Consider the following 144,179-nt stretch of genomic DNA (forward strand, 5'->3'; position numbering starts at 1 on the left):
TCAGCTCAACTTTCACGGGAAAGTAAATTTTAAAAATTCCAACTCTGGTTAAATAGCAGCAACTAAAGTGAATTTATTGATTTGTTAATGTAACTGGGATGTTCAAAAGAAGGATTCTGCTTCAAAAGCCCTCAAAGTATGTCTTCAAAGATCTGTGCTCCCCCCTCTCTCTCTTTTCCTCTGTTTCCTCTGCTTTCTTCTGTGGTGGCTTCAATCTTAAGTAAGCTCTCTCTGCATTGGCTAATATGACCACCTGAAATCTAGACTTAAATTTTTCTTGTAAATAGTATCCCAGATAAAAGAAAGCATCTCTTTTTTGATCATTTCAGGAAAAAGTCCTAGAGATGGCATGGTTCAACCAACTCTGGGTTATGTGCCCATCACCCAACTGCTCTCAGGTGGCAAGGTGATGCTATTCTATAGAGATAATAGTGATGAGATGATGATGGTGATGATGACGACTTTTATCATTTATTTGTTTGTCCCTTTCTTTTTTCAGAGATTTTCAATATGAATACATTATTTGAACCTAAAAACAAAACAACCAATGCATAAGCTAAATTTTATAACTTCATCAAAGTTAAGGAAGCTGTCAACTAAAGGAATTCTATATTTCATCCCTGGTTATTTAATTAATTAGTGGGACAATTGGGTTTGAAATGTTGGCTTCTTAATAATAATCTCAGCTGGGAGATCACTACTTAGTGTGGAGTCCATGATTTAGACATTTGTTAAAATTGCAATTAACAGCATTATTACTAAGTTATTTATGCAACTTAGGTTGTTAAATATGAAATTTTGGAAAATTAGGAATGTATGGATTAAAATATGCTAAACAAATGGATTAATACTCCCTGCTGCACGGTGAGTAGCCCCTAGTTTGATTGTGAGTTTCTTTTAAGGAATGAGTGTGTTAGGTGAGTCTATGAGAGAAGTATAGGCTTTATTTTCCCAGTAAAGAGGTCATGATTCCATCTGTGTACCTATGTGTCTATGTATCTATGTATCTGTCTATTTATCTATCATCTATCTATCATCATCTATCTAGTTTTCTTATCACTCATTTGTTGGAAGAAATAGCTTGAGCCACCTCCAGATTACTAGCTGTCCTTCAAAGACTTACAGGGATGGGAGTAGGGTGGGGAGACTGTGAGTGTGAAAACGTATACATGCTGGTGTATCTGGATGATTTTCTGAAGAGTTTCAATTAGCCTGAGACATAATTCTTTAGAAAGATAAATAGCTTTGAAAAGTTTAAAATTGTCACTAGATGAAGTATGTGCAGACATCTTTTCTCAGCCTCTCTTGCATATGCCCCACCGACATAACAGAATGCAAATATATTTGAATTGCAGGGTCATTGGAGTCAGTTTGTCAAATCCATACCACTTTGACTCTCAGGTATCTGGCCAACAATGGTTGAAGTGGTGCTCTTGCTGAGGGATTGGGTTACTGCTAATATGTTGGTCCTTGCCGTCCCCACCACAACATTCAAATTAATCACGGGTGCCAGTTGGAAAGTGTGGACAGAGAGCAATGTGCTCTCAGGACGAGACAGAGTATATGCCTGACTTTCTCTTTTCCCCTGCAAGTCAAACTAAACAGGGTGACATTTGCCTTCAGTTTCCTTTGGTGATCACCTTGTAACATGACAGAAACTGACTGAGGTAAGAGGAAGAGTTAACAAAGCAGAGCTGAGGGGCAGAAAGGTTCTGAGTTTTATAATATGAGTAAGCCCCAGACAGAAATGCACCAAAAGCCTGCCTTATCTTTAAAATTCCAATTATTGTGAGATATTAAATTTCCTTAATATTTAAACCAATTTGACTTAGTGTTTCTGTTACTTGCAGAAGAACACAATAACTGATACACTATCTCATATATTGAACTGTAAAAATAAATGAGAAAAAATTTATAATGCACCTAGCAAAGTGCTCAGCACATGGCTATTTTTAGCTAGAACAGGTTTCGTCCTTTGTCAACACATTTCTTCTGCATTTTAGGTAAGGAGTCTGTACTAGTTAGCCTATTTGTTTTATACTCCTTGCTTCCTTTCTCCGTTTTAACTTTCCCCATTCATATTCTCTTTTATAAATAGCATTGTTACTGATGTGTGATTAGTTTATATTCTTCAGTTCAATGGCTAAAATAGTACCTGGCACAAAGAAAGCATTTTCTCTACATATTTTTAATGAAAAACTGATGAATCAGCCCCTACAACACATAAGAATGGCTGTTATGCTAACTTACACATCTGGTTTACTGAACCTCCCACAAGAAACTTTCATTTACACATAGTATCCTATGTAGCTATTGAAATAAACAGATAACGATGTACATAATTAAACATACAAAATCTTTCACATGCTAATGTTTTATCATACCAACTTTGTGACTTCCTAAAATCTGGTTGTTAGTCTCCAATAGAGTCACTCACTAAAACTTATCCTGAAAAACCACAGCTTAATGAGAGGCTATTCCCCCATGGTTAACCTTTTCTTCCCTAACACAAAACTTAGAAGACCAAATGTAAACAAGACAATTAGAACCTTGGAAATGTCTGGGGAAGAAAAGTGCCCTGTAAAAAAAAAAAAGAAAAACTAAAACAAACTACTTTAAGTATACCTAAGATAAAATTTGGGACCCAAAGCATTCACCTTACCAGCTCTTATTGCCAATTCCTCGAAGGAGTTACAAGCCAGCATGCAGGGGAAAAAATAAATAAATGTGGACCATGCATTTAAAATAAACTATTGAAAATACTGTTTTAATGATATCAAGCACAAAAACACTTAGCATGTTCACTCAAACACGAATGTTTAATCCCTCTGAATTCTTTATGTCTCTGATCTCCTTTGGGAATGAAATAACTTCAGGGCTCAATTTGTACTGGTAGCTTAATGATTAAAGATGAAAAAGTCTTTGCCTATGCATCTGATTTATATATGCCTTGTTTTACTGCAAATCCTATTAAAAGAAACTCTGCTTTTAGTTGCTATGAGTAATTGGACCCGGTACTTCACAGTTGAAAAATGTTGGGTTCCAATTTTCATCTCTGTTACTAAAAGGATGACACCCACCAGAAAACAGGAGGGCTGTTAAGAGTTCTGCGAGATGCAACTGTTGAAATGAAATGTAGCAATAATCCACTAAGCTTGTAAACTGGGTCTATCTGTGAATTAGGGACAACTCAAACCCATTTACAATAGTATTTCTTTTCTGTTTGCTGCAAATAAAATGAATGCTGCATCTTTTCTACTTATTTTCTGCAAATAAAGTAGCGTGCTACTTTTTGGCAAAATAAAAGGAAATCTAATGCTGAAATTTATATGTTTTATACCCAAACAAATATATTGATGTAAGCTGAATTTTGTGAGGTTTCTGTGTGTGATTATGGCATGTGGGGGTGGGGAAGAGGAGGGAGTTAAGTGGAGCTACTATGAGAAGGAAAATCAAATCATTTCGCTCACTGTGGACACCGAGATTTGACAGATTGCTTTTTTTCTTTTTGCCAGAATCTTTGAAATGACGACAAAAACTTTTTCTTAAAATGACTGAGCTGATACTTCATAGTGAGAAAGATGTAAAGTTACTGTGTACCAAGGGATAAGTGATGTACAGGCAGTTCTGGGCATCTCCAGTTCCTTCTCAGTTAAGAGAGGAGAAGTCATTCCTGTGTGCAATCCCCTACCCTACATTTTCTCTGGTTTGGTGTCTCTTTTGCACATTCAAATTGTCTTTGTTCCATTTAGTCTTGTCTTTTTAAGAATAATCATTTCCCACTGCTTCATCTTAATTACTATATCTTTGTTTTCATTATTTCCCTTATTCAGAGTCATTTTTAAGCAATGAATCTCTGCATTCTCAGAACATATCATCTTTTTAAAAATATTACTTATTATGCATAATTCAAGGAGTATAACAAAGTACAAAGAAGAAAATAAAGGCCACCTCAGGTCTCACCAAGCAGAAATAACTATTAAATTTGTAAGACTATTATTTTAGATATATCTTAATCCCTTATATATAGATTAATGGAGACATAAATAAAATAATCACTAGTTCTTAAAGTCTGGCCTGTAATGCCCTGCGTATCCCCTGGAATCCTTTTAAGGACTATGCATGGCCAAAACAATTTACAGTGTAATACAGAGACAATATTTGCCTTTTCTACTGTGTGACCCTTTGCATTGATGATGCTAAAGCGAAGATCAGAAAAACTGCTGACCCGGTAACACAAATTAAGGCTTTGTAACCAAACAGTACTTACAGTCTTTGTATTCTTCACCCCTATGCACAGGGAGTTTTAAAGAAAAAGCTACCTTCACTGCAGAATATTCTTGCAAGAGGAGCATATTGAATATTCTGTTTATCTCGATGAAAGCATTCTTTGTGCTTAAGTTGTGGCTAAACTAGCCCCATTTTTCATAGAGCAATATTTTTATAATAATTTTTATCTTTTTACTTTTAAGCAATGCTTATTTCTTTTTCTTTTTTTTTTTTTTTTGTATTTTTCCATTACCATTTATCCCTTTATACTCCTCTCCCCCAGCAATCAGGACACTGGTGTCCATGTCCATGAGTCCTTTTCCCTTTTGTTCAATCCCTCCACCCCCTAATGCCTCCCCCCGAGCTGTCAGCCTGCTCTCCATCTATGAGTCTGTCTCTATTTTGCTTATTGGTTCAGTTTGTTCGTAAGATTCCACATATGAATGAAATCATATGGTATTTGTCTTTCTTAGAACAATATTTTTATACGAAAGAATTACTGACAGACAAAATATGCTTATTCAGGCTTAGACATTTGGGAGACATTTTCTCAAAAATGGTGAATGAGAGGTTGTTACCCAAGGAAATCAAGAAAACAGACAATATTTATTACCCTGGATAAAATTCCAGGTTTAAAGTAAAAATAAGAATGGTGCAAACCTTGTATCCACCCCTGTGAAAATGACAGCATCCTAGTTTTTATAGATATCTCTGTTAAGAACAAGGCAAAGCCGATGGATTTCTTTTGTATTGCGTAATAAAATGTCAATATTTTTAAGACGTATATAACTCTGTAAAACCAATATTTTCCAAATGATCAATGCACAGTGTTACAAAATCATGCCTGGGATAAGTGCAAGACATCCCAGTGGATTTCAATGTAACATAACGTGAAAGGTTCATTGATGGGATTTCACATTGCACCTGGTGTTTGAACTCCTCTCTTGTGGAGTTTTAGCATAGTATCAGATATAATCATTGCCCTCTTTTCCAAAACTACATATCTGCATAAGGCTGGATAGTCTTCATCTACTTTTTAAAATTTTAGTTTCTCTCTAGGTTGAATAAATTTTATTGTCAAAAAATTACTTCAAGAGAATTCAAAATAACTTTTTAATCATTGTGACGAAAACAATAAATGGTTTCTGCGCTCCCACCTCATACATCCGGGAAGTTTTGTACTCTTTCACACTATTAATTCAATGGATTTATATTGCAGCTAAATTTATTTTACTAAAAATTTGAATAAGTTTTGTTTCTGCTTAGCTCTTCCAGCTTTATGTTGTTATCTTTATTTATCCTGCATATCTATGTTGCTGCTTTATTACCTTAACTGCTCAGAAATATTCATGTGCATTCACTGTTACCTCAAACCCTTGATGTCAGTAATCTGAATGTTATTTCCTCTAGATTTTTCTAATATATTAATTACTTTCATTATGCTGCCTCAGTTTCCTTTGTTTATTTTTCTGCATGGTATTCCCTTTCGTTCCAGGTTTTTTATGTTGTTTATACTGTGGTTTGTGAGTTATTGTTAGATTGAATTATCTTAGTTTCCATTTATAGTGTAAAGTTCTCATCAAACATTGTTTCTTACTTTGGGTCATAGTTTCTTCAAAAAGTGGTTATTTTCTGTGTTTTTCATGCCATACAATTTATGCCATTTTTTTCTTCTATTTCCTCCTTTTTCTCTTCCAAATCCTTTTTATCTCCATCTTCATCTTGGCCTTGTTATTTTTGCTCTTGCTGTTCCTTTGCTTGCGCATATAGTTGTCATGTCACAGCCCACATCTTGCTTGTGATTAACTGTTAAGATACATTTATCTGAATCTATTTGGCTCCCCTTACATATTTCTGAGACCAATTTCTCTACCTATGCCTCTCTTCTATAGCCCAAATAGAGCCTTTTCTAAAGGGCAGAGGTGATTCTGATATGTTAAATGAATAGTGTGGTTCATTCTTTGCTATGGCTTCTATCCCATTTCCATAAAAGAATACTTAGAGTTATGAATTATTTTTCCCAATTCATGGTGATACTCTGTATCCTATGATTTCATCACTGAAAGCAAAATGGCTCACATCCCTGTTTTCTCAGTTTCCTCTCCTACCTGGCCCTCCCATCCTGCCCCAAGTTTACAGAAAAAAAAAAAAAGATAAAGAAGATTGATGATTCACTGGTTTTCAAATTATGGGCATTAATGAAACCTTGCAGATTTTTTGTTTTTGACTCTCTCGTCTTTGTTCTGGAGAATGGGGTTTGGGTTGGGAGCTGAGCCTTATCTGTTGAACAACCTTTTACTGTATCTTGTGACACCTTTGAAGTGCTGTAGCACGAGGTGGCGCCATTCTTCATGTGGAGACGTCGGTGCATTCTTTTCTTTACTGCTACTTTTTAATTAATTTTGTTAGATATGAGTGCAAGAAATATTTATAACCCAATTACTTCTTCAGCTTTCCCAAAAAGTTTCCTTTCAAACTGCTAATTAATAGTTAATTTTTGGAAAGCTTGACTTCAATTTGATTTAAAGTTTAAATACTGACCTATTTTTCTTGTTCTTTCAAACTCTGGAAAATACTTTGTTATTGCCTCTCCAGTCATGCTCCATGGATATCACGTCACGGTTGGGTTGATGATCTAGTGACGTCAGTTTCAAATATAGGTTAATATTATGGGGGGTTGGATGAGGGCTAGTTGCCAGATTTATTTGGAAAGAGACTACTCTCTCTGGGTTGGAATATGAACCAAAAGCAGATTTTTCCCTTCCCCCGACACCGTGAACCATATTGTATAATATTAAGCTGTTTCCACATAACAACAACACAGGACGTAACCAATGCATGCAGAAAGACTTGGGGAGTTTCACGTGTGCACACAGCGACACAGACGCTCGACAGTTCTCCATACAATGCTTGCTTTGGGGCCTGCAGTGTTCGGGTTTAGTGACTGATACTAATCGACTTCATAGCACGTTGAATACATTTACAATTCATTCTGTTGGGTGTTGACGCATTTTCAAGATCTAAAAAATGTTTGGATGGAAAAATCATATGGGTTCTCTTCTAAGGTTGAAAGTTAAAATTCTGTTCAATATTTTCAATATAAACTGGCCTTTGAAATAATGAAATTACTCTGAACGGATTTAATATGCTTATTCTTTTTAATGTGATAAGGGCATTATATATTGTGTAAAATAAATGTAGAATAATTTTTAAAACAAATATACCTAGTCCATTTACAACACTCCAGTGAAATACATGGGTGTTTCACGACATGTTTCACTGACAAAAAATAATCACATAAATCTTCCACACACAGCTGCAATTTAGTGAAATATGCAGTTTTCTGTTTTCTATTACTGTATACAGTATAAATTCTTCTGCTGGAAGACAGATTGTGACAAATTTGCAAACAGCATCTGTATTCATACATGTGAAGCATTAATTTACCCAGCAATAAAACCTTTGATTTCCCAAAAGGAAAGTCATGTCTGAGAACTAATGCCTATTTCTGAGACTTAACTGAGTTTTCAATGTTGGTCATTTTCTCATGAGTTACGTGCTCCTATGGAAAAATATACAACTTAACAGCAAGTACACAGAGTTAAAAGGGTCACAAAAAACATAAATCCGTATGCCTAGTTTATGTATGTGTATAAGTTATATAAATAAATTTTTGACTACCTACACTTTCCATTGTAGAAAATGCTTTTGCTAGCAACGATATCAAAGAAATAACAAGGAAAGCTCTATAATATATACACGAAATTAAATGCTTACATACATTTTTTGAAATGATAAATATTGCTCTGGGCATAATAGTGAAACTTCTGGAGACTGAAAATAATAAAGCCTGTGTTTAGTGGCCAGTTGTATGATTTATTTCTAGATGGAGTATTTTCAAAAGGACTCTATGAAAGTAAAACCAAGTAGAACTCTGTGAGATTATAACTATCTAAGATGCTTTTTTTAGTCCCTTAAAAACATATTATTCAACAAAAGCCACTTTCTAATGCCTAGTTTTATAAATAATTCCAAGTGCCCAATAATGAAAGCAATTCAATTTTTTTTCATTTTGTTTTATTTTCTCTTCCTCAGTACCAGTTATCTATATAGTTCATTCCTAACAATATCCTTGAGATTACTTGATTTGTTATTATTCAATTTATTTTTGTTTGATAACTGATTCACAAAGAAACAAGACATTTGATTAGGTTATTTTATGGCCATTTTAGAATACTTATCATTATAATTTTCTCAGCAAACCACCAACGTCATCAAGACCTAAGGCAGCCAGGCTCCAGTGGTTCCCCACAAAGTATCATACAATTGCTAACCTTATTCTGGATTTTTTATTGCTGTTGTTGTTCTACCATGATCTTACAAGTGTTGATCACAAATCATATTTAAATACATGCAAGAAACATTTTTAAAATGACATACTCTGAGATTTTAAAATTCAAACAGCTTTCTCAGCTATTTGAATAGTGACGATCTAAAATCGGCATCCATGCTGCTCTTTTAATTAAAATTGTACCCAAAGGAAAACAGTATGTAACAGTTTGTGAACTTACTCTCTCTAGAAATTGTGTTGTGAATTGTTTTCTCATGCCATAAGGTGCTCCAGTGTCTTGGGCTTTTGCTTTACTGTTTGATCTCCTTTTTTTCCCCCACTGCTGTTACACTTTTGACCTAATTTAATTGACATAGGCAACAGCATTCACGTTGTTCTCTGATTGATTACCTGAACAGGTAGGGAGAAAAGGGAAGCCTCAGAGCTACCTGGGACATTCCTTTCAGTCACACTAAGTTGTCAGAGAGGGAGTATCACCCGGAGAGAGCACCTGAAGAAACTTTGCAGAAAGGCAGTGGCCCTGGAGAATTCTTCAATAACCACGTTTACGAATTTCTCAGTTTTAATTAATTCTTTCTTTCAAGTCAATACATTTTCGTATGTCATTGTCTCAGGACTGCTGTAGGGATAGGAACATCTAAACTGCTTCCCTGTTGACACGAGTGTTAAGTGTGCCTGGCTCTCACCTTTTATACTGGAGGAGAATAGAGTATCAGCATCTTGTTTCAAGAACATCACTCACTTGTCTTCATTGATTTCAACTTAGTCTAAAAATCAGGGAATCATGAGGGTTATGTTTGCATCGATTTAGTTTTGGTTTTCTTTTCTTTTTTTTTCATTATTATTATTTTTTAGCCATAAAGAGAATTAGAAAACAAACCAAGTTTCACTGGTTCTTCATAAAATTCCAACTGATCGCTAATAATCACTTGAACTCAATGCCTTATTTAGCTTCCTAAAAATTCATTGGCTGTGGTAACAACCTTTCCATAAATTGTGTTTTGTCATTCTTTCTAAAAATATGACACAAGAAAAATATATTCAATACAACACAAGTTCGTTTTGTAATTTTAACGATAGAGAAAATTCTTGTGAATTCATTGCCTGACTGGGTCAGGACAGGAGAATGAGTGAATTGCAGTAAGGGCCTTTAGGGCCCTTTAGATCAGTGGAACTCTTTCAGAAGCGCTTGTCCCAGAGTCGGGTTAAGCCCACACCGATCTGAAAGCAGAACAAAAGGGCACGTTGTCTGAGACCCATGCACTAGCGGACCCTCCCCTGGCCTTTCTGCGGCTGCACCACTGCCCATAGGAAGAGGAGCTTACAGGAAGTAAAGGGTTGTACCTGCTCAGCAACAACGCAAACCCAACTCTACAACTCTAAGCACGTAGCTATGGCACAGGTTGTTAGTATCTACTGGTGTCTTTTCCTCTAAAACTAATTAATCCAGCTCTTGCCTATTCTAAGTATATTGTGAGAACAATTAATTGATATACCACCTATATACAGTTATTATAGAATTATATCTACATTATGCCATTTAAAAACCTCTTAGCTTTGAGAATATTCAAATTTTTCCACATGTTCCTGGTAATGCAATTTTCAACATTAGGACTTCATTTTCTAATGTAAAAGCCTATAAAACTACAAATGTCCTAATAGTGCCAATAGTGTTTGTCTTGTTATTAACATAACAAAAAAACCCTCTTCATTTGTTCTCTCTTCCTGCTGTACTTAACTGTTGTCCTTTGCTGTTGTTGCTAAAGTGTTTCTTATACATGTATTTTTCTGTCTTTATTACTTATATCAACAACTCCAGGCCCACATTCACTAATACCTGCATTATTGTTAGAGTCGTTGAGCTGATTTCTCTATTTCCAGTATTCTGTTTCTCAACTCTTCCAGCATTCCACTGGTGTATCACATTACTGGTGTATACAGTAATGCAATCAGGAAAGCAAGAGGGCAACTACCGCCTGCTTGAATCCCATCCAAATTCCTCTCCTAGATTTTATAACTGCAAATCTTGGTTGCAGTCATATATATTTAGCATCTGTCTCATTAATTTCCAACATAAACTATGCATCCTGTTCTAAACCATAATATATTCAGACATTTGGACTCATGATTTCTTATTTAAATATGTCTGTGTTAACGCTAACAAAAGGAAAAAACAGCCTTAGAAAGCATGGTGGGTTCCTGTGTGTTGCCAAATCCCCCTTCAGGAATAAAGTTATCAGTCCGTGTTTGCTGTGAGTGTGACGCAAAATGACCCTCAGATGTTAGTCACTTTCAGTACTGTCTTCCCTGGGGATATTTTCCCTGTCCAAAGTCACACCTCTTGTCATGGGCCAGCGGTATCTAGTGACAGATCAACACAGGTGAATAAAATCTTGCCCCTTTCCTTCTTCAGCATAGGACACCTCTGAGCGCCGTACCAGGTTCAAACTATCTATAAAGTTGGCTAAGTCTGTTGTTGGAAATGAGTCAAGCTCAACCTCTTTGTCAAACAAATCCTGCTTCTTTTGTTGCCCACCACATGTGTTGAATCCAAAGACATTCCTTCACAGATGCTCCATACTCTAATCTCTACCTTGGAGTCTGCTTGTAGAGTAAACCAACCTATAACAGAGTATTAAGAAATACATGCAAATTTTTTACTCCATTCCTTTGAATATGCTTGTCTCTCTACAGATATTCTTTCACGTTTATTCCTCCTACATTTAGTTTTACTTAGCTTCTTCGTGAACCCTCTTCCAGTTGTATTTCTTTGTTAGCAGTCTTAATTAATACAAAAGACTCGATGATCCCCTAATTCCAGAACAATAGCTGTTTACTCATCCTGCATTAATCGAATAACGTTACATAAATGACTGTTCCAGACATTTATATTCCCTTTTTTAAATTAAAAAATAAAATATTTACCTTGATAAATCCAATTTAATCCTTTCCACGTGCTGATAGGCATGCTCATCCCCATTTAACAGGGAGAGAACTGAAGATGGAGATTTGTAAGTAATTTACTCAATATCAACTAGCTAGGATTGAACATAGGACTCCCTCACAGCAAAATATTAATTCTTTACACTATTACATAGAAAACAAAGTCAAGAGACACTAATGTGCATTCCAGATCTTTTGATATATGGAGTTGTCTGTCAATATTAACATAATTGAAGTTTGAATGCTCATTTTATGATTCTCTAATAAGAAGAGTTTACTTTTTTAAAATGAGTTTAAGATTTCCACTGAATAAGATCATAATTCATCTTCATTGGAAAAAGACGGAAATGTTTTAACTTCCTTGCCGACAAATTGCTTTCTGAAAGATAGCTCCTCTTCACTTACATGACAAACTAGATGTAAAGAAAAAAGGAGATTTGGATACTGTGTAGCTAACATTTCATTTCCTGTTGGCAGCTCTTGGAATTCTGTCATCATATTGTGTTATTTTATCCTGATGTCAAGATACAAGTTTATACAAAGGAAACAGGAAACATTTAGCTTAATAAGAATGCTTTCAAACCTAAAAGTAAAATTAAGGGTTTTTTTTTAGCTACTAAACACACAGTAATTACACAACAAAATTGCATCGAGTAGATGAACAAAGGAATTTAAAAAATGAAGTATTGTTTTAATCTTTATAAGTAGAAAGGAAAATACTTTATCTGCTATCAGTGAGAGAAACACAATTCCCACCTTAATTATTTGTAGAGGAATATGTTTAGAGGCAAAAATGGAAATAAGGGAAGGAAGACAGGAAAACGGAGGGGGAAGGGAGGAGAAAGAAGGGAAGGGAGATAAAGGGAGGGAGAGGAGAGCCTACGGTGTCTCTCTCCCAGCTGTGGTGTGCCTGCATACCCATTCTCAGTGTTAGCACAGATGGGAGAGGAGGGGCTTCAGGTTGTGATAAAGGACAGTGTGACAGAAAACTGGCACCTCAGTGGCCACTGTGGTATGCTGCTCAAATCCTGATCAGGACTAAGGCACTTGATCTCCAGCTGCCAGAGGTTTTGGCTGCTGAGGCCTGACAGCTGACCCTCTTCCAGAAATTTTGCTCGTGAAGGAGGACATCACTCAAAATTATGCCCTATCCTTGGGGTAACCATCCCTTTAGTCCTACTAATGCAATATTCCACTATTATGTTACTGCTCCCCTCTCTCTCATCTCCATGTAATTACGAGGGGAACCCCAAAATCCCCAGAAAATATTTATTAAAATTGTGTATTTATTCTTACATGTTTAAACTTCAGTCACCTTCAAAGCACTCTCCATTTGATGCTGCTACACATTGTTTCCACTGCTTGAAACTTTTTAAATTCACCGGTTTTAATGCCTTTTAGTGCTTCTGCTGTTTTTTGTTTCTCTTCTTGCACATCAGCAAAATGTTTCCCTTTGAGGACTTTTTTCATTCTGGGAAACAAAGACAAAGTTGCTTGGGGCAAGATGGGGTGAATAGGGTGGGTGGGGGATGCAGGCCAAGCTGTTTTCAGTTATGCACTGCTGAACAGCTCAGCGCAAAGTAGGTGTGCTCGTAAATCACCCATCATGAAATGGGCAAACGTGTTGAAAAAATCTTCAGAAAAATTCACTGAAGCAGAATGCAGTCTCTCACAACAATACCAGTTGGTACACTGATACAGATGGGTTCCTAGAACACTTACCTAGCGGAGGAAGCCTGTACTACAAGGGACCTGCCCTCCAGAAGATAATTCCAGTTTTTGGGGGGCTACCCCATCATATACATAGTTTTCTATGCAATTCTTTTTTTTTAAAGAAATGACATGAGTTTTGTTTTTCTACTCTCATATGAAAATATTAGGTCCCAGTGACATATCATTTTGTGGAGGGAAAAGAAAAGAGCTACAGCAAATTGCAAAATATATGTGTGTGTGTGTGTGTTTGTGTCTGTGTGTCTGTCCACACTATTATAACAAATTATTGGCAAATCCAATTTTTTTAATTTTTTTAATTTTAATTTTTTATTGTTATTCAATTACAGTTGTGTGCCTTTTCTCCCCATCCCTCCACCCCACCCCAGCTGAATCCACCTCCCTCCCCCACCTCCACCCTCCCCCTTGATTATGTCCATGTGTCCTTTATAGTAGTTCCTGTAATCCCCTCTCCTCACTCTCCCCTCCCCACTCCCCCCTGCCCATTGTTAGATTGTTCTTAACTTCAATGTCTCTGGTTATATTTTGTTTCCTTTTTTCTTCTATTTATTATGTTCCGTTCATAGCAACACAATTTACAAAAGCCAAGTACTGGAAGCAACCTAAGTGCCCATCAGCAAACGAGTGGATCCAAAATCTATGTATATTTACACAATGGAATTCTACGCAGCCGAGAGAGAGAAGGAGCTTATACCCTTTGCAACATCATGGATGGAACTGGAGAGCATTATGCTAAGTGAAATAAGCCAGACGGTGAGGGACAAATACCATATGATCTCACCTTTAACTGGAACACAATAAATAGAAGAAAAAAGGCAAATACAAATTTAATGTGAAGAAATATTTACGTACATTCTTGCTTATGAATATGTTTTATTCAACATTTTTTATATTTAGGAGCTCTACCTGCTGTACCTATCTTTTCTGTTTTTCTTTCTCTCTTTTCTCTAAACTCTAGAGATCAAATTATTCATCGTGTTCAGTCATTGCAGACAGTATTGCACCATTTAGCATAGAGTCAAGAAAAAATAAACCCGCTAGCTAATTTCATACAAAGGATTTAATTCAGATATTTGTTCGCAAAGCTGTTGGGAAGACTTCAGAAGCGTAAAGAAGGGGGTTTGTACAAAAAGCAGGAGCTGATAATAACCTTGGAATGGAGTCTAATAGCCCGATCCTGCTCTTGTGCTCTTAGAAGTACGGCTAGAGTCGGTTTTGATCATAATGACCGCTCCCCTCTCCCTAACTGCTACAGAATGGCTGATCTGTATTCTCGCATAGATGTATGTTCTTTCAATTATGCAGTATGTGCCTTTAATTTCAATGCAGTAAATTGTGTATTAGTTATATTCTTCATATTTCTTCAGCATTCATTTCTATAACCTCTCTAATTTGCTTGATATATATCTAATTTCTGATTTCTAACTAATTCATAGGAATCTGTGGTATGTATCTGTATATTTTATTTATTTTTATTTAATCATTATTTTATCTTTTCCATTACTCTTAGTCCCCTTATACCACCTTCTCCCCAGCAATCACCACACTATTGTCCATGTCCATGAGTCCTTTTCCCTTTTTGCTCAATCCCTCCACCCCCTCACCTGAATATTTTATTTATTCGTCCCCTTAATCATGTAACTAAGTTCCATCCAATCCCCTGCTACCTCATACAATACTGTGACAAATACGTACAGATACGCTTCTGGGGTGACTATCAAGCCAAGAAATCATGGAGCCATGGGTGACAAACACAACTCACTTAACAAAGAACTGCTAGAATACATCCCAAAATGGCTGTGCCATTTCTTCACATCATCAAACCAAGATGCTATTGAACTTCCTAATTTTGCCAATGTCTTGCATGGAAAGTTTTATTTCATATTCCTTTTAATTTCTATGAGTCTAGTGAATTTGAATAGCTCTTATTTGTTAATCATGTGAATGTATTCTTTACTTTCCACAAATATGCTATTTATATCCATGTCCACTTTTTTCTACTGAATTTGTAGTCTTTTTCTGGTTGATTTTCAGAATTATCCTACAATTTTATTATTTTTATTCTTCCATTCATTAATTCATCCACTAATTAGATCAAGGGTGTCAAACTCATTTTCATCGGGGGCCACATCAGCCTCCTGGTTGCCTTCAAAGGGCCAAATGTAATTTTAGGACTGTATAAATGTAACTTCTCCTTAACAGTTAAGCAAGAGGTCAGTGCTACTGCCAGGTAGAAACAAGGTGCCTGGCCGGATAAAACAAGGTGGAGGGCCGGGTTCGGCTGGCAGGCTTGTGTTTGCCACCTGTGTCTTGATTTTTATTCAGCACTTATCACATTGTAATCATTGTTTTAAACACTGAGAACATATTGATGAACAGAGAGGAAAGATTTTAACCTGACATGTTGTAGTGAGGGAGGATGAAGGTGAGTAGTAAATAATAAATATGTAAGTGATAGATGACATAATTAAGTGGTGTCTTAGAAAGAGATAAGTAGACAGGTGAGAGGAAAAGAAGAAAAGTAAAAGAAGAAATTGGGAGAAGGATGATTAGCTTCAAACTCTTTGAGCAGGTGACATTTAAATACAGACTTGAAGAAGTCATGGGTATTATCTGTGAAGATGGTTGGAGGAAGCATTCCAGGAATGCTGACCAAGACTTAAGCTGGACACATAACGTCAGTGTTTGAGGAAGAGCATGAAACTCGAAGAAAGACAAATGGTAGTAAGATATTTAGTCAGAAAACAAACACAGACTTTACCAAGTGGCAATCGTTGAAGAGAGAAATGAAATGCTCCGGCTTATGACTTTAAAAAAAATTCTAGTCTCTGTGTTGAAAACAGAGAGCAAATGGGCAGGTATAGAAGAACAGAGGCCAGTCAAGAAGCTAGTACAACATCCAGGCTACAGCAGATGATGACTTGAACTTGATGTTAACAGTAGAGGTGGTGAAAAGTGGTTGGGTTCTGAACATTTTGAAGGTAGAGCCAAAGGATATTAATTCCTTGTGGGTTTTCAAAGTTGTACATTATGTCTACCAGTCTGTCATGTGACTGCTAAGTTTATTCAGAGTGCAGTTAATTTGACAGAAGTCCTTTATGTCAATGTAATCAAGTCTAATTTTCTCTTTATCCTGCTCATATCAAGTTTAAGATGTCCCTTCCAGCATCAAACACTTACATTTTTTTCTGTTAGCCTTAGAGTTCGGTACTTCATATTTCGGTCTTTAGTATTTCAATCATTCATCTTTGTAAAATATAAGGTAGAAATCCAGCTTTTTTTTCTCTTTCTCTAGACAGTAGATTAATTTTTCCAAATGTAGCCCTGCATTCCCCATTGATTTTTGGTATCACTGTATCATATATCACATCCTGATGCATATATATAGCATTTAATGAGCTCTAACTAGCCTCTGTTTTGCATGCTATCTTGTAATAATTGAAATTAATATTTTAACTACAAGATTATAACTTGCATAAAATGTATAAGAATTATTTGACTTCTAAGAAAATTATTGGGGTAAATTTGGTTGATAAAACTACATAGGCTTTAGGTGTACAATTCTATAATACATCATCTGCATATTGTATTGTGTGTTCAACACCAGAGTCAAGTCTTCTTCCACCAACATTTATCCCTGCTCTACAACTTTCTTTTCTACCTCCCCCACCCCTCTTTCCCTTTGATAATCATCATACTGTTGTGATTGTCAGTGTCTGATTTTTGGGTTTTGCTTACCCCCTTCACCATTTTCACCCAGCCCCACAGCCTCTAACAACAGCTGTCAGTCTGTTCTCTATGAGCCTCTTTATATTTTGAGTGTTTATGTTGTTCATTAGATTTCACATATGAGTGAAATCATCTGATACTTGTCTTTCTCTGAGTGTCTTATTTCACTTAATATAATACTCTCCAGGTCTATTATCCATGCTATGGCAAAAGGTAATATTTCTTTTTTTTCTTTTTTATGGCCAAGTAGTATCCCATTGTGTGATGTACCACAGCGATTTTATCCACACATCTACTAATTGAGATGCTTCCAAACCTTGGCTACTGTAAATAATTCTGCAATGAACATAATGATGCATAGATTCGTTCAAATTAGTGGTTGAGGTTTCTTTGGGTATATTTCCAAAAGCGGAATTGCTAGATCATAAGGCAGTTTCATTTTTAATTTTTTGACGTTACCTCACACTGCTTTCCACACTGGCTGCACCAGTCTGCATTCCCAGCAACAGTGCATGAGGGTTCCCTTTTCTCCACATCCTTGCCAACACTTGTTTTTGTTGATTTATTGATGATCACCATTCGGACAGGTGTGAGGTGATAGCTCATTGTGGTTTTAAATTGTTTTTATCTGATGATTAGTGACATTGAGCACCTTTTCATATGTCTCCTGGACATCTGTATGTCTTCTTTGGAGAAGTATCTATTCAGATTCTTTGCCCATTTTTTAATTGGCTTGTTTGGGAATTGTTTTTGCTGTTAAGTTTTATAAATGCTTTATAGATTTTGTATATTAGCCCCTAATCAGATATACCATTGACAAATATGTTCTCCCATTCAATGCATGGTCTTTTCATTTTGGTTTCTTTTGTTGTGCAAAAAATCTTTTAGTTTGACTTAGACCCATTTGTGTATTTTTTTTCTTTTGTTTCCCTTGCCCAAGGTGATAATTGAAATATAAAAATATTTGTGTATTGTTATGATAAATGTCCCAGATTTTACTGCTTATGTTTTCTTCGAGGGTTTTTATGACTTTGAGTCTAACATTGAAATCTGAAATGCCTGTTGAATTTATTTATGTTTTTGGTATGGTAAGAAGGTGATCTAATTTCACTTTATTGTATGTATGTGTGTGTTCTATTTCCCAAAAGCATTTGCTCAATTGACTATCTCTACTCCATTGTATGTTTTTGCCTCCTTTGTCAATATTTTATTGGCCATTAAGGTGTGGATTTACTTCCGGGCTCTCTATTCTGGTCCATTGATCTATGTGTTTGTTTTCATGCCCGTCGCCTGTTGTTTTGATTACTATGGCTTTGTAGGATAGTTCAATATTTGCTAGCATAATTGCTTCAATGGTGTTGTTATTGATAAGATTGCTGTGGTTATTTGGGGTCTTTAGTGGTTCCACATAAATTTTTGGATTATTTGTTCTAGGTCTGTGAAATTTGCCATTGGTATCTTGATAGAAATGCTGTTGAATTGAAAGATTACTTTCAGTAATATTACATTTTAATAATGTTAATTATCCCTATCCATGAATACAATATATGCTTCCACTTATTTCTATATTCTTCAATTTCTTTCTTTAGTGTCTTATAATTTTCCAAGTACAGGTTTTTTACATCCTTGGTTAAAATCTTTATTTAAATAAAAAAATTTATTTCTAAGGATTTTTTGAAGTAATTGTAAATGGGATTGTTTTTTTAGTTTCCTTTTTGATAGTTCATTACTGGTGTATAAAAGTGCAACCTAATTCTAGATATTTATTTTGTACCCTGCTACATTATGAATGCATTTTTCAGTTCTAGTCATTTTTTCTGGAATCTTTAGGGTTCTCTATATAGAGTATCATCTCATCTGCAAATAATGACACATTTACTTGTTCCTTTCCAACCTGGATAACAATTATTTCTCTTTCTTATCTGTTTTCTGTTGCTAGGATGTCCAGTACTATGTTGAATAAAAGTGGTGAAAGTGGAGATCTCTGTATTGTTCTGATTTTAAGGGAAACTCTTTTAGTTTTTGCCCATCGAGTATGAAATTAGGTGTGGGTTTGTCACGTAATGCCTTTATTACATTAAACTGTGTTTCCTCTATTACCACTTTGCTGAAAATTTTTATCATAAATGGGTGCTGGATTTTTCAAATGGTTTTCTACATCTATTGATGTAACCATAAGATTTTTGTCTTTCATTTTGTTCACGAGGTATGTTATGATTATTGGTTTGTGGATATTGTATCAACCTTGCATTCCTGGAATAAATCCCACTTTTGATCATTTTTTTTAAGTAATGCTAGATCTGGTTTGCTAATATTTTGTTGAGGATTTTGGCCTATAATTTTCTTTTTTTGTAGTGTGTTATCTGGTTTTGGAATTTGGGTAATGCTGGCCTAGTAAAATAAGTTAGAGTATCTTTCTTCTTGAACTTTTTGGAATAGTTTGAGAAGGATAGGTGTTAGTTCTTTTTTTTTTGGAAAGATTTTATTGATTTATTTTTAGAGAGAGGGGAAGTGGGGGAGAAAGAGGGAGAGAAATGACAATGTGTGGTAGACTCTTGAGCACCCCCTACTGGGTACCTCATCCACAACCCAGACATTTGCCCTGACTGGAATCGAACCATCGACACTTTGGTTCACAGGCTGGCACTCCACTGAGCCACACCAGCTAGGGTGAAGTGTTAGTTCTTTGAATATTTGCAAGATTCACTTGTGAAGCAATCTGTTCCATGAGTTTTCTTTGTCAGGAGTTTTTCATTACTGCTTCAAATTCATTGCTTGTAATCAGTTGATTCAGATTATCTGATTCTTCCTGATTCAGTTTTGAAAGATTGTCTGTTACTGTAAATTTATCCATTTTGTCCAGATTGTCCAATTTGTTGACATATAGTTCTTCATAATATTTTCTTACAATCTTTCATATTTCTTTTGTGTCAGTTATTATTTGTCTTTCATTTCTGATTTTATTTTATTTTATTTTTTTATTAATGTTCCAGTACAATTGTCTCCATTTTCCCACCACCACTTTCCCCCACTCTCCCACCCCCACCTCCCATCCTCAATCCTACCCTACTTTGGCTTTGTCCATGGGTCCTTTATATATGTTCATTTATGACCCTTTCCCTCCTTTCCCATGTTATTTCTCTCTCCCCTCCCTCTGGTTACTGTCAGTTTGTTGTTAATTTCAATGTGTCTGGTTATATTTTGCTTGCTTTTTTGTTTTGTTAATTAGATTCCACGTATAGGTGAGATCCTATTTGTCTTTTACCACCTGGCTTATTTCACTTAGCATAATGCTCTCCAGTTCCATCCATGTTGTCACGAAGGGTAGGAGCTCCTTCTTTCTTTCTGCTGCATAGTATTCTATTGTGTAAATGCACCACAGTTTATTGATCCATTCATTTACTGATGGGCACCTAGGCTGCTTCTAGCACTTGGCCATTGTAAATTGTGTTGCTATGAACATTGGAGTGCCTAGGTTCTTTTTGAATTAGTGTTTCAGGATTCCTAGGGCATAAAGTCAGCAGTGGAACTGCTGGGTCAAAAGGCAATTCCATTTTTAGTTTCTTGAGGAAATTCCATACTGTTTTCCACAGAGGCTGTATCAGTCTGCATTCCCACCAACAGTGCACTAGGGTTCCTTTTTCTCCATGACCCCATAGCACTTATTTTTTGTTGATATGTTTATGATGGCCATTTTAATTGGTATGAAGTGGTATCTCATTGTGGTTTTAATTTGCATCTCTCTGATGGCTAGTGATGCTGAACGTCCTTTCATATGTTTCTGGGCCCTCTGTATGTACTCCTTGGAGAAATATCTGTTCAGGTCCGTGGCCCATGTTTTAATTGGGTTGTTTGTCTGCCTCATGTGGAGCCATGTGAGTTCTTTATATATGCTAAAGAAAACATTTCTGATTTTATTTATTTGGGTCCTCTCATTTTTCTTCTTGATGAGTCTTATTAAATGTTTGTCAATCTTGTGTATCTTTTCAAAGAAATAATGCTTGTCTTTTAGACTACTTCTTTTATTTCTGCTCTGATCTTTATTTCCTTCCTTCTACTCATTTTGTACTTTGTTTTTAAGTTTCTTTCAGTGTAAGGTTAGATTATTTATTGCGATTTTTCTTGTTCCTTGGGATAGACCTTCATGCTATGAATCTCCCTCTTAGGAAGTTTGCATGTCCCAAAGAATTTGGGTTGTTGTGTTCTCATTTTCATTTGATTCAAGGTTCTTTTGATTTTTTTCTTGATCTCATTGTTAATCCATTTGTTGTTTAGTAACATGTTATTTAGCCTCCATGTCTTTGTGTGTTTTTCAGGTTCTTTTTTTTTTTCTTGAGATTGATTTGTAATTTCATTCTGGTCAGAGAATATGCTTGATATGATTTCAACCTTATTAAAAATGTTGATATCTATTTTGTACCCTAACATGTGGTTATCCCACAAAATGTTCCATGAGCACATGAAAAGAACATGTATTCTGCTTCTTTGAGAAGAAATGCTCTGAAGATATCAATTAAATCCCTCTGACTTAGTGTGTCATTTAAAGCCACTGTTTTCTTGTTTATTTTCTGTCTGGAAAATCTATTCTTTGATGCAATAGGGTGTTAAAATCTCTTACTATGACTGTATTATTGTCGATGTCTCCCTTTATGTTAAGATCTTTTTTCTTTTTACTGTTGTTCAGTTACAGTTGACCCACCCTTTTCCCTATAGCTCTTCCCTGCCCTGCCCCTCCCTCCCCTGACCCTCACAGGCAATCCCCACCCCATTGTCGTGCCCATGAGTCCTCTATTCATGTTCCTTGACTTGTCCCTTCTGTAGGAAGGAGGAGGAAAGAAGGAAAGAAGGGGAAGATCTTCTTTACATAGTTAGCTTCTCCTATGTCGGGTGCATAAATGGTTTACAAGTGCTTGTTGGATTGCTCCCTTTATCAGTATGTAGTGTTTCTCTTTGCCTCTTACTGTAGCTTTGATTTTAAAATCTATTTTATCAGATATAATCATTGCTACCCCACCTTTTTTTCATTTCCATTTGCATGAAATATCTTTTTTTATCCCTTTACTTTTTAGTCTGTGTGTATCTTTGTTCTGAGACGGGTCTTGTTTTCCTATCCATTCAACTACCCTATGTCTTTTGATTGGAGCATTTAAGTCATTTTACATTTAAAGTGATTATTGATAAGTATGTGTTTATCACCATTTTATTCTTTTAAGTATATTCTTTGACTTCTTCCTCTTCTTCTCTTCCTTCTCCTTCTCCTCCTTCTTTTTCTGGCAGGTCCTTTAACATTTCTTGTAACGTTGGCTTGCTGATAAGAGACTTGTTTACTTTCTTCTTGTCTGGGAAGATCTTATTTCTCTTTCAATTTTAAATGATAGCCCTGCAGAGTAAAGTAGTCTTGGTTGTAGGTCTTTGCTTTTCATCACTTTGAATACTTTATGCCATTCCCTTTTAGCTTGAAGTGTTTCTGTTCAGAAATCAACTGATGGTAGCTCGTAGATAACTTTCTCTTGCTGCTTTTTAAGATCATCTCTTTGTCTTAAACATATATTTTCATTATAATTTGTCTCACTCTGGGTCTCTTTGGGTTCCTCTTGTTTGGGATTCCCTCTGCTTCCTGGATTTGTGTGTCTTTTTCTTTCACCAGGTTATGTAAGTTAATAGTCATTATCTCTTCAAATAGGTTCTCAATCCCTTGTTCTCTCTCTACTTCTTCTGGTACTCCTCTTATGTGGATGTTGCTACACTTCATGTTGCCTCAAAGGTCCTTTAAACTATCCCTATTCTTTTTCATTCTTTTTTCTTCTTTCTTTTCTGGTTGAGTGTTATATCTACCTGTCTCCCAAATCTCTAATTTGATCCTCTGCTTCTTTAACCTATGGTTTATTTATTTTGGTGTATTCTTTATTTCAAATGTTGTATTCTTCATTTCTGACTGGTCTTTTTTATGATTTCTGTGTCCTTTTCCATGCTGTTGAGCATCCTTATAACCATTACATGAACTCTATATCTGATTATTTGTTTGCCTCCATTTCATTTAACTCTTTTTATAGAGATTTCTCCTCTTCTTCATTTGGGGACTATTTCTTTGTCTCCCCATTTTAGCTACCTTTTGTGTTTGTTTCTATTTATTAGATAGATCTGCCATGACTACCAGTCTTCATGGGGTGGCCTTATTATGTAGGTGTCCTGTAGTGTCCAGTGATGCAGTCTCCTTGATCACTTAAGCTGGGTGCTCCAGGAATGTCCCTTGTGTGGGTTATTTGGGCCCTCCTGTTGTAACTGAATCTTGATGGCTATCAGCCCATTTGTGCAAGGAATTTACCCTCAGGGTGGCTGACTGTGAGGCTTAACCCTGACCATGCAGTGCAAGCTGATTTGCAGGTGCTGACCACGTGAAGTAGAATTCACCCCAGCAGGGTTTGGTGCCAGCTCAGATCTCCTTTTGGCTTTGTTGACTGTAAAGCTGATTAGATGCTGCTCTGAAGTTTTCTGAAGCTGGCCCCTATGTGTATTGGTTCTGAGCCTCTTGGAAGAGAATCTGGTGTACACCAATGTCAGATGCTGCCTATGACTGGCTCTGGGCAGCTTGTTCGGTGCTACAAATGACCTATAGTTTGTGACTGCCTTTGTGGGGCAGGTTGTATGTGGGAAGAAAAAAGCTCTGCACCAAGACTGGCTTTTACCAATATTGGGCTTGGGGGGTAGGTCAGCCAATGTCCCAAGCTTCTCAAGATCTTCCTTTGCCTGTCTCCACCTGTTGGCTCCTTGTTAGGCTTAGTCACTGAAAGAGCCTCTGGCTATACTCAAGTTGCATGAAGTAGGTCCACAGTGAGTCACCAGATAGGGACAAATGGTGTTCACCAGATTGGTACAGGTTCAAACATGGTGGCAGTGCTGATTCTGAGGCAACTCAACAAATTTCCCCAGGTATACCAAGTATAGCTGCCACCTGCTGCTTGCCCACAGACCTTTGTGTTGCACTGGGGTCTTGGGGAGTTGTCGGGTTGAGGCCAACAGAGTTTATCAGGTCCAATCAGACCAAGATCTGACCATGTGAAAGGTAGACCCTGCTCTACTTGGATGTGCAAAAGAAAAATATGGCCCCCATCCTAGAGCCATGCTACTCAGTCTGTTCCAGACTCTGCTGGGAGGAGACAAAGCTCAGCAGAGTGGGGCCACAAGGAGCCTGGAGGATGGGCTAGTCGATCTTCCATGAAGGGGAGGTACTGGTTAGGCTTTCGGGAATGTGGGGCCTGCAGCCCTGCCCAAGAGTCATTAAATTTAGTCTGTCCTGGATTTTGCCCCAATCTCGGCAGTGCAGAGCCTGAAGAAGTTGGGCAGGTCGACACTCTGGAGCCTGAAGTTTGGGTCTGCCAGAACCCCGGAGGGTGGTTTTAGTGGATATTCCATGATGCAGAAGCATTAGTCATGTTCATGGGAAAGTGGTTTGGTAAAGAATCCCTACCAAAAGCTACACAATTCAGTTCCTCACACCCCATCATTGTGCCTAGACCTCTACACCCTGGTCAAGGCATCTGACTCCTTAGCAGGGCATAGGCTCAACAGGGTGGGGTGAGAAGGAGTCCAGAGAATGTTATTGCTTTTCACCAGGCTGATGTCACACAGAGGGGAGTGCTCCACCCAAGTAAGATGGTGTCCATGATGTGAGAGAACAACTCAGCACAGGGATCCTGGTGCTACCCCTTCAGCTCTCTCCAGAGTCATAAACTCCAGATTTTCCTCAAGTAATTCCAATCCTCTCCACAGTCACTTCACAAGAGCCCATGGTGAGTGACTAGAAACAAAATGTTGTGCGTTGGCCCTTTAAGAGGGTGCCTATTCTCTAGTGGACTCCAGTCCCTCCCTGATGATCAGAAATCCCAGTACCTTTCCCAGCCAGATGTTATGTGGGTGCCACTTCCTGACTCTGCTCCTTTGGGTGGGGAACCTGGCTTGGTGTTTAGGCCCCATGTTTCTCAGAGGGAACCCTCCCTCAGCTGCGATATCCCTATGGAACCTCAGCTGCCATCCATGGGAGCATCGGCCAGCTTTTTTCACATCTCTGCCCTTCCTACCAGTCTCAGTGTGACCTCTCCCATAAATCCTTGGTTATGACACTTCTCTTCAGCTAGTCTTCAGTTGGTTATTTAGGATTACTGTCCATAATTTAGTTGTAATTCCAGTTTGGTCCTGGGAGGAGGTGAGTATAGTTTCCATCTACTCCACCACCATCTGGGATCTCCTATAATTGATTAAAATTTCTGGCAACATTAGAACCAAGATATCCCAACAAACATTTTTGACAGAAGTCAAAATGTTTGGGTTACCACATGTCATTTAAATGACCTTGTAAATAATGAGTCAGAAGTTTGTATCTTGTCACACTTAGATAAAAGAGTATACCTTATTCTGTTTTTATGTCAGGTTAATGTTTTTATTTTTCCTAATTGGTAATGGAAAAAATAGAATAAAGATTAAATTTAAAAAATAAAATAAAGTCATGTGTTTATAATTTGATAAGAAATATTTTTTTTTCTTAAGAATGAGAACTTATTAGTGACTTCATTTTTAAAAAGCAATAGTTTTACCAATGGTACATTATCAGTGACCAGATAGGCCTGAATTAAATTCTGCCTTAAACCCTCATTATCTGGGCAAACTTCTGAGACCTCATGATCTTGAATTGTCTTCCTGGAAAAAGAAATAAATATGGTTCAATTTTGTTATGAGGGCTAGCATAACAATGAGTGGAAACTGTAATAGAGCAATTTGTTAAAATAAGGAACAGTGATTCAGTGGTAGCTCAGCTGTAGGAACAGTGGTCTGTTTTATCTTTTCTCTATTAGTTTTTCTACACTTAAGAACTCCACTGTGAAACATTTTGCAGTAGTAGGCCAGGCTGTAAATGACAAAGGCAGATGTCGCAGTAGCAGCTCTTCCTCTTTAAGAACAGAGAGCACTATTTCCTGCCAAGCTTTGAGAAAAGAGACATTATTTAACTGACTTCCTTACTGTTTTTGGCAGTAGTACAGAAGTGTATTATCATGTGGAAAAACATTGCACCAGTGCTTTCTCTGAGGTACTTGGTAAAACATGGTGTTCTGCATCACAAGTTTGTAAAAATGTGTTCATAAATATTGGTACTACAATTTCATTTATGAAAACTCCTTAGGTTCTGAAGCAAAAAAAAATCATTCATTAGCTTTTGTTCTTATTTCTAGAATTCTGTATTTTGTTGTTCAATAGGTGATCAATAAATGTGTATTTACCAAATCTCTGTGCACCCTCAGTTGTAGTAACCAGAACAATTCTCTAAGTAGAATTTTAAATCTTTACCTTCAATATTTTAATACAATAGTAAGTATATTCTAATATTTCTATTTCATATGCAGTTCCATGTATTTCTACTGTGGATATCTAGGGATTTATTTGACGCTAACCCTGAACAGATGTTTGGAGTCTAGGTTGATGGCTTAACAGCTCCTGACATAAGCATGACCTTCATAAAATGTAAGCATGGGTTGTCTAATATGGTATAACTGGCCTTTTATTTAAATCTAAGTTGGAAGTACACAGTCAATAACCACGGAATATGAACCAAGTGTAATAACCCAAAGATGATGAGACCGTGTGTGCCCTTTTCAGAATGAGGTGGAAATGACCGTCAAGGTGACAGACACTAATCAGTGAAACCTGAACAATCATGCCTCGTAATCGTTACATGAAGGCTGGGAACTAGACTCCTGGGAAAGAACCAACATTTGGAAAAATGGGATGTGTTTTCATTAAGAGAATCACAGAATTTGGAGCAAAAGGTAGAATCCAACTCAAAATAAAGTTAAATTCCTAGGTGCTTCCTTTCCACCTATGAAGGGGACCTGGTTATGGAGGATTCTATAAAACTTGCTGCAGAAAAGTGGGCACATCAGGAAAGGGAATGATTTTATAGTCCTCCGGTGAGGAATGGATGCACATTATCTTGTAAAATGTTTTATAATAGTCACAGTACTGGCTCTATATTTTACAGTGTGTTCTTTTTCATAAGTTGGTCTTTAAAACACAGGACCTAACTACAGAAAATTCAGAATTGCTGTTTATTTATTGTATGTAGGGTTTCAGATGCAAAGCCAAGTATCACATTGGTAAAATATGCTGTTTTTAATTCCCTCTGAGTGACTCATTACTGTGCAATAGGGCAGAGAACCTAATACTGCTGCTATATGGCCTCATCATCCTAGATGTGCTCTGGGGTTCATTTGAGCTGACTATAATATTTTTGTGTAACAACAATACAGAACATCCTATAATATACACTATTATTCTTTGTACTAAGCTAGGTTGGAAAGAAAGTTTTTCTTCAAGTGATTAGCCGGGATTACCTCCTGGAATCTATTAAAGTAGAAGGTGATTTTCCTCCAAGTGTCCATTGATAGATTTTACTTCTTAATATGTGTGGCACTATATCATTTTACATCACTGATTACTTGAACTTTGATCCTTCTGGGAGAAAATGTTGGAAAGGAAAAGATAAATTATTCTGCTATTATATGCCATGTACTTATCTGTTCCTCACATCGATGTGAAAAATAGTTTTTTCAATGGTGTTAACCTGCGTAGCCATAATAAAAATGAACCAGTGGAAAAGGATGAACAAAGAAATATGAAATCATTATTTAATTTTTGGTAAAAGTTAAGTCTTTTAAGGTCTTATAATCATTTTTCTCCAGAGGAATGAAATGGTATTATTCTAGTGTAATCTGTGGCAAAGTAGAATCAATCTCTTTAGCCTTTCTGCAGTTATGAATATTTCCCCATATGTGAAGGATATTTTTATATATTATAAATTATCATTAAGTACTTCTGATGGATTAAACAAAATAACATTCATACATAGTAAATATTTTGTGTCCGTAAAATGTCAACATTGTGTAAGTTCGTGTTGTAGTGCCACACTGATTACATTCTACTGAGTACATTTTATCGCCATCATACCCACCTGAAATGAGGCCGCTATTATTTCTCAGCTTTTTAACTGGCTTCCTGGTATCCATGCTTTCTCCACAAGGTAACTAGGGAGATCCCTATAAAATTCCAAATATAATTAAGTAGTGTCCTCTATCAAACATCAATTTCTTAGTATTGCTCTTAGGAAACAATCCCAAGTACTTAATGTTCTACGAAGCTCAACATGAAAAAGTCTTTGTCACACCAGGTTCCAGCCCCCAAGCTTTGCACATGTGTCTTCCCTCCTATAAAGAGAGCTTCCTGCTCCTTATCCCAGCCACTACTTTCTCCCTCCTACCCATTTCCTATAATTTCTTGAGGGATGTCATCACTGACTTCTCAGCCTAGATGGGGCACCCTTATTTTACAAACTCCTTCCACATTGCACATTTCTCATTGATCTTACCACGACTTAATTTATTATCTGCATCATGGTTGGATCTTTTGTTGGCAAATCATCATGTCGACAAGCACAATCTTTAACTGTTTTGTCCATTATTGTGTTATTCTCACCTAGCATGTAGGAGTTTCCTAAAGACTGTTACTCATCAGCAAAATCTTCCTCTTAGAACCACTTATGCTTTGTCTTAGTTACTTACTGCTGCTTACAACATATCCCAAACCATAGTGTCTTAAGAAAACAAACATATGCTACCTCATCGTTTCTATGGATCAGAAATCAAGTGGATCACAGAGTTATGGATCACAGCTCTGACCTTTGGCTTAGAGTCTCTCACAAGGTCGTGGTCAGGATGTCCACCAGGATTGCACACATCTCAAGACTCGACTGTGACAGGATCTATTTTCCCAAGTTCATACACATGTTCGTTAACATTCATTTCCTCATAAACTGAGGTCCTTAATTCCTTGCTGGTTATTGGCCAGAAGTTAACCTCAGTTCTTTTCCATCCAGGCCTCTCCAAAGGGTATCTCATAACATTGCAGTTCTTTAGAGAAACAAGCAAGCGAGGAGAGTCTAAGAGAACCTAGAAGCATATAAAAGTCAGAGCCTTTTATACCTGCATCTTGGAAGTGACATTCCATCATTTTTGTTCTGTGCTTTTGGATTAAAGCTTGTCACTGGATCCAACCCATGCTTAAGGAGAGGGAGTTACACAAAGGTGATAATTCCAAAACGGGATCATTTTGGAGCGGCCTACCACAAGTCAGTCTACTTTGTGGGAACGTCTCATGAACACGCTTCATTTTCTAGTCTGTATGATAGCGATGCCGAACAGTTGTTATGGGTTGCCAAAATGTCCATATGTTTTTTTTTCTGTAAAATAAAAGACACACATATCATTTCACCAATACAATTTAGATATTTTGAGTATGTTGGCTATCTCTTGTGTAGTATAACACTGACTGTTCTCAATTAATGTCTTGATTTGCTTGCTATCAACTTGAACTGGTCTACCTGACTGTGGAGGTGGTCCAATGAGAAATCTCCGGCACAAAACTTCACAAACCACTTTGGATGGTTTTTATAAGTCACAGAACCTTCCCCATACACTGCACAAATCTTTTTTTGAGTTGCAGTTGTGTTTTTACCTTTCTTGAAATAATAATGCGTAATATGCCAAAAATGTTGTGTATTTTCTTCCATCTTCAATATGAAAATGGCTATATACAAATTTACCAATTTTGATAATTTTAAAAAAATACATGCTGATATGACAGCTGTCACAATATAATCTAACAAACTTGTTTCAAATGAAGTTAAAGACAACTAAGCAGTTTTAGAGCTATCTTATGAAAAAAAGCAAATGAACTTTTTGGCCAACCCAACATATGTGAAACAATAATACTGTTTTCAAAATAACTACTTCATAAATCATAGTGCTGCTCAAACATTAGAAATAGCCTAATACTCCTAATGTACTATTTTTCAAAGCCATTTACTCAATGTAAAGTTATTGTTGCCTACTTCATACTGTTATAGAACAATTGCAAGCATGTAATCTGTCCTATTAAAATCTAGTGTTTTTAAAGCAGAACTTGATCCTCATAGCAACTAGTGCAGTCCCTTGAACATAGAAGGAACTCAGCAATTATTTATGAATAAGGAAAGAAGTTAAATAAATGAAAATAAAAGAATATTTTCCTATTATTTTTTCCAAAAAAAGGAGTATACAAAATCCCTTTCCCATTTGTTAATGTTTAAAACTTTTATTTCTTAACATAAAGACGAAAAGTGTTATTGCCCATTATTTCCACCTAGATGTACAGGGTGAGGCAAAAGTAGGTTTACAGTTGTGAATATGTGAACACAGTTTATTCTTCATGTGTTGTTATTTATTAATGCTTGTATTATTTTCCATTCAAACGACTGTAAATCTACCTTTGTCCCACCCTGTATACACTGTATATATGCCAGATGCTCTTTTACATATCTTAAAGATTTGAGGGGTAGGGATGGAGAACGTGTTTCATCCTAGGATAAGATCCAGACTTCCTTGCTTTTATAAAAAAACCACATTTTATTTTCAAACTACCTAACCAAGTTCCTCATGGAATGAGGCTTCTTGGAATGTGGATTTGTTTATAGAGCTGAGATCATACCATTAAATTGTACTCTCAGACTGAGAAACAGAGAATAGTATCTGTGAGGCCAAGAGACTTACTCCACAACTATTTTTTAATTTAATCAGTCCTGCAAATTCTCAGATCTATTCCTCTAAGGGGGAAAAATGCTCAAATTTTGCAGAACAGTTGCCAGTTCTTCAAAGAGTAAATTAGCGTTAATGAAGAAAACAGCGGGGAAAGAAACACAACTGCCACCTGGAGGAGACAGATGTGGAGGCTCTGCCATCGTCTCTGCACCCGTCTTCTGAGAGGGCAGATACCACATTAGCTGGTGATAAAGATGTGCCTTAGCCTGCGGAACGCCAGTACTGGCAGACCATTTTTTAAAAACACTGAATAATACTGTAAGGAAAGAATCAAAGCAGTTGGCATGTCATTAGCTGCCTTAAAGTAAAATACATGCATATCAAATTGTATTGTATTCCAATGAGAGTCTCTATGTGAGAATAAAAAAATGAAAATAGAAAACACAGGATTTTAGGAAGATTCCATTCTATTTTCAAACTAATTGTTTTACAAATGCTAGTACTGCTCAAATATTATAAATAGCCTAATACTCCTAAAGCATTATTTTCCAAAACTATTCCCTCTATTGCCTCAAATACCTTTGTAAAAAACTTATTGAATTCATTGGGGTGACATTAGTTAAAATCATATAGTTTTCAGATGCACAGTTCTATAATATATCATCTGTATATTGTTCTGTGTGTTCACCACACACATTCAAGTCTCCTTCCATCACCAGTTATCCCCCATTACTCTCTTCTGCCTCCCTCCTCTCCCCTTTCTCTCTGGCAATCACCATACACCAATCACCATACTGCCATCAGTATCTATGAGACTTTATTCTTTTTTTGCTTAATCCCTTCATTTTTTTCACCCAGTCCCCCCAAGCCCCTTCCATGTGATAGCTGTCAGTCTGTTTCCTTTATGAGTCTATTTCTATTTTATTTGTTAACTTAATTTGCTCTTTAGATTGCACATATGAGTTAAATCATATAGTATTTGTCTTTCTCTGGCTGGATTATTTCACTTAGCATAATACTGTCCAGATCAATCTATGCTGTCACAAAAGTTAAGATTTCCTTCTTTTTTACAGCTGAGTAGTATTCCATTGTATAAATGTACCATAGCTTTTTCATCCACTGATCTACTGATGGGCACTTGGGCTGGTTCCAAATCTTGACTATTATAAATAACACTGCAAATACCTTTTGATGAGTAGCTATTATGTCATAGGTCAAGGTCATGGTACCCATGATTCTGTGTACTAGGCAGTAAGGCAATTAGTCTTACGTCCTGTTGTGATACTTCTCTTTAACATGTCTTCAAATATACCAAATTATATTTTTTAGTGTACCACCCATGATGGGATACCTACTGAAACAAAATAGCATGCTAAATTTTTGATGTATTAAAGTGTGTGGATTTTGAAAAAAAATATTTTTATGACATTGAGCTTTTATTCAGTAATGTGTTGTATATTTCTATAGGTTCTTATCTTGATGCATGTCTTTTAATCACTATAGTTTTATGTACCATATAGGTTGTATGTCTTTCTCACTAATTTTGCCAAGATGCATTATGTTTTTGTTGCTATTATGCATAGAATTCTTCCTACATTTCAATTTTAACTGTTTATTGTTTATGAAAACAGCTAAATATTTAGTATTACATTTTATTCAGTCACTTTAAAGATTCTAGTAGGTTGCTTATTTCCTATGAGTATTTTAGGTTGTATTAAAGTACACTATGCAGTAACCAAGAACAGACCATTTTCTTTTTCCAACAATCATTTTGTTTAATAAGATATATCATTAACATTTTATATTACAGTTATTATGTTTAAATACTGTATTTTAATATAGTTTTCTATTTTGTTACACATATATTTTATTTTGTGTTTTATTGCAATTTCTATAGAAACTATAGTAGCAATAGCAAAAATCCTGACCTAGTATCTGATATTAATTAAAGTAAATTTTAGTATTTTTTAGTTCAAAATGATATTTGCAGGTCTATAATTTTATTTTTTATCCTTATTATATTTTGGTATAATTTATCCAGGTAGGTCAAGCAAACCAGGTAGCTTTACAGGTTTTTCCATATTTGGAATAATATATTATTTAAATTTCATATCAAATTCAGCTGTGAAATTGTTACTGTAGTATGTTCCTTACTAATAGATTTTAAATCAATTTTGCAAGTTTTCGTGTTACATTTTCCAATTATTCTTGTATAAATCTTAGTATTTTTAGTTTACTAATAAATTATTCAATTACACATTTTCAATTTTTTAATATTGAGTTGTTTATTCTAATCTTTATGTATATTTATAACTATTTTAATTTCCCTTAACATTTATATTTTTGTCTTCTTCTTTGATTAGTGATCTCACAAATCTTCTAAATGGCATTCCCATCTTTAGAAATCCAGTAGTTATATTTATTATTCTTCTTTTCCTACTAATTCAATTCTAGCCCTTTATAAAATTTCCACTTTCTACTTTCCTTAAAAACATTAAACAATTTTAACTTTACTTTCTTCTTTAATGTAATATAGAAGTCAATGAAGTCTTCACATTTTCCTCTGAATGTGTGTGTTACGTGCTGAGGAGTCGGCTGGGACTCCTGGTGGCTTTGAAAGAGTGAGAGTGATGTCCACCACGTCCTGCCTCAGCAGCCATGCTCAGTCCTGTACACTCACACCTATGGCTTTCTTTCTGTGGTCAATCTGCCTACGTGGTCTTCCTCTTTGCCTGCTGCCTCCTATTTTTCCCAGCATTGTCTTTTCCAAAGAGTCCTGACTTCTCGTGATATGTCGGAAGGAAGATAGATTTAGTTTTGTTATTTTTACCTACTGCATGGTTCAGGATGAGTTTGCCCGAGGACTCACACATTGTTCACCCTTCTGGCAGTCCAGGGTATGCCATGTTGCTAATTATAGGTGGTTTGATATGAAGTGCAGTTGTTTTTTAGATAATTTAAACATTTTATTTTTTCATTATTTCAAATATTTATTTTATTTAGGGGAAGGGAGAAAGAGAGGGAGAAAAACATCAGTGTGAGAGAGAAACATTAATCTAGGTTGCTTCTCATGAGCACCCCAACCGGGGACTGGGACTAAACCTGCAATGTAGACATGTGCCCTAACGGGGAATCGAACCAGCTATTTTCACTTTGTGGGATGATGCCTAACCAACTTAGCCACATCAGCCTTTTTTTTTTTTCTTTTTTAATTTCAGTGGTATATAGTAATATTTTCTTATTTTCAACTAGTTAGTGTTTTTGGTAACCACTTTGGTACTTGTTTTTAATTTTATTAGATTACAATAACAACATTTGGCCTTTAAAATTGTTATGGTTCTGAATATTTGACCACAGCCAACCAGGGGAGTGCCAGAGAGAGAGAGGGGGATTCTATCTGCATATGGGTTGGGCAGAGGCTGGCTGTGGCCAGTTGTGACTGTGATAGACTTTCGGCTTTTTGGAGAGAAGGTGTGTGTGGAAAACCCAAAGGTGACTCAGTACTGCAGTGGGTATGCCCAGAAAGACTTTTTAAAAGGGGCACAGAAGCATGTTGGGCAGGGACCCCATGTGTAGCTACCCTGCCAGCAAAGGGGAAAGACTGAAAACTTAGTTTGCTCCCGCTGAATACACCTGGGCAGAGAGATCAGAAAGGTGCATAGCAAGAGGATTTCTTGGCCCCAGAGCAGCACAGCTAGCAAGCTAGATGCTGTGCAGAGTGGAGACTTCAGGACTGTGTCTGCGGTGAGGGCAGTGGGCTCATAACTGGATGGGCAAGAGTTGAGCACCCGGGATTATTTACAGGCAAGCATAGCCCCCTTCCCAGGCCAAAGGACTCACTCAGCCCACACCTCCTGCAGGACTGTAAACACAACCTCATTTCATCTACTGGGGAAGCTTGCAAAACATGCAGGACAGGCTTAAGGACCCCCGGCAGGGTTCATGACCACAAGAGAAATACAGAAAGAGAAACATCTAAAGGGCCCATTTTAAACTTCTCTCAGGGCAACAAAATACACTGGTTCTTAGGCCCTATTCCACTGAGGCCAGGAAAGCTAGGAGATCAGAAATCAGTGCAGCAAGGGGAATCAAGGCCCTGCCCAGCCTCAGCTAGCACACAGAGCTGCCAACAGCATCAAGCAGGAAAGAGCTGACTGTCTTACACACACATTGGTCCCTTCCTTGAAACAGAGAGCTAGTTCATCAGGAGCTATACATTACTGGAAAGAAGCTGGGACAGAACAAGATAGGTGGTGCAGGGGCAGGGGTAACACACCCAAAATTGTCCCAGAAAACTGAAAAGTGCCTCCCAGGGGAGACCCAGAGGTCCTATCCTCCTGATCACAATAAAAGCCACCTCTAAAGGCAGGTGAAGATGGTACAGGCAGTGCTGCCACAAGTGGGATGACCCACCCCTGGAACTTCAGCTGATAAAAAGCCAGAGGCCTATCTAGACAGAAAAGACAGAAGACAAACACCAAACTCTGCTGATACAAAGTCCACCTCATTATTTTTCAGAATTTGCATTATTTTTTCTTTTGCATAGCATTTTAATATCTCTTCTTTTGCTTCAATTGTATTCCAACTAATTCACCATTCTTTGTCTTTTATTATTATTTTTATTTAGATTTTTAAATTATTTTATTTTTATTTCAAATCTTACTGTGTACCCTTCCCTTGTCTTACTCCATTTGCCTTTTTCCTGGGCTTTCTTATTTTCATTGTAAATTTTATTTCCCCTCACACCAGGCCTTCTTCCTATTCCTTACACTTCCTACTTCTCTTCCCTTTAACCTCTCAAAACATTCTTCCTTCCTTTAGTAAGCTGACATTCTTTTCCCCTTCCTATATTCTTATTTTCTTTCCACCTTTATAAATTGTGGCTTGTGTGGTGTGGATATTACAGTTACTGTTGTTCTTTTTCAGTTGTATTCCTATTTGTTCACTTTTTTAAAAGTTTCAAATCTCATAGGTTAATCTCCCCCTATCTTACTCTATTTTTCCTTCCTCCTGCCCTTGCTTATTTGAATTTGGAACTTTTTTTTTCTCCTTTCTTAGCCTGGATTCTATTCCTTACTCTTATTATTTCTCCTCCCTCTATCCTCTCAAAGTCATTTTTCTTAACTGTATACTTTCATTTTCTTTTTTCTCTTTCATATAATGTTCTTATCCTCTTTCCACCTGTATTAATCTTTGTTTATCTGTCATTGTCATTGATCCTGTTGTGGTTATTCTGCAATTTTGTTCCCTTTAGTTTACTATTTTTAAAAAAATTATTTCAAACCTCACATTATATTCTTCTCTTTCCTTACTCCATTTTGCCATCACCCTTCCCTGCTTTACTCTCATTTAAAATTTTGTTTTCTCCCCCTTTCACCTGGTTTCTATCCCCTACTCTTATTATTTCTCCTCCATCTTCCCTCTTGAAATCATATTTTCTCTCCTTTACTCCTCTTATATTTCTTTTTTCCTATATTATAATATTTCTAATCTCTTTCCACCTTTATTATTCTTTGCTCATTTGCTGTTGATAGTGTTGATGTGGCCGGGGGTATTTTTGCTGGCATGGGTTTAGATTTCTGAGAATGTTGCTTTGTTAACCAGCACCTGTACAATAGTAAACAAGACATCATGAGGGTTGTGACCCCCAGTCAGCCAGCCAGAGGGGAGAACCCACCAATAAATAAGCCATCACTAATCGAAGCCTAGGTACAAAAACAGAGCCCACATATACTGGATGAAGGGCAACCCTAGAGCATCCAGATCAGGAGATCGAGGAAACTGCACCACTGAGTCCAACAGAACTCCTACTAGAGAACTCCACCCCACAGACAGAGCAACCTAAGATGCAGAGCAACCTAAGATGGAGAAACAAACAAAAAGTCACTTAAAAAGGGGGACAAAAAAGTAAGCCCAGTCAAATTAAAGGGGCAATCCCCAGAAAAAGAGCTAAGTGAAACTGAGGCAGGCAATCTATCAGACATAGAATTCAAAATAGTAATTATAAGGATGTTCAAGGAAGTCAGTGGGAACTACAAGGAACTTCATGGGAACTGTAAGGAATGTAGTGGGAACTCCAGAAGAATGAAAAAGACATCAAAACTATGAATAAGAAACAGGAAGAAAGGAGGAATACTATATCTGAAATGAAAATTACCCTAGAAGGAATTAAAAGCAAGTAAATGAAGCAGAGGACCAAATCAGTGAGCTGAAAGACAAGGTAGAAAGAAACACCCAGTCAGAGCAACAAACCAAAAAAAAAAAAAAAAAAAAAAAAGACTCAAAAGAAAGAGGATAGTTGAATGGAGCTTCAGGACAACATGAAAAGTAACAACATTTTCATCAGGAATATCAGAAGGAGAAGAAAAGGAACAAGGGAGAGAAAACCTGTTTGAAAAAATAATGACAGAAAACTTCCCTAACTTGGTAAGGGAAAAATTCACACAAGTTTGGGAAGCAGAGTGTCCCAATCAAGATAAACCCAAAGAGGCCCACTCTAAGACACATTATAATTAAAGTGGCAAATTTTAAAGACAAAGAGAGAATCTTAAATGCATCAAAGGAAAAACAGCTAGTAACATACAAGGGAACACCTTAACTATATTAGCAGAGTTCTCAGCAGAAACACTACAAGTCAGAAGGGATTGCCATGAAATATTCCAAGTATGAAAATAAGGATCTACAACCAAGACTATTCTATCCAATGAGGATCTCATTTAAAATGAAAAGTGAAATAAAGAGCTTCCCAGACAGAAGAAGGCTAAAAGAGCACATCTCAAACAAGCCAGCACTGAAAGAGATGCTAAAGGGACTTCTATAAAATAAAAAGAAGAAGAAGAGACAGAGAGAGGAACACATGCACAGAAAAAATGACAATGAATAAGTACCTATCAATAATAACCTTAAATACAAATGGATTTAATGATCCAATAAAAAAAACATAGGGTAGTTGAATGGATAAGAAAAAAGGATGCACACATGTGCTAGCTACAAAACACACCTCAGAACAAAATATCTACAAAGGTTAAAAGTGAAGGGAGGGAAAAATATTCCAAGCACACAGACATGAAAAGAAAGCTGGGGCAGCAATACAAAGGGACAAAGAAGAATACTTCAGGGAGTAGTCCTGCAGAAGAATATAACCCTTGTAAACATATATGCACACAACATGGGAGCACCTAAATATATAAATAAAACCTTAGAGGATTTCAAGAAAGATACTGAGAATAACAGTCATTGTAGGGGATTTTACCACCCCACTGTCAATAATGGATAGATCTTCCAAACAATCAACAAAGATATTGTGGCACTGAATGACCCTCTAGATCAAATGGACTTAATTGATATATACAGAACCTTTCACCCCAGAGAAGCAAAATATAAATTATATTCCATTGTACTTGGAACATTTTCAAAGATAGACTACCTGGTAGTACACTAAACAAGACTCAACAAATTCAAGAAAATTGAAATCATATCAAGCATGTGCTCAGAACACAAGGGATTAAAATTAGAAACCAGATGAGATCAGGTGCATTCAGGGTGGTATGGCTGTAGAACATTGTAACAATAGCCACAGGGGAGTGGGGAGGGGATAGTGGTGAGAGGGGTCTATAGGAGCTACTATAAAGGACACAAGGACAAAATCAAGGGGGAGGGTAGAGGTGGGGAGGGAGGTGGGACTTGCTGGGGTGGGGTGGAGGGAAGGGGAGAAAATGCAGACAATTGTAACTGAATAAAAATAAATAAATTAATTTTTAAAAATAAACCATGTAAATGTGTGCTGAAAAAAAAAAAAAGAAACCAAACTCTGGGGAAAAAAATCCAAAACATTGAAATACATGGAGACTGAATAACATGATATTAAATAATGAAAGGGTAAACAATGAGATCAAGGAAGAAATCAGAAAGTAGCAGGAAGCAAATGAAAATGAACACACAACAATCCAAAATCTATTAGACACAGCGAAGGCAGTCCTGAGGTGGAAATTCAAAGTAATGCAGGCCTACCTAAAGAAGATAGAAAAATTTCAAGTAAACAACCTAACCCTACATCTACAAGAACTGGAGGAACAACAGCAAACAACGCGCAGAGCTAGTAGATGGAAGGAAATAATCAAGATCAAAGCAGAATTAAATGACAGAGACTAAAAGAACAATCCAAAGGATCAATAAATCCAGAAGCTGGCTCTTTGAAAAGATAAACAAAGTTGACAAACTTATAACCAGACTTATAAGGAAAAAAAGAGAGAAGACCCAAACAAATAAAATCAAAAATGAAAGAGGAGAAATGACAACTGATACAACAGACATACAGAGGATTGTAATGAACAACTATATGCCAAGAAAGTGGACAACCTGGGCAAAATGGACAAATCCCTAGAAACATACAATCTTCTAAAACTGAATCAGGAAGAAGCAGAAAGCCCAAATACACCAATAACAACTAGTAAAATTGAAGCAGTAATCAAAAAATTCCTGGCATACAAAAGCCCTGGACCAGAAGGCTTCACAAGTACATTTTAACAAACACTTAAGGAAGAACTGATTGCTACCCTTCTCAAACTATATGAAAAATTCAAGGGAAAACTCCCAAATGCTTTTTACGAGGCCAGTATTATCCTAATTCCAAAACCAGGTAAAGACACAACAAAGAAGAAAAAGTACAGGCCAATACCTCTGATGAACATATTTGCTAAAGCCCTCAATCAAATATTGGCAATCCAGATTCAGCAACACATTAAAAAGATCATACTTCATGATCAAGTGGGATTTATCCCAGGGATGTAAGGATGGTACAGTATTCTCAAATTAATAAATGTAATACAACACATAAACAAAATTAAGGACAAAAATCACATGATCATATTAATAGATGCTGAAAAAACATTTGATGAAATCGAGCACCCATTTAAGATAAAAACCCTCAGCAACACAGGAGTAGAGGGAGCATACATCAACATAATGAAAGCCATATACGGAGAGTCTGTAGTCAGCATTATACTCAATGGACAATATCTAAAGCTTTCTCCTTAAGATCAGGAACTAGACAAGGGTGTTGACTTTTACCACTCTTTTTCAACATAGTAGTGGAAGTTCTAGCCATAGCAATCAGACAAGAAAAAGAAATAAAAGGCATCCGAATTGGAAAGGAGGAAGTAAAGCTGTCATTATCTGCAGATAACATGATAGGGTACATAGAAAACCCTAGAGTCTCCACCAAAAAACTCCTCAAACTAAACAGTTAATTTGACAAAATAGTGGGGTACAAAGTCAATAGTCAGAAACTGAGGGTATTTTTGTACACCAACAATGAAACATCAAAAAGAGAAATTAGGATAAATATCCCATTTACTATAGCAACAAGAAAATTAAGTACCTGGGGATAAATTTAACATAGGAGGTAAAAACCTATACTCAGAAAGCAATAGAACTCTGAAGAAAGAAATTAAGGAAGATACAAATAAATGGATGCATATACCATGTTCATGGATCAGAATAATTAACATCATTAAAATGTCCATACTACCCAAAGCAACCTATAGATTCTATACAATTCTTTTATTAAAATACAAAGGGCATACTTAAAAGATCTAGAAAAAATATTTCAAAAATTTATATGGAACCCAAAAATACCCCAAATAGCCTCAGTAATCTTGAGAAAGAAGAACAAAGTAGGAAAGATCACAATACCTGATATAAAACTATACTGCAAGGCCACTGTAATCAGAATAATCTGGTGCTGATATAAGAACAGGCACATAGATCAATGGAACAGAATAGAGAACCCAGAAATAAATCCAAGTCTCTACAGTCAATTAATATTTGACAAGGTGAGTATGAGCATACAGTGGAGTAAAAATAGCCTCTTCAATAAATAGTGTTGGGAGAACTGGACTGGTATATGCAAAAAAATAAAAAAAGAAAGAAAGAAAGAAACTATACTACCAACTTACACCATATACCAGAATAAACTCAAAATGGATACAAGGCTTAAATATAAGTCATGACACCAAAAAAGCCCTAGAGAAAAACATAGGCAGTACAATTTCAGATATTACATGCAACCAATTTTTTCCAGTGTATCTCCTGGGGTGAGGGAAATAAAGGAAAAAAAATAAACAATTGGCACTACATCAAATTAAAAAGCTTCTGCACAGCTAAAGAAAACATCATCAAAATGAAAAGAGAACCAACTGTATGGGAGAACATACTTGGCAAGGATACTAAAGACAAGGGCTTGATCTCCAAAATACATAAAGAACTCAGACAACTCAACACAAGGAAGACAAACAATCCAATTAAAAAATGGGCAAAGGACCTGAATAGACACTTCTCCAAGGAAGACATACAGATGGTCCATACACATATGAAAAGATGCTCAACATCACTAGCAATCAGACAGATGCAAATTAAAACCGCAATGACATATCATCTCACACCTGTCAGAATAGCTATTAATAAATCAACAAAGGACAAGTGCTGGTGAGGAAGTGGAGAAAAGGGAACCATACTGCACTGTTAGTGGGAATGCAGCCTGGTGTGGTCACTGTGGAAAACAATATGGAATTTCCCCAAAATCTAAAAATGAGCTGCCTTTTGACCTAGCAAGTTTGTTACTAGAAATATACCCTAAGAATCCTGAATCATCAATTCAAAAGAACGTATACGCTCCTATGCTCCTAGCAGCATTATTCACAATAGCCAAGTGCTGCAAACAGCCTAAGTTCCCATCAGTAAATGAGTGGATCAAAAAACTACGGTATATTTACACGATGGAATACTATGCAGCAGAAAGAAAGAAGGAGCTCCTACCCTTCACAACAGCATGGATGGAACTGGAAAGTGTTATGCTAAATGAAATAAGCCAGTTGGTAAAAGATAAATACCATATCATCTCCCCTGTAAGAGGAATCTAATGAACCAAATAAACTAATGGACAAAGTAAAACCACAGGCATGGAAACATGGAACAGACTAACAGTGACCAGAGGAGAGAGGGGAAGGGGATAATGACAGAAAGAAGGGGAAGAGACAATCAAAGAACATTTATGAATGACCCATGGATCAGGACAACAGTGCAGGAATTGACTGTGGGAACAGGGTGTGGGATGGGCAGAGGAGGGCAAAGGGGCAAAAATGGGACAGCTGTAATAGAATAAAAATGATTATAAAAACAAATATATGTAGAAGTGTATTTATGTATACATTAGTGTATATACAGGAATGTACACATATTTTGCAATTATTTAATTGTGTTATGTTCTTAATTCCTTATAGTAACTCTTCTGCACTTAACAGCTTTAATATACAAGTATTTTCCATTAAAATTATTTCTTCTATTCATTAAATAAAGCAATTTTAATGCCCAGTATTACAAGCCTTGTTTTAGGTATTGTGGAAACATCAATAAATGCATAAAATATCAAAACAAACCTCACTTTGCTTTTTAATAGTTTTGCTTCATTATCCAGGTTATATCTTTCATACAGAATTAGGACTGTGAAATATTTATAAATGTTGCCTTGTATTATTATATTATGTGTCCCTTTAATTAAGTCCTGTAAATAGTAAATGTCAGGCAATTCCATAATTAAGTCCTATTTATATTTAGTTTGCATTATCTTAATGTCTTTCCCTTTTCTCAAAATTTTATTACATTGTTTCATATGGTTTCTTTTACTTAGAACATATGCATATTTTGCCTGTTTTTTACATTTTTTCATGAAGCTTGTTATACATAAAAGAGTATGTGTAATATATACATACAATTTTTACATTATATGGGGCACTCACCCTGGGATATGGAGTCTTAGTTAGTAATGCTCCTGTTGCCCCGTCTCCTACCCTCAGGGTCTTTTTCTCCCTTCCTCCAAAACATTTCTTTTTTTACTCATTTTGTCATCATTTACTTTTCATTAACATTTAAAAGCAGTACATGTTTGAATGACTGAATAATAAATTGGTTATCTTTGCTTATTTTCTTTATACAAATGATCTCATAATCTTTATATTTTTAGGGACTTTTATACTTTTATGATGCATTATGTTTTCAAGGTTTATCCTTGTGGATGTGAGTGCTATGTAAAACAATATGTTCATATTTTCTACTACTGTTCACATACTTTCTTCAGTGTTACGCTATCACAAATATTTTAGCACGTGTCTCCTGGTGAACATATTTAGGGCATCCTACTCAGAACAGAATTCTTGAGTTAGAAGGAATAGATAGTCAATGTTACTAGTTAATAACAACATGGTTTTCAGAATTCTTAAACAAATTTACACTTCCACCAGAAGTGGAAGTGTTTTCATTGTGATATATCCGTGCCAGATATTATAAGCATTTTATTTTTTGTGAAGGTGAAACTTCTTTTTTCCTCAATCCTTGGGAATTTGTTGTGGCTTGATTAATGACCTAACAGATAAACAATTCCTTTTCATATTTCACATATGCCTGGAAAGAATGCGATTCTTTTCTTTTCTCCTTAATAAGAGGAACTATATTTCTAGTTCAGGCCATTGCCAAGTAAAATAAAAGTACATTGTCTTTATTCCTTATGCTGATGTATAACCATAGACTTCAGAAAAATAAATTTTTAAAAATACAACTGAGTCAGCTGAAAAGGGTTTAATTTTCTTCCTCTATCTTTTTAAAATTCTTCTGACAGTCTCCTTGGAGATAATAGCGGGACTCCCTTTGGAACTTGAGCTAACCTGGAGGAAGGAAACCATGTCAGTGGGAGAGCAAGGGGAAGAGGGCGCCCTGGGCCACTGTGGGCAATGTGGACCTGCAGTGGCAGCTGCGGACCTCCGACCTCCTGACCTTTTACACATGAGACAGTAATAAGCCTAATTGTGCTTAAGCCACAATTACTATTTCTTCTCATTATGTGTAGCGGAACTAACAGAACTATAGGAATTAAATATTAAATTACAGATTTTGAATAAAATTCATTAGGCTTTTAATTTGAATGAGAGGCTGGAAGTTGAATGTTCATAGCTAATCTGAGCAAACTTAAATGTATTCCGTTAGGTGTAAAAAGCCAAAAGCAAACTGCATAATTACAGAAAAGTGCTATATCTGTTAGCAATTTAGGGGTTATAGACCACAGTGCAGTAGTGTGTGGTTTTTATCAATGTCTCTTCGGGTTGCATTAACAGAAGTATCATGTCAAGAATGTTGGCAGTTGAAGTAATAATTTGCCTTTACTCTGATAATCAGCTACCACTGAGTGCATAATGTACAGGTTTAAGTTCCACATTTTAATAGGAATATGAACACATTATAGAATGTTTAGAATAAATCGGTCAGAAATGTATACAGATACCAATATCTCTCTTCACACAGAAGATCTTTCAATGGAAATGGAACATCAGTGAGAATGATTCAGGCTCAATGTATTATTCACCAATGGGCAAAACTAAAAACAATTGTGAGGAGTATCATACACATCAGTGTGAGTTTAACATAAAGAGGGGCTATGCCATAGTCAGGGCTGAGCAAGGATAAATTTAATTTCCTCTGGACATACTGCTTCCTGCTGTTGGTTGTGACTTAGGCCAAATAACCACATGGTGGAGATGTTGTAGAGGGAATTTGAGCATTAGATGGCTGGTTGGATTAGAGGACACTTAAGGTTACTTCCAAATTCTGAAATCTATGAATTAATGGATCAGATATATATAGGGGGAAAAGTGTCAATTTGTCATTGATGTAATATTCAAATTCTTGTATCTCAAAATTGTCCCTCAGCTTAATTAAATTAAATATTTCTATTCTGAGTATATCAGATGTAGGAACTTTTTATTATGCTGATCACTAGCTTAATTTTTAAAATTATTTATGCTTGTACATTATATAGACCTGTCATACAAAAGCTCTGGAATAAGCATAAGGAGAATGCTTTCATTTTACAAATGTATAAAAATATATAGTGCTAAAATGGCATTGAAGATAAATATTACACAGAGAACACAATAGCCCCAAAATGGGTCAGCACAAACTACACAATTGATTAGATGCTTGCAGAAAACCAAAGCAAATGGCAAAATCAATTCACCAATCAGTTTTGCAGTGTTTTATTCTAAACTCAGCCAGCTGGGCAATTAGGCATATACTCTGTGTTTTTATGCCTTTCAATGAAGAAAGCATCATTTTCCTTTGGAAGCAGATGGTTAGGAACTGTGAATGGGTCAAAGTTCACTAAGGTTATTCTCCTATGAACAGAGTAAATTGACGTGGTAGAATATGCTATTTTGAATCTGTTGAATGATTCAACACTGAGACAAAAGCTTTCATGAGTTATAAGTTTTTGTGGCTAAGAAATTATTCAATAATATTTTAATGTTGTGATTCTCTAGTGTTATTTATAAAATGTTATATGCAATTTACTTTTTTGTAGATTAATAATTTATGCCTCAACTCAAGGAGTAAAATTGCAAATGATTATTATTTTAGACTTTATTTTTAAAAATTAAAAAATGAGACTTTACAGCAATGTTATTGAAAGCCAGTCTTCAAAACAAATCTGGGCTAAGGTCAAACTCTGTTGCTTGATCTAAACTATCCGGTAATCAGAGTCTCCAGATGAGTCATCACCTTAATCAGAACATTTTAGAACTGAGAATGAAATTGGAGTTCACATGTTTGAATTTATTTGTAGAAGTGAAGGATCTTATGCCTGAATATCAATATTCATTCAAGACAACATCAGGTCTACAAACAACATCTCACCAGTTCTCAGGTGATACTCGAACCCCATATGATTGTCCATCCCTCTAGAAGGTAATAATATTATTAAAGTATTAACTTCACTTTGACGGAGAGGGTCAAATGGTTCATGAGAACCACAGCTTACTGAAGAGAAACTACACCGAGTAATCGAACTTCCATTATGCCATTAAAAAGGCTCTCCCTTGATCTTGCCACCAATTACGCCTGGATACGAGTCTGGGGAGACACTGCTTTAGTGCTTGATAACTTTCTAGTTAAATAATATGTTCAAATATTTCTAAAGACTTTGCTGATTAGATAATTTTGGTGACTTTATCTAGCATACCGCTAACAAATTTTAATTTTTAATATGAGTATGAGATAGGATTCAGTGAAATGTAGAAACCAAAGAGCAGAAATTACACTGTCATAGCCTTTGACATGCTAGGAGTCTGAGTCCTTAATGCATTTGTATGGCCCTAGCCCATACGTGTTGCAATAATTCAACTCATGTGTGTAAGTGGGTAGAAGACTGGATGGGTGAAAAGAAAGGCTACAACAGTCTACCTGACCCTCGTCAAAAATATCATAAGTAAAATATAAAACATATAACTTCCAAACTGGCTAAATGATAAATTCCAAATGGATTAAATGTTTCAGAGTAAAATGAAATAATAAAAGCACTAGATGAAAACATGGGGACATTATTTCATAAACTCAAATTGAAAAACATCTTTTTTTAAGACATAACACAAAATTCAGAGACTTTATGACTTAAAGATTGCTGTACTTGTCTATATGAAAACATACATAGAAAAAAAAATCAAAATCTGAATGGTAGGAAAAATCAAAAGGCAAAAGAAAACCCTGGGGGGAAATATTGCATATCACAAAGGGCTAATTTTCTTCATGTATAAATAGCTGTTAGGAAAAAAAAAAACAACTTAATAGAAATTCAGAGCCCTCCCAAAGTTACACTGTAACTAGTAAATTTGGAGGGATCTCTCTATATATCTATCCATCTATTTATCTAATTATCTTAACACACATGTACATATATGAAGCTACATTTTCTGAGTGTATATCCTGGTTCCATCACTTAACTATTTGAGTGATCTTGAGCAAGAAACTAAAACTTCCTGTGTCTTACTGGCCTCATTAGTTACAAGGCAGATAATAATTGCATCAACATAATGAGGATTAAAGTGCTAACACGGTTCTTGGTATACAATGAGAGCTATACACATGTTAGTTTGAATATAGTAATTATTACTTCTTATTATGCAGAATTTAATTATATATTACATAATAACTATTCAATACTTTTATTAGGTAATAGCTATACATGACATGACCAGGCTACAGGAAACAGAATAAAACTCTTACTAGAATAAGGGGAATAGATGCCAGAACACATCAACAGAAGTCCAGTACACAAGGTTTGTACACTTGTGTTTGCTGGGATTTACCCCGGGGCTACTTTACTCAGACCAGCAGGTGAGGGATGATGCTCATGCAGCATCTCACAACTATCATCCCACACAGGCAACATCTATGGATTTCTCCAACCACCTCCTTCAAAGAAATGTAATGTTAGCAAAAATACTTTCAGGTTATTTTTTAAACAATTTTAAGAAGGTTGTTTTCCTAAATATATTCTATTACACATCTTAAACAATAGATCTAGTATCCCCTTCTTATGGATGATTGTGCTGTCTTATCCTGGATTCTCTAAAAATGTGATTCTCTAACTTTAACTTCATTGACCCTTTAACTGTGGCTCATTATGAACCATTTCAGTTCAATGGAAGCAGAAGCTCTTATTTAGTCCCAATTCCCATTTTCTGTTCAAAACAAACCCGTGGGTAATCTCATCTGATTCTGCAAACTGTGGTTTAATCCTTGACCTTCAGATTTTCTCTCTCCTCTTCATTCCTTTTTTAGGTTAGTAAAGTGTATCTTCCTCTGAGGTCTCCATTTGTTTTCAGAATTTGTTCTTACTTTTTTGCAATTATTTTCTGATTTATAGAAAGGTAACTTGGGCCCGTTTTTTGACTCACTGCTTAGGCTAGGACAAAGTAGTCTATGGAAACACGGTCTTTTGGCAAGACTGTATAAAATACTGACTCAGCATCCTGGGCTAATCACGAGGTAATCACACACCTCCTATGTTGAAATAGAATTGTGGATCTGGATTAGGTACACCAGCATGTACTGATGAGAAGATGCATGACTATTTCCTCATTTGTTTTGCTTTTCTTCATGTTTGAACTATTTCACAATTAGCCTTACTTAATTCGAGGGGAGAGAAGAACCTGAAATTTATAGTTTGTAGTTCCAAAAGTCTTTAAATGTAGGTTGGTTTAAATGGCTCAAGAAGAAATTTAGTGAAAGCTTGACCCATATTTCAATTTTGAAAGGACAGGCAGCGAAGTTCACAGTCAACTGAACAAAAATGAGGATTTCAAAGCATGTGAGGACTTTCAAGATGGGAGTGCTGTCTTGAGAAAAGTGAATCGATATTGGAAATGAATCTCATTTTAACTACTGCAAACCTGCTGGACCATTTCCTGAGATATTGTATAAAGCAATCGAAGATGGCGTGGTGTAATGTTGAACAGTTATACTTAAGCACTCCCGATTACAAATAATTTTCAGAAAAGTAATAAATACAAATTTTGTCCTGAGTATAATATCACATGCTTCTGCTAATTTGTTCTTCCACCATCTCCCCTGGTATGTATTTATTTTCTTTAAAAATAATTCTGGAATTAAGAAGTAAAATATGTTTCTCATACAAAAGGAACAAAAATAAAAGGAAAAAAGGAAAGCATTTAATGTTTTTTAAATAAATGCTGGCATAGTGTCATCATATAATATGGGTTTGAATTAAGGCCTATGGAAATATTATAACGTAATTTATGTTTTTAAATACCAAAATATTTTAAGATTCTTACTTTCTTGAAAGTTATGATTTTAGTTTTGTTTGGTTAAATATTGTTTTGTGGCATCTGGAATGAACACCTTAGTAATCTGTAAATGCAACCATAAGTGCTATTCTTTCCTGGTTGACTTCAAAAGTAGTGACCCCTTTGAAAACTTACTTTTTCACTTATTCTTATAATTTACAGGCTGTATTTTGGTCAAGCGGTTCAAATAGCCCTTTCTATTGTTCAATTTGCCTCAAACAAGTGCAGTATTAAAATTGTGGAGTAGGTTTTTTGAGGGTCAATGGTTTAACTGAAAGGGTTATTAATTCTGGCACATTTACGTACTTTACATGTAAATTTCAAGAGTGGGGTGGCTGGATAGGAAAGAGGGGCACTCAATCATTTTGTAGTCCATCTCAAAGAACAGGTGTCAAAGAAACTTTTTCTTAACAACAAACCTGGAAAGAAAGAAGGGCAGACTGTTTACATAATTAAAGTGAAAATATACTAGGGCTTCTCAACGGTTCAAAGCAAAGGGAACCCTAGCCAGGGGCTACTGAGCGCAGTTCAACGGGGATCCTAGTTGAGTTGGAGGAGGACTATATCTTTTGTTTTGCCCTTGTTATTGTTTTGGGCATGACTGAGAGTTTAATGATGTTGGCACAAGGCCTGCAATGCAATTTGCTATTTTTATTACTCTGTCAATATGGTGCATTAAGGTCCCCAATACTCTTCAACAAATGCAAAAGAAAAAAACCACCCGTTTTTTTATATCAAGCTCTGTAGAAATTAATACAGCAAATGTCTGAGACACGTTCCTTAATACCACAGTCTAGCTGAAAGCTTTTAAGTTAGTCTAACTTATTAATTTGATACTATGATGAAAACCTAAACTGTTCAGAGATATATGGCTTCTAGGATTGACTCTAGATAGAGTCTTTCAAGCAGAGGCCCTTTCTCTTTGTCTGTGCTGTAAAGGTAAAATGCTGAAGCGGAAGATAAGGCTGTGCTCTTACCTCATAAAGCTAATCATCAGAGGTCAGATGAAAAAAAACACAAGGAGATAAGAATGGAAAGAGAAAAAATATTTATAATTTTGATACCATCATCACCCTTGACTTTTAAATTTTAATTCTGGCACATTCAAAATACTAACATGCATTGAAGATCAAGATTTACCCCAGCCATTACATCACAAATCCCCTCCAGTTTAAAGCATGACATTATTTTCCAGAAGTTTTCTTTTATCCTTTAATCCCAGAAATTGACTGATTACACCTTGTAAAGTGATTTTGAAAATTGCTTGTTATTGAGGCAAATGTGTCTTTTCCCCAAATTTTCCACATAATTACCCTAATTCTTCAGTTGGTTTTTCTTTTAAAAATCCCAGTGTAACAGTATTTAAGGTTATGTTTTTTTGAAAAAAAAAATCCCTGAAGTTCTGGATTATCATTTAAGTAATATTACAGATTTCATTAAAGTTGTAGAGTTTACCAGTGATTTAAATGCACAGTAGTTATGGATATGATTAGTTACCAAAGAAACAGTATTGTAATTAGGTTAAATTGTTGTTGCAAAGAACCTGACTTGTCAAAACTCAACTAGTTAATCTCTTCTTCTGTGCTAACCCTATCAATTCACTGTTGTTCCTAGAAATTTCAGATGAACGGTTGTGTTTTGTTTGTGTGTTTGTTAATTTTGATCATGTCAATCTCTGTGTCTTTAGAGTTGGAGTCAAACTGTGAATGTAAAGGGGCGTAACAGTAACATTTCATGCTTTGCAGGCTGCAGGGTCTCTGCTGCAACTATTCAACTGTGCAATTCTACCACAAACACAGTCACAGAGCATCTTCCCTAGAAGAATGAGTGTGAGTGTAGTCCAATGCAACTTTGTTTACAAAAACAGGCAGCAGGCTACATTTGGCTCACTGATCACAGTTTGCATAAAATTCCTTCAGCTTTTGTGAACTTCTGAGCAGGGAAAATGATTTATACAACTTAAAAAAATATCACACATAGAGTATGTGGACGCTAGTACTTTATAGGGAAAATAAAGTTATTAATATGTATATTTATATAAATGATCTTATTCCATGTGAAGTAACTTTAATTAATGCCAGAATTATTATTTATATTTTATTGACTATGAATAATCTGAAAAAAACACTATTCTGTTTTATGCTCAAAATTTTTCCAAATGTAAATAACTTCCTTCCTTCCTTCCTCTCATTTTTTGGGGGGTAGTAAAGGGGGAGAAACCGTACTCAGTGAAAACAACTGAAGTGTGAAACAGCGAAGCTGTGGAACATTTCACCCAGGCCATATAAATCATTATGTTTTTATCTGAAAAGCTGAATGTTTGAGACTGTAATGTATATTACAAGTGTACACAAATATCTGGTTCTTCGCTATTTCTGATATCAGAAAGCTTACACTCTCCTACCCACCTGAAGTTAGGCATAACCACATGCCAAGCTCTGGCCAATGAAATATATACTGCCTGTGGGAGTAATAATAATTCCTGCCATATATTTAATATTACATGGTGAATACTGTTAAGCAAATTACAAATATTATCTCTTTACTCATCCAAGCACAAAAACAGCACTATATGAAATTCCTGACTAATGCCTAACATAGCACCTGAAAATTTCATTTAATAATGCTCTAGATTATGTTGAAATAACAACAATTATGGTAATAAGAGTGTGCAGATCTGTAGTGCTTATTCTGAGTGCTAGTTCTTTTCTGAGCCCTTTATATATACTAATTAATTACATACTCACAAAAAACTTGTGAGGTAAATACTATTATTAAATAACTTTACTGAAGAAAGAGCTAACCCGCAAGTTGTCTGGTCACATAAGGGACAAGTGGCAGGATCGGACGCGAACAGAGCAGCTTCACAGCAGAACCCATGCTTCTAACAACTACCATAAACTTTCTTGTTGTTTATGTCGTTACACAGTTTCTGTCCTAACTATGGGAATGTATAACCAACAGCCTTTATTGTGTTTTTTTTTTTTACTATTTGCCATTAAAATGTTAAAAAATTAACTGATATTAATAATCAAACATTTGAAAAAAGGAATGTACTATTTCTTATGCTGGTATTATTTTTATTAACATAATATTGAAAACGACTTCAGTGTTCCGCAGGGAGGATTAGGTACACACAGCATGCTTTCTCTCTACGATGGAAGAGTACGAAACCATTAAGAATGCTACAGTGGAAGACTACTGACAGCTACGTGACTTTAGGCTAAGTCACAAAGTGTCTCTAGGACTCAGTAATCATCTCCCTTCACACGGTGATGGTAACAGGACCCGCTTTATACGGCTGATGTAAATAAGCATCAAATACTTGTAATTACTTGTAACTTCCAAGGCAAAGGAAACGAATATGTTTTATGATGATTTAATGATGGTTTTAAAACAGGATCAGCAAAGGCAACTTAGTGAAGGACGATAAGCCAGTGAACCATGCAGCCTTGGCCAACACACACTCCCACTCTGGACCCGAACTTCCTCAGGGGTGTAATGGTGTGTCTGCACTGGACAGCTCTCCAGGTTTCTCCTAGGCCTATGGGTTTATGGTTTCTGTGATTTTAATTTAATATCATTAAACCCTGAGAAAAAAGATTCAGCTTGACCTTTTGTTTCAGGAAAAAAAATCTACAAAATATTTAATATAAAATTCCAAAGGATTGAAACTACAAAGCATGTAGTTAGTTATTACAATATATTTCTAAAACTACAAGGATATAAAAGAAGTTCAAATTAGCAGGGAAGGTTATGTCATATGTAAGATAATTTGATTTTTTTAATTAAAATAAATTATATGTTCAGGATTTACCAACTAAGACAAGTATGTTTGGGAATTTTCTTTGGCAACTTTGCAGTTGAAAGGAGTTAGAAAGTGTGGGAAATGGTAGCTCCTACAAGGAAATGAGATAGGATCATCCCCATTGTAAAAGCTTTGTAAAACTTTTCCTTTGCTATCCATTCAGATTCAAATCCAAGCCTGGTGGTTAACATATCAATACTGACAAGATTCAGAGTGATAAAAACATCATGATTTGATCTTTAAAATCTGGCATTTGCATTAATATATTTATGTGTTAAATTACTTCCTGCTTCATTAGGTTAAACCAGTTGGAGCATGCTGTAGGTAGGGCTAACGTTTTGGATTCATAGTTTGCAATAATAGATAAGCAATAATATTGATGAAATATAAGTAGCATCGTTGAATAGCCTTTAACGGTGGGCCAGACACATGTATTCTATCATCGAAATCTCACAGAGAATCTCTAAATCCTCCTGTTTTTCCCATATGCCTGGGGAGAATACCGAGGAATCCCAGAAACCATGTAAAGAGCTACCATTTAGTTCTTCTCTATGTTCTGTTAAGCATCGTGTGGTAAAATGAGCCGCAGGTACTTTCATCTACATCTATTTGCCTCGGGACTTTCTTTGGATTCAGAACACACTCAGATGAAACGAATAATTAGCATCCTTCCTTCCTCCACTCACAGACTCACACACAGCAGCTTTCCTTAAATAACGTTTTAGCTCCTCGCTCCTCTGATGGAATAACTCAGAATACCCTGTTCAGCACAACAGGATTAAGCTCCAGCTACCTTCAGTAGTATTTTCTAAATAATGCAAACTTTATTGGCTACCTGCGCCTCACTGCCTCACTTCACTGTCCCTTACCAGAGCTTTCTGCAGTTACATCCAGATAATTTTTTAATCCTCAGAGGAGTGTATTTTTTCATTGCCTTTTTTTTCATCCTCACCGGAACATATTTTTCATTGCCTTATGTAGAGAGAAGAATCAAGAGGAAGGGAAAGAGAGAGACATCTATTGGGTGCCTCCTGTAGTCACCCGGACTTGAGATTGTATGCCCCTGGACCAAGGATGGAACCCACAAATCAGGTATTTGCTCTGATGGAGAATTGGACCCCTAACCTTTTGGGTATAGGAGGACACTCCAACCACTGAGCCATGCTGACCAGAGACAGATACATTTTGTGTGAGAACCCTTGTCTCAGATTGTGTGTCTGCTGAAACCCAAACCAAACTCCATGTTGTCTTTAATCTTTATACTAACTCTGGGGAGTAGATATTATATCAATTTGACTAAAGTAAAAGTAGGCTTACAAAAGTTAAATACATAATTGTATCCAAGTTGGCACAGATGTTAGAAGCCAGACTCCGGTCACACCATTGCTGTAGTTTATAAAATGTAAGCTCATAAACACTATACTACCCTCCCTCCCCTTCAAGTCAATGGATCGAGGCTCTCTATATGGACTGGGATAACTAAGTCACCGCTACTAGATAAAAACCACTTCATAACACAGCCTAGATACATTGTGCTCACTCAAAAACAATAGGAAACAGAGTTAATAGTCCACAAAGTCAATATCTATTTCCTAAATCTGATTGTGACTATTAATAATAGTTAGCTAATGATTGGTGTTCTTCATAGACTAAAATATCTTTTATTTTCATTTTCTGACACATATCCCAGGCAACAAAGATATTTTCCTTAAGTATTATGGAAGACTGGTATAGTTTCTCTTATCAAAACATATTATGCTCCTGATAAAATTGAAAAATAGAATTCATTTTCTTTAAAATGAAATCTATTTCAAACCAAAGCAGTATGGATACCAAAAGAAATGTTAAACCTTAAGAATAATATAGAACTCTGATTATCACTTTTCAGTATTTTCACTAAAATCAAGCTAAGAATTCTAGAGATCAGCTCCTTTTTTTCTTCCTTGTAATTCAATTAAATATCTTTAAAATAATAAACAAAATATAGTTACTCTTGAATAAATAAGCACATGTTTATTTTCTACTAAGTTAACTTTGAGAAAAAGAATTTGAAAAAAGTAGTGGACCCGAAATTTAGAACTTCAATCGCTAATTTGGTAAGCCATTTAGTTACGCTGCACCATATTTTTTAAGTAGACACAGAGGTTTCTTAACCTGCTTATTTCAGAGTACACGGGATGACTTATGCTCTTTCCACATTTTCGTCAGCTTTATCAAATGAATTATTTTGAACACTCAAACAGTGTAACTAGAAAAACATTAGAGAGTTTTGACTACATTGATTTTATGTTTAGATTGATTTCAATGATGGCTCACCGTGTGAAGATGCTTTGAAAGTTCCATTGAAAGGTACTTGCTAGGCTTCCTATTTGTTTCAGTGTATATTTTCTTTGTTCAATTTTCTCTAGCTCCTTTCTTAATTCTCTTTTATAAGTATACTTTTAAAATAGTAATAGGAAAATCATATATCATTTATTGTTTTTAAAATCTGGAGTATGGCTGGAGTACGGGGCAATGGTAGAGGGAAAATGGAGACAACCATACTTGAACAGCAATAAAAAAAAATCTATTTTATTTCGTTCGATGGCCTTTTGAAACTACAGCATTTTTGTTTTAGTTACTGCTTTAAGAGTTGTGGCACACATATTAAATGTATATCACAAGTAACTTCATATCACTTCACATATAGTATAACAGCCTTGCACTAGTACTTATATTTTCTCCTTCCATGGATTTATTTGTCATACGTTTCACTTCAAGTATGATATAAGTCCTAATTTATATTATTATCTTTGTTTTAAGTGGTTAATTAAAAATAAAGCAACAAATCTTTTAGAGTCCTCTTTCAATGCCATTTATTCTTTTGTGTAGATGTATACTTTCTTGTGATATGATTCCTGTCTATAACAAATAATTTACTTAATACTATAATTCACAAGTGCTAAAAAAATCAATTCTTTGATCTTTTTATGTCTGAAAGAAAATCTTCAGCCCTGGCCAGTTTGGCTCAGTTGGTTGGAGCATCATCTCATGAACCAAAATGTCACGGATTTGACTCCAGGGCAGGAGACAAGCCCAGGTTGCTAATTTGGTCCATCGTCGGGACACGCCTGAGAGACAACCAATCGATGTTCCTCTCTCAAAGCAATGTTTCTCTCCCTTTCTTCCATCCTGACCCTCCTTCTAAAATCAGCGAGCATGTCCTTGGGTGGGGATAAAAATAGTAATTATTATAAATAAATGCATACATACTTCAGTTCACCCTTTTTCGGGGATATGTATATTCCCACCATATAGAGTTTAAATTGCCCAAAAGGGGGTGGGATCAAGGGTGGGAGGTGGGGATGGCTGGAGTGGGGGGAAACTGGAGACAACTGTACTCGAACATTAATAAATTAAAAATATTATAAAAATAAAAAGAAGTTCAAATTATGTGGGGTTTTCTGTTGTGTGTGTTGAGGGCATGGGTTTGTATAGGGATCTGAAAATGTTGTTCATTGCTTTCTAGCTTTGTATAGAAATCTACTGTCATTGTTATTTCCATTCATCTCTATATAATTCATTTCCTCTAATGCTTTTAGATGTTTTTCTATATCTTTGATTTTTAATCTTTGGTATGGTTTTCTTCATGTTTGTAGGCTTGAAGTTTACTGAGCTTCTTTGACCTATGGGTTTATCATTTTCAACAAACATGGATATATTTAAGCCATTATTTTTCAAATATTTTCTGCTTTATCAAGTCTCCTGAACTACAATTACATATATATGTAATATATATGTGTTATATCAGATACTTTCTATCTGTATAAAACAATCCTTGAAGATATCTCACAGTATACTGACACTCTCACTTTTTCTCCAGTGTTTCCCCTTCTGTATTTAATTTAGGATGTTTCTTTTGCTATTTCCTCAAGTTCATTAATTTTTTCTTTTACCGTATATAATCTTTTGTTAATGTCCCACAAAGAGTTTTCACCTCAGCCATTATATACATTAAATTTAGATTTTTTTTTACATTTTCTATGTCATCTGCTACACATGCTCAATCTTTCATTTGCTTTCTTTATTGCATGGAAAATATTTTTAATAATTGTTTTATACTGAGTCTATTATGTTTATAATCTATTTTTATATCTGTTTCAATTAATTTATTTTCTTCCACATTATGAATTATATTTTCATACAACATTGTACACCTGATGATTTTTACATGGGTTGCAGACATACTGAATTTTATCTTGTTGGGTGCTGGTTGTTACTGTAATGCTATAAATATCCCTGGGCTTTGTTCTTGGATGCAGTTAAGTTTCTTGAAAAGACTTTGATGTTTAGAGCAGTGTTTCTTTACTAGAGGTGATTCCTCCCCGCCCCTGGGACATTTGTCAGTTTCCAGAGACATTTTTTGTTGACAGGTTGCTTACTACTGGAATCTAATGGGTAGAAGCCAGAGATGAGGCTGAAAACCTTCCAAAGCATAATACATCCTAGCAATGAAAATCTATCTGGCTTCAAATATCAACAGAGCTACTGTTGAGAAATCATGACTGAGAGGCTTGCTCTTAAGCTCACTTACACAGGAACAGAGCAACTATAATTCTAGGCCTGATTTTGTACCACAAATGAGGAAATGCCCTTCAGAGTATTATACCCGACATTCCCAAATTATCACAGTTTCAAATAAGGCTGATGGGAAACAGACAATTCTTGGCCTGGTGTGAGCTTCAGGGACTGTTCTTCAGTTCTATTCATGTGGATTTTCCCTACAGCTTTACATTGTTTCCTCAAGCCAACGCTCTGAAAGTGTTTAGCTTGAGATTCAATAGGGTTGCTCTTCTGATTTCCAGAGCTCTCTCTTAAGTAGTTCATCCGTTTCCACTCTTCTTTCTCATGAATTCTTAACCTCCTTGGCCTGTGTTTGCTTTGCCACCTGTTAGCTGTGGTTTGGAAATTCTTCCAGGCAGTAAGCTGGGGCAATGCAGCCTCACACTGTTTGCTTGCCCTCTCTCAGAGATCACTGTTTGTACTTCCAGTTTTCTGAGAAGCATAGTCTTATATATACTGTCAGATATTTCTGTTGTGGAGGCAGAAGAGCAACTTTGGTCCCTGATATCAGTCTTAATCAGAAGTGTCTATATTTGATTTTTAGGGCATTGATATTAAAAAAAGAACCATAAATATAACTTTCTTTAGGAAATTGGATTGGAATCATAGTTTTAACTTTTTTTTCTGAAGATGAGAAAAATATCTATTTCAGAAGAAATCATCTGATAGATAAATATTATGTTATTCAAATTGTTAAATATGTCCATATAATCGATTAGATTGTTGAATGCCTCTGGCACACAGCCTTTTATCGGATACTTTTATTCTCCAAATCTGAGTTTTCTGTACATAGTAAGTGACTGACCTATACGATTACACACAAGAAAGGCAAATTTGGCTGTTTTATTAAATGTGTAAATCTGTTTCTTTTAGTTCAAAATTCATATATTTTCCCAATATTCAAAAAGTCATAGAAGCAAAGCATGCATTGGTGGTTACGAGGTGGTAGGAGCAGACAAACCTGTAGGCAGCAGATGTGAGTTAGAATTCCCATCCAGCCCTCAGGAGTTTCAGTGTCTTAGGTACTTGAATAACGTAGGGGATAGTAGAGAGGGTGACATCACCCTCCAGGAATGTTGTAATGACAAAAATGGGGTGAAAATTATGATAAAGTTGTATAAAAACTCCAAAAAATAAATGAATGAATATAAAACAGGCAATGACCAGAGGTGTCCATTTTCTCATTTCTAAATGCAGATAATGATACTGTTAACAAAATATTTAATAAGTACTTACTTTGTAAAAGGCCCATTGTAAATATTATTTGATAGTTATAGGATTTTTGCTTATGGGTACTTCCTGCCTTGATTGTCTCTATTTCACAGTTTTGGAAACCAAGGCACAAAGGAATAATTTTAATTCCAGGAAGAATGAGTAGCTGATAGTTTTTAGCAGGAGAGCCAAGACTGTATCTTCTTATCCCTACCTAATACTCTTTTTGAATAGAAGTAATAAGAACAATGTCTTATACTTCTGTCTCCCTTAACCAGCAGAGTGCCCTCCATAGGCTCAAGCAAGAAAATATATATATTCACTAAGCAAATAAATTCTAAAACACTATACAGCAAAGAAAAAGTTCACTGGAAATAGAATATGGGGGTGGGGGGGAAAGGACCAGTTTCTAATTAAAATATCTGGATATGAATTATGCTGCTAGTTCATTCACCAAATATTCTTTGACAGCTCTATACTGTGAGACCCTCTGACAAATAAAGAAAAATTTACAACTGTGAATGTTTGGAATAGATGAGATACAGCTACAGATTGGTACAGATACATCCTGCTTACATGTCAGTTACTTTAATTCCAAGTTAGTTCAAAGTGTTTATTAATCTCCTTCCTTAATCAAATTTAACTGAGCAAAACTACTGACTGATGAATTAGCATATTTCACTGTTTTCTTTAGATAACTAATGGCTGGCCAATCAATTTAACTTAATGAAGAAGACAGATTTTGTTTTATAACATCAATCCTGTTCAATGTAGCCAAAAATATTCTCTTTATATTTTCATGGAAGGTAGCTACAGAAATTGTCCTCAGCCCTTTAACTGAAACCTACTCTGAAAAAGATAAGTAAAATTAATACTACTATGTCCTATAGAAAATAGGGCTCTAGAAATTTAGTTTTTTATTAGTTATAAAACAACAACTACAACTCTTCTACTAGTCTCAAAAAACATCAAAAACAGCTCTTTAATTGTACCTCTGAATTTACTTTATCTGAGTTTTGGGAGAATATATTTGGAGAAAAAAAAACTATCAAGTGATGTTTTTTCAGTAAAATGTCCTGACTTTTTTAAGCCTCTTTGTAGTGAAACATATGAATACTGTCACATACTGGGCCTCTCTAAACTGAATAAATATATTTTCTTAATCTGTTAGCTGTCATGGTAGCAATTCTTAGAAAACAAACACAAAACAGTAGATAGAAGAGAACTTAGAATCCCTGTACCTAAACCACCAGTAAAGATGTCATTACTGACCCTACTGAACGTTTGAATTCCTCAACAGAAGGTTTCTATGCATTGCTTAATTATTTTCTAGGCTTGAAGGTGCAAGGTAATCTGCCTCTTAACTGCTACATATTAATCTGTCGTGACATATAGTTTATGGGATTTCGTTCACAGATTGACTTACAAAGAAACTTTTATTGACACAGAGTTAAATCTTTTTTTATGTGCCTGATTCTCAAGGAAAAGGGAAAACACATATAACTGCACTTAAGTCAGTAAAGAATTACAATTTTTAGATAACATTTATCTACGAAACAATCATATTCAGTTGATAAAATTAGATCTGACCTCCAATGAGATTTGAAAGGTTACATTATAAATCTGTATTTACCAATATCCACCCCTATCTTTTATGAGTTCATTTGTATTTAATATTATTTTAAATAGAGTTATCAATAAATTTTAAAATTAGATTCTGGAGAAAAAACTTTAATTGTATTTGCTATGTGCATTTATAGAATGTTTATCAATATACTGTGATACATTTGATGTTGGATTTTGAAAGGAAAAATTACATTAATGAATCTTTGCAGTAGAATGATATCCAGGAACATGTATAAGGGACACATGGAAAAAACCAAAGGGGGGTAGGATCAAGGGTGGGAAGTAGGGATGGCTGGGGTGGGAGGGAGTGGTGGTGGGAAAATGGAGACAATTGTACTTGGACAATAATAAATATATATATATACATATATATATCTTTCACTAAGAAAACAAAAAGATTAATTAATATATATATTATAAACATTGTTTAGTCTTAAGAATAAGTTAAAGACAGCAGTGAGATTGCTTATTTTTTAACAACAAAGAAAAAAATTAAAAGTTCTGAGAACACTTTAAAAGTGTCATATATTTCTGAAGACATGCAAGGTCAAATAGTTCTTGAACTTGATGTCATCTGAATAATATCATCTGGACTGTTAAAGGAAAAGCACTAAGCTGTTAAAGATTTGAAAATATACTTTAGATAGGGTTCCTCTACTTAAATAAGTATACACGCATACATACAAATTTGGTCTCAGTAATTATACTTAAGGTTCTTTTTAATTAATGGTGCACCATCCATCAAAGTGATCAAAATAAAGTGACTGGGACTTCTAGGAAGTTTTACAAAATTAAACTCCAGTCTATCACAATTTTGTAAAGTGCCACTATATCTAGGGTATTTTAAAAAATTGGTGTCAGAAAGAGTAACCAGTTTTCCAGGACTCCCTGAAGTATAAATAAATACATACATAAATACATAAATAAAAATAGGATTTTACTTTCAAAATTCCTTATGCAAGAAATGCGTAACACCTGTCTAGAAAATGACTGTTTGAGACTGCTGCACATACAACATGAACAAAGTCACCAGCAATGCTGCTCTGAGTCAGATACCACTAGTAGTTCAAAATGAACGAACAGAGGTGCAGTGGATGATTTAACTCGTCCTAGTCACATTAGTAAATGACGGAATCAAGGCTTCCATCTTGCTTTTCTGATTTCAAAGTTCAGACTCTTTCCACGACTAGCTTCCACTGTCAGAAATCAGAATTAGACTATACTTCTACTGGCAGGGGTAGTCAAATAACTCTGTAGGAAAAATATGTCTTAAAGTACCAGCACATTGGAGAAGAAAGCAGAGAAAGAAGAAAAACAATATTCTCTGGAAAAAATGAAACTATTGTGTAAATAGGCACTATGATTTTAAAATATGAAATATATATTAATAATTATTTTAATTTTAGGAAACATATGGTATATTGTGGGTTAGCAACTTCTCAAGTTTGTAGCCAGACTCTGAATTGCCTTTCCTAAGTATATGTATGTATTTTCATTACTAAAGTACAAACAGTATAAATGAGAGAGCTTACCCAATATAAAGAAGAGATTTTCAAGAATTAGATACATACAAACCATTGAACTGGCTGCCTCAGAATTTAGTGAGCCACTTGCATTGGAATTGTCTAAAACTCAGCTAGATAAAAATAATACACCCTGTAAGTCTGTATGTATTTTTCAACTGGATGATAAAAACAAATAAACAAAATAAAAATAAAAGTAAAATGACTAGGTGCTATATTCTGCCAACATTAAGAAAAATTCAGGATATTACCTTACTTAGAATAAAAAAATTGTAAACTGTTAATTATTACTCAAATACCAAATTGCATTATAATTAAAAGGTTTGGTCACCAGTTACAATGTGGGGAGAGGGTTTCTTTACAACAAGCAATTTTCGAACACCAGTTGAGTGTCCGACATACAACTCAACTAAATGCTGACCCTCCCTCCCAGGAGATAGCATCAGATTCCACAGATTAAGCGCTCAGTCCCACTGCCCTCCCCCGCCTACTTCAGATGCCAGGCACAAGTCCAGTTGTCACCTGTGCTTCTGATTGACCTACTGGGCTTGAGACTGAGACTGGGTCAATTATGGCCTGTGTCACCTCAGACAGATTATTTTCTCTCTCAGAGACTCAGTTATTTGATCTGAAAAACAGGACGGGTAACAAAAACCATCTCTTAAGGTTGTTGTAAATAAAGATTAATTGTAATACTACAAGGCACATCTGGGCAGGGTAAGCAGTCAATAAATGTCAACAGGTATTATTTAAATTTTGTCAAACAAATTAAATTGGTCATGATATAAAACTGAACTAGAGCAGAGAGATGGCTGGTCACGTCCCCAGGAGCTGACTGTCTCTCTAATAATGAAATGCCTTTCAGTGAGGGCAGCCGCCACAGACAATTGGGATACAAAGTATTGCAAAGGTGAAAAGGACCTTAAAAATGAATTTCTTTTTGTATTATTGAGGAAATATCTTCAAAAAGCTGGCATGACCATTGTAAGGTCACTGAGTAAAAGTGCAAAAAATATTAGTATTGTATCCAGGTCTCCCTCTCCTGGGTGTCTCCTTGTCAGACACACTAAATCTGTCTTTGAGGTATTGATGATTACTCTATTGATTACTACTTATGCACAATTTCTTAAAAATACTATAAGTATAAAATAAGTTCCTATGCATATAGGTGCATAAACTCAAACAAATTTCCACCAGAAGAAATCATTGGTATAGCATCGTGTATGTTCCATTTAATCTTTCATTTGCTACTTTCTGGCCCCCATCAATTTCATTCAATCAAATGCCAGGGTAACCAGACACTTGAAGGTTCATTTCTTCAACTCTTTTTAATATTGTGCATAAAAATATACCAGTTATAAATAAATAAATAAGCACAGTCTAAGTTTTTAAAATAATTTTTTAAAAGTGACTATTTGAAGGTATAATCATAATCATCTTATTTAAATACAATGATGTTAATGATTAATGACTAGGTAACATGGTTTAAAGGAATTAAATTTTTATTTAGGGTGAATAAATTAATACTGATTCCTCTCTTGGCCCGTATTTAGTAAAATGTTTAATTCCATAATATTTTAGCTCTCCTTGCACCAAAAAAGTTTAATAATGTGGTTAATATCTAAATTATCAGGAAACATTCATTAGCAACCAGTATTTTAATGGTTTTTTTTTCTAATTACTAACATTGTTTCACTTTTCTCTTTGAAAAGGAAACAAAGGTAAGGATAGTACGAATTTATTTAAATATGACATTTTGAATGTTTCAAAAAATTTAGCAAAATGACTAATGGTTTCTGCAGCAGCATTACTTGACTCCAAATTGTTTCTCAAAAATGTGCCCTCAGGAGGACTTCAAAAGATTCTGTGATTCTTGTTGAAATGCAAATTCGTGGAGTAAATGATACAGCACGTGAGTTAGGATCTCCAAGGCTGCATTCTTAGCCAGTTCCTGGGGTGTTTCTTAAACATTTTTAAGTTAAAGAACCTCTGAAATTCTAACCCTTTAAGAGCTTGAGTCTTCAAAAAATAATAGTTTATTCAGCACAGTCTTAATATCAAGTACAACATATAATATTCTCACTTTGGAATTTTTACAGTAGCTAAACATAAATTATCAAAAATTCTGGCAATTTTTTAAAGTAACTTTTACTGTATGGAAATTATTTGAAGAACAAAATTTTTAGAGGTATACATATTCAAATTTATCTTTGGCTACGTCTGTAAATGCCAGCTGTTTGAGTATTTTTGATTGAAATACTACTTTCTAATTTACATCTTGCATCTACCACCAAGGGCCAATACATAATAAAACTTATTGATTTTATTATATCTCTGACATACATTAATTTATATTCTCATTTTTTTAATTTTATAAACTGTACATAGTATTTATTATATGCCAGGAACTGTTTAATGAACTATCCAAATATTAAATCATGTAATTTTTATTACAGTCCTTAAGAGTTAGAGGAAATTATTATCTCCTTTATACAGATAAAAAAACTGAGGCATGAAAGGGCTATATAATTTACCCAAGACCTTGTAGGTAGCCTAAGGTAATGAAAACAGAATTCAAACCCAGGCAGTCTGGCCCAGAGATTGTACTCTTAACTCACATTTTGCTGCCGCTGACATGAGAGTGATAAATTTCTTTGAGGTCAAAAGTTGGAAGCTTTGATTTTATTGGGCTTTTTTTTGCCTGATTCTTTCCATAGTAAGTGAGGGAGAGAGGCCAATTTTTTTTTTAATCTGTTTGAACAAGTCTTATAAGAAATAAATCCTTTTGGCAAGCTTCTCTAAAATAATTTCATTTTGCAGTATTTTCAGTTTAAAACTATTTCATCAAAAAAGTATATTCCAACTTAGCACAATGAAGTCTGACTCTTATTTTCCTCTTGTAAAGTCAGTCACTAGACAAAAAGGAATTGCATGGGGTTTTGTTGTGCGTTTGACTTCACTCTTTCGATTACAGAAGCTCTTCATCACCATGGACTTGAATGTGAAGAAAAAAAAATTAATATGGTTTATAGCAGTAATCCTCTTAAATACTTGAGACTTTGCCAGCTTTCAACTAACGAGCCAGGTTATTACCGGCTGCGGTCCTACAACACTCGGGGATTATTGTCTAGGTCTGCTGACGAGGCATAGCTAGTGACCGTTTTGTAAAATGCAATCTGTTATTTTATTTCACAACCTGATCAATGAGGAAACCTGCTTCAAGTACAAAAACCGGCCTTCCCAACCAGCTGATGATTTTTAATACATAGAACCGAATGGCTCTTTTTATGAGTGATTAAAGGTTCTGATTATTACCTGTGTAAGTTATCTGGCAGCTTTTTTTTTTTCTTTTGGTTTGATCAAGTAAACTTGAAAAGAGCATCAAGATTAAAAAAAAAAGTTAACATTACCTTAAACTAAAAAAATGACAGCTCTGTGTGAAGACTGTCTTTCCTCACCTGATTCTTAATATGGAGTTTCTGACAAGTATACAGATTTGCCTTAATTATTTATTCATTTCATTGAAACCATCTTCATCTGCTTTAAATTTCTAATAAGTCTATTTAAATAAAGAGAATCCTATTTGAATGTTGATTTTATACTTTAAAAATCATGAAGGTGTCTGTATTTATACAGGAGTGATATGAAGCAGTGGTAATGGTTGTATCAGTAAATGGACAAAATAAAAATGATAATCACATTAATAATGACCTGATAACATTTCAAACCAAGTTAGTATAACATACAGATATCAGTGGATTACACAACAATAAAAAAGTGTGATGGTTGCTAAGAAGTATGAAATATGTAATCTGAAAAGAATAAAGGAAGGAATTCCATATTTTCTCACCTTCAGAAATTGAACAAATTGGGTCAAATAGAACTTTCAGAGACAGACTCATAGGTGGAGAACAGATGACAGCTGGGGGGGGTGGTTAGGGGTGGAGGGATTGAGCAAAAAGGACAAAGGGCTCATGGACATGGGCAACAGTGTGGTGATTGCTGGGGTGAGAGGGTTATAAGCAGACTGAAAGGTAATGGAAAAATATATAATGAAGATTAAATTTAAAAACATAGACCTTTCCTTTGGCACAGTAAATAAGGCAATTGCCCTGTGTTTCCTGTGCCTAGGGCCTAGCTTCAGGTTTTGATATGTTTTTACTTGTTTTGTTTAGTTTAGTTGGGTTGGGTTGATTTTATTGTCTCATAAAAAACTCAATAGCTCTGATCTAAAGCCCTGCCTATTATTTTTACCTATGAGTGTCTAGAAGATATCTTTGCAAACTGCTTCTCACCACGTACTCAAATTCAGCATGAATTTTTCTATTGTTTCCCACCCCCGGGAAAAGCCATTCCGTAATGAAATTTCGGTCAATGATGGACCTCATATACCACAGTGGTCCCTGAGATGATAATGGAGCTGAAAGTCTAGTGATGATCTAGCCATTGTAACACTGAGCATAATACAGTACTCTCACATCTGGTATAAACGAACCTACTGTGCTACCAGTCGTATAAAAGTGTAGCACAAGGGTCCCCAACCTCTGGGCCACAGACCATACCGCTCTGGGCCTGTTAAGAGACTGGGCCCCAGGCCACACAGCAGGAGGTGAGCTTGAATGTAATGCACTTGAATCATCCTGGGACCATCCCCCTGACCCTGGTCTGTGGAAAATTGTCTTCTATGAAACCGGTCCCTGGTTCCAGAAATATTGGGGATGACTGGGCTACACCACATATCCTAGTGTGTAGAAGGCTGTATCAGCTAGGTTTGGGTAAGTGCACTCTACACTGTCCGCATGATGAAATAACCTAAGGACACATTTCTGAGACTATATCCCTGTTGACAAGCTGCATATGACTGTATGTGTATTGATGTAAAGTATGATGTCTTTGGATTTAAACACAGAGTAATTTATCTGAAAGGCAGATGAGGGAAACTGGCTATGATGAACATTTTATTTCTAGTTTAGTTCTAAGGAATTTTTCCTGCATTTTCAATAAAATAATGGGACAGAAGCAGGTAGAAAGCTTCTTCCTCCAATAGAAAGACAGCTGTAAACATTATGGACTAGTGTTACAGGTGAGAATAAAAGTCACGGAAAAGGTTTCTGGAGAGGGAAGCTAGGAAGTTACTTCTACCTGGATTTTCTACCCATGAATCTTGGTAAGAATATTACACCCTACAAGAGTCCTCATTACGATGGGCCTCAAAATTCTATTTTTTTGTGAGAAAGCTTATAGAGAAAAAAATTGATATATTTTGCCTTATATGTTTGAAACACTTCCATTTTATTTACTGTCTTAGATTTCTGAAAATGGAATTATAAATTTGAAATAATATTCCTTCAGAATTTTAATGCATTATGTGTCCCAAATTTCTTACATGCAATTGAGCAATCTAATAATATCCTACATATTTTTTTTAAAAAACACAAGTTTTTGCCCCAACTGGCAGCTTTTCTGAACTCATCACTAAGCATGGTATTCTGACACTTCAAGATAATATGTCTCGCTGTATTTGGCCCCCTTGTCATTTTGATGGGAACTCACTGAGCCCCTGCATTCTACAAGTCCAAACAGAAAAATTTTATATGAATTAAAATTTAAGAGCCTAGATAATGATAGCTCTAAGTAAGTACTAATTTTTGCCCTTACTCCAAATTTTTTTCATCCCATGTAGGAATTATATTGTAATCATTAGTAGTAAATTCTGATCCAAGGCAATGAATTTAAGTTTTTTATTCTTTTAATATACACATCTCCCTAAGACAATTTTTATCAATATTTTATATAGCAGTGTGAGAAATTTTCACATGCTATTTAAAAGTAATCTTCTATAGGGAGATGATGAGAATGAAGAACTAAATGGGAGTGAGACATTTCTACAAAAAGAGAGAGAGTTAAAAAATTTAAAGTTAGCCTACTGGGAGGCTGGAGTAGTGGGAAAAGAGTCAGATAGTTAATCCTTTACCACTTAGCGTGGGGTAATAATTTGGCTCTTAAACCCCTCATTATTGTTTTCTAAATTGGTAAATATAGTGTAATTTGCTATAGATATAACAATTGGCCAAAACTGATGCTTTATAAAATTACTTGTGAATTCAGATAACCTTTTTTATTTCTTACACTCAAAAGTAATGTAATTTTATATAAAAGTTCTTTCTGGAAAAGACCAGTCGTTATTAATACAATGAGAATGGTTTGTGTGACATCAATGCAAGCTGGCAGCCTAGGAGAGGGGACTGGAATGTGCATGTGTGAACAATGATGACTTCACGGTACTAGTCAGTGGGGCAGTAGACACTGTTGAGTGAGCATGTGTACTGTGTGGCCATCACATTAAAAATGACTGAGCGAATATAGCAATGAATCTGCATCCAATTTTGCATTAAGCTTGAACATTCCTCCATGGAAACTGTTCAGATGATTCACAAGTCTACGGCTATGGGCAGCTGCTGATTGGCAGTTTCATCAGGACAGTGCATTCACTCAGGCATCACGTCTCCTGCAGAGTTTTTTGGTGAAACATCAAATCACCCCCCGCCACAAGCCCAGATCGATGCCCTGTGACTTCTGCCTTTTCCCAAAACTGAAATCACCTTTGAAAGGGAAGAGATTTCAGACCATGGATGAGACTCAGGAAAATACAATAGGGCAGCTGATGGTGATTGGGAGAACTGTGTGAGGTCCCAAGATGCCTGCTTTGAAAGGGACTGAGGCACTATTGTCCTATGTACATTGTTTCTTGTATCTTCTTCAGTAAATGTCTCTATTTTTCATATTACATGGCTGGATATCTTCTGGACAGATCTCATACAAAGTTTCAAGTGTTTGGGCCAATAGTATGAACCTAATTGAATTCAAATATTATTTACCTGTTAAGAAAACATGTATTTTGGACCTTTGTAGTGATGAGTTAAAAAGGGAGGACTTAGATCTGAAACTGTAATACTTATTTGTGAAAGACTCTATTTTCCAAGTCTTTGCAAATGTACATAATTTCTCCACCAGACAAAAAGTAACATGTATGAAGATGAAAACACACAGAACAAAAGAGTATTCATGCATTATTGATACGGAAAATTTGAAAAGTATGCACGGCAGTAGATTTTATAGATTATAGAAAACAAATCTTCTTTATAGCCCATAATTAATCATGTCTACCTATAGATATATAAAATGATACATATCTCCCAAATGATAATATTATAATATAATAACATATTGAACATTTTTTTCAGCTGACTCCTGAAATGCCCAAGGGATTTTCACCTCAATTATCCCCTTTGTTTATCCAACATTCCTGTGTGGTGGGAGCAGTTATCATACTGGGGTATCTTTTTCAGAAGTAGTATTTTTCTGTTTGTTTTTTGGCCATAATTGATCTTTTCTTTCAAAAGGTTAGGTTTCCAGTATATCTTATTTTATAAAAGCATATCTTATTTATCAAACCAGAGGTAGCATTTTTTGAAGCTCCAAGTTCAGCTATAGTATGGCTCATTCAATGACAGAAGGCAACTTTAGGGGAACTTGTAGATACACTACTGTGGATACCATCTGCTTAAAATATTCTCCACAACACAACATACCTATCTGCATTGTCTACCCCATAATTTTGCTGCAGAGCTCCTTTAAAGTTTTTTACCAAACAATTATATAACGACTCCCTCTCAGCGCCCCAATATCAGACCAAATTGAATTAAGCTTATACATAGTAACAGTAACACGAATTTGTAATGGAAATGATAGAGGTGGGAATAAGGTATAGCAAATTCAGTGTCGGTGTAGTTCCTGCTTTTCAGAAGGATTTCTGTAACATGCATGGATTTCTATACAACACACTGAAAAATTGGGCCTTTGTTCTTTGTTTTCCGGGTAGAAAATAAAACTGAAGGCTTTGCAAGATCTTTCAGTGCAATGCTTTTGACAAGTGATCAAATCATTGAACACTTCTTCCTGAAAAATAATGTTCAGATATAGCCTAAGTATACGCCCTGTGACAGCACGAACATCCTTCCTCTGTGTTGACATGCATCTAATAATAGAAAACGTACTCCGAATATCTGACTCCCCCACCAAACCAAAAAGACAGTGACTTCATGTCTCTGATATTAAATTCTTACTAAAAAAATATGTTCATTGTTTAAAAAGGGTTTTGAAACTACCTTTTTATTTTTGATTATATGTTACCAAATCATAAGGAATGTGGTAGACAGAAATACAATGTAACTTAAGAAATAATGGTATTATTCAATAAATTGAAAATGTTGCCTAGTAAGATAATGGCCTCCCCTTTTATATCATGATATTTTATATCTTTTTGAAATATATGCATAAATAGATTTTTAGTGTTTCTATAAACACAGGTCTCTTAAAAAGTCACTCACCTATTATTAATAAAAATTTTAAATGCAATAAAGTAGAAAGAATAGTATAAAGACTTTTCTTAATTGTATTTTTTCCATTTACCATTTATCCCCCTTATACCCTCTTCTACCTCCACCAACCTGTGGCCCCGGCAATCACCACACTGGTGTCCATGTCCATGAGTCCATTTTCTGTGTTGCTCAATCCCTCCACCCTCCAACTCCACCCCCCGAGCTGTCAGCCTGCTCTCCATCTCTGAGTCTGTCTCTATTTGTTCGTTAGTTCAGCTTATTCATGAGATTCCACATATGAGTGAAATTGTATGGTATTTGTCTTTATCTGACAGGTTATTTCACTTAGTATAACTACCAATCTTATTTTGTATAGATCCTATCAAATTAACCACCTGCCAAGGTACACAGATTAAAGAAACCCAACACCATATAGTTTATCAGTAAATATTATATATATATATATATATATACATATATATACACACACATATATATATACTTTTAAATGATATAGAACCAGTTCTTTAAGTATAAACTCAGTATTATCAAATATTTCAAATATTAACAATTTCTTTAATTATTCAGTTAGATTTCTAGATTTTCCTATTTGTCTATTTTTCATTTTTTTAATTTCAATGCTTAAGTTCAATTGTCATTATGGAAACCTATGACTTTTTGTGATTTTTCTGTTGGAGTTGGAAGAAAAATTCAGTTTTAAAACTAATGGCAGGAAAACTTTCATAAAATCTTTGGCTATATGGTAATTGACTTTTGGACAGGGGTAGGGGATATTGTCAAAACATGATTTTTTTTCCTGACTAACTAAAATTACACTCACTGATGTTACAACATTCATCATTCATTTTCTTTGATATTCTACAGAAAAGATATATGTTGTCATAGGCAAAACATTGGTAAAAGAAAATTTACCAAAAACTTGGCCAAGTGACAGGCAATCCTAAAACCCTTCTCGGATAAGTCACGTAAGTTAATTAGATCCTGTCAATCAACAGCAGACACAAAGATGATTTCCACATACAGTCCACTGCCACTGCAGATGCAACTTTAGAAATCCAAGCGCATTGGGGCAAAACAAGAAAATCAAAGATTAATCCATTTGGAGTTAGTGGCAATTGACTAGAGACAGAACTGATTTATTTTCTTTTAATTTTTGCACTTTTGCTATTATTATACATTATTCACATCCATTATAGAGCATGTTGGTTAAGACTTGCTGAACCGAGGGGCCAATGGCCTGCGGAACAATATGCCCGAGTTTCACTGTGACTACTGCTATACGTACTTCACCCCTGACTCTCCACCTGTGAGAGACGCAAGGCAGTGGCAGGAAACACACAGAGAATATGAAAGACTACTCTTGGAAATGGATGGAGGAGCAGGCTCAGGGCCTGACTGACAAAACGACGGGTCCTCCTCACCCTGGTATGATGCCAGCGCTCCATATGGGGGGCCCTCCCATGATGCCAATGACGGGTCCTCCTCCTCCTGGGTGATGCCAGTGGGGGCTGCTCCTGGAATGAGACCACCTTGGGAGTGCACATGCCAGTGATGCCTGGGCCCCCAAGATGAGACCTGCTGCCCACCCCATGATGTGGCCACTCAGTCAGGAATGACTCAACTGGACAGATAAGGAGGGAGGGGAGCCTCTTTCAGTCAGTTTTCTATGACTTGGTCTACTTCACCAGGAAATCATGGTGCTGTGACTCTGTGTGTTTCCTAACAGCATGACAAAGCAGACTCACCCCCTCTTCCTATCAAAGAAAGAATTAGTTTTGGAGGGGAGTAGTGGGAGAAAAAATTTCCATTTGTATTGTGAAATGTGAAAAAAAAATTGTAAACTCTTAGCTAAAAAAAAGGATTTCTGATGTTTTTAATGAAGAGTTTGTGATTTTAAGCAGAGTCTGCATACTAATATAATCATATTTTAAAAGTGAAACAGGCTTCTGATCTTTTCTTTAAATATATCTGTCTTCTTTCTTGGCAATGTAACCTATCATGCTATGCATTAGAGATTGGTAAATGTTTCCTGAAACACTTTAAAAGAGTCATAGTTAACCCCATCTCATTGAACTGCCACCAAATAAATATACCAAATGATAAAGCTTTACTTAATAAAGAAAAATTTAAATAGAACAAAGTTCCTGAAAATCTTATCATTTCAAACTATCAAAGGAACTGGGGATATTAAACCCAAGACTGAGGCTTGGCCTGGACCAAATTCTTGGTTCACAAAATAAGCAAATCACTTCAAATTACTTCCATATCCTTGTCCACAACAAAAGAGCTCACATTTTGCCATTTCTAAAATCTTTTCACATCCCAAAATCTATGCATAGTATGTGGGAAAAGAAATGCACTAGAAAGCAGAGAATAGGACTCAGGCATGGCTGTGAGCTGTAGCTCATAAGCATAGCTGTGACATTTAATGCACAGTAGACAAATTTCAAAGGAGTGAAGATGTGGAAGAGATGGGTATGGACCCAAGAGAGAAATAGTGAACTTCAAGATTATAAAGTAAAACTTTATTTTACTGTTCTAAAAAATCATATCATAATTTTATCTAGATAATAGAAAAGGAAGGAGGATGGAACTAGTATTATTTGATACCGAACGCATCAAACAAACCATGTATTAGAACTTATTTACTCACAAAGGTGGGTGCAAAATGTGCAATTAGCCCTCTTTTAACATTGGGGAAACGGGCATATGACTGATAAGTAATCTGACAAAGTGCACATCAGCAACTATTAGGCAAATACAGAAGTTAGTATGTAATTTCATAACCCCTTTACCTCCCACTATATACCAGTACAAGCAATACTGGTATTTTTACTGGAGGTGAAGCTAGAAGATCAGTTACAAAGGAGCATGCATTTCTGCATTATATCCAATGCTAAAAAGATGTAACCAAAGTTAGTCATTTGTGAAAATCAATAACTATGTAACTCATCATCCTTCTCATCCTCATCTTCATTCTCCTCCTCATCAGCATCCTTAAACCTGTATTAGAGTAATAAATATATCTAGTACAGTTTTTGTCTACATGTGTAGTATGTTATTATAGGAATAAGCCTTTAAATACATCAAAAGCTAGCTATTAAAAATATTTTTATTCCTTAGTTTAGTTCACTATAGAATGACCTATTTTTAAATGGTCAATTAAACACTTAAGATTACAAAACCAGAGGAAAAACATTCCTTGGTGTGGATGCTTATGCTTCCGGCTACCATGTAAACAAATATATTTTAGAATGATAAAATGAGTAGACACATATAATAAGTCTACCCAAATATCATGAAAGCAATTAAAAATATTTATAGACCATGTCTCATGAAACCAAAACATGACTCTTTTACTTTTTTCTGGGAGATGACCTTATTGTAAATAATATAGTTAATGTCATACTGTCATCATATCCTGTACTAATTGGATTTTTCCTTTTCTAGGATCTGTGAAATACTTTTACGTAGCAAAGTCAACAACAATTAACATGATTAAAACTGCATTCTTAATAAGAATTTCATTCTATCTTGCATCAATGTTTATTTAAAAATGCTCCTGTACTGTGGAGCCATCTGTTTCTTGCCTATAATGGTACCCAAGTTCTGTAATCATTGCGTTCAAGGGAGATCATATATTTTCTTCATGATGTAAAGGGCATTCTATGTTTCATTCAAAAGAAACACTTTGATTCATACTCTAAAGTAGCTGGAAGAAACTCTTAAAATTAAAAACTGAGACTTCTTCATGAATTTAACTTTTTTCCTTATTATCTACATTCCCAGTGAGTTCCAAATGAGTGACTAGGTCATAAATTTCCTTGCCTTGACAGGAGAAAAAGATCTCAAGTCAGTCAATGAGTCACATTTTTGAACTTCTAAAATTCTCACTAGAACAGCAGCAATATTCTTTTGAATATATGACTTTGAAATCACCTTTTGAGCATATTGAAATCAATTAAACAATAAGTATATTCTCATTTACAAAAGAAATCAATCAGCTGTCATTTTTGATTGATTATTCTTAGTTGGAGTGGTATTTAATCTATGAATTTATTATACATTTTCAACTACTATAAAATGGCATACGAATTAGAAATGATGTCTCAAGTGAATGGACAAAAAAATCCAGTTCTCTCCCAACACATTTGTGAAATCTTCCTTGAACCATACAATCAACTATTATTGAAGAAGTTAAGTTATTTTTGTTAAGCGCAAAACTGTAATTCCTGCTATACTACCAAGGACAAAAACATTAGCAAAAAAATAAGCCTAAGATATGTGCCCTGGGCAAATTAAGCAAACTCTATCATATTAGTATGATTCACACAATTTTTAGAAAGAACTTAAAACTGCTATTTTTCACTATAAATAATGCTGCATGAGGCCTAGGTAATTTTTGTGAATAAGGTCATTTAACTTGTACCCCCTTAACTTTATAGGTCACTGACTTCTCTCATTGTTCTAAGTATAGATCAGAAAAAATATTTTCCACATCCATATTTGGAGATTATGGAACTGGAACCATCCTTAATTAAGTGGCATGGTAGGTACGATCTGCCTAATTTGAAGAATTTTATCACTGTAATTGTTTACAATTACCAGAGGGCTGCGATTTTTTGTCTTTTGACAACTTAAAACATATGGCTGCAAATAACAAGAAACTAATGGAGATGTAGATAAAATGTAAATGACATTCAGTCAATGTTATTCTTCTAAAATTTTCTGCTGACAATATACTTCGTTATTGCCTGTACCAGGGCAGGCTGCTTTCTCCCACCTTTGGTACGCCATGAACATTTTTAAAATCAGTTTCCAAAGCATAATATTTTCTCTCCTTAGAAAAATATGGTGACCACAACACTTCCACTAAAAATGCAGCTAAGTGGGAAATTTATTTTGTCCATTGGCAACCTCCTTCACTGACACTGTTTTTCCAATGATAATGTTTTTCTACTGTGCATTTAGCATTGAAGCTTTCTCTCTTTTAAGAAAAGCAGAAGTCAGAACTGCATGGCTATGAGATGGTGAAAATGGCCAGAAAAAGGAGCTATCACTGAATGTATGAGTTACCTTCTTAACGAGAAAGGAGAAATGCATTAAGCACATTTTATTCAGTTTGTAGAGAGCATGAACTGTGGACACTGGTAACAAAGCGGCACGTGACCACTGCATGCATTTCTACGTGCCTGGAACGAGCAAGAAATTGAGTTGTACTAACCTACAACTAAAACTCTAATTAAATCAGCAAAAGGATGCTGAAAATGAGAGAAGGGGGCAGCATTACTTTAGACTTTTTATGGGCCGTGGTTTGCAGTCAGCATGTTACATACGTTATTTCACGTAATGTTCTCAATTGTTCTCCAAAGTATTCATCACTAGCTCCATTTCGTAGGTAGGTAAACTAGAGATCAGAAAATTGTAATAACTTACCCAAATCTCCATATTTTAGTAAATAGCATACAGGATTTGTATCAAGATCAGTCTGAGTAAAAGTTTTCTATTGCACCAAAAATTCGTATTAAATGAAATATACAGGCAAGAGTTGAGATCTAGCTCCTACAAAGGTATTTATAGAAAAACCAAGCAATTCTTAAAAATGGCAATTCTTACTATATATTCATTCAATCTTAGTTTGTAGTGAAAAATTACTATCTCTAATGAAGTAATGTAGAGAAAATTGTTAACTCCAGAACTATTTCACAAATTCACCTCAACTAATTGTTATCCTATTACAACCAAAGAACCAAATGATTAATCCAGCTGAAGTATATTCATTGTGTGTGTATATATGTGAAACTTACATTGAACATTTGGGTGGAAAAATTTTCAAAAATCTGTAAATTGCTAATAAAAAGTCAGAATTGATACAACCTATGTTTTTGCTATAAAGCAATTAAACCATAGGAATTTGCATATCTTCATTTTCATACTTTTGTAATTAGACACTTTACATTTCTGTTCTTACTATACTTTATGGGTTTTTTTGAGAATGGCCAAGATTACATAGGAGTCAGTGTCTGAATTGCATGGGGTATGCTTAGAAAGTGTTTTCATAGTAAATAAACAGCATCAACAGATAGCAATATAAAACAAAGCTGAGTTATAATCCAGAGATTTCACTCTTTAATAATAATTCCATCAGAAAAATTCAATATTAAAGATATGTTAGCAATAAATATCCATAGATATTTTTCATTCAACTCTATTTTGCTTTGTTATCTCTTACAATAAAAAACATACATTTAACAGGATGGGAGAAACCATCAGATTGTGTTACACCAAAATACTTTAATTTACATTAATAAAATAATATACTTACATAAACAGTACAGTAATTCTCTAACAACCTTTATAAAATCAACAAGGGAAAAAACTATATGTTTACATTCTCTCCTATGATAGAAGTTCTATAATTTCTTGCAGGAAATGCTTCCCCCAAACTATATACATATTTTGGAAAAGATAAAAAAACAAGCAATATTCATAGAACATTGATGAGCGTCCCAGCCCTTGGGATCTGTGTGTTGTGGCTGAGATGAGACAAATTCACAAGGACTACAGAGTCCTGTGGAGGAAAAGGGACCACATAGCCAGTATCTCAAGAGGAGAGCGCCCTGACCCTTGCCTTGACAGGCTTTTATTGCTTTTCCGGGCATTACATTGAGGATGATCCTCATTACCTATGCACAGGTTTGCTTTAGGCAGCTACCTTTTACTGAAAACAAAGGAGAGGATGTTGCTAATTACATAAAATAGGAAGGATATTTGCAAATGTAAAGGAAAAAGTGGTTAAATTGGTTACACTGGTCCTTAGAAAGTTTAGCATAGATTTCAGGAAGTTACTTTAAAGACATGCAGTAAACATTTGCTGCCTGAATTCAGGGTGGGGGAGTTTTAGCAAAATCAAGCCTCATAGTGGCCCAGGTACAATGCAGGCCTGATTCCCCATGGGAGAACCTATCCGTGGGTGTGAGTTCTGTGTGCTGGACCTCACTCCCCACTGGCCTTTCTGAGTGGGAGGTGGGCCCATGCCACACAGAACAGTCTCCTATAGAACATATGGTAAATTTAAGAACATGTTTCTCTAAATTCATTATCCAAATATTTGTCATTTAGTGTAAATCTACACAGTTTAAAGAAAATTTGGACTCAAACCTTCAAAGGGTCATTGGAAAATTATTGACCACTCAATCTCCAAGTTCTTCAAAATACTCTGGTCTCTAATATGAAAAATGAACTCACTTCAAGTCTAAAATATAAAAGAAGACAAATTTCCCTCTGCTTAAATTATGTTGTTATATTCAGAACTTAGAAAAATGGTACAGAAATAGTTAAATATAGTTTGATTCTACTGCATTTGCTTGCATGGAAAAACATTTGATAACAATGAACCAGACAACTAAGTTTTTTATAAAGTTTTCAAACTGTAATAAAATACTGCACTGTAAATCTAAAATGACCTGCAAAACTCAGGGGGAAAGTGAATATGATCTCTTTCCAGTTATTCTAGCAGAGACAATATAATTTTCAAACTTCCTGACAGCTCTATTGCTTTCTCTACCATGAGCTGGCAATGTGTTACTGGTGCCTTTATCAAGAAATGTTCTTTCACCTAATGCCGCAAAGTCAAGATTCTACCTATTATGTGTTTATGACACTGCAGCTTAGAAGAGACAGAGAGCAAAGTGAACTGAGCTAAAAACAGACAGGAATTAAAAGCTCATAATAGCAAATTAGCATTCTCTTTATGTTTTTTCATGTCTAAAACAGTGCTATTTAAAACATCCTTTGTGAGAAAAACATGTTTTTTTCTAAGTGGAAACATATTTGCACTGCATATGTAAAGACATGTAGAAAATTTAAATTTAGACTTCATGGAAGCAGACTGAACCTCTCAATCATATATAATACTTTAAATATTAACGAATAGCATTTGGTTAAGTAAGAGGCAGTCAATGGGTAGAATACCATACTCATTGTTAATTTTTTATCTTTTGACAATTTAAAACATGTGGCTGCAAATAACAAGGAATTAATTTACTCCCTTCACAAATTAAGAGCATAGTGACATTTCTAGTGCTTTCAAAGGACACTCAAATAAGTCTGGCAGACAGTTTTTATTATAAATACAAATATTATGCTATATATTCAATGTTATATGGATATTCTTCTCAACTTTCATGGAGTATTATGCTTCAGGACCAAGTATACAAAATAAATGAAAAAAAAAAGAAAAACAAACTTTGATTCAAATTTATGTCAAGTGTTTTGTTTGGAGAGTGTTCTATACAGAACAATTAACTTAAAAGGATCAAGTCCATGAGGAAAAGAAGACTATCAGAGGAGAATGCAAGGAAGGAAATGTTTTGCAGATGTACTGCATTTAAATTAATAAAATCTCATTAGGTTTTATGTTTGCCAATAACGGCTGGAAAAGTTACCATACATTGTAGGAACAATTACCCAAATCTTCACTGTCTCATTAGGTTTGTCATACTGTTTTCATTATAATACATTAGAACTTGCAAGTGAGCCTTCAGTAATGACATATTGTTCCAATTCTCCTTTCAGCAGGCTCTAAGATATTTTAGTATTTGTGCTATAAGCCAGCAGGTGTCTTCACTTTGCTTTTCTGAATCAGTTTTATACACAGACCTCCAGACACAGAATGGAATGTAAAAGGGCTTTCAACAACCACATAAAACTGAGTCTGATTAGAGTAAAGCAATACACACTATTTTTATGATTTTATGGTAATTCAAGACACTAAAAACGTGCACCTTTACTGTATGTGTCTGCTCTGGTAAGACCTGTTAGTGAAAGCTGTATTAATGTAGATAAACCATGCAGTATATAAAGTTTAAAGATTTGCATAACAAATGGAAGACATAGAGCTGATTTGAATATCTAAAGCATTATAAACTTCAATAAGAACAACCGACACTGTTTGAGCTTTCCAGGCACTTGCATTCAAATGAGAAAGATTTAAAAAGGATATGATTTTTAAAATGCTTTGAAGCTTCCTATTAAAGGTCTTAGGCAGCTCAAGGTTAAAATAAATATTGGATTTAAGGTGGGTGAGAAAAGATGTAGAAGCAATTTAAAGCAGAAATCACTTAGCAGTGAAATAGAATGAATGTTTATAGTTAGTGTAATTGTCACCTGACCTTCAATAAACAAAGAACCACTCTATACCAGTTACAAGAAAGAAAGAAAGAAAAAACTTTTGCAAAGACTTTCAAATTTCTACTCAATCTTTATGAGTAGAGTAAATTATAACTCAGAAAATATTTTTCCTAGAAAAATAAATACCCCTTCCAAAGTGTAGCTACATTTAAACATCTGAAACAATAATGATCAAAATACTCGCTGATGCATTCCACGATGATTAGAGTGAAAACACTGTGCGGAGTGTCCTTTTTAAAGTAGGTGACAGCTCACGAATATCTCGTCCAATTTGTGTACCAAATAGGGGAACAAAAGTTATTGTTAAATGTGTTGAAATAGTCTAAATAACTCTCATACATATTGATTGGTGGCTCTCGGGCATTTTTTCATCTATGATTGGGGGGAAAACGTAAAGACCAAACAAATAAACTATTGCATATGAAGTACTCTTATTTTTTAAAAATTTTATAACTGTTTATTTTTTATATTGTATTTTTTTCCATTACCATTTATCCGCCTTATGTCCTGGTTCACCCTCTCCCATCCCTTCCCCCTCACTGTATCACCACACAGTTGTCTGTGTCCATGGGTCCTTTCTCTTTTTTGTTGATCCCTTCGCTGCCCCCCATACTCTCCCAGAGCATATGAAATACTTTTTAAAATATCTAAAATTTTAGCCATTAATAATGTAAGACTATTAATTTGTGAGATATATACACACTTGTTTATAAGCACTAATACGTAGCACCAGGCATAGGTTAGTGTACAACTATCATTAAAAAGAAAAATAAGAACCCATTTTGTGTAGAAGGAAATGAAGTACAGACTTGTCAGAGCAATGCTTGAACCTAAATCTTTGGATCACAAGTTACTTTATTTGCAGTTCTGTTGCATGGATCCAACAAGTCATTGGTGCAAGGGCTCACCCCCCACACCAAGTCCTTGGTAACTTCCCCACTCGCCGCATGAGGACTGCTATGGAGAGTTGGGTGGCTCAACCTATGCAGAATTCTGCAGCACCAGGGCACCATTTCAGGAGTGACCTAACAAGTCTTACAGTAAATAACTGGCTGCAAACTTTTTATTTTTAGGCAGGCTGTATTAATGAAACCTTTTTATTACTACTAATAGGTAAGTTTAAAAAAGGTCTCTGAAAAAAGGTTTTCTTCCAAGTATTTGTACTTTATGTTACAACACCAGTATGCGCACCCATTTACATGTTGCTTATTAAACCTAATATTTGGAAATTAATTTATTTGTCAATAAGCAGGCTTGTTTTTGAACAGGCCCATCCAAAAGGTGAGAATTTTCAGGTTAATTAAATCAAATAAGATTGAAACACACCTTGGAAATTTCAAACATACATGAGTGAAAATAACAGTACAGATTGAAGGCTACTTGTTCAGCACTTTGACATAGAGAACTTAATGTTAATGCACTACAAAGAATGAGAAAATTTAGGACTTGGAAGAGAGGTTTGCTGCCTTTCAATCTGCCACTTCACATACACATTCCATTCCTAACTCATATGACCTATCATTGATTGCCGTATCTGTAAGCGTGAATACTGAACGCCAGTAACTAAGTGCCAGGTGCTTTCTTAGGTGCTTTACCTGTATTAACCCTTTTATTACAGCAAATTTAGAAAGAAGACACTATCATTATCATTATCGTCATTCCTATTTATGGATGAAAAAACAGACACAAATAGGCTAAGAAACTAGGTCAAAGGCAAATAGCGAGTGCTTGAAATGGGACTCAGAACTAGATGGTTTGGTGTTGGAGGCCACATTCTTGGCCATTATACACACAGTCTCCTCAGGAAGCGTTCATGATCAATATAGAATATTTCATAGGAGAAACTTTGAACCCTATTTCCAAACTCTCTCTCTGTATATACATACATATATATACACATATATATATAATTTAAATGCACACACACAAATCAGTTATTCATACACCTTTAGCAATAGCTTTTTCCCCTACTTGCGCACCACTAGGACAATATGTTTTATGTGCTATTAACTGCTTTTGAGAACATCTTCTAACACCACAGCCAAAGTGGGATTTGTCTTAGGTGTGCAATCCTGGTTCTACATTTTTAAAAAATCAATTAATAGTCTTGGCCAGGTGGCTCAGTTGGTTGGATCATTGCCTCATACAACAAAAGGTTGGGGGTTTGATTCCCAGGCAGGGCACATACTTAGGATGTGGGTTTGATCCCCCATTAGAAGGTGTACAGGAGATAATTGATCCATGTCTCTCTCACATCAATGTTTCTCTCTCTCTCCCTTTCTTTCTCTCTGAAAAAAATCAATAAACATATCCTGAGTGAAGATTAAAAAAATTCATTAATATAATCTATCTCATCAATACACTAATGAAAATCAAATTATCATATTAATAGATTCAGAAACACATTTGATAAATATTCAATACCCATTTATGATTAGAAACTTTCCATAATTAGTTATGTGGGGATGTCCTTAATTTGGTAAAGATATCTGTAAGAAACTTATAGCTAACACAATACTTCGTGAGAAACTTGAACTTTTCCACTAAGATCAGGAGTACGGCAGGAATGTCTCCTCTTCCCACCACTTTTCACCATCATACCTGAAACTTGGCTAATACAATAAGACAAGAAAGGGAAACAAAAGGTATACAGATTGGGAAGAGAGACATAAAACTGGCTTTGTTCCCGGATGATATGATTGCCTATGTATAAAATCTAAAAGAACCAACAACAAAAATACTACTGGAAAAAATTAGCAATTACAGTAAGATTTCAGGATACAAAGGGCTTTTTGTGTACTAATTTTATTACAATTTTATTTCCTATATACTAGCAATGAACAAGCAGAATTTGAAATTAAAAATATAATATTATTTATATGAGCATACTCAAAAAGGAAATAATTAGATATAGACATAACCAATATGTACAAGATCTAAGTGAGGAATGCTACAACGTTGAGGGAAAAATACTATATGATCTTACCTTTAACAGGAACACAATCAATAGAGGAAAAAAGCAAACAAAATATAACCAGAGACATTGAAGTTAAGAACAATCTAACAGTAGCCAGAGAGGAGGGGGGAGGGGATAGTGGGGAGAAGCGTTTTCAGGAACCACTATAGAGGACACATGGACAAAATCAAGGGAGAGGGTGGAAGCAAGGGAGGGAGGAGGTTTGGATGGGGTGAGGGGAGGGGCAGGGAGAAAATACAGGCAACTGTAATTGAACAACAATAAAATAATTTTTAAAAAAGAATCAAAGAAGAATATAATAAGTGGAAAGATATGTCATGTTCATAAATAGGAAGAGTCAATATTATTAAGATGTCAGTTCTTCCCAAATTGATCTATAGTTTCAAGCAATTTCCAATGTAGTGCAAGCAAATTATTGTCTGCATTTCAACAAACTGATTCTAAAGTTTACATGGAAATGGAAAAGACCCAGAATAGCCAAGACAATATTAAAAGAGAAGAACAACGTTAGAGGACTGGTACTATTCGATCTGAAGACTTCCTAAAAAGCTGCAGGAATTAAGCCAGTGTGGTATAGAGGAAAATAGCAAATAAATCAATGGAACAGAATAGATCCCAGAATTAGACCCACATAAATATAATCAACTGACCTTTGAGAAAGAAGCAAAGGCAATATGATAGAGATAAAATAGCCTTTGCAACAAATGATGTTGAAACAATTGTACTTCCGAAAATAATGGATCTAGAAATAGACATATAGAAAATGAATCTAAACGCAGACTCTGCACAATAAATTAACTCAAAATGGATTACAAACTAAATATAAAGCACAGATTTATAAAACTCCTAGAATATAACATCTGAAAAAAAATCTAGGTGACCTTGAGTTTGGCAATGACTTTTTGGATACAACACTAAAGGCATGATCTATGAAAGACAGAATTGATAAGCTGGACTTTATTGAAGTTCAAAATTTCTGCTCTGTGAAAGACACCATCAAGAGAATAAAAATAGACAACAATTTTGCAGAAAATATTTGCAAAAGATATATCTGAAAAAGAATTATTATGTAAAATATACAAAGAAATCCTGAAATTCAATAATAAGGAAATAAACAGCCTGATTTTTTAATAGGCAAAAGAACTCCCAGTTACTTCACCCAGAAAGCATATGAAAAGGTGTCCCACATCACATGCCACACAAAGTAAAACAAGATAGAACTGTACACTGCCATACACATTAGAATGGCCAAAATCTGGAACACCAACAACACAAAAGTTTTGCAAGGATGTGGAGTAACAAGAACTTTCATTCACAGCTGGTGGGGATGCAAAATAGTACAGCCACCTTGGAAGAGAGTTTGACGGTTTCTTTTAAAACTAAACATACCACCCTGGCTGGTGTGGCTCACTGGATTGAGTGCCGGCCTGCGAACCAAGGGTTGCCAGTTCAATTCCCAGTCAGGGCACGTGCCTGGGTTGCAGGCCAGACCCCCAGTTGGGGGCATGCGAGAGGCAACCACACAATGATGTCTGTCTCTCTCTTTCTCCCTCCCTTCCCCTCTCTACAAAAATAAATAAATAGAAATCTTAAAATAAATAAATAAATAAATACAACTAAATATACCATAACCACATGATCCAGCAATTATACTTCCTGGTACTAACCCCAAAGAGTTGAAATATATAGGGGAATGGAGAAATAAACTGTGATGCCTACAGAAAGTGGAACATTATTCAGCACTAAAAACAATCATCAAGCTGTGAAAAGACATGCCAGAACCAATCAGTATTGCTACGTGTGAAAGAAGCCAGTATAAGAAGGTTACATATCATATTGTTTCAACTAGATGACCTTCTTCACAAGGCAAAAATATGGAGACAGTAAAAGTGATTAGTGTTTGCCATGTGTTGGGGTTGGGGGTGGGGGAGATGAAGAAGCAGAGCAGAGAGGATTCTTAGGGCAGTGAAACTACTCTGGAATAGTGGAGACGTTATTACACATTTGTCTAAATCCATGGAATGTATAACACCAAAGTGGACCTGTTGTAATCTGTGGAGTTTGTGTGTTTATGATGTGTCACTGTAGGTTTGTCAACTGTAACAAATGTACGGCTCTGGGTGGGGAGGCGTTTGATAATAGGGAAAGTCTATAGGTGTGGCGAGGGGTGGGAGAGGGGGTGAGGTTACATAAGAAATCTCTGAACCTTCCTGTCAATGTGCTGTGAACCTTAAACTTTTCTAAAATATAAAGTCTATTAAAACACAAAACAGGCCCTGGCCAGGTGGCTTGGCCGGTTGGAGCATTGAAATGCACACCAAAATGTTGCAGGTTTGTACCCTGTCAGGACACATACCTAGGCTGTAGGTTCAATCCCCAGTTGGGGTGCATATAAGAAGGCAACTGATAGGTGCTTCTCTCTCATATCAATGCTTCTCTCTCTCTCTCTCTCTCTTTCGGTCAGTAAGTGTGTAGTTGAATATCAAGATAAAAAAATACAAAACAAATTATCTACTACTCTTTCTCTCTATCTAAAATGAGGAGACCATTAAGAGACTGTCTTTTAAGGTTTTAATTCTTTAGATGGCATGAACTGAGTGTGTGTGTCTTCCCTGAACACCCACCAGCATCTCAAAATTCACATGCTAAAACCTAACAGCTGATGTGATGGTATTAGAAGCTGGACACTTTGGGAGGTGCTAACATCATGAAGCTCCACCCACATAAATGGATTAGAGCTCTTATAAAAAGAGACCCCTGAGAGCTAGCTGTCCCTTCCACCACGTGAAGATACAAGAAGTCTTCAGTCTGGAAGAGTGCCCTCAGCCACCCAATGTGGCACCCTGATCTCAAACTTCCAGCCTCTAGAACTTAGGGAAATAGATTTCTAATTTTTGGAAGTCCACTAATTTATAGAATTTTTGTTAGAGCAGCCTGAAGGGACTAAGGGCTCTTAGCTCTTAATTTTTCAGTTAGTGACCTGTAAACTATGGATATCAACTCTTAAATATTTTGGTTGAACAACAGTATAAAAATAGGTCACTGTCTGTATATAAGACAAAAACGTCATTGGAATATAACAGATCTAATCTCCTTGCTGGTATCAACAGATACTATAATCTTGGTCAGGTTACCTTAAAGTCTTCAGACTTCTTTTCCAGTTTTTATATAGAGTGTGGCAAAGTACGTTTACAGTTGTGAATATATGAAACAGTTTATTCTTTTATTATTTATTATTTTTTATTCAACAAGTATTTTATTGGACAGCTGCTATAATTAACTATTGTATTATTTTACATATGAACAACTGTAAACTTACTTTCCCCCCACTATATAATATAGGTTTAACCAGTTTTTAATTCTAAAATTATAAAGACTTTGCTTCATAATCTTTTTAAAAATTATTTTTATAAATTTTCCCATTTATAGGTTGTTTTGTGCACTTTTTATAATTTCTATTAGCCAATATTACAAATCAGAGTGAGACACTTTGAAAACAAGACAATTACCCACATAATATTAAAAAAGAAGATATTTTAATGTGATATTATTAACTTCTCTGTTGCTCCCAAAAGATTAAATGTGCCTCGTACTCTTAGTTTACCCACATAATAAACTGTCCCTCCCCATTACATGCATGGGGAGGGACATACCTCCAACTTACATGCATGGACTTTGAAAACAATTTAAGTAACTGAATTTGTTCTCAGATATACTTCCAGGTGAAGACATACTCCATGTTAAATTCATTTCTTAAAACAAACAAAGAAAAACAAAACCACAACACTTTGTATCGATTTAATTTTCTTTAAAATCAAGAAGCAAAATAAAATGTTAGTTCAAGCGAGTATTCTGCAGGCCTCCATGGGTTTGTTTGTTTTTTAAAGTGGTTTTAAGAGGATAATAGAAGAGAATACAATCAAACTTTTCATTGTAAAAACAACTAATTTCCCTCATATTTGGGTTCTTGGAATTTACTAGAGAATTTGCTTCCTCTTTGCCTTTATAATGATTCCCTGTATCTCTCATTTGGGCTTTTCAGCAGCCCCCTAAATTATTTAGTTCTCTATTGCATTTGTAATATAATGAATTACTCCTTAATATAAATTAACCAAAATTTAGAAATAAACATGAAATTGAAAGTAATAAATTTGTTATAAGAGTGAAAGCACCTATAATAATGAAAATGGTATATATAATTGTTTTCAGCTTATTTACTAATATAATACTCATTGTAAAGTTTCTTTAATTTAAAGAAAATTTTAGATCTGTCAAGTTCTGTAACATGGATGTTTATTTGATTGCAGCTGAGCTCTGATAAGGAAAAACTAGTTTTCTCCAGGGATTTCAACTATGTTATTTTAATTAGGTCTTTTAAAATAGATTTTTACTGTTGGAATTAGCAAATGTATGTACTTTAAAATGTAAGATATAAATTCCATAATCTCTCAACTACTCATAGAAATAGAGAGCAATTTTATAGTTATTCTAGTAAAGGACAGGATCCAACATTACATACTTTTGACTTTGAAATAGACTATGTTATATTATTTCCAGGCAGAAATACCTTTCTTATTATGCTTTTCTCCAGTTTCATGTAAAATTGGTTTGTGTTTACTGAATATATACTAAGTGGAGGCAGGAACCTATTCTATGTATGGGGAAAGGTGTTAGTAGTATATACGAGATCTGTACAGAAAGTATCCAGCCATGTAATATGAAAAGTAGAGACATTTACTGAAGAAGATACAACACACAAGAAACATTACACATAGGACAATGATGCCTCAGTCCCCTGCAAAGGCACCTTGGGACTCACAGAGTTCTCCCAGTCATCATCAACTGCCCCATCGTATTTTCCTGAATCTCATCGATGGTCTGAAATCTCTTCCCTTTCAAAGGTGGTTTTAGTTTTGGAAAAGCCAGAAGTCACAGGTAACTAATCTGGTCTGTAGTGAGGCTGAGTCACCTGGGTGATTTAATGTTTCACAAAAAAACTCTTCCTGAGACATGATGCATATGTGCGCACATTGTCATGATGAAGCTGCCAATCACCAGTTGCCCATAGTTGTAGCCTCTGAATCATCCAGTTTCCACAGAGGAATGTTCAAGCCTAACACAAAATTTGATGCAGATTTATTGCTCTACTCATTCAGTCATTTTGAATGCAACAGCCACACAGTACACATGCTCACTCAATGGCTTCTACTGTCCCCACTGACTAGTACAGTGAAGTCATCACTGCTCATGCATGTGCATTCCAGTCCACTCTCCTTGGCTACCAGGTTATATTGGTTGTCCAAACCCTTCTTGTTAGATTAACAATGGCTGGACTTTTTCTGGACAGACCTCATATTACAACTAGAATCTCATGTTTAAGCTTCCCCAGACAGATAACCACCAATGATAAATAAAAAAATAGTAGCAACATTTAATCAAGGGGTCATTAATTTTAGGTCTTAAATGGTACTTTCATTATAGGGATGTAAGTAATAAAATGTTGAATTCTTTTAAGAACACTTGCATCATTAAACTAAATAAGTTTACTTCTCCTAAAAATAATTCTATACTTCTTTTTTCACGAGGAATGCATTTTAACACTTAATGAATTTCTCCATTATTTTTTAGCTGTCATATTCTATAGCAAGGCTTACTAACATCCATAATATAGGAGAGAGGCAAATTCAACCAAAAGCAATCATGTTTTATTATGTTCAAAAAAAACCCAGTTTTAATACATCTTTGTTTCTGGAATCAGTTACAACAAATGCAATTTTCTACAGGGCTATTGTTCAGAATGATGAACCACATATATACGCATCTGGCCACCTGAAAAGAGAATCCAGGAAAATTTGAAGATACTCCCACAGAAACAACATTTGATGAATAGAGCCCTTTATCATCTTCTCTCTACTCCTACCAAAATGAAAGGGCAAAACATCTCTGAAAATTTGTAGAGCAGTCACATATTCATTGCAAACCACCACCAGAGATGCTTAACAGAACACTATATCCTACCAACTTGTGATTGCAAACAAGTCAAAGGCTTATATTATGAACAATATCACCAGAAAACAGTAAACTTCATGATATAAATGTCAGCTTGACATGATGTATTAGTGTGCCACCCCCAAATATTATTCTTTAGATGTTGTAGCACAGAGCGCTCACTTCAGCAAAATATATACAGACTTATGGCCTTTTGAATTTAACATACCACAGGGGACACTACCTAGTAACTATGAAAAAAATTAACAAATTCTGGATTAGAGCCCCAATACTAAAAAGGCATTAAATAAATGAAATTGCCCAAGGTTTTGGTGAGTTACAAGTTTTGAAGGCTCTGTATGAGAACTGCAACATAACTCATTATAGCTTTGGGCACTAATAAGTTATGAGGCACTCACACGTATGAGATAAACCCCATAACTTACTGAAGTCTATATCATACCTTCATTATATCTAGGGACATGTGGAATAGCTGAAATTCAGCTCAAAACCCCAAAGTTCAGTAATAAAAGTGAATAAATCAGCCCATCTATTGATTTTGCTGTCTTTTTTGTGCTTTTTGTTATCCTACTTCCCTTTAACATCTGAAAGATTCCAGCATTTTTCTTCTGAGCTCCTTCCATGTTGGCATTTTAGGTGTGCTGGAAAACATCAAAATAAACTAGGTTTCTGCTTTGCTCTCCTGTAAAGAGTAATTATATTAGTCAGTCAGAAATCTTAGGCACTTTCTTCTTCTAACAAATTAAATGCATTACTTTACTCCAAAGACAGAACTGTAGAGACAAATTCGAAATCCATACTCATATCATAATGCGTGTTGACAAATAAAGAGAAGTATGAGAAAATAATTCAGTGTATTTTAATAAAGATATAAAGCCTGAGGGGTTTTTTTGATTAATAAGGAACTTACAAAATGGAGTAATAGAAATCAATCACTTAAGAAAGCATCCTATTTTGCTCACTTCTGAAATATGTGTATCTGCAGGTACCCAGGCCTTAAAAAATTAAGAATGACCATAGAGTGCCTTCAAATTTTGTATTTATATAGTTCACTGTAAATTTGCATAAAAAGGAAACATAGGCAACGCTGCTACTAGTATAAAAAAAGATATCACAGTGTAAGAGTAATGAGCATAGAGGAGATTCAAATTTTCAAACAAGAAAAGTATCACAAATGTGTGATTTAAAAACATAATGAAAATTATTCAAGATTATAAATTTCATCATGCAGATATAGCACTAAATTAAAGCTAAGTGGACATATTTTCCTTTCTCAACAAAACTTTGTACGGTATTCAACAAAATGAAATCATAAGCTGCGGGAAGATATGTATATATGTGTGTGTGTTTATAGGCACACACACACTTTCACTCTTTCACAAACACAGATGACATATATCCCCACTCTTACTTCTATATACTTAAGGTTTGAAAGAACTCAGATGCTCATCTGAAAAAGTGCATAATTTGGGTATGTTTCAGACATTAACATTTGATATGATAAAGAAATATCTCAATGAATCTAGAGCAAATAGAATGTATTCCATTAGGGATATTGTATTGGTTTTGAAAATATAGCCATATATTAAAAATGAAGTGGTCTCCTTGATGTTTGAAATTCAAAACAACCTTTTTTTCCTGGAAACTCCTTTAAAAGTGATTATTTTCTTGATAAGTTCAGAAAAGCTCATTTAAATCATTCTGTAGTAGCTGTACAATATATGCAGGTTCTGACAGAAGGAAGGCCTGCTTGGGTGTCACTGGTAGAGTAATTATATGGATGTATAATTCATAGTTTTAATTTGAGCATTTCACCTAAAATGCCATATGCTGTGCTCGAGTGTGATATTGTTATGCTATAGAATTTCACGCTTATGAGCTTCTAATAAAAATGGGGCATTATTTGTGCTGGACTATATGTACATACACACATACATATATCACACATGCTATTAAAGGAGCTATGGACTCTAACCTTCTATTGTGATTTTATTTGTGAAAAGGGGTTTCCCATCTCTCATCAGAAAATGATAGGAAAACTGAGGCTCAGTATCCTCACCAGTGAAAACAGGAAGTAATGCATATACCTGTAAAACTTGGCTATCCAAACTCATTATCCACCCTATATACACGGTGTAATAAGATTAGAAGTAAGGAAAAGAATTCCTGGGTTAGAAGGTGGATTGGGGTGATTATGGCAGCTTTCAGGTGTCGGGGGCTCCTTTTGAAGATGAGTTTATTCTATGAAGACAGGCCTTGGATTTCTTTCCAAGTTTATCTGGTTAGTAATTGAGCAAGGACTCTGGTGGAACCAGGATGGACTTGTGACCCCTGCTGAAAATGAAAAGGTTCCAATTGAAGAAAAGGTCCACATTTGCTCTTTAAGGGTATATTTTTGTAGGAGAGGCAGCATAAAGAGCTTCCGCTCAGAGAGCACTGGAAATCTCCGTGTAACTGGAGATTTTTCTCAAAGAGGACGACAGGCTGTGATATTGAACAGAGACTTTCTAGGGAAACAATGATTTCTAAGATAGAGGTAAATTTTATTAAATGTTGAAATGGACAAAGTTGCAAAGATGAGAGCTTTTGAACATTAAACATTATAATTATTTATCTCTGGTTCTGAAGGGCTAGTTTTATATGTCTCAACGACTGCTTAAAATGTCACAGACCTATTTATCTTCAGCAAGATACCTTCTTACATATGTCAAGTCTTTAGATATTAAAGGGGAATAATAATATGGAAACAGATGATATTGGTAGGGGACCATACACTGTAGTTAGCCTGGGGCAGTCTCAAATTAAACCTATTGCCATGGTCTAATTATTAGTTGCTCTCCCTGTACTCCACAAGGGTGCTGGTTTCAATGATAAACATTAGAATTATACTGATTGGTAGATCCAAGAAGACTCTAAACTGACAGACATTGAAGATGTCCATTTACCTCCACCCCACTACTTTCAGCCTCCTTATTATGTGCTTTGGCTACCAATTAATATTTCACCACTCTCGGTCAAATAACCCAGCACAAAATGTGACTTGTACCATGTTTCATTAGTTTTACCAGGATCAAGATAACGTCCCAGACATTTAGAAGTAGATATAAGAGAGGTCATTTCAATTCTTACTCATAATAGCAAAACCCTGCCTTGCTGTTTTCAGGGTGAGATGCAGCCTAATCTTATCACTTGTCCTCATCCAGCCACTGTTCTTAGGAGTGTTTATGGGCTGCTACAGATAATGAAGAAGTTGATTTAATTGAAATTCTGGTATTTAATAATAACAGCAGCTACTCTGCCTCTTTGTAAGTTAAGGGATTGATCCTTTTGTGATTTTCTTCTCTGTAATGTGACATAATGTACTATAGTAATATAGGATATTAGCGCACAATAAATCACACAAAAGGGAAAGAGAATTTTGATCACACAGAACATAATAAGATAATCTTTGTGTATCCCAATATATCTGAAATAATGTCTCTTGTTTTTCATCGGCTGTTTTATTTGATAACAGGCCACTGAAAAGGATGGTGGGTGAGGTATTCTGTTTAATAGCATAATATAAACAGAAGACTGTCATGTCTAGTTACTTGCTTTGTGTTATACATTTTCTTCTTTGATTAATTTCTACAATGTTTTCATTATTACTAATAAGAGTGTTCATTAAGGATTTTCCCCTCCTGTGAATGGTGCAATTAGTGACCAAAAAAAAAAAAAAAGGCTCCTCTAAGTAAAACCTTGTAATAGCTCCCTGAGATGGCCTGAATGTTTGTGTCTCTGCCAAATTCAAATGTTGAAATTTTAACCTCCAAGGTGATGATGATATTAGGAGGTGGGTCCTCTGGGAGAAGATTCGGTCATGAGGGCAGAGTCCTCATGAGTGGGATTAGTGACTTCCAAAGAGAGGACACAGTGCGATCCTAGCCCTGAGGACACAGAAAGAAGGTCCTCCCCATGAGGAAGCAGGTCCTCTCCAAGTACTAAATCTGCTGGCACCATGGTCTCGGACTTCCTGGTCTCCAGAACTGTGAGAAATAGATGCTTGCTGTTTGTAAGCCAAACTCATCTATGGTGCTCTGTTACCAAGTGGACTAAGACATTTTCTCTTCACATAAATTATGAAGACTAAACAGTGGCTATTACAGGCTTGCAAGACACTTTAGAACTTCCACCACTACTAATAAACCAGCCACACTGCACGACTTTTAGCCATGCCCTCGGTAATACCATTACCTGTGAACTGTCTACTTTCTGTGCCTGCACGCTCCTCCTTGCAACTCTTCTTTACCTACGTAACTACTCTTACTTTTTTCAATATCAAACGAAATGTCACTTCTCAGAATAATTTATACAACCAAGGCCCCATCTGCCATCTAGATACTCTTCCAACATCATCATGGTACTTCTCCTGAAAGAACTTCCACACACTGTGTGTTCGTGTGTTTCTGGTTCTGACTGTCTCATCATTAGACACTATGTTTCTTAAGGACAGGCATTACGACACCCACTATGATGTATCCCTAGCTTCTAACACAGAACACAATACATAGTAGATGCTCAATTAATATTCATTAATGACTGAATATAATAAATTATAACTAGTAATGTTACTAGTAACCAAAGAGACTTCTTCATTGATTCATATCAAAATCATAGTTCAGGAACTTACCATGTTCCAGAAAATATCCTGGCAGTTCCTAGGGAAATTATTGCAGCAAGATAGAGTTTCTGTCTATAACTTTATTACCTAGTAAAGTAACATACTATCTACATTTTGCTTTTTGTGACTTAAGATCTAAGCAAAAAATGAGTAAATGGTAAAATGCAAGTTAAAAAATTCAACTTACAAAACAACTTACATCGCATAGTGTCAAAAAATTGTTTCATTACCTTTTTCTTTGCCCTTTTATACAGAGATGGACTGAACAATAGATATGCTATATGCTTTATAAATGCTGTTACATTTATTTGATACAAAAATCCTATAGCATATAACATCAACAAGATGTGGCCAAGTCTGATCATATTCCCTTAGCCACTGAACAGTACTCATTTTGAAGTGTTATAATACAAATAATTAAGTGCTTAAATGCCTTATATATGTCATACTGCTTACCACTCCCAATAATATTCTGTAGGATAGTGTTGCCATAATTTTACATATGAAAATGATTCACCCAACGTCAGACATTTCAAATGGTCAAGTTTGGATGTCACAGCTTCTCAGGGATTTATTCTGTTTTTATTTGTAGTTAAAAAAATTATTTATAATAATTCTTCTATAAATTGCATTTCTTCTTATTTTTAATTTTGAGTTTGGGAGAATTTAATCTCTGTCATTTGGCAACTAGAAAAATTCTCTCAATATATGAGTCACTTTTTCAAAAAATAATAAATTATTCATTATGAATACAAAAGGAAAAGTAAACTTATTATAAAACAGAAATGGAGAGATTTATATTTTGTTTCTTATTTTGTTCTTTGTAGAACTTTAAGAAACATAAAGTAAGTGTCAATAGCAATCCTGAATCTTGGAAAGAGATAATAAATTAGAATTGACTAGAGAGGTAACATCAAAAGAAAAACACATATATTGATTTATCCATCTGTTCTATAATAAGAAAATTAATTTTGTTAAATTAGTAGTAACAGTCCTGTTTTTTATAGTTTTGCACTGGAGTGGACAAAACTTTCCAGAGTTCAAAACAATGTAGGAAAGGGAAATATCAGTGAGAAATGGCATATAGGAAAACATGCAGCATGCCAGTTAAACAGTGCAGTTCTAAAATTATTTTACATTTCTTGTCAGCAGCAAATACATTATGCTCAGTCCTGCTTTGCCTTTTGTTTTTATTCAGGTATTGTAGCCACCCCGTTATTTTCTATTCACTTAAATTAGGAGCATACATGCAGGAGCTTCTGTGACAGTTAAATGGATGAGTTACAATATCGGTAAGAAAAATATCTGGACATTATGATAAATGCTTTTATAATTCCTCAGTTAAAGGAAATAATTTACCCTCCGAACAATATCCTTATTACCCTGGGGTTGCTTGAATTTAGGTGGGAAGTATGGTCAATTACCTTATTTTCCATAGATCTCTAGCCTACTGATTGACAGATGTAAATTTCTTTATAAATGTGAAACAATGAGAGACTGCTAAATGGTGTGCGATTGTTGGGACTTCATTTATAATGCAATGGATTGGGCAGGTGAAAAGAAACTATACATCTACTGGAAATATTATTTGTGCTTGTTATAGCTGTATAAAATAGAAATTGAATGGGAATAAACTGAACATTTTCACTTTGGCAATGAAGAGAAACATTCTGTCTCTATTTTTTCAAGGAAAATATTCAGTAATAATATTACACATTATTGTCTCATGTGAGGCACAAAATATATAAGTAAGTTGAAGTAGAGTTTTTACACAGATGGCATCCTTTGTTTCACACAGGGGCCTGAAGAGTAAATGCAAAGAAAACAGTTTGTCTTATTTTTTTTATAACCACTCATTTTTTTCTCTCCTAATGTCCCCTTTATGCATTAGGAAATCCTCGCAAATCCTTGCTATTTTATCTTTAAGTTTATCGCCTGGGCAAGGATAATGGTTACCACTCCTCAGGCAATGCATCGTTTGTAAGGTATCTTGGGAAGGAATGTTTATGGAGGAGCAAACAAATCTAAAATACTTCCATCTGCAGAGAACCTTCCTCTGATCGTAGTTGGAATAAAATTCTCTTTTTAAAATGCTTAATTTTTTAACATCCTATGGGTCCTTTAAAATGCCCAAGATTCAAAATCAATATATTTTTAATACTAGCATACTGGATTAAAAATCATGGTACATTAAAAAAGAGACATGTACACATATAATTCAAAATTTCCTTTCTAAAAGGTTGACAAAACCCTTTTTCTCACTTGGTTTATTTTCAAACTTATAACAATCTCTGTAAATGCGCATCTTAGTTCTCTATGCAGTGAGCTAGAAAACGTGCGACTGGCGGCACTGTTTTCTCAGAGTTGTTCAGAAACATAAGGAAGTGACGATCATTTTGCTTTCATTAAAAATATTAGTGAATAGCCATAGTTTCTGCTAGAAAAGTTTCCTGGTACAGGATATATTGACATTCTTAAAATGAGTAACGGCGCTGCTGACACAATGAAACCGTTGAGCTCCTGGAGCCCCATTATCCATTCCCTTCTCCACCCAGTTCAATGTTCCACAAAAATGTTCTCTTTCTTACGGGCCGTGATATCAAAAGGTGGGGCAAAACGAAAAGCCACCACTGTGATTACACCATATACAAATGAAATAAAATCCACAATGAAAGTACTGATTTTATAAATATTAAATTAGCCATAGTGCAGTGATTTAAATTATATGATCACTTTTGGTACTAAAGTATTCAGTTGCTCCTTTAATATTAATTTTTTTTATAAAATGTGTTTCATATAAATCTTTTTATTCCAGTTTTTTGCTATTTTACGGTTGTGAATTTAGATAATAATCATTTTACACAGATTAGTCCATTGATGAGCTATTGAACTGGACTTCTGGTGATTTCCACAGTACAGAAAAGAAAGCATATCCATTTGATAAATGTTTTAAAAAGGAAGTTGCCTTCAGCTTTTACTTACTTTATATAGATAACTTTTAGAATATTTGAATTTACATTTGCATTATTTTTATTTCAATATGAAAGAATATCACCCACTAGTTACAATACTATACCTGATTCATAGATTTTGCCAAAATTTTAATCTGCATGTGTTTACTTTGAGAACGCTGTATATTATAAAGGTACACATATACTTATTATCTTGCCATTTTTATAGAGAGGTGACTGGAATATAAGAATTTTGTCTATATTGTTTTTTTTATTTTAAAAAAGGAATTTTCACAAAACCCTTTTTCTAATTTTTTAAAATTTGATCAACTATGATAAAAGTATAGCATTTGATGAGACCATATGATGCAGATTGCACATTGCTTGGAAGTCGGGATTATCTTGCTGGATGATTTTCAGCAACTGATCTTGACAATTCAGCCTCAATTTCCTTATATGTAAAATTAGCTATTTCAAGTAGATTTCTTTTAGTTTTTAAGACTTAAAATTCAATTTAAATATTTAAGAGATGACATTAAATATATGTTTGATGTCTCTCCTGTATCTCTGGAGCATCCACATATCATTTATCATCCATTGAACTAGTCATTCGACATTGAATCAACAAATATTATTGGGCATATGCTTTATACTAGACTCCATACAATACACCAGAAATAAAAAAGTAACCAATTTATGCCTTTAGGAAATATAGTTCAATGAACAATTGCTTAATCACTGTTGTGTGGTAGGCACTGGGGAAGACTTTAAAAATTAAGCAATAATTATGACAAACCCTTATCTCTCACAGTTAAAGAACCACATTGTAATAGGAGAAGTACCATATGCTTACAATGCACTGTGAGGGCACAATAGGGAGTAACTTTGTAAAGGTCCATAAGCTTTGAGAAAGTTGACATGTGAGATGACCATTAGATATACTTTAATTGGCCCATTTATTATTGGTGGATGAGCATATTTAAATGATTGTATAAGCACTGTTTAACTTTGTCCTCCAAAATTTTTCAACCACCACCTAATCAAACATTTATTGAACACTTTCCATATGCCAAGCATAGACAGAATGAAATATGCCTATAAAAGTTCAATAACTCTACATAAAGGTTATAGACAAGAATTCCTTTACAAACTTATGATAAGCTTATGAAAAGTTGTCCAACATCACTGATCACTGGGAAGATGCAAATCAACACCTCAATGAGCTACCACCTCATAACTGTTAAAATAGTTATTAGTGAGCCCTGATCAGGTAGTCCAGTTAGTTAGAGTATCATCTCAATACACCAAGGTTGTAGGTTTGATCCCTGGTCAAAAATATAACAAGTTTTGGAGAGTATGTGGATAAAAGGGAACCCTTGTATACTGTTAGTGAGATATATATGTATTGGTGAAGCTCCCATGGATAACCAACAATTACTCCTCTGGTTATTTATCCAAAGAATATTAAAAAACTAATTTGAAGATATATATTCAGCCATAAAAAGATATAATAAAATATTGCCATTTGTGACAAAAGAGATGGACCTTTAGTATTTTCCTAAATGAAATAAGGCAGATGGAAAAAGAAAAAAAAACTGTATGATTTCATATGTGGAATATAAAACACAAACAAAAAATATACACAGACACAGAAACAGACTGATGGTTGCCAGAGGGGAGTCGAGTTGGGGGGCTGGTGAAAAAGGCGAAAGGATTAAAAAGTACAAAACTGGTAGCTACAGAACAGTCACAGAGACGTACATCACAGCACACAGACTATAGTCAATAATATAATAACTAGGGATGGTGGTAGGGGGGCACGTAAAATATAGGGAGAATGTTGTGTAAAGTATATGATTGTCTAACCACTGTGCCGTGCACCTGAAACCAATACAGAATAATATAGAGTGTAAACTGTGCCTGAAAAATAAAAACTAATATATTTAAAATTTTTTAAAGTAACAAGTGAACTAACAAAACAAAACAAAACTAATGGATACAATGAACAGAATGTTTGTTACCAGAGGGCAAGGGGGCAGGGGAATGAAACACCTAAGGAAGATCAAATATGTGATAAGAGGAGGAAACTCGACCTCTGGTGGTGAGCACACAATAGGGCATACAAATGCAGAATTCCAATGTTGTGCACCTGAAACTTACATAGGGTCATTAAGCAATGTCCCTTGATTAAAAAAAAAGAAATTTAGAGTGGAACAAAATTACCCTAAGCTGAGACTATGGAGAGGATCTCCACAGAAGAGAAGATATGAGTCTGGCTATGGAGAAACAGGATCCAGTATTTTGAAAAAGGAAGATAATCTTGTATAACACCTTAGGATCACACATATTCCTATTCCATGTTAGCTAAAGTATTTCTGTAGAGAGCAGTCAACATGCAATTTGAAATGTATGAAAAGATGGTGTGTGTGTGTGTGTGTGTATGTGTGTGAGAGAGAAAGGTCTTTACAAATCAGACACTTGCATGGCAGTGGGGAGCTATTGAAAACGTTTCAGCTGTAGGTTTTTGGTGATCACACGTAGAGCATAAGTCCTAGAACATTCATTTTTCTCTTTTCCATGCAGAGGCACTTGGGAGTAAATTGCCATTTCTTCTTTATAAACTATTTCCCTTGGGTTCTCTGATCACTGGTGCCAGTAGGAGTTCTGAGAGTAAATTAAGACAAAGTAAACAAAGGGCATTGTCTCCTTTGCATTTCAACACATTCCCATACTACGTGATGTTAAGTCCGTGGACTTTCATTCCACGGAGTTTCTATCTGGTGCATCATTTCTTCATATCAGAATAGGTTTATCCAAATGAACAGAACTTAAACATTGTGATTGGATGAGGTTCACCCCCAAATAATTACATAGTTAATTGTACTTGTATGAATTTACACTTAGGGCTAAATTCTGGTTTCTTCATAGATAATACCCAGGGGTTAGCAAAAGTAGGTTTACAGTTGAGAGTATACAGCATAGAGTTTATTCTTGTATTACTTATTTATTAGTTATTGTATTATTTATTGTTATTATTCACTTACCCTTGCCAGCCCCTGTGTTGTACATCTTGATTTTCTTCTTTAGCCTTCTTATTTTTTAATCATTCATTAGAAAGAATGTGATAGTTGGTTTCTTTCAAATCATTCTTGCACTGCATATTTGGGCTGTTTTCTTAATTCACAATGTATTTGTCTTTATCTTATTTCCTGGGTGATTATTCTAGTATGTTCAGATTGCTTTTCTACTCTTATGCATCCGTGTTTCATGTGATTTTTTTTCTAGTTTTGGACTTACTTTTTTAAAAGATTTTATTTATTTGCTTTTAGAGAGAGGGGGAGGGAGGGAGAAAGAGAGAGAGAAAAACATCAATGTGTGGTTGCCTCTCACATGTCCCCAACATCCCAGGAATGTGCCCTGACTTGGAATTGAACCACTGACTTTTTGGTTTGCAGGCCAGAACTCAATCCACTAAGCCACACCAACCAGGCCTGGGCTTACATTTTTATTAATGTTTTTCACTTTTGATATCAAGAATGTATGTATATTGACACGAGAATATTAAAATGTACTCCTCTCCAAGTGTTTATTTTTCAAGAGAGTTCAGCACTTGCTTTCTCTCTAACAGACTTCAAGTTAGTTAAAACACTATTTATTAAGGGGTCACCATGGTAAAAGGATTGCTAATATCTGCAAAGAGAAACCAAGTAAAATTGTTACATCTGTCTTCTGAATGCTTACACACGCAGAAAACAATCGTAATTTTGAATACAGAAAGCAGACACATGCAATTATAAGCATATCTAGAACAAAGAATATTAAGTAACAAATGAAAGGTAATGGTTTGAGATAGTTGTAAAAGACAAAAATCCTTTTGTGTTTTATTGAAATTGAGTGATAATAGTTTAAATATTTTTGTAGAGCAGGTAGAATGGGCAGGAGGTTTCTAGAACAGTAGTTATCTCTTACCTCCCCTTCTGAAATATGTTTGAAAAGTCTGAGATTAAATTGAGCATACAGATAGCCCAGTGATTTCTAATCCAAAAGGATTATATATTGGCATGCCCAAGGCATTATTTCTGTTATGAGAACTTTGTACTAGGTTTAACATTCTTGGAAGGGAATGAGGATGAAAATATATAATGTTGCAGAGCCCCTCAAAATACCAACATACGAAACATTCACAAATGGCATAATTAAATGCATAAAGTGTCTATTCAATAAGTTGATTTTTGTTTTTATTTCCTTGTGATACCTAAAATTCAGAAGATGACTCTCATTGTGGAAATGTGCTAATAAGCACAACGTCTTTGTGGAACATCCAAAGGAACAGTTCTTTGTAAGGGCAATTTTTATTATCTTGCTAAAGACTAGCGGCATTGCATAAATGCTGACTGTGATTCATGCAGGCGTAGGCACTCCGGCTCGGTTTCCTGAAGAAGATCTTGTGTGTGTGTGTGTGTGTGTGTGTGTGTGTGATTTTAGGAAAAGTGCTGGCACACTGTCCCCAGCTAACCATGTTTATCTGTATGTGATGTCATGTGCAAAAGCAACAAATCAGTGGCCACCTTTGCTGAAGCTGATTTTTAAAAAATACCCAAGCTGCTCCTAAACAATAACTCCTGACAACTAAACCGTGGCATATTTAAAGAACACGTGAAAATTAAAACTGATATGAGGACAGTAATAAACACTTTAGACAGACTTCCGGCGCCCAAGTCAAATGGTGGTTCTCACTCCAGCATTCATGTGGGCCAATTATCTAAAGCCATTTCGAAAGGCTGTTTTTCACCCTGCTTCTTCAATTCTTCAGTCTGCGGTGATGACCAACACCAGATACCATTAAGAAGTCTTCAAGCGTGTAAAATAATATGATTTCACAATGATTACATATTCAGTCTACAGCTGGCTGAGTTTTTACATCTCCATTTGTCATTGATGATTGTGTCCAATTAAATGATTAGCTTTTAAAAACTGCTGCACATTATGAGAGTGAACTTGTGTTCCATCGCACTGAGCGATGCAGAAACAAACTCATTACAGCATGTAATTCACCCATATTAAATAACAAACAGATGGCTGCTGTAAATGAGAGCTCCTTTTTCTCTTCAAAAGTGCCAGGAAAAAGGTGTTTTTATTTATCTTTGTTTCCAGCTTCTTTCTGTTTTCTTGACAAGTGGGCAGCTGGTTGCTGAGGTTTTCAATTGGTGCAGAAGAATGAAAAGCCTGTTTCCATTAATTTCCCCATAAAATAAGTCTTTGAATCATTTCTGTTATAAATGCAAGTGCAGTAGCAAGCTGCTGCTTGATTAATTCACTTATTATGAAGATTTCATCTTTTATAAGAGGGCCTGCAGGTAATTTATCTTGTTTAGTAAGATTAGAAAAATGTAATTATCTTGATACCTTTGGACCCCTCTCATTTTAATTGTGTTCCCATAAATTTCAAACATAAAGATGGGAATTTTTTTGTGCACAAATGTTCCAACATGTGGTCAAAAAATGTGCTGTAAGATCTGCATAAAAATGTATCAAGTAAAATACATTAGGACTGTAGCATTGCAGGAATGCAGAGAAATGAAGCTAGCAAATAACTGTGCCAGTGTGTACAAACAAGCATCTGCATTTCTGGTTCCCTGGTCACCTAACGGCTGGGGTGAGGTGAAGGGTTTTGAGACTCATTTAAAAGACTTTTTAAAAAAAATCAATCATAAATGTTACTAGAGAGATGAAAAAATATACCTTATTATTTACAGTAGTAAAATTAAAACTGTTTGTCTGTAAATATTCCAAGCTCAAGTGAATTGACTTGTTAGTGTACATTCCAGGTACTGTTTCCATCCCTTCCATTGCATCTCTTAGCATCCTTGGGATTTGGATACATCTCTGATTCTATAATGACAATGTAATCTGGTGTGCTCTTTAGAAACACTCTCTAAGAACATGAGGAGAGAGAATTATTCCAGTCCTTTCTCATATGTTACTGTGGGTATTCTGTCTTGCTGGAAACATTCTCTCAGGCTTGGTAAAAATACTTCCCTTCTCTGATCTTTCCTTCAGTTCTGCTGGACTTGATGTTTTAATACTTTAATTTAATTCTATGAATATTCTTTAATGTGCTTCTTCTAGATTTCAAAGTATATGTATATGAAGATTATCTGCTTTAGTACTTATTATTGCTACAAGTATATATTTCTGTCAGCCTGGATTCATTGTTCTGGAAGAAGGATATCAGTGATATTATATTGCATAAGACGTCTTTCAGAGATGTCTAGTCTTTTCCTATGGCTTTATACAGGAGAGCATTTCAACCTTTGTGGGCTGCTGAATGGCACTAAACAAGTCAAGTGATTGTTTTGATAAATTCTATAAGGTCCGTGCTCAGTTCAGGCATACAACACGGTATGATTAAGGCACACTAAGATTTGCTATATAAGAAATAGCACATGTAATTAAAATGATTCTTAGATGTCTATCCTTTTCTATTTATAAAACATCTTTCCATATATTCAATAGTTGAATATATGGAAATATATTGAATATAATTCAATAACTGAACAGCTTGTAAAAGTGAACAAAAATAATAGAAACAGGAAATATTGGTATAAAATGGTTGCATGTTTGTATGTTAATCTTTTACCTTTGTGATCTACTCTCTTTATTTTATGGATATAGTTGCTGCCTCTAAAGGTATCTTCCTCTAGGGCTTTGTCTCAAAAATTATAGATGGTTAATATTTGCATATTATTCTCTGATAAATTTTAGGAATATATACTAAAGCTGATTATGTAATAAGACTCAGTGTTAGAGACAAGGAAGATCCTCAGTTTATTTCAATTTATGAAGCAAGTGGTCTCTTCCACCTCATTCTCTGGGTCCCTGTTACCTTAGATGTGAGTTCTACAGCTGTCCTGTCCATCCAGCAGAGTGTACATCCCATAAAGCACTCTGATGGATGAATTTGTTTAATTACCTTTTACATTCTACGTTTCTCAAAACTCTACCAAATACTCAGTATTAAGTCAACCTCTATAATGTTGTTTATCATGGTTATACTATTTATGATTATGCATAAACTGATGACAAGACAAAGCAACTATGTACTTTTCAAAAGATACAAATGTCCAGTTAATACATCTGCTGTAATTCATTAGGCTGTTATAATAATAATGGGGGGAATTGTAACCTTAATAAGTATTTAATCCTATGTTTTGATAATCGATGGAGATGAAGTGGTATCTTACCATTTTCCTCTAATTGTTCCTTTTCGTATTAGGGCTTAGCCATGTCTCCCTTCATCTGCCTATCTTCCCACATCATTAACTAATGCTGCTTAATACCCTCATTATGGCTCCATTTAGACTTCTCTATGAAGGCATCTGGAATATTTCTCAAGACTTTCAGAGCTTCTACTTCACTGAGATAAAATACATAAAAGAAGACTTCTAAAATTCAGTCATCTTGGAGTGGACAACTCTGAAAGAAAAGAAAATGGCAGAATGATTTGTTACCTAAGTACAAATTTTTATAGAATGATGGCCTTGTTTAGCAAGATCTCTGGCATGGAGTCTAGGGTATAAGAACTCCAACTTAGAAGCTGCCAACCCTCTTAAGGCTTGAACCTGGAATTTTCACATTGTTACTTTTGCCTCCTTTCACTGGTTAAAGCAGGGTCAGCTCAGATTCAGAAGGGACCATAGTACCGAAGAGCATGGGTGGGCTGTGTAATTCATGGGGGCCTCCCAAATAAAATCTACCATGCAAGGCAGAGCAAAGAATATCACTAATGAGCCATATTTACAGGAAGCATTCTATCTTTGTTGCAATGGAGGAAATAAGAATGTCTAAACAAGAGGAACATGTTTTCTCTAACTCCATTGGCTAAAGAAGAGCAAAAACTATAGGAGTACACACAAAGTCATCTCTCATAAGTCTCAGCTAAGTTTGTATAGGGCCCTGTTCCACCTTATACCATTAATAAACAAAACAAAACCATACCATGCCACACCAAACCAAACCAAACATACACTACTGCAAATAGCTAGAAAAAAAATCTGCAGTTTTAAATCGTAAATTAAAAAAGGAGCTAATATACTTCCTATACAAAGATTCTGCATTAAAAAAAAAAGGAAAGGAAAGGAAAGGAAAGGAAAGGAGAGGGGAGGGGAGGGGACGGGACGGGAGGAAATGTCCAGGATAAAAATATAATAATAATCATGAAGAAACTTCATCAGAAAGCAAAAGAAAGAAATTACAGTTAGTGAAATTAATGACCAAATTTGGATTAAAATATAAAACAAACAAACAAATCCTCAAAAATGTAATCACTCTTGTAAAGCAAGGCCAAAATGCAGAAATGCAAAAAGTCAGAGAATTAACAGTGATTCAATGAAAAAAATGAAGCATGGAAATGCACATTAAAATTATTATTCTTTTAAGTTTTTAACATGTTTTTATTATTCACTTACAGTTGACATGAAATGTTTTATTCTTTTCAGATGTGCAGCATAGTGGTGAGACATTTATATAACTTTTGAAGCGACCCCCACAATAGGTGTTGCACCCCCACCTGACACTATGCATAGTTATTAAAATATTATTGGCTATATTCCCTAAACTGTACTTTATAGCCCCATTACTACTTTGTAACTGCAAATTTGTACTTCTTAACACCTTTACTCCCCTCATCGGCATCTGACAACCATCAGTTTATTCTCTGTATCTATGAGTTTTTTGTGCTCTTTGGGTGGTGCTGTGATGTGGTCTGACACCAGCCACCAGGTATGGTTCTGGGGCATCTTGGAAGAGGTTCGGCTTCAGGTCAAGGTCAGCAACTCCCTTTGTCCACCCAGGGCCACCTAGTAGGTGCTACAAAGTGATCATAAGTTTGTAGCTGCCTGTGCTGAGCTTAGAGGTTTCCTGGGAGTGGTTATGCTGTGACCCAAGGCTGGCTGGTTGTCACTCATGCTGGGCTTGGAGCTACTTAGCAAGAGGCACAGAGCACACTGAGGCCAGTCATTACCTTTTTAGGGTTTGTGGACTTTGAGAGATTTAAGGAAGGTCTGCAGCACAGGTCCAGGCCACCCATTTGTATAGATTAGTTTGGGCGGGGTGGGTAAATTGGGTAGGCAGGGTTCTCAGAGAGTCACCAGGGTGGGGGCCATAGCAGTGTTAGCCAAGTTGATAGAGACCCAGATTTACCACCTGCCTGCACACACGCTGGGCTGGTGTGTGGGTAGGGCTGAACCAAGGAACAATGGTGCCTAAGCCCTCGCTTTGAAGTCAGACAATTCAGTTCCGCCTATATGTTCCTAGTTCTTTTGGAGCTGCTGTCCTTTCCCTGGAGTTTAGGGTGAGTGTTTGTGAGAGAAGGAGTCTGTGGCAGGCCCTTTAAAATGAGTCTGTGTGTATAAGAATTCTCTTCCTGCTGATTTTCACAACCAGATGTTATGGGGACTCCTCCACGCTGGTGCACCAGGCTGCGGAGCCTGGGGTGGAGCTGGACACCTCAGTAGAGACCTCTGCAGCCAAGATATCCCTACTACTTTTACCTACCTCACATGGATGTGGGGCAACCCTTTTCATGTTTTTGCCCTACCTGCCAATGTTGAGGGGGGCTTCCTTATATCCTTAGTTATAGACAGAATTCTGTTCAGCTAGTCTTCAGGTGGTTCCCAAGGTGACTGTTCTGTAATTTAGTTGTAATTCTGATGTGGTCATGGGAGGAGGCAAGCACAGCATTTATCTACCCTGTCATCTTGACCAGAAATTTGTTTCTCGAATTATTATATAAAAGTATTAAAAGCATCCAGCTAAGAAATATTTTTTTAACAACTGAATATAAGGGAGACTAGAGATTGTGAGAATTCAGTAAGAGATTTAGGGAATAGACATAATAAAAGTGTGCAAACAAATACCATATGATCTCACCTTTAACGTAGTCAACAGAAGAAAAAAGCAAACAAAATATAACCAGAGACACTGAAGTTAAGAACAATCTAACAATAGCCAGAGGGGAGGAGGGAAGGGACCATGGGGAGAAGGGTTTTCAGAAATTATTATAAAGGACACATGGGGGAGGGTAGAAACAGGGTAAGGAGGTAGGTTTGGCTGGGATGGGGGGAAAATGCAGACAACTGTAATTGAACAACAATAAAAAAAGTGTACAAACAAAAGTAATAAAAAACAGATTAGATGAAAAATGATAGCACAAAGAAATAAAGCTGAACTTGTAGAAGATGCAGAAAAATTGAAAAAAAGAAATTTTTTAAAGCAATTTAAAGATAATTAAAATGTTTGTCAAAATTTTTAAACAAAAAATGTATTCTAAAATATAGAAAGTTACATTTTATATTAGGGTAAATTATATAAATATTGATTCAGATCCTTCTGAAATTCAAGTGTGTAGAAATTGTATTTGGCATTCAGGCAAAAATAGTCACTCCTATGGGAAAAATTTTATCCTGTGCTCACACTAATATTTACAACATTTCCAAGGAAAGAAAATGCAGCCAAACTTGTATTTATGTCACTCTAATTCAATAATAATAAACAGTTTTCAACATGTAAGAATGTAAATAATATTTTTGCTGTTAGCCATTGTTGAGAAATCTACTAGAGAGTAAACTTTGAACAATGGAAATGATTGTGAAAACTACAGCAGAAAAATTGACAGTAAGAACTGAATTTAATGGTACAACTAACACTAAAACTAACATGTAATTTAAATTACAGAAAATAATGTAAATTTTGTATATCTTGACAATACAAAGTTATAAATATCTTCCCTAATCCCACACCCTTAAGTATATCATTTTATTAAATACTTGTATGGAACATACTTGATGACATATACCATGTCAGTGTATTCCTGACTATACCAGTATCAGAACTCAGAATTATACGTAGTTATATATAAGCATTTATGCTTATATTAATATGAAATACAATTTAATATAATAATCAAAGACAACCGACAAAAGTGAACAACAAAGAAATAAACCAAAACTCATAGACACAGATAACAGTATGGTGGTTACCAGGGGAAAGTGGGTGGGGGGGTAAAGGGGCAAAGGGGGCCGAATATATGATGACAGAAGATGATATGACTTTGGGTGGCGGGCACGCAATATAATTACAGATCATGCGTCATAGAAAAGTTCACTTGAAACCCATATAATCTTACTAACCAATGTCACCCCATTACATTTAACTTAAAAATAGCAAAGGCTACCATTAAACAGAAAATACCACTAGAATGCTCATTTATTTGTGCGCAAAGTACTGAGTGAAATCCCTGTTAGATGTTGTTAGACATTAAAGTTTTCCAAAACATGTTTTTATTCTAATAAAGAGATTGAGGGACAAATCTAGAAATGGCCTCAAAAAATGCCATAGTGTCTCATGACATAAAATAGAATAAACTGGGAAAGAAAAATAAAATAGTTCCAGGCTGTTCCACACAAATCAAAAGGGGTAATTTGGGGATGTTTAAAAAATGTCAGGTGTTTCTTAATTGAAAATAAGTGAATAATGTAATATAACTGAAAGTGTTTGCCAAAATAACTAGGCTATTGAAAATGTGTGCATAGCTCATAGTAGGTTCTCAAAAATAACCGTGAATAAATGTATGAATGAATGAATGTAGGCTTAAAGATTTAGTGATACACTGTATTTTGCCCTGTATACTGTGCACCCATGTTTTTGTGTGCATTATACACAGGATTATTATACTCATTATCATAGTGTAATCATTATACTAATGTATATTATGCATCCTTATTTTTCCCTCAAAAATTTGGGGGGAAAAGTGTGCATTATACATGGCAAAATATGGTAAATCTTCCGGTTGCCTCTAGATCCGTTAGCTAGTAAAATAAATATGGACTAGAGACTCAATCAATCTTCTTCCTTATATCGTCAAAACCATGCATTGGACATACTGAAAACAAAAAGGTAAGAAAGCTGATCTTCAGAAGTCTTTGGAGAATAATGTGTAACCAGGAACTCAGCCCAAACTGCATGTCCCCCATCTATTACTAATTTTACTGTTCAAGCTGGGAATCAGCAGACCCTATAAACTGAAAGCTCCTTGTCCGTGCTTTGATTCTTAATAGCTGTAACTGACGCATATGAACTCTTTCAAAGGGACTTCCGGTAATGTACTTGGGTGCAGAGTTTTTAGACAACTAGATAGATTGTTAAGGGCACATATTTGAACGTTTGCTTTTGCATGTTCATCCTGGGTTTGTCATAGTTTTACTTGCTTTAGGGTTGTCCATACTCTTTGTGACAATTAATAGGACACCGTAGTATATGGCTATAGTTTGTGTATTTCAGTGTCTCAGAAATCTCTATATTCTTAAAAATAAAGATATTAAGTAGCTTCCAGTAGAAAGGAGGGAAAGGGAGAATGGTGGAAAATCAGATCAGTCCAAGAACATGGATGAATAACCCATGGACATGGACAATGGGGTACAGATTGTGGGAGCTGGGCTAGGGTGGGTGGAGGAGGGCAAAGGCAGAAAAATTGGAACTATAATAGGATCAGCAAGAATAAAAACACAAGTAAATAAGTAAAAGGTTAAACAGCATTTTCTTCTAAAAATTGAAATTTAACCTTTCCTTTTTTGTTGTCTTCGTAATTAAATGAAAAAATGTTACAGGCAGTAGAATGACATTCATTCTGTAATTACTACGTAAATGTACACAAATGAATGCTAACATTGGATTAGTCACTGGAAATTTTATCATACCCTCTGTCCCTGTTTTTAAATGTTTTCTTCTGAAAATAAGTGGGATTGGGGACTGGAAGTTATGTTACAGTAACATGTCAAATGTGTAATTATTTTCTACAAACAGCAAATATATCTATTTTATAATCAATTGTAGTAATGCCAGATTCCTTTATTTTACACTAATTTTGCAGGAAAAAGAGTATGCAATGTTATCACTTGTATAAGAGAAAATATATGCACAATATATTTTTTAAATATTTATTTATTTATTTTTAGATAGAGAGGAAGGAAGAGAGAGAGAGAGAGGGAGAGAAACACTGATGTGAGTGAGAGAGCAGCATCGACCCACTGCCTCTCACAGGAGCCTGGACCAGGGATCCAACCCGTAACCCAGGCATGTGCCCTGACAGGGAATTAAGCCAGTGGCCCTTGGCTTTGAGGGACAACACCCAACCAACGGGGCCACATGGGTCAAGGCTACACAATATATTTATGTAACTATCTTCTCTCTCTCTTTATCAAAATCAATATCTGGATCTTCATGACTATTTCATTTTGCAAAGACAAATATTTTGGCCCCTCTATTGAAAATGCATACATTGGCTAAACTAGATGACCTTTTACCTATCACCACCAGAGGGACCTCGACTTTTCATCTTAGTGACTTATTTCCTTATACAAGCTGCTATATTTTGTGCATAACACAGTCTTCATAACAGGCTTTGCCAGTTATACTGTTTCTGATCTTTCTGACTCTTAACCCCCCCAAAAAATGTTTTAATACTTTGTGCTTAATAGCCTTAATGCTGTTTACGCCTCATCTGGCCACCAGATGCACAACTAACTGCACCTCCCATCAAAGAGGTTGTTTGGGTTTTGATATGTTGGCTATTAGGTTTGTTCATGTAACTACACAGAATGGCTCACCCTTCATAACACTATGCTTCATGACAGTTGAAATTCATAGTGATGCCTCAGGTGTCCCATTTGGTCACGTCCACAGCTCTGTGAAGAGACAAAACTGGCATCACCTTCCACACACTTTTTCAGATCATGAAGGTAAGACTCAGAGTGATGAAGTGACTTAGGGAAGAGAAAATACTTACATAGTTAGGCTGAGATTAAGAACTCATATTTCATGAGTCTTAGTCTAATGCTCTTTCCACTAAAATTATTCTTGAGAAAGCTTTGTAGCCACCCTCTCTCATTTGTAGTCAACTCGGCTTCAAGGACCTCATAAACTATAAAAATCCATTGCTTACCTTATGCTTGATCCCACCTATGGATACATTAATTCAGTCCAGGTGTATAAGTAAAGAACCTAACACTAAATGAATAAATAAATGATTAAAAAATAATTACATATATAAATACATATTGTGAGTATACCACAGTGTATATTATCTTAATATCTAAAGTTTATCAAGCAGTTATTATGTACCTAGCACTGTACAATGTATTAAAAATATGTCATTTATTCTCTATGAAATTGATTATGTATTATTATTCTCAATTTACACATGATAAAATGAAGTTCAAAGAATTCAAGTAACTTTTCCAAGGGTACACAATTAATAAGTAGTAAAGTCACCATTTGAATCCACTTCTAATAACTGCTTCAGCTTCCTGTTTTTACTATAATTGTATTTATATACACAATTAGAACTTATATGTGCAAGGCACTATTCTAAATCATTTCTAACTATTAACTAATTTAATCACTGTGATATGCTTGTGTAATATCCAACTGCTGGCAATTTTTGTTACATGTGCTTCATAAGATGTATGACATATAGAATCCATTCTAGTTCCTTTAAATTATTCATACATCTGATGTTGTTTCCCTCTAAAACACATAAAATTCCATTTTTAGAGAGTACAATAGCTTTTTAGTGTATGTTTTTGAATGGACTTCTCTTTAGAATACTTTAATTATTTTTAAAATTTTAACATAGTATAAATCTGTCCACCAGTCCACTCATATTTCTTTGCAATTCTAGTAAAGCCTTTCACATGCTATCTAAATTCATAGCATAAAACTGGATATCCCGCAAAATTCTAACACAAGTGATTTTTGTTGATGACTTATTGAGATAACTGTAGCAGATAAAAAGTATCCCCATGTCATAGACAGTGAAATATACTAAGAGTAAACAGTATAATATACTAACTATAGCCGGTGAAAGGTTATACCATAATGAGCAGACTTTGATAACTATAGCAGGCAAAATAGTGCCCATGCTATAGGAGGACATGAAAAAAACTATTATTTGTAGAGCTCATTTGAGGTATTAATACTTAATTGGTTCTTATCCATTGCAATAATTGGTACAATTGCTCAATTGTTAAAATTGACATTTTTCCATATAAATATTAATATAAGCTTTGTCTATATATAACATATGTATACATGTATACATAACAGCTTGCAGGCATTTTGATATGAGTTGCTTTAAACCTATAGACCAATTGGGACTTCCAAACCATATATACAGTGTATCTCGATTTATTTAGGTGTTATTTGATTCTTATTATTGGCCCTTTGTGATATTTAACATAAAAAATATTGTAGTTATTCTATTAAATATTTAAATATTTAATTTTCTTTAAAGTGAATTTAAATAGTATTTTGTTTTTAATAGTATTTTCTTTAAAGTGAATCTAAATAGTATTTTGTTTCATATAGAAATGCAATTTATATTTTTGTGTGATAATCTCATATCCTGCAATTTCACCAAACTCCCCTATTAGCATAGGAGGTTTTTGGAGATTTCTTGGGATTTTCTATGTAGACAATCAAAAGGGATAGGTTTATTTATTCCTTTCTGATATGGGTAAATTTTATTTCTTTTTCTTGCCTTATTGCAATGACTGAAACTCCATAGGAAGTTGAGCAAGAGTGGTGAGAACAGATATCTCGGCCTTGTCCCTAACCTGAGGGGGAAACGACTCAGGCTTTTACCATTAAGTATGATTTTATCTGTAGGTTTTTATTAGATGCATTTTTATCAGGTTGAGATAATTTCCTTTACTCTCAACTTTCTGAGAACTTTTTAATCACAAGTAGGTATTCCCAAAGGTTAAGAAACAGAGAGAGGAGGAAAGCAAAATCAAGGTGGTCATAAGGGAAAAAGGAGGAATTCTTGTGGTGATGGCAGTGTTTAGTTTCTTGACTGGGGTGGTGGATACAAGAACCTAAAAAACATATAAAACTTTATGGAACTTAATACACACATAAGCATAAATGAGTACAAGTAAAACTGCAAACTTAAAAAGGAAGAGTGGATTGTATTACTGTCTGTATCCTAGTTGTAGTGTTAGGGCACAGCTTTGCAAAATGTTACCACTGGGGGGAAATGAGCAGGAGGCACATTATTACTTCCCACAAGGGCATGCGAATCTATAATTATATCAATATACTTTCAATTAAAAAATTGAAGTTGTTAACTATTGTTTGATAGAAGTTTGAACTTTTGCAAAAGGATTACCAAGGACATACAATGCAGAGGTGGGTGTGTCATGTTTTATTTAGATTCAGTTGCTTCATTAATTAAAAGGTAAAATTTTGTGAACATGCATATTTAAGTTATCTTAATATAAAGTAACTTCAGCAATTAAAATTGTATGTCTACTCTTAAAGTTTAATATATTTAACCATTAAACATAATTATTTATGGTCACAGTTCAGCCATACCTGACAGCTTACATAAAATGCAGTTATGTATGGTTGAACTAGCTAAAGAATAAACTCATTAGTAGCTACAGTTCAGAATATACACAGTTATTTTGTGAGTATATGCCATTTCTATTTCTCCTTGACACTGGTTACTAGGATCACTGCAATATAGTAGGAGAATCAAGAAATTTTATCCTAATACATTTCTACACCTTTTGATAGTTGACACATCAACTATTTATAAAACCAATTACAATGAAATAAAATGAGCCTCAATCTAAACACCTTCACCTCTTTCTGGGAAAAATCAAACACAGTTCCAATCTTCCCATAAGAGTGCCTCATAGCAAGAGAACATTATTCTTAGACACATTTCTCCATCAGGCACTCACTGATGACCACTGCTGAGAAGAAACACTGGATTGGTTCTGGAAAAGAGGAACTAGACTACTGTTGATTTATAAGCTCTGTCTAGTTAATTTGAAGAAATTAAATTACATAGCTCCCTCTACTGCCTCTAATTAACTGGTAGTTTACTATAACTTTGACTTGATTTACATGTTATAATTCACATTTCTGCAAAAACCTATAGTCTGATAAGAGATATGTTTATATGCACAAATCAGATGAATCCTAGAATTTGTTGCACAATGACCTCCAGTTGCAACACCAATCTTTGTGTATTTGAGGTGTATGGAAATAAATAATTTCTATTGGGAAGAAATGGAGACTAAAACAGTAATTTTTACTAATATGTGCTTTCTTTTTCATAGTTAGATAGTAAAACAAAGGGCTTAAAACCTCCCCGGTAATATTAAGTAAAACCAGACTTACATAGATGGTACTACTCTAGAATGACGAAGAATTTAGGAATGCCAATGTGAAGGTTCCTATTAATATAGTACCTATGTAAATGAATTGGAAAGAAGGAAGGAAAGAATTTGGCCTTAGAAAAAGTCACACATACAGTTACATGTATTTGCCAAAACATTTTGAAAGTTGCAAATAATTGAGAATGATGACTGAAAAAAGAATAAAGGAAATTCCTACTTTCCGCTGGATGCTTCAAGCACTTGAAGTCATTGCAATATTACTAAGTTAATACTGGGTTAATACTAAAATATTTGTTTAGTTTTTTCTGTAAGATGACTCTAGTAGTGCTTAGTTGTCTTTAACTTCATTTGAAACAACTTTTATTAGGTTATATTGTGACAGCTGTCATATCAGTATGCATTTAAAAAACACATCAAAATTGATTAATTTTTGTGCAGCCATTTTAACATTGAAGATGGAAGAAACTATGCAACATGTTTAGCATATTATGCTTTATTATTTCAAGAAAGGTAAAAATGCAATTGAAATGCAAAAATAAAAAAAATGTTCAGTGTATGGAGAAGGTGCTGTAACTAATTAAACTTGTCAAAAGTGGTTTGCAAAGTTTCTTGGTACTATTGACATTTTGGCCAAATAATTCTATTCTGTGGGGCTGTCTTATGCATTGGAAGATTCTTGGCACCACCCTAGCCTCTACCCACTAGAAGAGATAGCTGGCATATTCAAAATTTTCAAATCAATAAGGTTATTGGTGAAAATGAAAAATGTGTCATTTAATATACAGAAAAAAAACCTAAATGGACTTTTTTGCCCAGCCCAATACTTTTATTTGAAAAAGAGAAGAAAATCTATGACATATGACATGTAAGACATGTAACATATACATTTGACATGGCAAGCATTCTCAGATATCTAATATGTAAGAATACCAAGTAAACACTAAGATAATTAGATCTGATTTATATTTCCATTAGATTCATGATGTACAGAAGATGTCAACAAAATAAGAGGTCTTGAAATAAACAGTAAATTGTGGCCTTTGTCATAAATTAAATTTAACTCTGCATTAATTACATGGCTATCATGAGTTGTTTGCTATTAATAATATCAGAAAATTTTACAAAACATCTCCCAAATCTAGAAGTGTTACTTCAATTTTGAAAGGATTAATACTGTCAAAGGTTTTTGTTTTAGGAAACTGATTATTTAAAATCAAAGAAGCAGTATGTAAAACATAGAATAAACAAAATGTAATAAAAATTAAGAAAAAATAAAGAAGCAAAAATACTTGCATGACTCTAAAGGAAAGATACTAATATTACTTAATTTCTGTATAATCTAGCATTGGCCATTGGACATCAGATGATCATCTACACTGATGATAATTCTGGACAAATTGAGCAATATATTGTATTCAGTTTTGTTTATAGTAGCCCAGCATTAAAAAATTAAGAATAAGTAAATATTTATTATGTTTATAAATATATATATTGCTTCAAGGGAATGTAAAAGGCATGATAAAAATACCACAATTATATTGTTCAAATATTTTGTACTTTATCCAATACTAATGAATCTTAAGACTTAACTATAATACTTGAACATAATAGGTAAAACTTATGGTTCATTTCTCGGTGTAAATATCCCTTCAGATACTGTTATTGACAATTCCCAGTGCTACTGCTTCAGCAGAAGAAAATCTCTACAGATTGAACAAATCAGATCAGTTTATCAAATTTGACATTTCTGTCAATAGAATATAAATTATGTGAAAATTTTGATTAAAATAACATAATTAATGATTTTGCTGAAAAGAAAGCAAAGCAAAAACTTATGAAATAAATGTATAATAATGTAAGAATTATGTGTCTTTATTTGATTAATCATCTAAGTATTATGAACCCAACCAACAAGTAAACATCCACACATGGATAATGATAATTAAATCAAATTCCCTTTGATATTCTGCCAACTTTCAGTTACATTAAAAAAAAGACCTCAGCTTTACACAGATAGGCACACATAGAGTCATAATGAAGTTATATTTATCAACTTAGGAGGTTAAAAAATATTCTCAGCTTGATTTATAACTAATAAACATTCAGTTTTATTGGGCCTCGTCCTCCAATTTCACTCTTGCTATGGACCCCACAAGTGAAAGAACAGTCCTAAATCGGGAAGGAGTTGGAGAGTTAGAGAGGGAAGGAAATGAGCACATCGAGTGGGCCCTGTAAGCCACTACTAGTAAGGTTGGACTTATACTGAGAATCAGCTGTGAAGCTTTTAAAGAGTTTTGAGAAGAAGAGCAACATCATCTGCCTGACTTCTAATTTTAAAGAATCACTCGTACTGTTGAGTGAATAGAGAATCTGTTGATTCAGATTTTGAATTTAGTGTTTGGTTCACTTCTTAATTATTCTGGCCAACTTATTTGTGTTTTTTTAATTTTTAAAAATATTTTGAAAGCTAAAATATATGACAAGCAAATTACTTCATCTCATCTCAGAGGAAAATGTAGATAATAACAAGTTAGTGTTATTCACTAATATATTAGAACTTGATGTTGAATAAAAATATTAAAAAATTTTTCTAACTGGAATGATTTCCCCCATGTAACAGAATGTGTGGAAGTAGGCAGACTATAGATAGTATATCTATGCAAATGTGAGCTAAAGAATCCAGATTTCTATCTTTCTGCTCCACCATTTTTTCACCATTTTTAATATTATGACTTGTTTTTGTGATTATTGTGTGTCTGCTCCATTAATGTGATGAGGGATGCAGGGGATCTGTATTTCCGTAGTTCCCACAATGGCAGAGATAGACAATAAATAAAGGGGATATATAAGAAAACAACTATATTGAGCTGGTATTTTTTAGGATAAAAAAATTGTGCTTTGTAGTGTACGTGCGTGTGTAAGACAGAGAGAGACAGAAAGAGCAAGAATATATGAAATATGAAGAAAAAAAGCCAAGCAACTACTCAGCTCAATAGCCCAATTTATGCTGAGAAGGAGAGAGAGTCTATTTTCCCAAAGGGAAATAACAAAACTATATTCTGGTTTTGTTTTGTTTTGTTTCATTTTTCAAATTGTAGATGTAAGACATAGTGACTCCATGAGGCAGGCTATCTTCTCTACCCATTTTTTTTCTGGTAAAATCTCCCACCTACAATTTGTATGATAAGATCCATCGAACCATCCCTTCCCTTTGGGCTGCAGCTCCTGAATAAGTTTCACAGGGATGATTGGTGGTTAGACCTGACACATTGGTCGAGTGAGATATAGACAGGATGTTCCTGAGAAATAGTATTCAAATCCCAAGAATTTCTATTATTCCTACCTTTCCCAGCCTTAATTTTTAAGAATGCTTGGATAGTGTGAGCTACATCATTATCCAGCATCCCCCTAATTTTTCTTTCTTTCTTTTTTGTTTTTTTGTGTGTAAACTTTTGTAGCTTTTTTTTTTTATAACTTAGAACTCTTAATGAGTTATTGATTATGTGGAACTAGACTTTTTGCAAGTGGATACTGATATCAACCTAGAAGACTCCTTTAACTTTTTTCATAAGTTTTTTTCATGTCTAAGCAACCCAGACTTCTAGTGTTTGTGACAGAGTATCTTGTTTAAATCCATTTTTTTTCTTGAGGAAGGAGGGGGAGCATCATGTCTTCCATAGGAAAGGGCTAAGGTACCACAATTAAAATGTAGGAGAGTAATTTGTATATGAGAAGTGCCTCAAAGTTGAAGAGGGGAAATAGGTCTGGCCTGAAAGTCATGGACATGGGGTGAATGCTTTCTTTATTGATACAGGGAAATATCCCAGTTAATCAACACTTCAGTGTTGTGTTTCATATGGTGTATCTCTTTGTACACCATAAACCCTTCTGTTTTCTTGACTATTCAGAAACATCTTTGTATCTATTCAGAGCACTAATTCACCACATCGGTCCGGTATTGGCCTAGTTGGACTTTCAGAGGGAGGAGAGACTGGACTTGGACATCTCATTTCCATGTTTTGACTCAGGAGGAGAAAACACTAAGGGAGTAAAGCTTCTCTCATTATTATTCTCCTGGGGTTATAAAATTAAAATAATTTACTGATTACTATCACTAACAATTAGATTGAAGAGAAGCCCATGCCTCAGAATTCACTGGATAAGTCAGTAATTTTCAGTAAGATTAAACTATTATTGCCACATAGGTTACCAAAGACTACCTTTGACAAAATAAGTAAAATAATTTAAACAAATAATAACATTTTAAGAAAGACTAAATAAAATATCACAACAAAAATCTATAAACATTAACTGAACATAAGTAACCATAATGTGTATCTGATAGATTATCAATGGCTTCTCTAAATAAAATTTCTAGGAAAGCAAAATGTTATTGTTTATGCACCAAACAAATCTTTGTAGTACAAAGAAGAAAGATGAGAGGCACAATTTGTAAGACAGCATTAGATCCTTAACCTGATTTCTCCAACAAATTTATTTATCCGTTTCCATAACCAGAAGGGCATGTGGCCTTGTTGTAAACAAATCCTGTTTATTTTAACTAAAAAGTATTTCCGAATGTAGTTATCTCCATCAACACGGGTAATTTATTGGTGTGAGTTGCTATAGAATTCCATGATTATTTTTGGTCTGTATGGTCTGCAGCGATGTACCCTCATTTATTTTTAGTATTTGTATTTTGAATCACTATTTGTATTTAATTAGCCTGTGGTTTGTCAAGTGTATTAACAATTTCATAGACCAATTTCTGACTGCTATTTTTTTAGTCTTTTATCTATTGTATTGATTTTCAACCTTTATTTCCATCGTTCTAGTTACATTTTCTTCAATTTTTTTCCTTCTTCCATTTCATAAATTAAATGCTTAGATGGTTGATTTTCAATCTTTTTCTCTTTTTCACCATAGAGGATCTAGATTTAGGAATTGCTTTAGTTGCTTTTCGCACATTTTGTTATGTGATGTTGTTATAATCTTTCAGTCAGCAAAATGTCCTTCTTAACCCAGGGATTATTTAAAAGTATGTTAAATTCCAGTAATGTGGCAGTTTTTAAGATATGTTTTTATTACAGATTTATAATTTCATTATGATCAAGGACCACTTTCTATTTTATTTCTCATAATTTTTAAAACATGTTTATGGAGCATTTGGTATATTTTCCATTCTGCTTAAAAAATGTGTGTTCAGTCATTGTCGAGTTCAGCAAGCTAAAACATCAATTAGTTTTAGTTTTTTGATAGTATTTCCAAATATTCTATATCCTTTGTTTTTTAATTGTTTAAATGTGAAAAGAATAATAAAATATTCCATTTTAACTATGGTTTCACCTATTTTTGTTTAATTTATATTAATTCTTGTTCATGTATTTTGAACATCTGTGTTCCATACAAATTTAGGATTGTTATATCTCCTTGATAAGTTGAATCTTTCATAAAGTGTTCCTCTATTTCTAGTAATATTTTCTGTCTTAAACATTGATTAATATAAATATAATTCTATTAGCTTTTCTTATGTTTAGATTTTCCTTAGTATATCCTGGTCCTGACCTTTTACTATTAATCTGACTCTTTATATTTAAAATGCTTTGGGGGATCTTCCTAGATATTATTTTGATAATTGTTATTTATTTAATATTGAATGATACATGCCTTTTAAATTGATCGAGATTTGTTTAATGCCCCAGCCTATGGTCAATCATATGTATTTAAAAATAAGGATTATCGCTCTGGCTGGGTGGCTCTGTTGGTTGGAGGAGCATCACCCAGCGTACCAAAAGGTTGTGGGTTCCATCACGGGTCCGGGAACATACCTAAGTTTTGGTTTTGCTCCCTGGTCAAGGTGCATGTGGAAACCAACTGATTGATGTTTCTCTCTCACATAGATGTTTCTTTCGCTCAAAAAAATAAATAAAATCAATAAACATATCCTCGAGTGAGGACTAAAATAAAAATAAGGATTATTCTGAAATGGGTGTCTATATTGTTCTATACAGATCAATTAGATCAATGTGGTTGACAGTGTTTATCACTCATTGGTGTGCTCAGTGACTTTCTACTGTTCTTACATTTGTTGACAGAGGGGTTTATAGTCTCTAAAATTATGGAATTGCTTTCCTTTAATTCTGCTGATTTTTTCACATATGTTGAGGTTCTTTAATTAATCACATGTGCATATATAATTGCAATGTCTCCCTTATAAATTGACTTATTTTTCATTGTGCAGTGTCCTTTTTCTCTGTTAATATTTGTCTTGACATATATGTTGGCTCTCACCAACATAGAACACCAGGATTCCTATATTTACTGTAAACATAGTATATCATTTTTCATGAATTTTTTCAAATTATTTGTAGCTTTATATTTAACATGTGTCTCATACAAAGTATATAATTAGTATTTTTAATCTATTCTGAAAGCGTCTGCCTTTTAATTGGATTATTTTGTCCATAATCACTTAATGTAATGGTAAATATAAGTTCATCATTATATAAATTTTTTACTTCTCTACTTTTGTCCTTCTCTATTTTCTCTATATTAAATTATTGATTTGTAATAATAATTTAATGTTCATATTGTTTATAATAACACATTTTATATTATTTTGTTAATGTTTGTTCTATGGATTTAAATATTTGTTCATTAATTATTCAGTTACTTGGACTTTATATTGTGATAATTCACAGAAACGCAGTAACTCTGCAGTCATGTATATTTATATGCTCCCCTCATCATCCTCTATGCTATAACGTTTATATCTACTTAACTATAAACCACACAGGTAAATTATATTTTTTCCTTGGAACTTCCATATGTATTTTAAAGATATTAAAAAGGAAGTAGCCATTTATATTTACCTACATATTTACTATCCCTGATGTTTTTTTCTTATCTCTTAAAAACTCAGGCTTTCATTTGGTAATATTTCCCTTCAGGATAAAATATATGCTTTAGCTTTTTTTCATATATATATATATATATACACACACATGTTTTCTAATTAAATTTATTTGGGTGGCAATAGATAATAAGATTATACAGGTTTCAGGTGTGCAATTCTATAATATATCATCTATATATTGCATTGTGTGCTCACCACCCACAGTCAAGTCTTTCATCTCCATATGTTTGACCCCTTTTCCATTACTGCTCTCCAACCCCCTTCCCTCCAGTAACCACCATACTGTTGTCTGTGTCTCTGAGTTGTTGTTTTGTTTGTTCATTTGTTGTTTCAGTTTTATATTCCACATCATATGGTTCCAAATCATATGGTTCTTAATTTTTTGGGTCTGACATTTCACTTTACTCTCAAGATCCATCCAAGTTGTGGCAAATGGCAGTATTTCATCTTTTCTTATACCCGAGTAGTATTCTATTGTACATATGTACCACTTCTTTATCCAATTATTTAGCAAAGGACACTTTAGTTGTTTCCATGCCTCAGCCATCATGAATAATGCTGCAATGAATATAGGGGAGCATACCTCTTTGCAAATAAATGTTTTCAAATTTTTCTGGTAGACACCCAGAAGAGGGGTTGCTGGGTCATGTGGTAACTTTAGTCTTAATTTTTTGAGGAATCTCTGTAATGTTTTCCATAGTGACTGTACCAGTTTACATTTTCACCAGCAGTGAATAAAAGTTTCTTTTTCTCCACAACCTCTGCAACACCTGTTATTACTTGTCCTGTTGATAATAATAGCCTTTCTAACAGTTGTGAGGTGGTATCTCATTGTAGTTTTGATTTGCATTTTCCTAATAGTGGAGTTGAGCATCTTTTTCTATATATGTTATAGCAACAGTCTGCTAGCAATAAATTACATTTGTCTTTTCTGAGTCTTTTTTAAAGCTGAATATAGAATTCTAGGCGACATATTATTTTACAGCAATTTATAGATTTTCCTTTATCGTCATTTAGCCTCCATATAGCTTCCTATGAGATGGTCATATTTGAATCATATATCTCTATGAATGATGTGTCATTTTTATTGTGTGCTTTCAAACATTTTATCTTTGATTTTTTTCAGTCACTTAATCTTACCTACTTAGGTAAGTAGGTGTGGTTTTACATTCCTCCTGATTTATCATTCTATATGATATCATTTTTATTGTCTCTGATTTGAACTATTTTTTATGACAATTCAGCAATCATTATTTTTGTTGCCCCCGCTATGTGTCTTTCTCCTCTGTCTGCTTTTAAATATTCTTATTAACTTGAGTTTTCTGAAATTTGATTGAAATATGATGGGATGTGATTTTCCCATTCATTTTTTCTAATTAAGTTTTTGTTGCTGTTATGTTGCTGCAGAAAATGGTCTTTGATAAAATCACAATAAAAAATTTTCCAAGACTCACACATAGAAAGATTTAAGGTATAATGGCAAGATTTATCAGAAGAGTGAGCAGGGCATAGATGCTCCGATTAGGCTGCTTCTCTGCCTCATCCACTACCAGGTGGCTCAGCCCCATCTGGCTGTGGAAAAAGTCCAGTGACTGGAGCCTCAGGCCTGTACTTGACCCTACCAAGCCCCGTAGGAAGGTCAGGGCCCAGAGATGCTGCACCATTGCCCTGGCATCTGCCTATGAAGCTTCAGTAGTCTTAGTCTCTGTTCCCTTCCACCCACTTTGCCGTGCTGCACTTCAGCCCCATACTCAGTCCTGCGCAGCTGCTAGGGAGGTAGAGTAGTGTGACCTGCCTATGGCCTTTGTTGAGCTTTGATTACAGCTCCTTGGGCTTGGGAGAGTGCAGGATTTCTTTCAAAATATCAGATCTCTTGGATTTTCCTGGGGCTATGCTGGTGCTTCCTTTTATGGAATCCCACTCCTGGATCTTCTGGGATTTTATGCCTTTATCCTAGCCTACTCTTTTCCCAGATTTTCCCAGGCTAGACTCCTCCCATGTAAACGCACCATTTTGGCTCCTACTGCACATGACTCATTGTTTTGCTTTGTGGTCTGATTTGTTCTGTGTATGCCCCAGCAGAGGGGTTTCCCCCTCTGTTGACCCTCCCCTCATTGTAATCCAGGCAAATGGGAGGTTGTTTCCTGGGGCGTTTGGAAAACTGATTTTCCTGCCTGCTCAGGGAGTCATGTCGCCTTGGTAGAGAATGCAGTTGCCCCCTGGGTGTCCATGAAGCTACCCCTTTCTAGGTAACCCTGATTAATGTCTGATTTCATTTGCTACCTTCATTCATTAACAACTAACTGTCTACTGTAACGGTTGCTGTTGTTGATATTGGTTTTATTGTTGTTTTAACTTCCTGGAAATATTGAATGATGTTTTAAATCAAATTCTGAACATACATACCTAGGTTGCAGGTTTGATCTCTGGTCCAGGTGTATGCCCGAGGCAACCAATCAATGTTTTCCTCTCACACAAATCAATCAATATCCATCTCTCTCTCTCTCTGCTCCCCCCTCCCTCTCCCTCACTCCCTCCCTCCCTCTCTAAAAATCAGTAAACATATCCTTGGATGAGGATTTAAAAAATTGGAAAAAAGGGTCCATTTTTTTCCTCAAATATTTTTCTTCCTCCCGTATTTCCCACTTCTCTGACTCCAGTTGCTATTGATACTATCTCACATTTGTTGATGTTCTCTTTCACTCTCATTTTCATTAACTTCTACTGAGCTACCTTCAAATTCTATGATCCTTTCTTTTGCAGGCACAATGTGTTATCAATTTACTCCAATAACTTATAATTTCAGAAATTGTACCTTGCTCGTTTTTTTCTCCTTCACTTTCCATTTCTTTCTAAAACTGAACATATATTTACCCTCTAAGTATGTAATTATTTGCCCTAGCCAATATGGCTCAGTGGACTGAGTGCTGGACTGCAAAGCAATGGGTCATTGGTTCAATTCCCAGTCGGGGCCCATGCCTGGGTTGTGGGCAGGGTCACTGGTGGTGGTTGTGTGAGAGGCAACCACACACTGATGTTTCTATCCCTTTCTTCCTCCCTCCCTTACCCTCTCTCTAAAAATAAATAAAATATTTTTAAAAATATGTAATTATTTAACCTTATTATAGCTGTTTGGAAATTGCCTACTGCAATAGGCTGAATGCATTCTGACCCTACCAAATTCATGTTGAATCTTCAGCATGGCTATATTTGGAGATAGAACCTATAAAAATAATTAAATTAAAGAGGTCATAAGGGTAGGGTCCTAATTTAATAGGATTAGTGTTCTTATAAGAAGAGATACCACAAAGCATTCATTTTCTTTCTTTCTTTCTTGTGTTCTGTCTCTTTCTCTCCCCCTGTCGTGCTGGGAAAACACCATGTGAAGACATACTAAAAAGGTGGCCATCTATAAGCCAGGAAGAGAACCTTCACCAGAAACAAAATTGGCCAGAAACTTGATCTTGTTATTCTAGCTTCCAGAACTATGAGAAAATAAATATCTGCTGTTTAAACCATCTTGTCTGTGGTATTTTTTATGGCAGCTTGAGCAGACTAATAGAATATTTCAATAACTATCTCAAAACTAATTTTTTGTATATCTGCTTCTATTGACTATAATTTGTTTAATTAATGAGTTACAGTTCTCTTCTTCCTTCATATCTTATAATTATTACTATATTCAGAACACAGTAGAGAACATTTCGTCTTAGTTTTCCTTCATAGAGTCTGAACCATTTCCTCTGTCTGGGATTAGGCTGAGAAACTGATCATTAAGAATCTCAAGGTCTTAAGTTCAAGATGAGCTGGAGCTGAGCTATGGTTTTAATTAGGTTGAGTAGGAACTTGATGACTGCAACCTCAATCTACTTTATTGCTGCTGCTATTGCTACTTTTTTTATTATGTTAGTATTTGACCTGGGCTTAAATTCAGATGTTCTTAATTTACTGGTTCTCATTTATATGAAATTTCATCAAGGACCCAGATTCTAAACATTTTCAGAATATGTGTGACCATGCTTTTCCCCACCCTCCTTTTTACCTTCTTTCTTGTCAAAAATAAGGGGCATGGTACATAAAGGACAACTGTGAGTCAAGCAAATTGTTTTGGATTTGGGCATTAACCTATTACATTCATTTGGTAAACCTACACTGTCAGTGAGGTTTGACTAGATTCTCCTCCTTTCTAAAAAGTCGCTACCTATAATAAGGTCACCATTCTTTAGTTCGTATTTTAAACACCTGCCCTAGATACAGAAGCAACAATGGCTCTGTGTTCACCTGTGACTGAATTCTGCCTAAGTTATACCTTAAAACACAAATTTTATTATACTAGTTATCTGCTATTTAACTGTTACCAAGAAATACTTAGCAGTATATTCAAGAGGAAGTTCTGAACCATGAGACTAATGCTGTATAAACATCAGGAAAGGAAAAGACTAGCAGGAGTCAGAAAAAAACCTGTTCATAGGCAAAGTTTAGTGGCCTCCAAAACTGAAGTGGAGTCCAGGGGGTGAATGTCAGCTCATGGTGAAATCAAAAAGAGGGAAAAGTCAGAACCTCGTGTGTAATACCTTTGAAGGGCTTATGCTTGACAAGCCAATCATGAAATTTAGCTTTTCTGTGGGAAACTGCTCTGTTTTAATCTATTTTGTGAACTACACGTCATTCAGGAGCCTTGTTATATGACTAATAAGACCTAAGGATAGCCTGTATACCAAGTATCCATGGGTTTACGAGTTGGCTTATCATGAGGATTTTGGTCAAGCAGGAAGATAATGTCGAAGTTGGACAAGTTAGGCTTCCTCTGCCAGATATTAGATTTTTAAAGAAAGTCACAGTTAGCCCTGACTAGTGTGGCTCAGTGGACTGGGCACCATTCTGCAAAAGCTAAAGGTCAGCAGTTCTATTGCCAGTCAGTGCACAAGCCTGGTTTGCAGGCTGGGTCCCCAGTTGGGGCACATGCTAGAAGCAACTGATTATTTCTCTCTCACATCAATGTTTCTCTCCCTCTCTTTCTCCCTGCCTTCCCCTCTCTCTAAAAATAACTACATAAATAAACTCTTAAAAATAAAGAAAGTCACAGCTGGGAAGAGATACAAATAGAAATAACTTGTCAGATTTTAAATGAACCTGAGTTGTAAGTAGGCCAAAGTTAAAATTACGGGTCTATACTAATTTAAAGCATAGAAGAAAGGGAAAAATTTATAGAGTAGTAAAGAGTACTAGTGTAACAATTGATAGAAACTCAAATTAAATTAGTCCAAGCAAAAGAAACAGTAGTTTATTAATTCACTTAATAAAACATAAAATTTGTCATGTACAAAAAAGAAACAGGTACACTGAAGGGATATTTATTTCAAAATGTATTAAACATTTTGTTAAATGAAAAAAAGGTTAATTCCTGTATACCACTGAATATCAGAATTATTAAAATTGAAGAATTTGACACAGTACTGAAATAAACATTTAAATTTTATATATTTTTTAAAAGATTTTATTTATCTTTAGAGAGAGGAGAAGAGAGGGAGAAAGAGAGGGAGAGAAACATCAGTGTGTGATTGCCTCTCACACACCCCCTACTGGGGACCTGGCCAGCAACCCAAGCGTGTGCCCTGACTGGGAATGGAACTGGTGACCCTTCGGTTCACAGGCCAGCACTCAATCCACTGAGTGACACCAACCAGAGCTCATTTAAATTTTAAAGGTAAAAAAACTATTGGATCTGTCTGCAATTATCCTTGATAAATGGAAATTACCGACATGGCCTATGTGTCTAGTTGAGTCTTACTGTAGAAGGTTATTGCCGGTACAGGTTGCAGTCAGTTTTGCTATTGGGTAGAACTATAATAGTCTGTCCTGATAAAGGCAGTAGTTCTGATGTTCAGTTGCTTTTTACTGCTTTTGTATCCCTTGTATTTGCCAATAACTATGTTTATTATCAAATATTATTAAAATAGGTAATAAAAATATATAGTTTCTCCCATATATAAGTAAAAAAATTTATGTGTGTATATAAAATCTAACTTTTATACTAAAATTTTAAGTATTTCTTCATTATGTATTCATTAAATATTTCCTCCCTAATTTTCATGGATTTCATTTATTTTCATATTATATTTTCATTTTATAGCTAAACATTAATTAAGAATTTCAAGCATACTACCAGAAGAAAGTAGTTGAATTAATACTTATTTCTATTTATATACTCTTATTTTTTAATAGTTTTCTAGATTTGTTATGTTTAACAATTTATTCAGTAATTCTCCCACTGCTTCTTCCTGGCTACATCTGTACTGACTTATCTAATATTTGCCTTATAAATGCAGTTATTTTACTAAGGATTTATTCATTTAATTCTATCTAAAGGATTCATTACAGAAATGTTTGAAATCAACTGTGACAGAAAGATTGTCAATTAGTATCACTGGTTAGTTCCCATACATGAATAGTTGAGTTATTTCACAAACAACTGTTAAAATAACTTTTCCAATTAGGAGAGGTTATCAGAGAGTAACATAAAATACATGTTTTTAAAAAAGGATAAAATATTTACTGTCCAAATTAATCAGTGACAGAACAGAATTATAGATTATGGTAAAATGTTCAAACATGGTATATAAATTCAGAACACTTACACAGCAAGGACTATTTAAAAATAAGCTTATTATTATGATCCTTTTCTTTCAGTATAATTGCTGTCAATAACCCCCTCTTGTTAGAGTGCTTCTGTGCAAGTAATTTGTCCCTCTCTTTCAAAATCATCCTAGGCCTTCATTTTTAAACCAGTTTTTAAAAATATTATGGGATAATGAATTTGGCAAAATGATGGGATACAAAGTCAACATGCAGAAATTGAAGGCATTTTTGTACATCAACAATGAAATATCAGAAAGATAAATCAGGAAAAAAATCCCATTTGATATAGCAACAAAAAAATAAAGTACTTACGAATAAACTTAACCAAGAAGGTAAAAGACCTGTACTCAGAAAACTATACAACACTGAAGAAAGAAGTCAAGGAAGACACAAATAGATGGAAGCATATACCATATTCATGGATTAGAAGAATTAACATCATTAAAATGTCCATACTATCCAAAGCAATCTATAGATTCAATGCAATTCTTGTCAAAATACCAATGATATCTTTTACAGATCTAGAACAAATATTTCAAAAATTTATGTGGAACTATAAATGACATTGACTAGCCTCAGCAATTTTGAGAAAGAAGAACAAAGTAGGAGGGATCACAATACCTGATATCAAACTACACTACAAGGCCACTGTAGTCAAAACAGTCTGGGACAGGCATAAGAACAGATACATAGATCAATGGAACAGAATAGAGAGCCTAGAAATACATCCATGTCACTATGGTCAATGAATATTCAGCAAATCGGGCAGGAGCATTAAATGGAGTAAAAATAGCCTCTTCAGTAAATGGCATTGACCATGGAGATCTAGACAAGTACATGCAGAAAAAGGAAACTAGACCACCAAATTAAACCACACACCAAAATAAACTCAAGATGGGTAAAAGACTTAAATATAAGTCATGAGAGCATAAAAGTCCTAGAGGAAAAGATAAGCAGGAAATATATTGATATTTCCACACATCATTGCTCTCAATGATATTCCACATATCATTGTTACCGATTTGTCCCCTAGATCAAGGGACGTAAAGGAAAGAATAAACAAATGGTATTACATCAAACTAGAAAGCTTCTCTTCAGCTAAAGAAAACACCAACAAAATGGAAAGGGAACCAATCATACAGGAAAACGTATTTGCCAATGATACTTCAGACAAGGGTTTTATCCTCAAAATATATAACTAACTCTCACAACTCTACACCAGGAAGACAAACAATCCAATTAAAAAATGGGCAAAGGACCTGAAATGGCACTTCTCCAGGGAGGACATACAGATGGTGCATAGACACATGAAGAAATGTTCAATATCACTAGCCATTAGAGAGATGCAGATTAAAATCATAATGAGATATAACTTCACACTGGTCAGAATGGCCATAATTAACAAATCAACAAACAACAAGTGCTGGCGAGGTTGTAGAGAGAAGGGAACCCTACTACACTGTTGGTGGGAATGCAGACTGGTGCAGCCACTGTGGAAAACAGTATGGAATTTTCTCAGAAAACTAAAAATGGAACTGCCTTTCAATCCAGTGATCCCATTGCTTTGGACTATACCCTAAGAAACCTGAATCACCACCCAAAGAACCTATACACCCCAATGATCATAGCAGCCTTATTTGCAATAGCTAAGTGCAGGAAACAGCCTAAATGCCCATCAGTAAATGAGTGGATAAAAAAACTGGTACATTTACACAATGCAATACTACACAGCAGAAAGAAAGAAGGAACTCCTACCCTTCACGACAGCATGGATGGAACTGGAGAGCATTATGCTCAGTGAAATAAGCCAGATGGTTAAAGACAAATACCATGTGATTTCACCTATAAGTGGAACCTAATCAACAAACAAACAAGCGAGCAAAATAGAACCAGAGACTTGGAAATAAAGAATAAACTGACAGACCATAGCGGTGGAGGCAGGGGGATAATGGAGTAAAGAAGGGGAAGGGACAAGCAAAGAAAGTTGAACAGAGTACTCATAGATATGGACATTGAGGGGTGGGAGTTGGGGGAATGGGGTAGGGGTGAGCAATGGGGAAAATGTGGGACAACTGTAACTTAACAACAATAATTTTCTCTTAAAGAGAAATGTCTTGTTGTTTATTCAATGTAAATAAAATATTGCAGGACAAGTGATTTCCCTAGGAACAGAAAACAGATATTTTTTCATCCATTATTCAATTAGAAATATTGAATAATATTTCTTTTTATATTCTTCTTATATTCTGTTCTGTAAATACAGCCATGAGGAACAGCATATAGTCTACACCTGCTCAATGAAGCAACCCATTTTTTTAAGATAGAGTAATTGGACCAGTCAGAATTCTTTCTGATATTTGCCACTTATTCTTATTATGACATTTTTGTGAACTTACCACTTACCTGACTACAACAAGTCCTTCTTTTACTTAAATGAGACAGAGTTGGAATTCTATTATTTGCAAGTAAAAGATTTCTGATTAATTCACCCTTCAATTAAAGTTAATAAAAGTCTATGCTTATGGCATCATAAAATTATAGACTATGTGAGTGTTCAGCCATAATGTTAGCCTCAGTTTTCATCATAAGCCATAGAAGTATTATCATAGTCTATAACATGGTTTAATGTCTTCAAAAATATGAAATGTGGTGTCCTTATTATTAATAGATTTGAATGCTGAATGTTACACTATGTCTCTTAATTAAAAAATTGGACAAAGTTTCCATTGTAAGACCTAATGACAAATGAAGTTAAGTCAATGTAACTTTCAGGGGTATATGACAGAAATAAATCTGATTAAATATATATACACTTATGAATAACTGAATGTCATTCAAAGCACAGAACCCAACAAATTAACATAGCATTAGAAAATGCATCATGATAAATGCTGAGAAGCATCAGAAATAGCAAGACAAGAGGTCCACACTAAAGATTAAATGCAGGAAATATATATATATTCAGGAAATATAGGGCAGTGTTTATTCAGAAGACTCAGATGCAACTATTGTTGCAGAACTGATACAATGATAATCAGTCCCCTCAACAGAAAGGTGTGGTGCTCGCTATCAACACAATTTTACAAATAATAAATTGAAAGCCTATTGAGATTTTAAAACACAATCAGAGTTATATAGCTTTTAGTAGAAAAACCAAGAATATAAACCTAAGACCTTTACCCCAAGTTCGAATTAATTTTACCACAAAATGTAATTTCCATATTATTTTGTGTTTTTTTGACTAGAGTAGACTAAAGAAAGCTTTAAAGATTAATAATCTTTTTTATTTTAGTTTTTCCATTACTGTTTATCCCCCCATACACTTTTCTATCTCCACCAGCCACCCCCCTCAATCACCACACGGTCATCCGTGTCCATGAGTTCTTTTTCTATTTTTATCTTATTTGTTGGATTTCTCCACCCCAACCATCCCCCACAGAGCTGTCAGCCTGCTCTCAATCTATGAGTCTTTATATTGCTTGTTATTTCAGTTTATTAGATTCCACATATGAGTGAAATCATATAGAGATTCCGCCAATATAATTAAATAAAACTCTTAATATTGTATGTGTTATGCCTGAAATATTTTGATTTACCATTATGCTCAGAAATTGAGGAGTATTTTTGAAAGAGCTATTTGGTTCAAATAGTATTTAGTATTTAAGTTCAAATATTTTATATGCAAATATTTTGCTTATGGAATATTTACAAAGTCTGTCCAGAAAAAGTCTCTATTTTTCATATTACATGACTGGATACTATCTGGAAAGACCTCATATGTGTGTGCATGTGTGTGTGTGACACACACCCAATATATCTCATAGAATTTGTGTGTACATAAATAGACTTATATGCAAAAAAGTCTCTCTAGAAAGTATTCAGCCATGTAACATGATAACTAGAGACATTTATTGAAGAAGATACAAGATACAAGAAATACTGTACATAGGACAATGATGCCTCAGTCCCCTTCATGGTAGGCACTTTGGGACCTCACATAGTTCTCCCAATTGCCATCAGCTGCCCCATCATATTTTCCTAAATCTAATCCATGGTCTGAAATCTCTTCCCTTTTAAAGTTGATTTTAGTTTTGGGAAAGGTCAGAAGTCACAGGGCACCAAATCTGGGCTGTAGTGGGGCTGAGCTACCTGGGTGATTTGATGTTTTGCCAAATACCCTGTAGGAGATGTGATGCATGAGTGGGCACATTGTCATTATAAAGCTGCCAATCACCAGTTGCCCATAGTTGCAGCCCTCTGAATCATCCAAATAGATTTTGGAGAGGAATGTTCAAGCTTACTGTAAAATATGATACAGATTTGTTGCTCTACTCATTCAATCATTTTGAATGAGATGGCCACACAGAATACATGCTCACTTAACTGGGCCTACCGACTCCACTGACCAGTACAGTGAAGTTGTCATTGTTCATGCATGTGCATTTCCATCCACTCTCCTTGGCTGCCAGGTTACATCGATGTCGTACAAGTCGTTCTCATTATATTAACAATGGCTGGACTTTTTCCAAATAGACCTCATATATAATTTTTAATATTTATTTGTTCTGCTTTCTGTTCATCATTAAAAAATTATTTTTGTTTTTTTAAGCCACTGAAAATACAGGGAAGGATTTTTAGCTGAAGACAGTGTTCAACACTTTAGTTAAATTGATACAATAAAACTAAGAGATTATTGCCTATCAAGTCAATAATTTATGAACTAAGAAGGATTAATTGGATTTACAACTCTTTTCATCCACATGTAACACAAGTAATACTGATTATAATTTCATTAACCTTTGAGGCATATCAGTGCTAATAATTTAGTTCTGTTATGAACTAATCCATGGTTTTATTGTTAAATAAAGTGTAAACAAAAATAAGGTCAAAGCACATAAATACATATTTCAGAAAAAAGCAAAGCTCTGTTTCATGATTTTAAAATATTGCCACAATATATCAATTTGACATTTATTTTGAATTTGTCAAGCTCCCTTTGATCTGGAATAGACATCGTTTTTAATTAGTGATTCCTTTCAAATGTCCACACCCCACACATGATGAAGTCTCATTCCTTCTCAACATGGTGGTCTTCAACCTTTCCTGCATTTCAAAGGCTTTCTTTTTCTTCTAGATAGTTTAACTAATATTTATATAGGCACTAATCTCCTCCAGTCTAAAATAAAGAGCACATACTTGCCCTCCAACCTCATTCCATTTGCTTCGTTTTCTGTCTATTCCTGTTTTTAGCATAGGTTGTGGAAACAAGTTAGCCATATAATAATCTCTATTCCATTCTTTATTACTCAATTCACCTATCAACTCAACCTGTATTGGCTTTAGCAACTGTTAGGATTATTAAAGATTATTAACTTAGTTTAAATCCAAGTCACTTGTTAGTTTTCTACTTAATTCCTTACAATCACACCTTGGCAACACTTTCCATATTTCTCTTATATACCTGGCTATTCCTTCTTAATCTCCCTTGTCTGAATGCTCCTTAGTAACTTCTTAAATAGTGAGGTTTCATCATGTTCAGTCCTCAAGTCTCTCCATTTCCCATTTTGTACGGACACAAGAGGAAATCTTGTCTATCCCCATGGGCATAAATGTCATTTTAAGCCAGTGGTTCTGAAATTGTAGTGCCAAGTCGGATCTGGCTACCTATATTCAGTGCTTATTCAACATTTCTACAATGCATTTATATCTTATTCACCTTAAGCTTTTGGAGAAGCTATTTACCTTAGCTCTCCAAAATTAGAATCTTGACATCATCTGCACTTCTCATTAGCTATACTTTCTACAGTCTTTGTACTTTTAGGTGACCATTCCATTCATCTACTTGCTCAAACTAATTAACACTAACTTTTTTATTTCCTTTATTTAATTTTTAATTTTTTTATTATTGTATTTTTTTCATTACCATTTATCTCCCTTACAGCCCCCTTCCCTCCACAATTACCACACTGTTAGGGGGTGGAGGGATTGAGCAAAAAAGGAAAAAGGGCATATGGACCTGAATACCAGTATCCTTTATTTTTTACTTAGTTCTCATATCAAATCCATTGCCAAATCTGTGATTTCTATCTCCAGATATATTTACAGTGTTTTCACTTCTCTTCATCTCCACCAATATAACCCTATTCCAATTTGCAAAGTCTCCTTTCTCCTCTAGTATTGGTCTGTTTACATTTTCGCCCCTACCCTTCATTCAGGACTCAAAGTGATTTTTTTTTTGTTAATGTAAGTCAGATACATTATTAAATCCAACAACTTTCTGTCACCTTGAGGATAAAAATCTATGTTGCCTGCATAGTCTGTACCTTTTCTGTATTTCTATTTCATTTCTCACCATTATCTCCCTTGCTTTCTATCCTACCAGCACAGAGGCCTTCATTCTGTAACTTGAAAATCAGATACTTTCCTACACTGGGGTCATCACACAAACAGCCTTCTATCTCAAATGTGTTTCCTGTTACCTCTCTATTTAATTAGTCATTTTCAGATCTTAGCTTGAATGTCATCGTCATGGGGCAGACATCCTTTTGTAAGAAAACTATATTACATCCCCATATTATATACTTTCTAAAAATAATACCTCTGTGTTCAAGAAGATGAATTTTAATTAATCTACTTGTTTATAAAATATCTGTCCTTCACACTAGAGTAGAAGCTCACTGGTGGCAGTTATTACCCTATCTTGTTTACTGCTGTATCCAGAACAGCTGGGACAGTATCTGACACATGGTAGACATTAAATAAAAAATATTTTTAATTTCCAAATGAATTATTGTTCATTGTAGAACCTCTAGAAAATTTGAATTTAAGTGTTTCCTAGCTACAGGGAAGAGAATATGATGGCTAAGTTAATTCTGACATCTTATGTTCATATTTATTCTTGTACTTACTATAATACATTTATATTTGGGTTCTTACGCTTCTGGATTTATGAACTCTCCAAACTGAAGTAGTATATAAAGCCTGGTCAATTATGGATCAATAACAAAAATAATTTTCTCAGCCACAAAATTCAAAGTATGGGCAATGGTGAATTCCCCAAGTTGGATGATTTTCTATGTCTATGACAATAATGTGGACTAGTTTCAGTGGCCATCTGGCTTTCTCAGGTGAAACTCAGTACTCGCATTGAAAATTTACCCTAAAAACTATGGAATATTATAGATTAAACAGGATTTTTCTTTGCTGGCTTAGGTACATAAATAATCCCTATGAAACTATTTTTATAGTAATATCTACTTCCAATTCAACAAAGAAAATTTTTTAAAAAACTTGTTAGAATGCAACCACTTACAATCCTGACATCTGATTATAAAGAGATTCTCCAACAGTCTTTGGGCATAAAGAGAAACTTAATAACAAAGCAATTCACATTAAAATTTTATGGGTTTTTTCTCCAATATTTGGAGCGAAATGAGAATAGAGTTGCATGTGCCAACTAATGGAAGAAAGGGTCAGAAATCTAAAATGCAATAGCTAGTCAACATATGCACCTATCATTGTGAAAGTAACCTATTGGAGTATATGCAAGAACTCAGAATACATTTTATTTGTGCACGTTATCTAAGAGTGGATACAATGAATTCTTCCTTAAACTAAAACTGTAGGAACCTAAAATTGTAAATAATAAAACTATCTCATATGTAAAGTGTGGGCATATATATACAAATAGACACATATGTATATATAAATTTAAATTCTAATTTCCATGGAATGTATACTATAACCATTAAATGAAAATAGAAGTGACACACTGGAAAAAATTTACTGCCACTAAGATGTTTTAAACAAAGCATATCTCTAGAGATGTCCACCAATATGACATAATGGAAGGGACAGGACTAGTCAGAGAACATGCATAAATGACCCAACCAACATGGCCAACAGTGTGGGGGTTGACTGTGGGAGCAGAGTGTGGGCTGGGCAGAGGAGGGCAAGGGGGGGAAATGGGACAACTGTAACAGAATAAAAATTTTAAAATTTTTAAAATAAAAATAAAAAAAGAATTATAATTACTCTACTAGATACACTAACACCAATTCTCCTCGGGTGGAGCCAGACCTGTGTAATTTGTCATTTTAGCTCCTCTAACACCAATCTGCTTTTTTCACAGACTTTCTCACCTCTGTGAATGGATATAAAGCCACACATACACACCACAGCTCTAGACAGTTTTCTAGTCTCTAAATGATGCTGACTGGTTGGCTTATCTTTATCACTTGTTTTGTGGTGATGGTCTGTGTCTTAACTCCTCTTCAGCTGTGTGCTGTGGTTGGTGGTCCTTGCCTCTCTCATTCTTCAACCACTTGTACAACTTCACCATCCAGTTGCTCACCTTATGCTCAGCATGTCTCTGGTTGAGAGTCAGAAGTGTTTTTGACATGGGGGTAGGACTCTCACTTTCAGATCTTTGATAGAAATAGATATCATGAAAGTTACTGCCTTAGATTTTAAAGGTCCTATTTCAAGATTTAAGTCTTATGAGTAACTAAAGTGACTTTTTACTATATTCTCAATTACATACGCTAAGTGGAAAGAGTATGCCAAGAATAATCCAACTATCGAGGCAAACTAAGTAGCACTTATACAGCAGTTTTATCTCTACGCTCACACATTTTCACCTTAAGCATATAAATAGTTAACTGTTATATGCTCCCTCTGTGCCCAGGTAGGCTTTAATAAATGTCCAGTTAATTTGTACTTCAGATATACAATATTTTTAGTGTAAATGTGTACCAAATATTTCATAGGACATAATTAAAATATCATTTGTTGCTTATCTAAAATACAAATTTAACTGGGTTTCCTATACATTAAGTTGCTAAATCTGGTAACCCCATGTCAAGCTCTATTGCAAGGCAATACAGTGAAACAGCAAGAAAACAGAACTAAATCATGGTATGTTCTAAATGATTGGCTAACCATTTAAAAATTTAAAACTAAGATTAAAACTCTCTATATTGGAAAAGGGTTTTGTGAAACTGTTCCTAAATTCACATAAGTTACAACATTTAAAAGTTCTTTGCAAATTTTTTTTTCATTTTCAATTCTTCAACTATTCTTTTTCTCAAAAAAAAAAAAGTGATGGAAATAAAGGCAGAGGCTACTATATAGTCAATGACGTTGTTCCCATTTCAGGAGCCTTTAGAAAGGTATCTGCTTTCACTTAACTATTGTTATTTGCTTTTCACTATAAAAATAGTTCAAGGATTTCTGTATTAGAAGGATACATGTTGGCTCTCAAAAGATTAATATTTACAGAGGGGAGCCTTAAGGCTATTAATTTTTTAAAAACATAGTCAAATATCAATGCAGCAGAATTCCTTGTATTCACCCCAATACGGCATTCAAGAATGGTACTGTTTAAAAATACCTCTCCTTCGTATTTTTACCAAGGGAACGGAAGTTCATTTTTTTTTTTTCCTGACACTAAAACTCTTAAGCTTCAGGAAATTTCTTTATTACTTAGTACTGTATGTTCTAATCAAGCACAAAGAAGGAGAGTGACTACTATCAAAGGACCCATAAAAAGAGTTTATGATGTTTCAGAATCAGACAACATAAAAAAGGACATATTCAAATTAGAAACACCATTATAAAGTGTGATTCTATAAGGAATCTCTATAACAGTCTTAATAATGTGATTAAAGAGACAAAGTAATAGCAATATACACAAGTACTAATTAGAACACTGAAACTATTACGCCTCATGTGGGAGACAAGTCATAAAATTCAAAGAATATTTGTAAGAAACACCATCAGACTGGCATTTAAGATTTTTAGTGCCTGAGGCTGATTTTGTGAACTTGTAGTATGAGCTGAAACTGTTTAAGAGAATTCGATTGGCCTAATAATGCATGCTTGTTTCGGAATCTTATGATAATATAAAATAATTTAGAGAGAAACACTTTTTCTTCACTAGACTCTATGGTACAGTTTACCCAAATCTACAAAGGGAACCAGACTGCACAATATTCCATACAATAAACCTGCATTAAAAAAAAAAAAAAAAAAAAAAAGCTATGTACTAGTATACCATCCTGGTGCCATCGTGAGTTCTAGGGGCCAGAGGTGACAATAAACAGGGATAGTTCTATAATTAGAGCTGTGTTGTCAGTTCAACATGTGATATATTCTAAATTATTTTTTAAAGATTTTATTTATTTTTAGAGAGAGGGTAAGGGAAAGAGAGTGAGAGGGAGAGAAACATCAATGTGTGGTTGCCTCTTGTGCACCCCCACTGGGGACCTGGCCCGCAACCCAGGAATGTGCCCTGACTGGGAATCAAACCAGTGACCTTTGGGTTCGCAGCCCACACTCAATCCACTGAGCTATACCAACTAGGGCATATTCCAAATTATTTTTAGTTAAAATTATGTTGAAAGTATCTAAGTATGTAACGTAAAATAAAAGCAATTTGCATTTGAAATATTGTTTGAGAAACTCAGAGCAAAGGAACAATGAAAATAGAAAGCAAGGATGACTATGTAATCTTATTTGCTAACATGGGGCCATGACTTAAGCTATCTGCTTTTTAGCAGTTAAGAAAAATATAGTCAATGAAATTAATGTCACTAATATTTGTTAATGCACTGAGAAAAAATAATTACTTAAGCAAGTAAAGGTGGGGTTTTTTTTTGTATCAATACAGATTATACTCTTCTTTAGGAGGTTCAAGAGTGAAGGCTGGAAAATATATGGAGAAAATGTAATTTATATTAACTTTACTTCTTAGTTAAGTCAACATATTTATTAGTGAAAGGGATTTTGTTTTTACCTTAAGACAACTATTATTAATATCCAGAACTGACTTTCCTCAAAAGACATTTGTAAAACCTAAATTAAACTATTCACAAAACCAGAATTAGAAACAAACTAGTTAGTAAGAAAAGGACAAAATATCTGCAATGAGAAGCAGAAATTTCTCTTGTATATTTATGTAAAGATGACAAAATATTACATTTAACAACAGTCTTACCAGCATTTGCAATTAGAGCAGAGTTCTTTTAATAAAAGCTTTCAAGATAGTCAATAATATAAAGACTAAGTATAAGTCACGACGACTATATAAAAAGAAGCAAAATAGTGAAGCTTAGGCAGTGAGGCTTTGGCCAGACTTAGGCAACACATAGATTTAAAAAGTGGATGGAGTGCCCATCATGCTGACCTCTGTATGCTTTGTTTTTCTTTATCAGGTAGTCTATCCAGCCAGTTAATAATAGAACTATATGCTAGAAAAGTAGGGTTATTTCATAAAAGTTGAAGAGTCTGATTTTTTTTTTTTCTGAAAAGAAAGACCACAGATTGGCATTCGGGCTTCAGGACTTACTTAATGTCTCTCATTTATATAGACTAGGAATGTTAAAAACACCCACCACTTAGTGCTGCCGTGACGATTCAATGGTATTGCTATGTGTGTAGGCAAGGCGGTCAACACATGGAAGGTTTTATGATGATGATGATGATGATGATGATGATGATGATGATGGCGGCAATTGTGGTGGTGGTGGTGATGACAGGGAGGATACAGCAAACTAGAACACAGATAAGATTTCTACCAAAATCTTACTATTTTAACAACACTGTCAATTTCACACAAAAAAGAAAGACTATTCATAGTCATGTAGGTGATTTCCTATGGCATTTGGGGTCCTTAAGTGTCCCTGTACAGGCCAAATAGGCAAAGCCCCACAGACGACTTTGTGATACCCTTGATGCCATTTTACTTTTATTGCATTCTTTGTTGTATAATTATACTTATTGTTGTGTAATAATATTTTGGAGGGAATTTGGACTTTATCTTATTTTTAGTTTTGCCCATGGGTCATGTTATAATTCCAAAGTTATAAAAATAAACTCACTACAATAAGCAAAACAGCATCACTTCATGTTATAGCATAACATTTTGAAGTTCACATAAAGTTTATTTGGATTCAAACTCATTGGCTCCATGCCTGTGGCAGCCAGGAAAGAGACTATTCTGTCACCCCTATAGAGTCCCCACGGCACTACATAACTTGCCAAGAGATCAATATCTCTAATGAAAAATCTGTAAGCTCTTTATAAAAAAATTGTTACTCTATATCCTTTACCTTCTGAGTTGCATGCAAAAAGGTACTCCCGATATAAAACAAATCCATTTTGCATAGAACAGTATTATATTTTTCATACGCATATACTCTGTTACATTCAGTTATTGTAAGAAACCTCCATGAACTGTGCAGTTATCCAATAACCCAGATGACAGCCAAAGGAATACAGAAAATTCTCAAAGGATCCAGCCATCCCTAACATTTCTGCAAACTTTCACAGAATTTACATCATCTCAATTACTTCTGACTCCATTCTGTACCATGCAGATCCACCAAAATGAACGCCTTCCTTTAAATCCTCCCCAAAATAAATACCATGCGAATAACATATGAGCACAATATAATTTTTAAAAGATTTGTGGGAGAGTGAAAGGACAGGTTTATATCTCAGGAAAGTAAATAACTAAGTGGATATTAAATGTTCATCAGTTCTATTGTTAGAATATATGTTCATCCTAATGTTAAGCATTTCCACTAGACATTTTCCCCATTCTCCTCATCTTGTGCCATCTCCTCTATTCCCTGCCCACACCTTTCCCACGTAGAGTGAGTGTTCATTTATTCATTGAGCAAGTTCTTATGAGAAGCTCACCACAATAATAAACATTTTTAGTCCTCATAATACAGCATGAATTCTCATTCTGAATAGAATATACTGCTTGACTTCAAAAATTTCATACGGGCAGCCCAGAAAGAACGAACAGCCTTAGTGTAAACAAACTTTCTAGTGCATGTGGATGCACTCGACAATGATAGGCACTCAGTCACTCAGAAATTCTGTGCGATTCCTCAATTTTCAAGTCAGTCAGACATAAGTTCAAACCCAAATCTTCTTCTTCCTGACTACGAAATGTGAGACAAGGGACACTTCTGTTTCACCAGGTAAGCACAGGGCATAGTTACCTCCTTCTCAAAATTTTTCCTGACGTGTATGTGAATAAAATGAGACAATTTGGAACATGGCATCTGTCTAATAACTTTTATTGTTGGATTGCTAAGTATAAAATATTTCAATGTTTTTAATATGTACATTGTGAAATAATAGTCTAGTGATGTGGTGTAGTTGATGGGGTTTGGGGGAAGTGGTATTTATTTTTAGGGTAATAAATTATAAGGTTACCTCAAAATTGTACACATATACCTACTGTCACTAATGGAAAATCAGAAAAGTTAAGTAGCTTGTCTAAAGTTACAAAGGTTTAAGTAATTTGTCTAAGATTACAAAGGTATGTGAAGGCAAAAGTTTCATTGATATGCCACTTCCTGGTTATGACAGTTGCTTGGGAATACAGAAATGGTGCATTTTATGTTCCCTACTTGGGGACTCATAAAGATTAGACTGTTAAGAGCTTGGGTAAATCCTAAAGTTATAAGAGATGTTTTACTCCATTTTACTTTATGATAAATTGGTTTTATTTTGTTTGATTTGTATACAAAATTATTTGACAATGAACCCCAGTTTTTTCATAATAATATCTATCAGATTGTTCACTAAGTAGGAGAAAAAGTCCTGTTGAATATACTATGGGAAAATTGGATTTCTTTTTTATCCATAGCATATGGAACAAATAAAATACTAAACTTTAAGATATATTTTACCAAATAATAATAAGAGAATAAAAGTCATAGATAATTTGTTATTTCTTAACATGAATCTTGAGGAATTCAAAAATAATAATAAATTCTAGGGAGCAGTGATTATTTTACATTTTTCTCCCATGCCATGTGAATAAGTGCAAAGTTCTTTAATGGAGTTTAACAATTATTTTACATTATGAACTTAAAATTTAGCAAAACACATGGAACACCATTAGGACTTCATGCTTCTGTTTTTATTTCTATTAATATTTTAATTAATATGACTAACCCTCTGATTTTTCTAGTGTCTATCACTTGCCTCAACTACACAAAGCAATATTTTCCACTACAAGATAAGGTTCTGTCATATTTGGTGGTGCATTTAATTGTTAATCCCCAGGTTCAAAGGCTTGGCAGGCCACTGAATGCGGGTCCATATGTTTAGCTGTGTGTGGTTTCCTCAGTGCAAGAAAATAAAACATAACTATGTTTACTTTTCCTGCTACTCTATTGCTTATCCAACACTCGGGCAGATACTACAGAATGAAATACTCTACACCAGGAGTCAGAAAAGGGGATCCTCTATATGATTCTGTCCCTATGTTACTATGTGATATAAATCAATTTAATTCACTTTCCAGAATTACTGTTGCTTCTTCTGCAATTGGAGTTAATGATGCTGTGATGCTCTGCTTAAGTTACACTCTGTAAGAGAGCAAATGAGACAAAGTGAGCTATTAAAAAAATAAAAGTAATATACTGATTTCTTGATGGGGAGTATTGTCAGGTCACATTATTTGTAAATTGTATATATTTCCATAAGATTACTTTAAAAGTATTTCTCAGATAAAATTTTATGTTTCTTAACCAATCAGTGACTTTCATCTTGCTGTGATTGGGTATACTAAAGCACGTTTCTTGCCTTTCCCTGTATAATATTCCCCATCCTGTTTTGTCTTTCTAAATAAAGTAAATTTGTAAGATAAAATCAGGAGGATCAGGAAGTGAAAGACATTAATTCTAACCTTTCTATAAAATTTTTTTTTCAAGTTTAAAAGTAAAAAAAAAAAATTCCTCCCATTGATTTTTAATCCTTTATCCCCAGACCTTCCCAAAGTCTATTCTGGCCATGTCTCTAAAGTTTTTTTGGTATTTGTTCTTTTATTTTTCCCCCTACTTTGGCTTTCATGAATAATATCAACATTTTAAGAAGTTGGGGCAGCTGTGAATTCAGAAGAGAAACTCCCTGTGTGTGGAAGATAGAATAGCCGTCCTAAATTCCGTTCCGTGGTGATGTGTCGTTGCATCATTTACACGAGGCACAGGGGGATGGACAGTGGTTTTTGAGGATTCCACACTCACGGCCTAAAGTAGGGAAATGCTTTCTAGATGAATTACTACTAACATAACTAACTTGTGAATTTCTTATTCATATTGGCAAAGAATAACCTAGAGAATGTGTAAGCACAAAGTGCATTAGGTTGCAACAGAACTCAGAAAATGTACTAATTTTAAACACCACTGATATGCATCCTTGGTAATTCTTACTTGGTACAGGTCTTCAGAAATTAATAGGTTACCAGCTTTCTTAAGAGATTAATATGTTACAAATCATCTTGCTTTTAGAACGTTTCAAAGGTTCTTAGTTTATATTAGCAAGGGAAGGTTTCAATAAAGCAAGATGTAAACTGTTACTATGATCTGAGTAAATTAATATTAGCATAATTAAGCATTTTTCAAGACATTACTTTTGAGAGGAGAGAGGTAAATTTATCTAGTTCTACTTATAGCCTTCACTACGCTTCCCCTATGTCTTTTCTACAGCCTAATGAAGAATTTGGTTCACTGTTTCCAGCATATTATGTGAATTGCAAGTGTCTGTAACTGTAAGTAATCAAATTTCATTCTTTATGTGTAAAGATCATCAAAAGCATTTCTCTCTCCCCTTGAGTAATTCACAACACATTTTTTCTTCCATCTTGGGAAACATGGTTCAAATACAAGTGTTAGAATCAATAATGAATTTGATGAGAAATGATAACAATGATGTATTTGTTTTTATCATCTTACAGACATGCTGAGGTTCATTTTCTGCTTTTCTAGTCAATTTATAATTTCAGATATTAAAACATTAAAAGTGAAAACTGAGCTATGTAATAACAGAACTTACTCATTATTTAAATTGTTTAATCAAATTAAAATAAAATTATAAACAAGAATATTATAAATTATTCCATCAGTTTTAAGATTTATGAATAAAACTTTTCTAATTCAATTTTAGGGGCCTCTAACAGGATGACAAGCCAGTCAGTTAATAAATATTTATTACTATGCAAATATAAGCTTTGCTCTATACATTTGGAGTTGGAAATTGAATAAATAGAGCTTACAGCCTCATTGTTATGGTGGAGGAAAAAACACACCTAATTTATGAACTGTGTATCTCTTGCCTAACAGAATCACAACTTTCCTTTGGGTGCTTCTTCTGCTTTATTGTGTAGACCGGGGAAAATTAAATGCCAATGTCCTTCTTAGGGTATTGAAGGATTCTATGTGCAGTCTGCCCTAACAATTCCAGTAAAGACAGGGTCAGCACTTGGCCGGTAGGTCCTTATGACTTGAACCTTGAGTGCAGGACAAAGAGAAAGATAAGGAAGCTGTGATTCATTCACGCAGTACCTGCACCTTGACTTGTAGAGTGCTATATACTTCCTCCTTCTGAGCCCTGCGGAAGTTCGCCGGATCCTTGCCCTTTAGCCAGCCTTTCCATCCACTGCATGTGTTCCTTATTTCTTCCCAATAAATTCCTTTTGCTAAGGTATCCTTCCTTGTCTTCTTATTTCTGATAACTAAAGCACAAAAGTTTATACAACACTTTCAATATTTTAATTAGATATATACAAAATACATATAAACAGAAAGATGAGAAAGTAGAATATTCCAGACTCTCTTATTACCAATGTGTGATTTCAAAACTTATCCCTCAATTTGTTAATTAAATTTACACTAGAAACATCATTTTTTTCACTATATTCTCATAGAGTTTCAAGCAAAACATTTCCACATATTTCCCAGTGATAACTCGGTGCTTTGTGTTCATGTGTTGAATAAGCTTTATCAATTTAGGAGAAAATGAAGAGCTATAAACCCTAGGAATGGAAAATATTAAAAAAGATAATGAAAAAGAACTACTTGGAAGTACCAGAAAGTGTTTAAGCAGAACACTTTTTCTTTACTGAATGAGACTGTGACACAGAAGAATTTTGAGATGTACGGTCTGTGCATATATCCTGAAAATGTTTCCATTTCTTTGGCATGGTCGCCATGTTGGTTAAATTTGCATAAGGCAATAAACCACCACCAGTTCTTCAAAATAAAAAGGAATTGTGAGTTTGTGGAATGTTGTACTCTGACTTCTACCAGATCTTGCAGTAAAAACTCACAGCCTTGCTAGACCTAGATGGAGAAGACAGAGTCCCAAAACAGCACATCTGCTGAAAATTTAGGAAGAAAGCCCTGGGAATGGGATGGAAAAATGTGAGGACAAATTCTGCCCAGTCCCCCCACTGATTCCAAAACTGCATGTGCGGGGTCCCCAGGACAACAGCAGTCTCGAGAGAGAGCTGATGTTTGAGCAATTCAACCACCAGGTCGTGTACTGCTCTTTTATCAGACACCACACCTCCTGCAGCAACGTAAGGGTTAGCAAAAGGCATATGATATGAGTATCTGCAAAGAAATATTAAACAATAATATATTTAAATTGTTAAAAGATTTTAACAGCTTTTATAAACCCCCAAATTATTCCATTTTAAGTGGATATTACAATGATTTCTAATAAATATATAGTTATACTATCCTCACCACAGTCTAGCTATAGATCATTCTCTTGTCCACTCTCTGTCATAGGAAAATAATCTGCTTTCAGTTTCTGGAAATTTGCCTTCTCTAGATTCTCATATAAATGGAATTATTTATTAGATTGTTTTCATGTCTAGTGATTTTTACGTACAATGTCTTTGAGGTTCATGCATGTTTCAGCATTTCTGATTACATACCACATTTTGCTTGTCTGTTTACCTGTTGGAGGACATTGAGATTGTTTCCTGGTTTTGACTATTATACATAATGCTGCAATCAGCATTCTTGTATGAGAATTTGTGTAGCTATATTTTTCTCTTGAATGAATACCTGTTAGAGAAATTATTGAATTGTATGTTACTATAGAATATATCCAACTTTTCTCAGAAAAGGTGAAACTGTTTTCCAAGGGCTGCACTACTTGACACTTTCACCTGTTTATCTGCATCTTCTTTAACACCTGGTGCCACAGGTTTTCGGTGATAGCCATTTTAATAGGTTTAATGTTATTGTGGTTTTAATTTGTATTTCACGAATGACT

The 144,179-nt window shown here is 34.9% G+C and overlaps 1 pseudogene; it reads left to right on the plus strand.

The window, feature by feature from the left end:
• Positions 1 to 70,748: 70,748 nt before the first annotated feature.
• LOC112310319 (U1 small nuclear ribonucleoprotein C-like) lies at positions 70,749 to 71,115 on the plus strand (annotated as a pseudogene).
• Positions 71,116 to 144,179: the final 73,064 nt, after the last annotated feature.

This window comes from Desmodus rotundus, chromosome 13 (genome assembly GCF_022682495.2).
Source record: "Desmodus rotundus isolate HL8 chromosome 13, HLdesRot8A.1, whole genome shotgun sequence".
NCBI lineage: Eukaryota > Metazoa > Chordata > Mammalia > Chiroptera > Phyllostomidae > Desmodus > Desmodus rotundus.